At 40.1% G+C, this 126,168-nt stretch overlaps 1 protein-coding gene and 1 pseudogene across 4 annotated transcripts; one reads left to right on the forward strand and one right to left on the reverse strand.

The window, feature by feature from the left end:
* Nucleotides 1-44,627: 44,627 nt before the first annotated feature.
* Nucleotides 44,628-114,439, forward strand: MKX (mohawk homeobox). 4 transcript variants are annotated; one of them, XM_032243791.1, is made up of 7 exons: nt 44,628-45,600; nt 47,817-48,086; nt 49,829-49,988; nt 56,038-56,191; nt 56,623-56,958; nt 111,775-111,808; nt 111,903-114,439. In XM_032243791.1, exons 2-7 carry the CDS (start codon nt 47,899-47,901, stop codon nt 112,087-112,089), a joined length of 1,059 nt encoding a protein of 352 aa, XP_032099682.1. In that variant the 5' UTR covers nt 44,628-45,600; nt 47,817-47,898; the 3' UTR covers nt 112,090-114,439. The 4 variants fall into 4 exon arrangements, with proteins under 4 accessions (XP_032099682.1, XP_032099683.1, XP_032099684.1 ...); XM_032243792.1 differs by lacking the exon at nt 44,628-45,600 and adding an exon at nt 45,647-45,902; XM_032243793.1 differs by lacking the exon at nt 44,628-45,600 and having other exon boundaries at nt 47,753-48,086; nt 111,908-112,003.
* Nucleotides 88,885-89,569, reverse strand: LOC116527068 (annotated as a pseudogene).
* Nucleotides 114,440-126,168: the final 11,729 nt, after the last annotated feature.

A 126,168-nucleotide genomic window follows, 5' to 3' on the forward strand; every position in this document is an offset into this window, starting at 1 on the left:
AGAAAGAAAGAAAGAAAGAAAGAAAGAAAGAAAGAAAGAAAAAGAAAAAGAAAGAAAGAAAGAAAGAGAGAGAGAAAGAAAGAAAGAAAGAAAGAAGGAAAGAAGGAAAGAAAGAAAGAAAAGAAGGAAGGAAGGAAGGAAGGAAGGAAGGAAGGAAGGAAGGAAAAGAAAAAGAAAGAAAGAAAGAAAAGAGAGAAAAAAGAAGAAAAGAAAGAAAAAGAAGAAAGAGGAATAAAAAAGGATCTATGAAGATTTTCAAAGAAAAAAACAAATGTAATCTGTAGAGGAATTTTGACCTTTGCAACCTTTTTACCAAAAATCTACATCCATCTCAAAAATGGATAGCTAAAGCATTAGATCAGTTTCCATACTCAAATGCTTTTATTTTTTCTTCTTTATTCTACTAGATAAGAAAATTCTAACTCACATTATACATCATCAGAGCTGGAAGAAAATGTTTTATGGCTCTGACAAATGGTTCTGGATATTTGGATTGAAACGAGGAAGAAATGTCCAATTGAAGACTATTAAACACTCTAAAGCTGGACTCTTGTATGCTTTGAGTTGGGAGGTGGGGTAAATATTTGGTTGCATTTGACTCCAGAGAGCACTCTATAAGTTCAGTTACAGCATATGCATGTGGTTTTGTAATATGCTCAATATAATATTATTTTTTTTTCTCTAAAGAAGGAAGAAAATTGAGCATTTGGTGGTAAAAAGAGTCATACACACAGTGATAGAGGTGTTTTCACCCAGTTTGATTTTCTCAAAAAGTCCTCTCCAATGTCAAAAAGGTTTGTTTTGGTTTGGTTTGTTGTTGTTGTTGTTTTTTTTCATTTGTTTTTTGTTCCAATGGATTAGAATCAACCAAGTAACAAAACCAAATATACTTCCAATACATGCTACTTTAGCAAGTTACTTGGAATCTTGGAAATGTTATTTGCTGGCACTTTTTTAATGAAACTGAAATACATAACATAACATTTCTCATGAAATTGAGGCCTTTTCCCTCATTTTAAACATGTGATAGAGCTGATTATTATACATGTTGTTCATTTGTTCACTGAGCACACAGAATACAGCTTAGAACCACTGAGTATAATCTGATTATATTCCCATTTTCCAGCATGATCAAAATGTTTAATCAAGAGCAGGAAGTATGTTAATGGCTACTATATCAATTAAGCCATAAGCACTGCTGCAGGTCAAACAAGGGTACAGAGCCTGGAACAAGAGAGAAGCTTATTTTTCTCCATTGCATAAACTTCCAAGCTGATACCAAGTCTCTTTGTTTTCCTTTTTTGGAAAATTGGGAATTTTTCCAAAAATGGAAAATTGTGTTCCATAAAATTATCAGGTGTCCATGCTCCTTCTCTTTTGGTGTAGTGCCATTCTCGCATGTTGCTCATCTGCAATATTCCACAACAGCTCACAAGACCCATGATTTCGCGGCAAAGAAGAAAAGGGAAAGGGAGGGTACAAACCTTAGAAGTTGCGCATCTCAGTTTTACAAATCTCCTACCCATTAGGGCACATTCATATGGCCACACTTACCTGCAAGAGATGCTGGGAAATGTTGCCTTTATTCTGAGTGGTCATGCACCCAGCTAAAATAGTGTAATACCATAAAAGAAAGGAAGAATGACTCTTGAATTCAATCAGTAGTCTCTACCAGAGTGTGCAACTATTTCCTATGAATTAAGCATAATGAATTTGACTTTCAGTTGCAAAGTTTTATTCCCAAGCAGCACCTCTCTTATATCCAGAGCTTGTGTTCCATTAATTTTTTTCTGATCTTTATCACAAATCACAATAGTTAACAAAAAAATGCTGTGTCTCTAATAAGGGCCTATTAGTCCATTCTCACACTGATAATAAAGGCAAAGTCAAGACTGAGTCATTTATAAAGGAAAGAAGTTTAATTGACTCACAGTTCTGCAGGACTGGGGAGGCCTCAGGAAACTTTCAATCATGGCAGAAGGGGAAGCAAACACGTCCTTCTTCACGTGGCAGCAGCAAGGAGAAGTGTAGGGAACTGCCCTTTATCAAACCATCAAATCTCATGAGATTTATTCACTATCATGAGAATAGCACAGGAAAAACCCACTCCCATGATTTAATTACCTCCCACTGAGTCCCTCCCACAACACATGGAGATTATGGGAGCTAAAATTCAAGATGAGATTTGGGTGGGGACCAAGCCAAACCATATGAAAGGTTATTCAGTGACAAGCAGAAAAAGAAAAAAATCAAAATTATGGAGTACTTTCTCCAGTTACTTTCACAGCACATATTCCTTGAACAGATGAATAGTAAACATATGAATAATTTAATGCAATTGTAAAGCAAAATATCTGCTAGCACGCATGCATGTATGATTAGCATTTTCTTTAGGTCTAACCAAATGGGAACTCGACAGTTCTTATACCAAGGATATCCAAAGGGTGCTGGGGGCTACCAGCACCAGTTGCCTAAGAGCCCACATTTGGGGAACATGAATGAGGATATGCATCAGAGTTTTTGTTTATTGCAAACAACAGAAATGGACTCTGGCTAGGTCAAAGGGAAAAAGAAGGGAATTTACCACAATGATATGGGGGTTGCTCATAGAAAAAGGAAAGTAAGCAAAAGGACCAGGTATCAGGAAGGACAAAAGTCATGGCAGGGTAACCCTGGAAATCTAAAGAAAAGACCCTTAGAACAGCCTTGTCATTGTGAATCAGCCCTTGACATGTTCCGTCCTCCTCACTGTGCTCTGAAATCTTCAAACTCCTAGGAAAGGACTCTGCGGTTGATGTTACGGCTAACTTGTGTCCTCCCCAATTTCTTCATTCAAGTCCTAACACCCAGAACCTTAGAATGTGACTATATGCGGAGATCAGGTCTTTAAAGGAGTAATTAAGTTAATGAGGCCATTCATGTGGTCCCTAATCCTACCAGTGTCTTTATGAGAAAAGGAAATTTGGACACAGACCCACACAGCAGAAGGCCAGGTGAGCGTGAATTCAAATGGCCATCTGCAAACCAAGGAGAGAGGCCGCAGAAGAAACCCGCCGTGCTGACACCTTGATCTCAGACTTCCAGACTCCAGGACTGTGAGAAAACAGACTCCTATTGTTGAAACCACCCAGCCTATAGTACTTTGCTACCCTAGCAAACAAATAAGTTTGGCTTATCTTTTTACTTAAGACTGCATGCAATGAAGCAGAGGTAATCTACTAAAAGAAAACAGAAAGGAGGAGAAAATGTGTCAAAAATAGAGAACATGATACATCCCTCTGAAAAGTTGAAGCCTCTGCATTTAGAAGAGAGATTGTTTGTTACATATTACTCCAAAAAAAAAGAAAAAGAAAAAAAAAAAAAGAAAATTAGTGACACAGGAATTTTGAGAAAATACATAATGGTCTAAATAGAATTAAAATCTGTCACATAACTAAAATGGAATGAATTGCCTTACAATTGTCTTAAAACAATTACTATCCTTATTATAGCTAGCATTTATTGAGTGCTACTATGTTCTGAAAACCGTATAGGGTACTTTTCTGCATTATGTTATTTAATATGCCGATGGCCTCATGAATAAATGAGCATTACTATCCCAATTTAAAAATAATGAAACTAAAATTAGTAAATATTAAAAGTAATAGCAAAAGCCACAGTTATTTTTCCACAAACCTATAATAAAAACCAGATTTTGAATCGAGGCCTATTTGAATTTGGAGCCAGAATTCTTATCCTTGCAGCAGTCTTGGTTTCAGCTGCTGAATTCTAGAGGCGTTGTACTCTCCTTTGATTCAGCCACGGTTAGTAGATTCTTAGGGTAAGCAGAGGCTGGGATTTCTAAAGAGCAGTTGTCAATGAGACGCTTTGAAAGGTTAAGAGATTATCAAACTATGTGCTGCACTGTATAAGATAATGCTGGGGATGGTCACAAGACATTTAGCTTGAACATATCTCTCCCCATCTTGGAAGAGAAGGCTGTGTACCGTAGAAGTGACTTGGTGCTATTTTTTTGGTAACAAGCCTGCTTTTTGAGGTCAGGTTGAAATGTTTAGAACTATCTCCTATATAATGGAATCGTTCATCTTATAATAGCGTCTTACAGCCGAGACTGTGCATTAGAATACCTGGGCAAGCTGTTAAACAATATGTAAGTCTGGGCCTCATTCTCAGAGGTGGTAATTCAGTAGGTCTGCGATGGGGCCTGGGCACGGATATTTTTAGAACCACCCCCCAGTGCTCCTAATATGCAACTGGGTTTGAGAAGCACTGCTTAAGAACCATGCCATCTAACTGCACTTCAGACTAATAATGAAACTCCATTTTTCCATAAGAAACCTACCTGATTTGCTTTTCAGTCAGAAAAGCATCAAACTCTGCCTCTGGTTTTTATCCTTCCAGGTCTGATAGTATCAATAAGTCCATCTTGTCAAACAACATGGACATGAAACTCTTTCCCATTCACTGTCAATGATGCAGCAGATTCCTGATACCATTGCAAAGCCTGATGAAATGATGGCTATGCCTTTTTGTTCTAGCTTCTATATGTTCATATTCAGTTTAATTAAAAAATTTTATGTACTGAAGGGAAGTTGCCTAGAAATGGGACTTTAATTAATGTATCCTTATCTATTGCCACAATAACACTGCCTAACAAACCATAAACCCTCACTGGCAGTGTTTATTGCTCATGTGTCTGGAGTATGTTGAGAATTGGCTTGGTGGCTCTGCTAATCTGGGCTGGACTAGTTTGCTCAACTGGGAGTCAGCTAGCCCTTGTCTGATCCAGGCAATCACTGGGGGGCATTAGGCGTGGCTGGAGTGACTTGGCTTTACCTACGTTTCTCACATCCTCCAGCAGGCTACCCCGGAGATGTAAGTTCTTTTCAAGACTCTGCTTATGACAGATCAGTGAGAACCCCATTAGTCGGAGCAAATCACCTGGCTGAGCCCAGGGTTAATGGGTGGGCACTCACTCCACCCACTAGCAGTGGGAGGCAAAAGGTATCTACACTGGGAGGGAGAAAGAACTGGAGCCATCATTTAAATTCAAGAACTGTTGGGAAAACATCATAACATCGAACCCTGAAATAGAGTATGGGAACTAAAGAAAGAGGATAATATGGCGAAATAAGAAGCTGGAAAGACAGATTTTTTAAAAGAGAAATGGGAGGCCAATGGTGTGGCATTGTCAACTTTCGATTGGCTAGATACCAGAGAATGTGAGGGAAGGAACTGGTCTCCTACCTTTTACTATTGCTCTTCTGCCTAAAAGGTAACAGTTAAAGTCTATGAAGCGTGGACAAATTATAAGGTATTCAAAGAAATGGTAATAAAAACATGTGAGTATATATCAAACCAAGTCATTTTGTATCATAATACATCAATGTCACTGAGATTTTTAGGGAATAAATATATGTTTGAGTCAACTACGAAGAAGTACATTAATTAGGTACGGTTACTTATAGTCTTAAATCTCTTAATGATTTGAAAACAACTTTAAGATACTATTCTGTCAATTTTATATTATTTGTTTACCTGACTTTGCATAATAAAATAGATGTTGAGGCCAACATTATTAAAATAAGAACCCTGGCATCTTCCTGGTAAATCTATACTACCGTTTCCTTGGTCTTCTAATTTCAGCTAGGTGTTCCTTGAAGTCAATTTTGTTTATAGGCAAATCCAGATAAAAGTGACTCTTATACCTTTCGTTATCCCCAAATTTGACCCAGCTCTTGATCTGAGTAGCAAGATATAGTTTTTTAACTTTGCAAAAAAATACTTTGAACCGGCTGCACGATATCTAATGAAATGGTTGCCTTATTTTTGAGGTTTGGGAATACAGAAGATGGGTTTCTGTGTAAATGGTAAAATTATTTTTTCTCTGGATCAGATTAATTACAGAAACAAAAGAAAGATTTATTACTAACCACTTCCACATGTAAGACACAGAAAAATAGAAATCTGTAGTAGAAGTCTAAATTTGGAGTAGCTGAGATAATGAGAACTTACAAAGTACATATGGTTTTTTTAATGTCTGGCTATCATTTTTTCCACATTAAAGAGTGCTTTTCCATAAATGTGTGTGTGTGTGTATATATACACACACATACATATATGTGTGTGTATATATATGTGGCATTGGAACATCAGTATATTTTTTAGACAAGAACATTTTTGTACTTCAAGGAAGTTTAAAGGTTACCTTATTTAACCCTTAATTTATAGAACTGAAAAAGAATCCTCAAATAAATTGAAACGATTTGCCCAATCATGCAGCAATTCAACCACCATCATGATAATATCTAGTACTTATGTAGTTTACAAAGCATTTTTATATTCATACTATTAATTTTAACAACTATGTACAAGTATGTAGTACAGTCTTCACTATCTTTATTTTTTAGACGAGTAAACCAAGCATACAGATATTAAGTAACGTATCCACAGGCACTAAGCTTTAAGACACATAACAGTGTCTTATTCTACCTCTACAATGTCAAAGTAGCCCAGCCAGAAACAGACATTAAAACTGCAGTGAGATGCCATTGTGCACCCATTAGAATCAGAATGTCTAAACTCAAAAAGACTGACCATACCAAGTGTTGGCGAGGATATGGAGGAAATAGAGCTCTTGTATCCTGCTGGTTGGGGCATTCCTTGAGCCCAGGAGTTCAGGATCAGCCTGGGTGACATAGCAAGACCTCATCTATAAAATAAAATAAAATGAAACCAATTGTATTGAGGTGATTGGCCAATATATCTTTTTTCCTTCTTTTTATGTTTGGGCATTTTACAAGTTTTCTATAATGCGCATGTATTACTTTTGTAGTAAAAACCATAATGAAAAATATATTTTTAAAGATAATGCTTTCTAAGTGCCACTGCTGTGGGACATGATTGTGCACAGGTCAAATTATATGTGGTCAGTGTGCTGCAGCAAGTGATTTTCAGTCTAAGTGGCAGACTGAATAAAACTACATGTGGGTTTATTACTCTTTTCCCCAAATCTCATTGAAATTTCGAAAGAGATAAACAGTAGAAGGAATGAATCTATAACAGTGCTACAAATCAACAAAGAATAGCATCAACAAACCAAATATTGTGAAGAATTTCTGTAGCAAAGCAAACATGATTAGATTTATGTGGAAACCAGAGACCAGCCCTCCTAACTCCACTCACATATAGCAGAAGACCACCAGAGAAGCAAGTTACCATCTTCCCATGAAGAACTGTGGGCTAGAGTCAGCAGGGCAATGGAGCCAACATAAGCCACACACTATTGAACCGATACCTGATTAAAATGTTGCAGAAGTACTAGGCTAGTATCTCACAGAAATGGTGGCATTTTTCACCAGAATAAAGCCTAAAACACAGTTCTCTAAATAAAGCAGAGGGACTAAAACTGTGAGTTCTTTGTGGAGCCAAAGGCTAAAAATGGCTATTGGGGGAAAAAAAAGTCGTGGAAGAAAATTCCATACTTAAGAAAGACAAATTTTTCAGATAAAAAGATATCCACTAGCCAAAAAAAGCTGAGAAAAAATAACAAAAACAAAGAGCAAGAGAGAGCTAGGCATAGCCTGAAAAAGAGGAAAAGCTACCCAAAATATCTCGCAAGGCTAATATACCTTTGAAACCAAAACTAATCCTACCTTGGCATGTAGATGCAAAATCAAATCAGCAATGTACAAAATACTAATACAGAATGACATTAAAGAGTATGTCCCATTAATAGCAAGGTGTTTCAATGTTAGAAAACCTAAGAACCTTAAAATATTAAAGTAGAAAAATACTTATTTCTATCATTGAGAAAATGTTTGGGAAAATTCAAGTGTGCATAATTAAAAATAAATAAACCTAGAAAATTACGAATGGAAGGTAGAAAAAACAATGAGTGTCTCCTCATTGGTCAACTTCACTTCTTCTTCCTAAAAGAACCCTACCTTTATTCACTCTCCTCTGATGGCAATTGTAGTGGTTCTGAAATATGTCCACAAATTCTTTGCCTTTACCACTCCTCTGTTCAAGAAGTGGATTGCATGCTTGGTCAAAGAGGATGCCCTTCCCTAATAGAGGAGGTCCCTTCTTTGGTCAAGGGTGTATGACTGGCTGCACTCCCCTGCTAGAATCTCCAGACAAGCTCTCAAGAGGCAGAGCCTAACTAGTGACTCACTTCTGATGAATCAGGTGAAAGTGATAGTCATGAAAGGCAGTGCAGCCCCTCTTGGATCTCTCTTGTAGTGCTTTCCCTGGGGCAAGTTAATTGCTATGTCATGAACAGTCCTATGAGGAGGCTCACATGGTGAGGAACTGAAGACCGCAGCCAACAGTCATCAAGCAAGCGTGGCCCCAGGCAACAACCAGCAAAGAACTGAGGCCCCAGACAATAGGCAGCAAGGAACTGAGGCCCTCCAACCAATAGTCAGCAAAGAACTGAAGACTCCAGACAACAGTCATAAAGGAACTTAGGCACCCAACTAACAGGCATCAAAGAGCTGAGGCCCCCAGTCAATAGGCAGCAGGAACTGAAGCCCCCAGTCAACAGCCAGCAAAGAACTGAAGACCCCAGCCAACAGCAAAGAACCAAAGACCCCAGCCAACAGTCAGCAAAGATTTGAAGCCCCCAGCCAAAAAGTAGCAAAAAAAAAAAAAAAAAAAAAAAAACTACAGCCCCCAACAAATAGGCAACAAAGAACTGTGGCCCCTCAGCCAGCAGACAGCAAAGAACTGAGCCCCTCAGCCAACAGGCAGCAAGGAATTGAGGCCCCTGGCCAACAGTTGTGTTTGTGAACCATTTTGGAGGCAGACCTTCTAGACCCAGTCAAGCCTTCAAATGACAGCCATCCCATCTGACACCTTTACTGTGACCTCATCAAAGATCCTGAACATCAGCTATGCAACTAATCAATTTCCAGATTCCAACTGCCACAAACTGAGCAAGATAATAAAAGTTTGTTGTTATAAGCTGCTAAATTTGGAGATATTTGAGTAATTTTTTGTGTCACAGTAGATAACTAAAACAGACTCCTGGGAAAGGGTAGACTTCTCAGGCCTGAGGATAAATCTATTACTTATTTATTTAAGTTGACAAATAAAAATTGTATGAATGTATTGGGTACAGTAGTTTATTTTATTTTATTATTTCATTTTTGGGGGACACAATTACACTCTGTCCTCCAAACTGGAGGGCAGTGGTGCAATCTCAGCTCACTGAAACCTCTGCCTCCCAGGTTCAAGTGATGCTTGTGCCTCAGCCTCCCAAGTAGCTGGGATTACAGCAGCATGTCACCACACTTGGTTAATTTTTCTGTTATTAGTAGAGATGGGTTTTCACCATATTGGCCAAACTGGTCTTGAACTACTGCCTCAAGTGATCCACCCAGCTTAGCCTCCCAAATTGCTGGGATTGCAGATGGGAGCCACCACCCCTGACCAACATGTTTTAAAATACAGATTCATTATAGAACAGTTAAATTGAGCTAATTGACATACATGGGTTACTCACATACTTATCTTTTGTAGTGAGAGCACTTAAAATCTACTCCCTTAGCAGCTTTCAAGAATACAAGACATTGTTACTAACTATAGTCACCACATTGTATAATAGATCTCTTGAATTTACTCTTCGTATCTACCCAAGGGTAAATTCTCACTGAAGCATGTTAATGATGGCAATCTCATTAAGACAGTTTGGGACAGTGAAACATTAGTGTAAATATGCTTCTGAGAGTTGGAAAGATTTCCTCACTTTGAAAAAGTAACGAATATTCTCATTTCTGCCTCAAAAAACTGTTGTCTGAATGAGACACCGGTAACTGTGACAGCAATTTCAAAATCATGACAAATGAGAGAAATATCTACATGGAACTGGAGAGCAAAAAGATGAAGACCTCTAACCCCTTGATGAACCTGTAAGGCAGTTTTACCTCGCCCTAGAATTCCCTGAAACTCTGACATTCTCAAGAAAGGTTTTTAAAAATGCCTTTAATGTTTAAGCTTCTTTTGATTGGGCTTCCTATAGCTTGCAGGTGAAAGCATCCTCATGGATTCAAAAGAAAACCCTTGTATTCATCTGCTCATCCTGCCATAACAAAATCCCGTGGACTGGGTGGCTTCATACTTACCTCTGTGTAGTTTGAAATTTCTCAGTGAGAAAGTTTTACTTTATAATAAAATACATCTGTTAAAATGCTGGATAAAGAACAGTTTTCCTGATTTTAAAATAGAAAGGTTCTAATATATTTACCCAAAATGAATGACTAACAAATGCAGTGTTCTACATAAGACAGACCTATAGCTGATTTTCATGTTAGCTTCAGATGGATGTATCAGTAATAGGTTATAAGCACTTCACATCTAAATTTAGAAAAAACAAAAAGCCAAATTCAATGCAGAAGATATTAGACATGTACTTTGAAGCTTTTGAGAGTATTTTGGCATTTTATTTAATTAATAAACTCAGCTGTTTCACAACATTGACAAAGTAAGTGTTTATCTCCATTTTGTTCGTGTCAGTTTGTTTCAGACATCTTAGACACTAAACATGGTTTTTAAGGAAGGTCTACTGCAAGAACTTCACCAAGACTGATACCCTAATTCTTTCAAAACTTGTGGCTATTTCCCTTTTCTCTGTCTCTACCCTATGATGCGGAGGATTAGATTAGTACTCCCAGAAAAGGAGTAGGAGGAATGTAAAACTAGGAAAAGACAAAAATAAATTGGCTGCACCTATGGTTGCAAAAAGAGTAACCAATCAGTTAATGAATAACAATAATATCCATGTGCATCTCAATGTTGATGAAAAATCTGTGACTTTTATTGATGCTAATTTGATTTGTTCTAAGTGCTGTTTTCATCATCATGTTACAGAACAAAACATGCCCTTGCTAAACAGCGGCTCTCTTTGCATACCCCATCCTACCAAGGCCATCAATGACCGAGAAACCTGGGCATGGGCTCTCTCTGTTGAGAGAACCTCAAAACCTACAGTGACCTTCCCAAGCGACTGAGACTGAGTTTACAAGGGTCACTCCAGTGGCCTAAACCACCTGGCTTTTATTCCCCAAAGAGACCCATATCCATGGGGTAACTGTCCTTCTCTGGCTCAAAACTTCTTCCAGAGCAATGTGCTTAAGTGTGTCCTACAAAAGAGGGGAGTACTTTACCCACAACATGGGTCAATTTAACAAGTGGGCGTCTTTTGAGATACTTCAGAAATTGAGTGGGAGTTTTCTAAAGCAAGGAAATTTGGTGTCGTTGGCCAAGAGAGAGGATTTAACTTCTTTTTCCTATTAGTTTTTCATTCTCTTCTTTTTATCACTTTACTTCTCCCACAACATTCCTTGAGGAAGTCTTGCTCATAAAAGACACATTCTGGTTACCCACTGGCCTCTATGAATGCAAATGGTCTAGTCATGGCAGATCCACCTAGACAGACGAGAAAGGGTCAAGGGGTCTGCAACATTTAGAGTCTCTGATCACAAAAGGAGGCAATGATTTAAGCAAGGAAAGCCCTCATCCTGCCCTGATGGACGACAGGGTTCCGAATGGCAGGTCTTAGGACGGTTTGTGAAAGCTATTCCAGGGAGCTTACGAGTTTCTTCCAGGTTTAAAGGGCCTGTTAACACTGAGCCACATGAAAAAAATAATACTCCGGAGGGTTTTTCCCTCCTCTCCATGATGTGATTAACATCTGAAACTACTCAAATTATGCTCCAATGAGGAAAACTTAAACAAGAAAAAGCCCCCTTGAACATTAAAAGAATCCACTTGTTTTGTAATCTGCACTTTTATTCCCAGAAGCCCTTTCATTCCAGGTCTAATTCTGCTGGATCTTCGAGTCCTGCATACTTTGATGTTAGTATCAATCTTATTGGTGGACAGTCACAAGTTTTTGATGTATTTTGAAAGCAGTTGCCTGCTAATAGCACAGACACATGAGCTTTGTGTGTCAATCCTTTGATGGGGAAAATATCTGACTGGATTTGGACACTCACAGTTTTGCTTATAGTTATTCTGCCAGGTTTCATCATCGGAATTTGGCTGTTTATCTTTTTTTTCTATCGTTCCTTTTTTTTTTCTTTTTTAAAAAAAGAATTTTTCTCTGTCTTTTGATCTCTGTATGTTTATATGGAATTTTAATTTAATAATCACCTAGACAAAAGAAAAGCTACTTAAAACTAATTTTCAAAGACAGCAAGGCATATAGTAGAAAAATCTTCATGCTGACGTCAGGCAAGCCAACTCAGAGCCTATGGCTTAAAGGAGCCACCAACCTCTCAGAGTTGCCTCAGTTTACTTATCCCTACAATGGGGTTAACTGGGACTATTTAAAGCAGGATTTCTAAAACTTGATTTATACATGGAAACTTTAAGGGAAAAAAAAGACGCCTAGAGTGTTGATTCAAAGTGTTTCCTGATTTAATGTTGCTGAGCTGTGCATAACCATAAATTTAGGTATAAGTTCTTCATGCTTATTTTCACTGCTTATACCAATTATATTAGTCGACTACTACAGAAATAATGCTGCATAACTGACAACCCCAGAAATCTCGGTAAATTACAAATACGAATATTTGTGTTTTGTATTCACACTGGGGTTTGGCTGATTTCAGCTGGGCTAGGTGAGGATTAGGCGGCAGGTAGATTCAGTTCTGCTTCCTCTGTCTTCATTGCAGGATCAGAGGCTCTGTGAGCCATGGTTGTTTTGTTTTGTTTTTAATGATATATCACAAGACCGCAGAGGCCAAGTCAAATCATGAATACACATTGAGAGTTTCTTCTTGTGTCATATTCACTGATATACCAGCCAAGTCTAGCTTTAATGGGTCAGGGAAGTATACTCTGCCTACTCTGGGAGAGACACTGCAAAGACCCATGACAAAGACCATGGAAGTATAAATCCATAACAGGGAGGAAGGGAAAAACTGGCAGCAACAGTTCAATTCACAATTTTCCTTAGATTATAATTATTCACAGCTGGGCGCAGTGGCTCAAGCCTGTGATTCCAACACTTTGGGAGGTCAAAGTGGGGATCATCTGAGGTCAGGAGTTCCAGACCAGCCTGGCCAATATGACAAAACCTCATCTATACTAAAAATACAAAAATTAGCGAGGCATGGTGGTGCCTGTCTGTAATCCCAGCTACTTGGGAGGCTGAGGCAAGAGAATCACTTGAACCTGGGAGGTGGAGGTTGCAGTGAGCCAAGATTGGGACACTGTACCCCAGCCTGGGTGGCAGAGCAAGACTCTGTCTTAAAAAAAAAATTATAAGCATTCACTTTGTTCCCATATGCGATGTGCTTCCCCTATCCCTCGAGATACATCACAAGCCTTAACCAATCATGACACGGGCTCAAAGTTCAGAATCTTGTGCTCCTCATTGAAATGTGGCTCTTCTTGATTCAGATATTCATAAACCAAAAAGGCGAGGAATCCATCGACCTATACTCCCAACGTACGATGGTGAAACAGGGTTGAGGAATAGCAGTAAATGCCCTTTTTTTTTAAAGGGGGAAGACTGAGAAGACAGATAGTGATTACGGGCCGGAGGAATTCTGAAATCCTGCTGTGAAAGTATTAGCCAGTTTCCCCACTGGGGCAGGCATTGTTCTTTGGAGCAATGCCCCAGTCCACTGTTCTTCATGTCTCAGCTCTGTCTCTGGCACAGCCTTCCTTTTCCATTATTTTTCCTGGCCACATCTGAAAAGAGTACAATCGTCCCTCAGTATCCATAGGGAATTGGTTCCAGGATCCCCTATCCTTGGATGCCAAAATCTGTGGATGCTCAAGTCCCTGATAGAAATGATCTAGTATTTGCATATAACCTGCACACATCCTCTCATATACTTTAAATCATCTCTATGTTATGTATAATACCTAATACAATGTAAATGCTATGTAATAGATATTACTATGTATAATACCTAATACATAGTAGATGCTATGGAAACAATACTGTGGTTTTTTATTTGTATTTTTTGACTGTTGCATTATTTTTATTGTTTTTTCAAATAATTTTGATCCATAGTTGGTTGAATCCACCCATGCAGAACCTGTGGATACAGAGGGTCAACTCTATTGGAGAATGTGAGAGCAGTTCTCTCACCCATTTCCTACCTATAGAAAGTTGGGAGCCTAGAGCTCTCGTTTTCATCTCAAAGTCAGTCTCTTAATCTAGCAACACTTTTGCAAACATGGTTCTCTCAGAAGCCCATTGGTTTTTAATGCAGTTCATTTCAGACAGTTCCATGTGCCAAAAGCCACACTTGCAATTCTTTGTGAGGCATGTCTCTTTCTCTCTCTAAACTTAATTACAAGTACTTCAGGTACATCAGGCATCAGTGAGCCCATTTACTGGGCCACTTAAAAGTTGTTATGTCCAGGGGAAAGTACCTACTGTTAGTTTTGTGGTAATGAGCCTATGCCTGGATTTCGTCATTTTTCTGAGGCTATTTTTGTAGGTCTTTCAAATACAAGATATTTTTCAATTTTATACTTTACTGATTGAAAATGAGAAACAACTTTATTTATCAACTTGACAGCTTCTGGAATTTCTAGGCTTGCTACATTCCCTATCAATTTTGCTTAAAAACTGGCCAATTCTTTTCTGAGCTTATCTCTTGTGGTATTTTTCAAATGTTGAGAATTGCAGCCTGTTCACGTTATCAACATTCTGATTCAGAATCTCCTTGCCCAGTGCCACAAGTTCATTAGATAACACTTTTTGCCTCCTTGGTCATCAAAAGTTATAGTTTAGCCGGAATATTTAACTGCCCCATGATGTTACAGTAGGTAGCCAGGGAGATATGAGCAGGGCAGAAGAGGGCCACCTACCAGGAATGTCAGGTGACCATCAGGTGATGGTCAGGCCATTGTTAACCATCTCTCTAAAATAAATTGGTTGCAGATGGTGCCAGGAAAAGGCAGTCTCCCAATAGATAAAAATACCTGAAAATGGTGATCAATAGCTTCCCAATAAGATCTCAGCAGCTGGGTGAGCGGGCTCAAGCATGCACACTAAGAGGCAACATGGCAGAGTTTAACGGGTAATGGCCTTCTAGGAACACTTCATTGATAAGGGAAGAACGCCTCAAGTGAGTGTGCATACAACTCCAATAAACACACTACATGCTCACTTCCCAAGTGCTGGCAGGCCACTATGCATGCAGACATCCCACCCCAAGGGAAGAATCAGGAAAAAAGGGATGCAAGACCCCAGAATATGCTAATATGTATAAGACCCCAAGTCAAAGGTCCAACCATGTCCTTGAACTGTCAAGTCACCTGCTTGGTCCTCTTCCAAGTGTACTTTACTTCTTTTTGTTCCTATGCTAAAGCTTTTTAATAAACTTTCCCTCCTGCTCTAAAACCTACCTTGGTCTCTCCCCCTGCCTTATGCCCCTCAGTCACATTCATTCTCTTTTGAGGAGGCAAGAATTGAGGTTGCTGAAGACCCGTAACTATTCACCACTGCTAACCACTGTCTTGTTTTCCAGCCTTCTGGAAACAAGACATTCTGCCTTCTCTAAGGGGAGGTATTGCAAAGTCCAGACAAAGGGCTTGGTTGTAGAATCCTATAATGGAGATGAAGTAAAAAATTGAGAATAATTTACCACACTGATATAAATCAAAGCAAAAAACAAAACTCAAACAGTATTAATGTGACACTGTTGTCTTTTACTTACATCAAATCATAGCTCAAAGTATGAATATGATGCATGTTATTTGGGATACAACTTCACTACCATGTACCAGATAATGACTAAAATATCTTAGCACTGTTCTGGATTTGAACTCCTGCAAAGCCATCATTGATTCAATACACAATGAGGTTGTCCTGACCAAAAGACCTCATACTTTATGATATGAATGTATATGCATGTCATTTACATACTAAGTCTGCCTTTGTGCCTTTCTCATTAGCATACTTCAGTTAAAGTAGCACAATGGACTTTGTGTGGCACTCTCACTATTAATGTTGATTATAAAATAATCTTTCTATTGATTCAGAATATGCTCATGTTAACCACGTTCATAGTATTTCTGACATGAAACACAAGCATTTTTCAATCTTACCACTCATGTACTACTGAGAATATGGTCTGTAGATCCCTAAGCTGAGAACATTGATCTGTAAGGTTATTGGGGGTTTTAAATGACATGACATTGTTTAAAGAGCTTAGCACAATACTTGAGTAAGTGCTCAATAACTTTTAGTTTCCTTCCCTTCCCTTTTTACTTTATAGATTAGAGTTTCGTAGTCCACTGTGAGCATTAATTTGTCCAGCTCTGCCTTCAGGTGGAACATCTGTATAAATCCAGCTTTGTGAGTATTTTTAAACTGAGAGATTTTCCATCTGTTTTGGAGTTATAGCAGCCCACATTAGCCTCACTTGAGCTCTTAATGATATATGTGTGATGGAAACAAGACGTTTTAATATGTAAGTATTCATAGCCTACTTCATTCCTGTCTGTGCAGATTCTAACCCTCCCCCACAGTCTTAAGAATTCTTTCTTTGCCAGTCTAGTTCTTGGTATTTTTGTAATACAAAACTAGAAGGCAGGGAGAGCAGCCGGGCCAGAGATACATGAAGAAAAGGGAAAGGATTTTTGCTTTCTGGGTCAGCCCTGGGTTCTCTATTGTGCAGAATCCAGGTAATGAGCAAAGCAGAAATGAAACTATAAAAAGAAGCCTAATTCTAAATTGATATAAATAAGAAAGAATTTGAGATGGGGTCAGGAGGAAGAAGACAGAAAAGCCATGCTAGATTGGCATTGAAAGGATTTCTAGCCATGCTAGAAGTGACATTGAGGGAAGTTTGAGGAGAGTCTGCAACAAATACGGAGCTTGAAAGAAGTGTGGAAGAGAGATGATATTTCTAAAAGTATTGTGGGTTATAACATAGATCCCCTTTAATACTGAGAAATACACACAAAATATTAAAATTCCTTCTAAGTTACTGTTATGGTTTGAGTGTTTGTGCCCTCCCAAACTCATGTCAAAATTTAATTTCCATTGTAACAGTATTAAGAGGTGCAACCTTTAAGAGGCGATTAGGCCATGGGGGCTCTGTCCTTATGAATGGGTGGATTAATGGAATTTTATTAGAAATGAGCTTTTATAAAAGGATGAATTTGTCTCCTCTGGTTCTAATGCTCTTTAGTTCTCTATGTGTGTGTCTCTCTTTCCCATGTGACCCCTTCTGCCATTTTATGACACAGCAAGAAAGCCCTTGCCAGATGCCACTCCATCTTGGACTTCCCAGCCTCTAAAACCATGAACCAATAAATTTCTGTTCACTGTAAATTACCCAGTCTCTGCTATTCAACTATAGCAGTACAAAATAGACTAAGTTACTTTTCACTGCCGAAGTCTGGATTTCCTCAGATGAGACAGTGTACTAAGACTGATTCTTATGAACAACTCCTCTATACACACACACACACACACACACACACACACACTTGCTCACTTCATACACACTCTTGGTATCTGTGTTATATACAGTCCTTCCTAACTAAACAGCATTGGGATTACATATTTATTACTATTTAAAATTTGACAAAATTACTAGGTTCATTTTCTGGAGTGTGTTCTGTATATTTAGTTTAAGATTTTCATATGAACATTCTTTCCATGAATGGAAAGTTAATAATATTTATATCATTTGTGTTTCACTGTTGTCAGACTTCAAAATGCATTTTGAAACTTTTAGGCAAGGTTACTCCATGCACACACATAGAGTCACATAGTGTTGAAGATAGCTAATTGATCCTCAGTTCCTCCTCCCTCTATCCCACAAAGCTAGAGATTGCGTTCTCAGCCTCCCTTGCAGCTAATTGGCCATTGGACTAGTTTTATACCAGTGAAAAATGAGCAGAAGTGATTGTGCAAGTTTTGCAGCAGGTGCTCAAGAGAAAATTGCTTGCTTTCTGGATTCATTTATTATCCTTTTCTGGCAGGCTAAATTGTGCACAAGAACTTGCATCCGTTTCAACCATCTGAATGAGAACAATGCTGTAGGAGCAATAACATAGAAGAAACCCAGGTCCCAATACAATCTTTTGTCCATCCAAGCTGCTTAACCACTTCCCTCCAGACTGTATGAGAGAGATGTACACTTCTATTATGTTTGAATTGTAGAAGTATCTGTTATTGCAGTTTAGCCTACACCATAATCACTACACCTAGAAAATGTTGCTTTCAACGCAACAAAACCAAAAGTACACAAGTGGGACTTAATGGAACTAAAAAAGCTTCTGCAAAGAAATAATTCACAGAGTAAACAGAAAACCTGTAGAATAGGAGAAAATATTTACAAATTATGCCTCTGCAAATAAACACTAATATCCAGAATCTAGAAGACACTCAACTCAACAATAACAATGACAACAACAAATAACCCCATTAAAAAGGGGGCAAAAAAAAAAAACATGAACAGACATTTCTCAAAAGATAAGATATACAAGCAGCCAACAAACATTTAAAAACTTGATCAACATCACTAATAGTCAGAGAAATGCAAATTATAACCACAAGATACCATCTTAACACCAGTCAGAATGGCTATTATTAAAAAGTCAAAAAACAACAGATGTTGGTGTGGATGCAGAGAAATTGCATTCACAATTTGCAATTGGAAGAAATGTAAACTAATACAGCTTCTATGGAAAATGGCATGGAGATTGCTCAAAGAACTAAAAGTAGAACTACCATTCAACCCTGCAATCCCACTACTGAATATCTATCTGAAGGAAGAGAGACGATTATATTAAAAGACACCTGCACTCATATGCTTATTACAGCACCATTTACAATAGCAAAGGCATGGGATCAACCTAAGTGTTCATCGATGGATGACTGGATAAAGAAAATGTATACATACACCATGGAATCATGCCTTTTGCTGCAACAGGGATGGAGCAGGAGACCATTATCCTAAGTGAAATAACTCAGAAACAGAAAATCAAATAATGCATGTTCTCACTTATACGTGAGAGCTCAACAGTGTGCACACATGGACATAAAGATGGAAACAATAGACACTAATAGAGGAGGATCCAAGACGGCCATTTAGGAACAGCTCAGGATTGCAGCTCCCAGTGAAAGCGCAGAGGGTGAGTGGACGCCGCATTTTTATTGCCCACAGACTAGGAAATTCCCAGGCGGAGGAGCTCCACAGGTCACCAGCGCAGCTGTTTCGGCCAGCGCGGCTGTGCCAGCCAGCGCGGCTGCTTTGCCCTGCGTGGCTGCTTTGTCGGCACCCCGGAGCAGCGGTTCTCCGTACAAAATACACCGGTCCAGGTGCCCTTTTGGCTGGCGATTGGAGCCACGGGAAGTCGCCCATTCGTCTGTTTAAAAAGGGGACTGAGCAGGGAACCAGGACAGTAGATTCCAGGGCAAAAAAAAAAAAAAAAGCGCCACAAGCCTCAGTGCCGCTGTTTAAGCCAGCGCAGTGAGTGGCCGCAGGGGAAAACAAACAGACCCCGGCGCCTCTTCAACAGGCGACTGGAACACCAACTTAAAAAAGGCTCTGAGGCAGGGAGCCAGGCGATCAGGCTCGGCTGGTCCCACCCCCACAAAAGAACAGCAACCAGAAACTCTGGATTGAGAGTTTCACAGCAAGTGCAGCTGAACCCGGGACGGTCCAGCTCTGTGGGGGAGGGTTGTCCGCCATTACCCAGGCAACCCGCCGTTGCCAAGGCAACCCGCCATTGCTGAGGCAGCCCGCCGTTGCCAAGGCAACCTGCCACAGCAGAGAGACTCCACCTCAATAGAGGCGGGCCACCATCACCAAAGCAGTTCTAACTACACCCATATAAACAGGACTGCAGGGAAGTTCACTCGGCAGCGGGGTGGAGCCCACAGCAGCTCAGCAAAGCCTCTACAGGCCGACAGTGACTAGGCTGCCTCCTTGCTGAGCAGGGCAGGTCTGAAGGAAAAAAAAAAGAAGGCAGCAGCATAATGGAAACTCATAAATAAAGCCCTAAATCCCTGGGACAGAGCACCTGGGAGCAAAAAGCAGTTTATGAGTTCTGCTGCAGCAGACTTAAACGTACCTGCCCAGCAGCTCTGAATGAATAACAGAGCTCACAGCTCACCGTTTGAGCTCCTATAAAGAAGAGACCGTCTCCTCAAGCAGCTCCCTGACCCCTATATATCCAAAGAGACACCTCATAAAGGAGAGATCAGATTGACAATTGGCGGGTATCCTTCTGGAACAAAGATAGCAGAAGAAGAAAACTGGTAACAACCCTTACTGTTCAGCAGCTGCTGCAGGTGAACCCCAGGCAAGCAGGGCCTGGAGTGAACCTCAGCAGACCTAAAGCAGAGGGGCCAGACTGTCAGAAGGAAAACCAAGAAACAGAAATAACCTCATCATCAACAAACAGAACGTCAACCTGAAAGATTTGAGACCCAATCTGAAAGCCAGCAACTACAAAGTCGACAGGTGGATAAATCCTTAAAGATGGGAAGAAACCAGCGCAAAAAGGATGAAAACACCCGAAACCAGAACACCTCTCCTCCTACAAGGGATCACAGCTCCTCACCAGCAAGGGAACAAGGTTGGAGGGAGAACGAGTGTGATGAAATGACAGAATCAGACTTCAGAAGGTGGGTAGTAAGAAACTTCTGTGAACTTAAAGAACATGTTCTAACCAGATGCAAAGAAACTAAGAACCTTGAAAAAAGATTTGACGAAATGCTAACGAGAATGGACAAAATAGAAAGGAATATAAGTGAATTGATGGAACTGAAAAACACAACACAAGAACTTTGTGAAGCATGCACAAGTATTAACAGCTGAATTGACCAAGCAGAAGAAAGGATATCAGAGGTCGAAGATCAACTCAATGAAATAAAACGGGAAGGCAAGACTGGAGAAAAAACGGTAAAAAGGAATGAACAAAATCTCCAAGAAATGTGGGACTATGTGAAAAGACCTAATCTACGTTTGATAGGCTTACCTGAATGCGACGAAGAGAAAGAATCCAAGCTGGAAAATACTCTTCAGGATATTATCCAGGAAAACTTCCCCAACCTACCAAGGCAGGCAAACATTCAAGTCCAGGAAATACAGAGAACACCACAAAGATATTCGTCAAGAAGAGCAACCCCAAGGCACATAATCGTCAGATTCACCAGGGTTGAAATGAAGGAGAAAATACTAAGGGCAGCCAGAGAGAAAGGTCGGGTTACCCACAAAGGGAAGCCCATCAGACTCACAGCAGATCTCTCAGCAGAAACCCTACAAGCCAGAAGAGAGTGGGGGCCAATATTCAACATCCTTAAAGAAAAGACCTTTCAACCCAGAATCTCCTATCCAGCCAAACTAAGCTTCATAAGTGAAGGAAAAATAAAATCCTTTGGGAACATGCAAGTACTCAGAGATTTCGTCACCACCAGGCCAGCTCTACAAGAGCTCCTGAAAGAGGCTCTACACATATAAAGGAACAACAAGTACCAGCTCAACTAAAGGGCAAAACACTCAGCTAGCACCAAAATGGCAGTATCAAATTCACACATAACAATATTAACCCTAAATGTAAATGGACTAAATGCCCCAATCAAAAGACACAGACTGGTAAATTGGATAAAAAGACAAAACCCATCGGTGTGCTGTATCCAGGAAACCCATCTCACATGCAAGGATACACAAAGTCTCAAAATAAAGGGATGGAGGAAGATTTACCAAGCAAATGGAGAGCAAAAAAAAGCAGGAGTTGCAATTCTCATCTCTGATAAATTAGACTTTAAAGCAACAAAGATCAAAAGAGACAAAGAGGGACATTACATAATGGTAAAAGGATCAATGCAACAAGAAGAGCTAACAATCCTAAATATATACGCACCCAATACAGGAGCACCCAGATACATAAGGAAAGTTCTTAATGACTTACAAAGAGACTTAGACTCCCACACAATAATAGTGGGAGACTTTAACACCCCATTGTCAATATTAGACAGATCAACCAAACAGAAAATTAACAAGGATATCCAGGACTTGTACTCAGACCTGGACCAAGCAAACCTAATAGACATTTACAGAACTCTCCACCCCAAATCCACAGAATATACATTCTTCTCAGCACCACATCACACCTACTCTAAAATTGACCACATAATTGGGAGTAAATCACTCCTCAGCAAATGCAAAAGAACGGAAATCGTAACAAACAGTCTCTCGGACCACAGTGCAATCAAGTTAGAACTCAGAATTCAAAAACTAACACAGAACTGCACAGCTTCATGGAAACTGAACAACTTGCTCTTGAATGTTGACTGGATAAACAATGAAATGAAGACAGAAATAAAGATGTTCTTCGAAACCAACGAAAATGAAGACACAACATACCAGAATCTCTGGGACACATTTAAAGCAGTCTCTAGAGGAAAATATATAGCAATAAGTGCCCACATGAGAAGCAAGGAGAGATCAAAAATTGACACCCTATCGTCAAAACTGAAAGAGCTAGAGGAGCAAGATCAAAAAACCTCAAAGTCTAGCAGAAGACAAGAAATAGCTAAGATCAGAGCAGAACTGAAGGAGAGAGAGACACAAAAAAACCCTTCAAAAAATCAATAAATCCAGGAGCTGGTTTTTTGAAAAGATCAACAAAATAGACAGACCACTAGCCAGATTAATAAAAAAGAAAGAGAATAACCAAATTGATGCAATAAAAAACAATAAAGGGGATATCACCACAGATTCCACAGAAATTCAAACCATCATCAGAGATTATTACAAACAACTCTATGCACACAAACTAATAAACCTGGAAGAAATGGATAAATTCCTGGACACTTGTCTCCTGCCAAGCCTAAACCAGGAAGAAGCCGAAACCCTGAACAGACCCATAACAAGGTCTGAAGTTGAGGCAGCGATTAAGAGCTTACCACCCAAAAAAAGCCCAGGTCCAGACAGGTTCACAGCCAAATTCTACCAGACATACAAAGAGGAGCTGGTACCATTCCTTCTGAAACTATTCCAAACAATACAAAAAGAGGGAATTCTTCCCAAATCATTTTATGACACCAACATCATCCTGATTCCAAAACCCGGCAGAGACTCAACAAGAAAAGAAAACTTCAGGCCAATATCCATGATGAACATAGATGCAAAAATCTTTAGTAAAATACTGACAAGCCAATTGCAACAGCACATCAAAAAGCTTATCCACCATGATCAAGTAGGCTTCATCCCGGGGATGCAAGGCTGGTTCAACATACGCAAGTCTATAAACATAATTCACCACATAAACAGAACCAGAGACAAAAACCACATGATTACCTCAATTGATGCAGAGAAGGCCTTTGACAAAATTCAACAACCCTTTATGCTAAAAACCCTCAATAAGCTAGGTATTGATGGAACGTATCTTAAAATAATAAAAGCTATTTATGACAAACCAACAGCCAATATCATACTGAATGGGCAAAAATTGGAAGCATTCCCCTTGAAATGTGGCACCAGACAAGGATGCCCTCTCTCACCACTGCTATTCAATATAGTATTAGAAGTTCTAGCCAGAGCAATCAGGCAAGAAAAAGAAATTAAAGGGCATTCAAATAGGAAAGGAGGAAGTCAAATTGTCTCTATCTGCAGATGACATGATTGTATATCTAGAAGACCCCATCGTCTCAGCCCCAAATCTCCTGAAACTGATAAGCAAGTTCAGCAAAGTCTCAGGATACAAAATCAATGTGCAAAAATCACATGCATTCCTATACACCAATAGCAGACTTAAAGAGAGCCAAATCAAGAACAAACTTCCATTCACAATTGCCACAAAGAGAATAAAATACCTAGGAATACAACTAACAAGGAACGTAAAGGACCTCTTCAAGGAGAACTACAAGCCACTGCTCAACAAAATAAGAGAGGACACAAACAGATGGAGAAACATTCCATGTTCATGGTTAGAAAGAATCAATATCGTGAAAATGGCCATACTGCCCAAAGTAATTTACAGATTCAATGCTATCCCCATCAAGCTACCAATGACCTTCTTTGTAGAACTGAAAAAATCACCTTAAACTTCATATGGAACCAAAAGAGAGCCCGCATAGCCAAGTCAATTCTAAGCAAAAAGAACAAAGCAGGAGGCATCATACTACCGGACTTCAAACTATATTACAAGGCTACAGTAATCAAAACAGCATGGTACTGGTACCAAAACAGAGATATAGACCAATGGAACAGAACAGAGGTCTTGGAGGCAACACAGCATACCTACAACCATCTGATCTTTGACAAACCAGACAAAAACAAGCAATGGGGAAAGGATTCCCTGTTCAATAAATGGTGTTGGGAAAGCTGGCTAGCCATGTGCAGAAAGCAGAAACTGGACCCCTTCCTGACACCCTACACTAAAATTAACTCCAGATGGATTAAAGACTTAAACATAAGACCTAACACCATAAAAACCCTAGAAGAAAATCTAGGCAAAACCATTCAGGACATAGGTGTAGGCAAGGACTTCATGACCAAAACACCAAAAGCATTGACAACAAAAGCCAAAATAGACAAATGGGACCTAATCAAACTCCAAAGCTTCTGCACAGCAAAAGCAACAGTCATTAGAGTGAATCGACAACCAGCAGAATGGGAAAAAATTTTTGCAGTTTACCCATCTGAAAAAGGGCTGATATCCAGAATTTACAAAGAACTAAAACAGATTTACAAGAAAAAAACTAACAAGCCCATTCAAAAGCGGGCAAAGGATATGAACAGACACTTTACAAAAGAAGACATACATGATGCCAACAAACATATGAAAAAATGCTCATCATCTCTGGTCATCAGAGAAATGCAAATCAAAATTACATTGAGATACCATCTCACGCCAGTTAGAATGGCGATCATTAAAAAATCTGGAGACAGCAGATGCTGGAGAGAATGTGGAGAAATAGGAACACTTTGCACTGTTGGTGGGAGTGTAAATTAGTTCAACCATTGTGGAAGACAGTGTGGCGATTCCTCAAGGACCTAGAGTTAGAAATTCCGTTTGACCCAGCAATCCCATTACTGGGTATATATCCAAAGGATTACAAATCGTTCTACTATAAGGACATGTGCACACAAATGTTCATTGCAGCACTGTTTACAATAGCAGAGATCTGGAACCAACCCAAATGCCCATCGACGCTAGACTGGATAGGGAAAATGTGGCACATATACACCATGGAATATTATGCAGCCATCAAAAACGATGAGTTTGAGTCCTTTGTAGGGACATGGATGAACCTGGAAACCATCATTCTCAGCAAACTGACAGAAGAGCAGAAGATCAAACACCGCATGTTCTCACTCATAGGTGGGTGTTGAACAATGAGAACACATGGACACAGGGAGGGAAGCACTACACACTGGGGTCAGTTGGGGGGACATAGGGGAGGGACGGTGGGGGTGGGGAGCTGGGGAGAGATAGCAAGGGGAGAAATGTCAGATGTAGGTGATGGGGAGGAAGGCAGCAAATCACATTGCCACGTGTGTACCTATGTAACAATTTTGCATGTTCTTCACATGTACCCCAAACGTAAAATGCAATAAAATAAATAAATGGGGGGAAAAATAGACACTAATAATAGTGAGATTTGGGCTCAAACCTCAACACTACTCAATACACACAGGTGACAAACCTGCATGTGTACCTCCCGAATCTAAAATAATTTTTTGAAAAAGGAAACATTGCTTTCAATGTAAGGAGTTGTTGACTAATGAATAATATAACATATATACTATTCTCTGCATTATGTAAAAAAATATCCTTGGAGATCATGTTTGGAAATTACTATTCACTGATAGGAAAATTAATCTCTTTCTTTATTGTTATGTTGTGATTAAAGTTTAGATGTTGAAAGCTAGAGTAAACAAGAGTTACTAGAGCAATTAGAGTGAATTAGCGGGTAGATGCACTACGTTGTAGCAGTTATTCACCTACTTATTAAAAAAAATGGAAAATTTTTCAGCTTCTAGTCCAGCATATGCAGAGCTTGGATATCATCTCTCTCAGGAAAATAAGCTCAACAAACTGAAAACCTGCAACTCTTCTTAGATCTGTCAGAGAACTGAGATCACAGGGCAAAAACACTGCCCCCAAAATTGAAGAGATAGACAGGTGGTTACAGAGAATTCCATCATACAAGGGAGAAGATTCAAGCAGAAACCTCTGTGGGCACTGGAACCTGGGTAGGAAACACTGAGTGTAATTGACAAATTGCTGGAGGCTCAGTCTGGACAAGTTTGAGAATTAAAAACTCCTGGGGACCTGGTCTTAGAGGGAATGGGGAGCACTTTCACAAACTTTACCTCTAAGAGCACTCAAGTTTCTCACAATTAACATCTCACAAAAATCCCCTCCTGTTTCCAGCAGGGTGTGAGGAAAGCAGCCATTGTGAAATAACACACAGAGCATTCTATTCTTCTTACAAAGACTACCCCAAAGAGCAACTATTTTGTAAGAGCCTAATCTACTGAGATTTTACTGGAGCCCAGTTGATGTAGATGAAGAGAAATCTCCAACTCCAGCCCCATCTAGCCTTCCTGTCTAACCACAGCGTAGTAGAGGGGCCATGGAGGGGGGACCTGAGAAGCGCTTGTGAAGGTCGCAGCCCAGGGACACAGGCTCATTAAAAGACTGAGACCTCCTCATAGGACTAGAGGAAGCCTCCCCTCTCGACGCCTTATCTCCACATCAGTCAGGCTCCTGTATCACACAGGGGAATACAAAGGAAAGAAGTGTGAGCCTCAGATGATATTTTAAGTATAAGTCTCTAAGGGAAACCTAAAAAATACTGAGCCCCTGCTATATACCAGGCAATAGCTTATTTGCCAAAGATACAGTGGTGTTAAACAAAAGCTGTACTCTCATCGAGTGTATGTGGTAGTGGAGGAAAAAGACCGTTAACGACACAATTTCAATTAGAGGTAAGCGGTATTGCAGAGACTAAGAGGAAGAAAGGCCTCACCAGGCACAGTGGCTCACGCCTGGAATTCCAGTGCTTTGGGAGGCTGAGGTGGGAGGATTGCTTGAGGCCTGGAGTTCAAAACCAGCCTGGGCAGCACAGTGAGACTCCATCTCTATGCTTTGGGGATTTGGAGGAGAGCCACAAATGTAACTATAAGTTTAAAATAGAAACTTTGAGAAAAAGTTAACAGCTTCTAGAATTAAAATACTGAAAAGAAAAGTAAAAACAATTTCCAAACTTTGTCAAAGAATGATTCCCAGCTGTTTAAATTTCTAGAATCAACCACGCGCACACAAAAGGAGTCTTACATAGAGCAAAAGAATTTTAGGAAAGACATAAAATTAATAATGAAATATCTCCTTTTGGGGGATATTTTTAAATATACTGGGTAGAATTCCATGATGGCTTAATTATGGCCTTGACTAAATGTGGAAAGATAGATTCTATTGACTTCTCAAGGTCTCTCTCAATGAATAGTCTCTGTATAAATAGTATTTACTATAAATAAAATTTCATAGTGAAAATCAACCTAAGCACATTGTACTTTATACCATTTCATTTTCTAAACTTTGGCTGAAGTATTCCAAAATATTGGCAACCATATTACTTCTTTGGAAGAAAAATTAGGTAGTGAGATTCTTGGACCCTTTTATGCTGGGAGTTTTAAAGAATTTTAGTACATTCCTGAGAACTCTTAGAATTCACATCCTATGCATTTAAAAAATTATTTTCCTGCCATTTTGACATATCAACTCATATGAATTAAAGCCCTGTTTAAATGTCTAGGTAAAGAACAGGAAGATTCATAAGAGATCTGTTACTTGAATCCTGTATGGTTTCCTATCGGGCAATTTTAGGGACCAGTTGTAGGGACCATCCATCCTACTATGCCAAACACTTGGGGTTTACTGGGACACATGATTTTCAGTGCTAAAATTGAGACAGTTTGGTCACCCAACAATTTAACCATATATTTTTCAGAGTATGTATGTATCTGCGTGTGTGTTAGTGAGTGGGTATGGGGTGTGTGTGCTTCTGTGTGTGTCTGTGTGGAGTATGCACACAGTGTGTGTGTGTGTGTGTGTGTGTAGATGTATGTACAAGCATGTGAGCTCAGATACCATTATTGTTATTTTTATTTTCTGTGTGTTTAACTTCCTTTTAGAGGATAATGACAAAATATAATGCTTTTTCCAATCTATGTGCTATGTGTGCAAGTAAGCCAGTAATTAGCTATTTATCAACTCATCTTAAGAAAAGAGAAGTTTGGTATTTGCATTTTAAGTAAAAAGAAAAATTCTCAAAATAGAGACATCTTGTCTTGACAATGGTATAGGTAACAATTTTTAAAATGGTATTCCCCTTCCAGTCTTAATAAACCCATATTTTAGAAGTGAATTCATCTTTAATTATGCAAGGCTGATAGACAGAGCCTTATATACTGCAATTAGAAGAGGACATTCTCTGGGCAGAGTGGCTCATCATGTGTAACAAAAGAAATTTTCACTTTCTTGTCAATTCGTTTGTTTTAAAGGTTCATAAAATTGTGAAATTGGCTATATCTGCTTCTTTTAAATAACATTTCAGCGTAAAAACAACTGATGCTGAGTCGTTAAACTTATAAGCTCTTAGATCCAAAATGTTGCCAGGATGAAGTGGCAGTTTTTTCAAAGCCAGTCAAGTCTGATTTTCTTAGTTGGAAACAATGAAAATCCATAACTGAATAATTATACTCAAAAAGGAGAAAGCCCCCCGGCTAATACACATCTGAGGCAGTTACTACTTACGCTCCTTATTCTAAAAACATGTATCTAATGGAGCAACATTAGCATTTATCCTGCTTTTCCAGTAAGACAATATTTCAGGGTAACAAAAAAAAAAAACCCACCTGATGAGACAGTTTATTTTATAAAAGAATACCACCTACGAAAAAAATTAAAAAGTGAGTGCTGTGATGATTGTCATTACCTAATGCAAGTATTGGCCCAGGCAAGAATTATCAACTAGTTTTGGAAGCAACTGATCTTAAAAGCATGCATGAGCAATCAGACATTCTCAGAGTACCAAAGTAACACCAAAGCTTTCTTGCTAGTCACAGGTGAGAAATGTGAGTGTACAATAGAGGGACCAGGTTTTCATCACCCTAATCCAGTGGTCAAGTTTAACCTCATTTATGTTGTAACCATCAAATATCATGTTCCCTGCTGTGACACACAAGAAAATGCAAACCACCACCTGTGACATTCTACCAAAATGCTCAGTGTGAATCCAGCAAGCATTCAGATCTAACTTGTGTTTATGGAAAACAGAGGGCATGAGGGCAAGTCAAATAACAGCACCAGAAGGCACACAGACAAATGAAGAAGGTGGAGAATTCTGTGGGGTCATTGTTCCAGCCCATCCAACAAGTCAGTGTGTAATGAAAAAACATTAGGGATGGTGACTGATTAGAAAAAAACTTGGAGACAATACAGTTAAATTCAAGATGTGGGCCTGGATTTGACTCTAGTTTGGACAGACTGGTTCTGAAGGGTACTTTGAAGACAATTGAAGATTTCAAATATGAATAGATTATAACATAACAGTTTATCGAATTATAAAGTTAAAGCTCGTTAATGTAGAAAACCAGGTTACAAAACAAGTTACAAGGTATTATCTCATTTATATTAAATACAGAAACATAGAAATATATGTAAATCATCTGAATGACTCACTGAAATGGTTTTGACAGAAACAATCCCTGGGTGGTAGAAATATGGTGCTTTCGTTTTCTTATTTTTGCTTATCTTATTTTGTAGCTTTCTTATTCCACATATGTGGCTTTTGTAACAATAACATTTATTTATTGGTTAAGAAACTAAAAGAATTGTGTGCTGAGGGTGGGAGCACCACGGTTCAATGACATTAGGGTGTCAGACCTCTCTGAGACCTAGCACTGATCACTGCAATCATTGCTGATGACTTTAAACAGAGAATTTGAATTAGGAGACCAGAGTTGAGTTATAATCAGCAGGTCCAGAACCAGATCAGCACTTCGTGTTCACAACTGAAGTTGTCAACATAGCCCAAATTTGCTGGAGTCTTGGCTTTTAAATGACCTCGAGCTCAGATTCTCATCTGGAAAAGATCGATAATGAGATTGTGTGCTTAGGGTGTTGCATTACATGAAAAGATACACATGAGAGCCCTAGAACAATGCCTAGCATCTAAGAGCTCCATAAATATCAGCTCTTGTTCCTGTGATTGTTCTCTCTTGCAGTGAAGGATTCTATTGTCCCCTGAGTCACTTAAGGCTGCAAGCCATCCTGGAGGCTCCCTCACTTCTCCCACAATGACCCAGTGACATCTGCAGCTGCTTCATTCTTATAGGATGTAAATCAAAATAGTGGACATAAGATACAGGCCTTCCATCATCCAGCATTTGCCCATTTCTCGGCAGTCTTCTCATTTCACTTTCTGTTAACACATCCTAAGCTTCAGCCTTAAGCCACAATAATTCATTCACCTTCTTGAGGATGTGACTATCCTCCTCAAGGATATCTACTTTATAGTTATATAAAAGCCAAACACATATAAAACACTCTTCATCTGCCCCCTTCAGGTAAAGATGACATTTAACAATAATTGAGAAAGTAACTGCTTTCCAAAAGACACTTAGGATTTAGAAATGTCATTGTGTGATTTTTGTTTCTGAAAATAACTTGTATCATCTATTGAAACTCTGATTCCACTTAAAAACTTGGAAAAGGGCCGGGCGCGGTGGCTCACTCCTGTAATCCCAGCACTTTGGGAGGCCGAGGCGGGTGGATCACGAGGTCAAGAGATCGAGACCATCCTGGTCAACATGGTGAAACCCCGTCTCTACTAAAAATACAAAAAATTAGCTGGGCATGGTGGCGCGTGCCTGTAATCCCAGCTACTCAGGAGGCTGAGGCAGGAGAATTGCCTGAACCCAGGAGGCGGAGGTTGCGGTGAGCCGAGATCGCGCCATTGCACTCCAGCCTGGGTAACAAGAGCGAAACTCCGACTCCAATATTAAAAAAAAAAAAAAACTTGGAGAAGGAATTTTCAAATCTACTTTAAAATCTCTTTAAAAGTTGGGGGAATATGATAGACATTTTTTTTTAAATAAAAGTGCCACACTTTCTAATTCATAAGAAGAACTGATAGATATCAAGGAAGACTTAAAAGCATAATTTCAAGCAAGGCCATTGTGTAATTTCTGGATGGGGCAGTAAATATAGTCAGGAATCCACCACTTCTGTATGAATATCTGTCTTGTCCTGAGATATCTGGGATTTTAGGCATGGCAGCAGTATGAAAAAAAAAGATGCTAACTAGCAAGATGAAAGTATAAAACTTACTGGTTAAAGTAAGTACATAGTCAACTTCAGAATACTCTAATACTGTAATGGTGGTATGTAAATTACGTATCTTTAGTATGCAGGTTAAGAGAAAAAATTATTAAAAATAAGAATAGCTACAATTTGTGAAGGGATACATAACATAAAAATATGTAAATTGTGACATCATAAGCATAAAATGGGGGGAAATAATAGTGTAGTGCTTTTATGCAATCAAAGTTAAGTTGTTCAAAAGCAAAAAGTGACAAATGGGATCTCATTAAACTGAAGAGCTTCTACACAGCAAAGAAACCATCAACAGAGTAAAGAGACAACCTACAGAATGGGAGAAAAGTTTGGCAAACTATGCATCTCACAAAGCTGTAATATCCAGCATCTATAAAGAACTTAAACCAATTTACAAGAAAAAAATAACCCTATTAAAAGTAGGCAGAAAACATGAACACTTTTCAAAAGAAGACACATATGTGGCCAAGAAGCATATGAAAAAAGCTCAACATCACCAATCATTAGAGAAATGCAAATCAAAACCATAATGGGATACCATCTCACACCAGTCAGAATGGCTATTACTAAAAAGTCAAAAAATAACAGATGCTGGTGAGGTGGTGGAGAAAAAGGACCACTTCACTGTTGGTGGGAATGTAAATTAGTTCAACAATTGTGAAAAACAGTGTGGCGATTTTTTAAGTATAAAGCAATTCAAAGTACATTGCTTTCACTAAAAATAGCCTTGTTGATAATATTAATAATTATTTATTGGCAATAACATTTTGGTGGGAGCAAAGATATCTTTGTATCATTAATAGAAAAAATTATTTTAAAATGTTGTTTATTTCATTGTAGCCTCTTTAAAAAACTTTCCATTTTTGCATGTTTTACAATTTACAAAATATATTAGCCCAATTGTACATCGGTTCCACCCATTGCCAATAAATGCCTACATATGTAGCAGTGCTGGCTGTCCTAAATATTTTTTACTGATGAGAGTATACAATCAAAAAGAGTTGAGGACGATTGCTCCAGACCAATGTTGCTCAATGTATGGTTTGAGAAACGTCTGTGTCAGCACCACCATAGAGCCTTGAGCCCAGAAAAAAACTGACTTTGAGCATCTTTAGTAGGGATGTGGAACCCGCATTTCTAGCAAGTACCCCCTGCTTAAGGTGGTTCAGCAGCTTGAAAAACCTAGCATGGAGGGAGATAAAAAGCATTCTGTGGAGACCACGAGTGCCTAGGAATAAGGCATTCTACCGACAGCCATAGGCTATATAATACAGTGTCCATAGTCAGCAGTCTCCTTGTTAGTCTTACTGAATTTGCAAAACCAACCTTAAGTGTATAAACTTCTTGCCCTCAGCAAAGAAATTATTTCCTAAAGGATGATTCTGCCATAATTGTCCCTGTAAAAAAAAATGTACTTTATCCAGATAAGGCTTTATAGGAACTGCTATGGGCTGGATGTGTCTTTTCAAATTCATATATTGAAACTTAATCATGTGATAGGCTAAATGAGTCCTCTCAGATTCGTATATTGAAACTTAATTGCCAATGTGATAACATTAAGATAACTGGAGCACTTAAGATGTGATTAAGTCATGAGGGTGGAGCTCTCATGGATGAAATTAGGACATTATTTCCTAATTAAGGCCTCGAGTGAGTGAGTTGATTCCCTTCCCATTCTTCTGCCATGTGAGATGCAGCAAGAAGGCCCTCACCAGACGCCGGATGCCAGCACCTTGATCTTGGACTTTCCAGCCTCCAGAACTGTAAGAAAGAAATTTCTATTCTTTGTAAATTACCCAGTCTCAGGTATTTTGTTATAACAACATAAAAGAACTAAGACAGTGGCCCTTCCATTGCAATTCCAGGGGCTGAATCATATGTTAATCATTGTGGGATCATCAGAGAATAAACTCATGGAAAGGCTTTAACAATTAGTGCAATTTCTTTTTCATTACTCAGAGTGCCAAGTTGATGATAGACTGGACAGGGAAAATGTGGCACATATACACCATGGAATACTATGCAGCCATCAAAAATGATGAGTTCATGTCCTTTGCAGGGACATGGATGAACCTGGAAACCATCATTCTCAGCAAACTGACACAAGAGCAGAAAATCAAACACCACATGCCGCATGTTCTCACTCATAGGCGGGTGTTGAACAATGAGAACCCATGGACACAGGGAAGAGAGCACTACACACTCGGGCCTGTTTGGGGGAGATGGGGGAGGGACAGAGAGGTGGGGAGAGATAGCATGGGGAGAAATGCCAGATATAGGTGAAGGGGAGGAAGGCAGCAAATCACACTGCCATGTGTGTACCTATGCAACAATCTTGCATGTTCTTCACATGTACCCCAAAACCTAAAATGCAATTAAAAAATGATTTAAAAAAATAATAATAAATAAACACTTCTAATAACCGGTGCCACCCTTAAACCCAGGCAAAGGGCCACTGCCCTGATTCCTTCTTGTAAAAAGCCTGCATCACAGACACACACACACACACACACACACACACACAGTCATTTGGGATTGCGTGCTGTACAGGACATAGTGCAACCTTAAACGTAAATGCCTGCTCTTCTGATAACACCATTCAGACTCACGGGAATTCTTCTACACATTGTTTTCTTTATGTCCTCAAAGCAAAAGCCGATCACATCCAAATGTTGTAAAGGTTTGGGCTGCACTGCTGAGAACACTGAAGGTGAACACTGCTTCTGAGAGCTGGGAGAAAAAACCAATTAATCAACAACAGACCCTTCTTTTCAGAGAGCATGAATGCAATATATCTTTGCCTTGAACAGTATTGTTTACTAGTAGTGCCTGGCATCATATTTTTGCTCATCCAATACCTACTTCTGGAGATATTCAGTACTTAGTAAAGCTTTGCAATAGTTGTAACTAGTAGCAAAAGAATGTTTTGTAATATTAAACAACTTGTATCACACTTAAATCACTAACTGTATACATCTTGAAAAATAATTCATGAAATATGATACCAATATTTTGCATTGAAACCAGCCATTTAACACTAGCAATGCAAATAATTTCATTTGTATAATGATATTTTAAATCAATTTTCCAAAGATTAAACAAAATTTTATATTTATTTGAAATTTTATATTCATTAATTGTTTTTTCTCTTTTAATTTTAGTTATTTTAGAATAAAAATAGAATGTCATAAAGAATACATGAAAATGAATTTAATTTTAAAGTCTGCCACAGTTATTTTAATGTACATTCTTTATAAAAACATATTCAGATTTTAAACACTTAACAGAATTGCATTTACTTGTAATTCTTCAGAACACAAATTGTGAGAAAATATTGATTATAATAATATAGTAATTTTTTGCTGAAATGAAGACAAGAAAATTAAATTTAATGAAATAAATATATAATAAATTATCAGTTATAGTTCTTTTATTTTATCAGTCATCTAAATAATGCAAGCTTAACAGCAAGACATCTAGACATGTGCAATAACAATTAAATCTAATTGTCTTTAATATTTTTCTAACAAAAGTCATAACGTTATAAACAGTTTTTTATTTTCTAGCAAGATAGCATGCTCGTCAAAGTAGAAGGATGGGTCGTTTGTTACTTTAAGTGTTTTAGCTTGATTTATAGGGTTTAAATATTTAGACATATGGTATGTGGGTGTCATAAGCTTCTTGCCTTAGGCTCCACAAATGTTAGGGGTAAGCCTGACGAATAACAAATGAAAACAAGACAAAACAGAGACAAAATAACCAGAAGAGGATCATGATGTTTTAGCGCCACGGCCACCTTCTTCATCAAAGCTACCAGTTTTCACCCCTCTAGAAATAAGCCACTTATAATCATGCCATGTCTACTCCCACAAGAAAACAACATTTCAGGATTGCTGAGGCTATCCCAAAGCATGTAATTTTTCATGGTCCAGTGGGAAAGCTGTTTTCAAGAACCTTCAATATTCAGCAGTAATTGTCTTCTGGGTGTGAGCCCACACACGAAGATGAACATGAAGTCAGCCTTTCTACCATGACGCTGAAGCTGTTGAAATCATCCTATTCCAGGTGACACTGAGACTCCACTCCTCCCCACCTAGAAAAAAATGTCACATGCAGAATGAAAAGCGAACACATTGGCATTGAGTTTCTATCTGTGAAGTGAGGAGTTGGAAGGTGTGGATCCGCACATTTAGCTGTGCCTACAATTACGGCGACAAGGGTTTAGAGTTCTTTCTCCCTACCCTTCCTATATACCTTCAAAGAAACAACTGAGTTAAGTGATATAGCACACAAGCTCTGGGACCTGCCTGACTTGGTTCAAATCCCAGCTCCCCTAGTCACCAACTTTGTGACAGGGTAATCCTACGCCTAGATGTCGTCTTCTACAAAACGGGTACTAAAGTGTGACTGTGAGAATTACGTGAGTTGATTGCCTAGAATAGTGCACAGATACATAGGAAGTACTTTGTATGTATTATGTATTTTTTAAATATCCTTAATTATGTACCATTTATAAGAGTCTGGAAGAGTACTACCAGGACATGTGTCTTGAGCTGCCTGCTGCTGCAGGTCTAAGAAAAAGTTGTGGCATTTCGATATTGCAAGACTTCCCCTATCCTAGACTTCAGGCTATTTAAATTATACAATTAAGTCTGGCATGGTGGTTCACACTTGCAATCCCAGCAACTTGGGAAGTCGAGGCCAGAAGTTTGAGACCAGTCTGGACAACATAGCAAGATCCCATCTCTACAAAAAAAAAAATTAAAAATTAGCTGAGAGTCATGGCATCTGTCTGTAATCCCAGCTACTCGGTAGGCTGAGATGAGAGGATCTCTTGAGTTCAGGAGTTCATGGGTAAAGTGAGCTAGGATCATGTCACTGTACTCCAGCCTGGAAAACAGCTTTCCCACTGGACCATGAAAAATTACATGCTTTGGGATAGCCTCAGCAATCCTGAAATGTTGTTTTCTTGTGGGAGTAGACATGGCATGATTATAAGTGGCTTATTTCTAGAGGGGTGAAAACTGGTAGCTTTGATGAAGAAGGTGGCCGTGGCGCTAAAACATCATGATCCTCTTCTGGTTATTTTGTCTCTGTTTTGTCTTGTTTTCATTTGTTATTCGTCAGCAAGATCCTATCTCTAAGAATCTATATAAATAAATAAATAGTATACAATTTATTGGCCTAATGCCTTTTTCCTTTTTCCTTTTCCCTTTCTACTAGCCCAAACTCCTTTTTCAACAAGATTTATGGTAGCTTACTCTATCAAAGCACTCTTAACAAAGATCAGTAAAGAGGAGAACAAAAAGATACTCACACCTGCTGCCTGGCCTGAGGTTCCCTGGCTCGGATACCTGGGCAAGAATTAATCTTTCTTGTGCAGAGAATGAATGGAACCCCAGGAATGACTTCACTGCCACCCATAACAAGTTTATGCACAGAACACCTCTGTTCCAATCCCTCTCTCCCTTCAGCACTTTTCTAAAACAGCAGTTTTACAAAAGTGGGTTGCAGGGAGGCAGGTTAGATGAAGACATGCGCAAGGAAGAGCAGTCACAAGCTAACCTCTGTGTGTCTACCATTACTACATTTTTTTCCTCAACGGAAGTCCTAAAAATCTTACTTGAAACCCAGAAGATTTTGGCATAACTTTCAAAACAGCCTGATGTAAGAGGTGAAAATACTGTTTTTCAATCAGGCTCAAATTTCAGAAATAATGCCTTCTTTTTGCATGTTTTCAGAAAGGATGTTGGTAATATGGTTACAAAATTTTTAGCAGACACATAAAATGGTCATTCTATCATCTTTAAGTTCCCTCATGCATTGCTACAGATGACTTATAGTTTTACTGGATTCAAGCAATCTTTATATCAGACACCCTAAAGCTTTTTAGATGAGGTATATTTATTTTCCAGCGCTTTCTTAACAGGTTTGTAAGCTAGGCAAGGATCGTGTCTTTTAAATCAGATTCGATGCAGTTTTTGGCACAGAATTTTGCATGCAGGTGCCCCATAAATACTTATCATTGATTACTAAAAAGAAAATAATAAAAAATAGCTCAAATTTTGTGAGTTTTCTGGGGTAGTGTTGGGGTTTCAGCCAGAAAACGGTAAGCCTTGAAAATTAATCTGCATTTTTCCTGATTACATAAAACATAGGCATCAAAACCCAAGTACCAATACCACGCCTAAAGGCATATCGTATGAATAACAAAGGCATATCATATCATAGCAATAATAAAGAAGAGGAAGAAAGAGAGGGAGGGAAGAAGGGAAGGAGGGAGGAGCATGGGTGAGGGGAAGGATGTAAGGAAGGAGGGAGGGAAAGAGGATGAAAGAAATGAATGAAGGGAGAAAAGGAAGAAAGAAGAGAGGAAGAAAAGATGGGAAGAAAGGAAAGAGAGAGGAAGAGAGGAACAAAGGGAGGGAATAGAGACGGGAAAAAGAAAGGAAGAAAAGGACTGGAGGGGGAGAGGAAGGAAGGAGGAAAAAGAGGGAGAGATGGACAAAGGGAGAGAGGAGAGAAAGAAGGAAATGAAAGGAAAGGGAAAAGGAGAGGAGAGGAAAGGAAAGGAGAGGAGAGAGGAAGAGAGGAAGAGGAGAGGGGAGGGGAAGGAAGGGAAAAAAGTAAAGAAGAAAGGAAAGGGAAGGGAAGGGAAGGGAAAAGGAAAATCAAAAGGAAAGAAAAGAAAGCAAGGGAAAGGAAAGCAGAGGAGAGGAGAGGAGAGGGGAGGGGAGGGGAGGGAAAGAAAAAAGGAAAGGGAAGGAAAAATGAAAGGAAAGATTAGGATTTTTAAAAAGAGCATAGCACCAAATAAATGTAAAAATAATTATGTTGATTCTCTAAACACATGCAACACAGTCTCAGGAGGCAAGAGGAGGAAGCACTTTTTCTTTCCATCTCCTTTCCAGATCTCCCTGGTGTAGCAGCCTCTAGGCATCTAGAAAGCACTTTTCTTAAGCCCACCTGTGGCCACTAGGATCATTTTTTTTTACAGGTGTCTATTACTTAGTGTAAAGACTAAGTTCCTTTAGCAAGGAAGCCCCCAAATACAGTGACTTAAATAAGGGGCATTTGTCTCTTCTGCATTGAGAACTGAGTAGTATAAGCAGGGTGGCAGCAAACACAGCCCCTCTCTGGCAAAATCCAGCTCATGATCTGTTCCAGCGTCTCAAGTAAGAATCGCTTTTACATCTTTAACTGGTTGCGAAAAAGAAAAATCAAAGGAATAACACTCGTGTGTGTGTCTGTCTCTTCTCACACTGATAATAAAGGCATTTCTGAGACGGGGTGATTTATAAAGGAAGGAGGTTTAATGGACTCACAGTTCCACATGACTGGGGAGGCATCACAATCATGGCAGAAGATGAATGAGGAGCAAACAGATGTCTTACCTGGTGGCAGGCAGGAGAGTTTGTGCAGGGGAGCTCCCCTTTATAAAACCATCAGATCTTATGAGACTTATTCACTATCACCACTATCACGGGACCAGCACAGGAAAGACCTGCCGCCATGATTCAATTACCTCCCATCAGGTCCCTCCCATGACATGTGGGCATTATGGGAGCTACAATTTGAGATAAGATTTGGGTGATGACACCCAAACCATATCAGTGTGGCACATGAGTATGACATAAATTCAATCTTCAGTGCCATTCGATCAAGTCTTATTGGAACACATCAACACTCATTCCTTAACTCATTCATGGTCAAGTCTTGTCTGCAGTGGCTTCTGCACTACAGTGACAGAGTTCAATCATCACGGGGGAGATCGAAGGACCCAGAAAGGCTTTGCTATCTGGCCCTTTACAGAAAAAGGCTTTTGAAGCCAGGTTAGGTTAGCCTGACACCTCTCCCTGGAGTGGTCCATTCAAAGCCCCAGGTTCCCTTTATCTTGTGACTCTGCTGTTTCTTAGGTTGTTATCTAAGCTGACATAGATCATTGCCTGTTATGGACTGACTTGTGTCCCCTCAAGATTCATATGTTGAAACCCTAACCCCCAATGGGACTGAACTTGGAGACAACGCCTTTAATGAGGTGGATAAAGTTAAATGAGGTCAGCTGGGTGCAGTGGCTCACACCTGTAATCCCAGCACTTTGGGAGGCCAAGGTGGGTGGATCACTTGAGGTCAAGAGTTCGAGACCAGCCTGGCCAACATGGCAAAACCCCATCTCTATTAAAAATACAAAAGTTAGCTGTGTGTGGTGGCAGGCACCCATAACACCAGCTACTAAGGAGGCTGAGGCAGGAGAATTGCTTGAAACCGGGAGGTAGAGGTTGCAGTGAGCCAAGATCACACCACTGCAGCACTCCAGCCTGGGCGACAGAATGAGACTCTGTCACAGGGAAAAAAAAAAAAGTTAAATGAGGTTACAAAGGTAGAGTCCTAATTTGATACTAGTGTCCTTTTAAAAAGAGGGAGAGGTAGCAGATCATTCCCTCTATCTCTCTCTCTCTCTCTCTCTCTCTTTCCCCTCCCCTCTCCCCGATCCAGCCTGTGCACAGAGAAAAGGCCATGTAAGGACCCAGCAAGAAGGTGTTGTCTGCAAGCCAGGGGGAAAGAACTCACCAGAAACCAGCCCTGCCAGCACCTTGATCTTGGACTTTGACACTCCAAAACTGTGAGAAAATACATTTCTGTTGTTTGAGCCACCCAGTCTGGGGTGTTCTGTGATGGCAGCTGGAGAGAACTGATACCCTGACACATCCACACTCCAACTCTTGGACACGGGAAGAGTTAAAGAGGAGAGAAGGCCAGCAATTTCCTTCTAAGCTTGTTGAGCAGAAGTTGTACACATCACTCCTGCTCACATTCAGTCCTTTGGTTAATTTATTCAGTTATCCTACACATAGATCGAAAACAAAAACAGAGAGGATGGATTTGGGGAGGACTGACCCATCTTAGAGCACATATTATGATTAAACATTTAAAATCTACTGATTTTCTGAAGTCCATTAGGTTTTACATGTAGAGCCCTACTGGCCTAGGGACAAAAGTCCTCACTATTTTTATTTAAAAGGCCACTTTTTGACATAAAGGCAAATCGATTCACAAGCTAGAAGAGTCTTCTGAAAATAATTCTAGTATTTAAGTGTAAATGCACATTTTAAAGATGAAATATTCTGCCAGTTCCCCTCAAGACCCCAATGTATAGTATATTTTATTGTGCCTAACATAGTAGACTCTAATTGGAGGTCACTGAAGATACTTTGGTATCAAGAGAAAAGATGGGTTGTTAGAGGTCAGGTCACATCAGGTCCTGTCTCAAGCAAGACCTAGAGTAGAACAAGACATCAACGCACTTGGATCGCAGTTCTATTGATTGCTTATTTGCATTTTCTGCACTTACACATAGCTAATGACTTTTTAAATTGTAAAGTACTTGCATTTCTGGCCAGAATGAATTTGACTCATATGTAATCATTATAGAAGGTTCCTATCTTGAGTAACAGCTTTGTGAAAAAAAAATAATAACAATTCTCATTCCATGAAAAGTTGAGCAAATAGAGAAATACATTTTACTTTTTCAAATAATGGGTGCAGGGCTTCATCACTTTTACAGAATAACCTTATATTGCTTGTGGTAGGTTATCCCTTCTTTGTTACATGATGTGTTTGAAAAGCTATGTGCAGTCACACCATGCTCTGGAAAACACAGCTGCTGGAAACTGCTCTTCTGCTTCTAAGCTGATAAATGACTTCATCCTAGATACCACTGAATCAGCCTTCTCAATCTGAACCATAACCAGGCAATGCACATGACTACATCAACACTGACATGTTCTAACACTAGAAACAGAAAATATTGGAAGTCTTTGGAGTCCAAAATGGTTTGTAGAAATTGAAGATTACATTTATTAGAGTATATTGGACACTTTGCTATGTCTCTCAAAGCCTTGTTACTCTAACCTGTGTATGGAAAGGAATTCACCATCTATGTTTATGGGAAAAGTTATTTCAAATAAATGAAGAGAATCTCTTTAATAAATCCTATGGGAGTAATCAGCTATTCAATGGGAAAGGAAAAAAATCAAATTAGATTTCTACCTCACAACATACACAAATGAATTCCACAATGATTAAGAAGCAAAGTGGAAACAATGTTTTATAGTATTAGATGAAAATACAGAAAAAAAAAAAAAAGCCTTAAGCAAGGCACAAAAACCAGAATTCAAAAAAGGAGACTGACGTATTGACCTATTTACATTTAGTCATTCTGTAAGACAAAGACAAAATTTGTAAAAGGCAAGCCACAGACCAGGTAGCATATTGTAACATATAAAAATATATATCATGGAAAAATTGTTTATAAATACACATTATAAATCAATAAGGCATCTCATAAGGATACAATTCAGTTAAGAAACGCAAATGGCTTATAAAGGAGAAGTGTTTCAAACAATGAGGCATTATTTTACTCATCATCTAGACAAATATTATGAAGACTGAACATATGCAATGCTGTGTTGCATGTGAGGAAATGTGAGCGTGCATGTGTCAGTGGTGGTGTGGGCTGGAAGAAAATTTGGAAGTGTCTATCAAAATTTAAAAATCTGTTTCCTTCAACCCAGAAATTTTACAACTGGGTAACTATTCCTAGAGCAATGCATATGCATATGCAGAAATAATCATATGCAAGGATGTTTGATGTTTATAATAGTGAAAATGGGAAAGGCAGACATATGTATAGAATGATTAAGTAGATTATGGAGTTTTATGTCACAGTTTAAAAGAAGGAGTTACATTCGTGCCTACTAATACATAAGTTCTTTATTAAATCATTGAATGAAAAAGCAAGAATTAATTTAATACTCGGTGTGTGTTTGTATATGTCTATTTATATACAATCTCATTTATTTTAAAAATTCATAAAGCAAAACTATAATTTGTTTTATTCATGTATGTAAATGCATAGAAAAAAAACCATGAACAGATGCACGTCCAACCTGCAGTTGCCAGCTTTGAGTGTTTCCTCTGCACGGAATGTGATTGGGTGGAAGTGCCTGAGAGGGACTTTCACTTGTATTCTTCTTTGAGAGTGGATTTATGGAAAAGACCCTCCCTGCAAGAAGGCATTGTTCATTCTGTATTATTTATGCAACTAAAATTAACTTATAAACAAAGCAGAAACACCTTGTGGGATACTTCATGGCCGCTCGTTCTACTACTTAGCTCACACAGTGTTTCTGCAGCCGTATCTCTCAACACTTGTTCTGTTATTCCCCTTACACACTCCAGTATTATCTCTGCCATCAAACTGGCCATGTGTGAACCTGCTATTTTTTCATTAACTTGTTATTTTATACCATTTGAGCAGGAAGTTGTAGTCATTATCTGACTTTGTAGTTTGCTTTATTGCTCATAAGTAATAACTGGAAAAAGGAGTTTAAAAACACTCATATTTTCAACCACTTTGACCAATATTTATTCTGAAATGTCAGGGTAGCTTGGTAAAATATCAAAATGCTAAGACTGAAGACTTACTGTTTTCTTTACCAGAAAGTAATAATTACATATATTTATAACTACAGAGTCTAGTAAAATGAATTAACACTTCTTTCAAATGTTCTTACTTAACATCTTTCTAGCTTTAGCAAAGCAATATTTTACTTTCACATTTAAAAAAATACCTTCATAATAGTGTAAGGCAAGTTTTTGGAAAACTTATTATCTTCATTTTACACTTTGGTAAATTCAGGCTAAACCAACATCAGATTAGCCAGAAATAAGATTAGGGCTCAAATCTTCTGACTTCTAGTCTAAGTTGTGAGGTGTTTTGGGGGTTTTTTCCCCCTTCATAAGGCAATCTTCTACATACTACATACACTTTCTTAAATCTTTTAACACTTTCTGAAACTGGAGGTTTTACTTCTGAGGATTATAATACAGCATTTCATATATTGACATTGGATATGGCACAAGAAGCTGAGTAACATTTATTTTAGAAATAGGTGAAATTTAATAATGAATGTATTTGAACTGTGGATATAAATGAAGACAACACTTCCCTTTTGCCCAGAGGATAAAACTTGTAACAATAAAATAAATGCTCATTTGTATATTACAGACTGATATTTCACACTATTTCATTTCTAGTTTGGATCCTCCACTCTTCTTGCATTTTTAAATGGATTCTAATTATTAAATCATAGTCTAAGGGAATTACCATATGTTAATTTTTAGTGACTTGAGGATTACTCAAGTGTATTTTATTCCTATACAAATGAAAAGTATTTTTACAGAAAGATTTTTGCTGTAGATTTCATTTCTGACTTTAAGAAAACAAATCTTACATTAAGTATATCTTAAATCGAAGTGCTATAAATGCATTTTAAAATTGAGTGAATGCAGTTAAGTACTAAAAAAAAAAAAAGATTCAGTTGTCCTGTACTAGCATGTACCATAGCATATAGCTCAAAAAGTCAGTAGAATATTAGAAAATTGCAACCGATTGTATCATGCCTATTGCTTTACCTGGGACAGCTGACCAAAAAGTGTTACGGGGTGTGTTACAGCTGATTTCATTACAATTTCTGGTGACTAACACCACTGAAAGAAACCATAAAAGAGTAGGCGACTCTTTCGTCCTATGAATTATCAGTTAGCTCTGCTTCTGTTCTGAAACTTATTCGCTGAAAATTGTTGGCTGAAACCTTACTATTTACCCCATCTTTAAGTACCTACAGCGAGGTCCGTAGACCAGAAGCCTGTGCTGAGCCCACTCCCAAGGGCAGCGCCAAAGACAAGATGCGAGCGCTGGAACAGCAAGTTACATAACAAAAGAACCGAGGACATCAGAACGTGCTCCAATGATACTTCGTAATCTGCCTTGTGCGCAAACATGTAAACCTGCCTTCCTTTATGGTTTACATTGTGCAGATGGTTTGCTGTCGCGTATTTTGGGAGGTGACACATATGAAATTTTGAGGGTGTGATTGGTCTTTAAGATAATAGCTTTGGTATGTATTTTAACCACTTCTAGGCCAAGGGAAAAAAAAAAAAAAAAAAAAAAGGAAGATGCTAAGGTGGGCCACTGCCCCGACTCTGGCCAGTCACACTTACAGGGGAAAAGGACAAGTGGTGCTATATCTTTAAGTTTGGGAGGGAAATCTAAGTCTGTTCTTTTAAAAGGATGAAAGTTCGCTGGGGCGGCGAGAACGCAGGCAGCTTCGTGTTGGCACCTTGGGAATCTTCTCGGCTGCCAGAAGCTCTGAGTTTGCAGTTGCACCTAAACCGCCGGTTTGGCCACTCACATTTGCGGTAACGCTAGGAAGCAAAGTATCATCAGTCAGAGAATATGGTAGCCATTCTGTCTCCTTGACCTGTGTCCCCAGCTCGAGATTCTTCTAAGTTCCATCCTCTTTGCTGCTTTCAGATCCCTGGCTCTGGGCGTGACTCCTCTTCTACACTTGGGTCACCTCAGGTTGGCCACCTGGGCTCACCCATCCTTGCTTTCCCCTATCCGTATACCCAGCGGCAAGGGCAGCCTCACCAGACCTTTCCCCGGAGGTGAACTTGTGCCTGGCTTTAACGGAGATAACCAGGACCCCAGAAGCCCAGTGACACCAGAAAAGAGGCTTCTGGGCGCTAGCACTTTCCGCAATACGCTCCAGGGCTGGAGGCGCAAAACCGAGCTCTAACTTCCCTACAGCTAATCGCGAGGAAAATATAGGGCGCGTCACAGTGGCCTCTCCCGCCTAGCCACGCGCGGTGAAATTTCCGGCAATCGGGCCAGCTAAGACACGGGATTTGCACCGCGGCCTCTCAGCTTCTGGCGCCGGAGCGGAGCGCTCCCGGCAGCTTCTCCAATTTCTCTACTAAAGTGCGAAAGGAAAAGACCCTTCTGCTCCGCGACTGCGAGGCCGGCGGATCTGGGAGCCGCGCCCGGCTGGGGAGGACTCGGCGGTCCCGGGGCTCCCCGGAGGCGGCTCCTCTGCGAGGGGTTAACTGCAGCCCCCGCGGCCGGGCGGGCGCGGACGCTTCCTCTCCACCCGCCCGGGAACGTGTATACCGCGCCGGCAGGATGTTCGCCGGCTGGGCCTGGCAGTCAGGAAACATGAGAAGGCCTCGCTATTCCTGTTCCCGGGCCGCGCGCGCCGGGCTGGGTAAATAAAGCGGAGACGACGGCGGTGGCGGTGGTGAGCGCGCTGGAGCCCGCGTGGAGAACATGCGGCGGGGATGGGAATGCGCCTAGCCTCGAGGCGGGAGAGCCAGCCGCCCTGCCGCCAGCCGCAGGCCTCGCAGCTACAGGTACAGCCCCCGCGTCGCCGAGTCCCAGCCCGCCTCTGAGGAACGCCAGACTTGCTCCTGCCCCAGCGCCCCACCTTCTCTGTGCCCTGGGCGCCTGTGCTCTTCCCGCCCTTCCCCCAGCCTCCCTCCGAGGTCCGGAGGAGACGCTCCGGTGGCGGCCAAGGCTGGCCCAAGGGTCTGAGCAGAGCCTGGGAGCCTACCTGGGCCGCGTCTCCTTTGGTTTACAATTATTCGCCGGCGTTGGGGGAGGGGGACACTTCAGCAGAAAGTGACCTCCGCGGCCACAGCCTGGAGTGAACGGGGTAAGTTACTTGAGAATAGGCGCGGGGGGGTCCGTGCAGGAGTCCTGGGAAGGTCAGGAAATGTGGTTCACACGCCTGCGGGCCCCTTGCGACAGGAAGGCACTCGGACCTTTACCATCGCTTGCCCCTGAGCCTGCTGCCTGCAGACCTAGAGCGCGCCGTGTGTCTGTGCCTGCGATCTCTGCGTGGGCTTGGGGCTGCCGGGGAAGGGTCCGAGGTGGCAAACCTCGTGGTGACTTCGCTAGGAAAAACCCGTCGTTGCATCTAGGAGGACGCCCTGGGGTGTCGTGGAGAAAGACGGGCCAGGGAAGGGTGTCTTGTACAAATAAAGCAGCGTGAACACACATCCCTAAGGGCACTGATTTTGAAAGAAAACAGCAACGCGAGTCTTGACTGTAGAACAGGGGCTGAGAGCACGGAAATTCTCTGACACTTACCGCGGAGGCTGTGTGCACACCCCAGGCTTGTACCTGTCTGAGCGGGAGGACGCAGTCCTAGGGGACACGCGGCATCCAGCAGAGGTCTGACTTCACTCCCCTACGAACAGTGACCGTAGCCGTCCTTTGATCGCTGTGGCCACGGTCCTAAACGTCGCGCGTGGCCTCTGCTGCTGTGGCTGGAGGGCGGGGCGGGGGGCGTTGGCTAGTGTGGGCATTTGGCGAAGCAGGGTGTGTGTGTGCATATGTGTGTGTGTGTGTGTGTGTGTGTGTGTGTGTGTGTGTGTGTGTGTATGCGCGCGTGTGTTTGTGGAGTGGCAGCCCGTGCCGCGGCTGGGCGAGCGAAGGGGGCGCTGGCAGGAGACCGCTTGGAGGAAACGGGAGCTGTCCCGAGGCGGGGAGATGGGGCGGGCGAGGGCGGCCGCGCGCCTTGGGGCGGTAGATCTGTGGCTCCGCGGCCAAGCCGACCAGCGCCGGATGCCCGCACGCGGCGGGCAGAGGCTCCCGGCCTCCGCGACCCCAGAGGTGAGCTGCGGGCTGTCCCCGACGGTGGCAGCCGCCGGCCAGGAGGTGCGCTGACCGAGCTGCCTCCCACCTTGGGCTTCAGACATCTTTACAGCCTCTGAAAGGGTCCCTCGAGACCCCAGAGAGGGGCGGGTGTCGAGGGGCTCTGAGCCCTTGGCTGACACCGCTTTGCGGAAGAGAATGGCAGTGATTGAGGGCTCTGGGGACCCAGGTCCTGGCGCCTTGGACCTTCAGACCATGCACTTCCCGGGGCGAGTTGGAGTATGATAGGAAGATTCGGGGAGAAAAGGGGGAGAAGTGGTGTTTTCTTCCTGACACCATTTAACTGTTCCCGATCCTTGAACTCACCCTCATCCCGGGGGACCTTAGCTGAAAGAAGATGCGGGGTTTTCAACAAACCATCCAGGATCTAGAAAATCCCCCAAATCCTGGTATGGCCGGGGACTCATGAACTGGGCCTTTCGGATGCGCTTGTCACATTATCCCAAATATTCCCTTCCATCCAACCCCTTCTGACTCCCCGAGTTGGGGTTCCCAGAGGCTTTAGTCTTCAGCTGGGAATTGAAGAACCACGCACGGCCTCACGCCTGTCGCGCTCTGCAGTCCGGAGTATGCGTCTCTCAGACTCAAACTGAAACCCGGAGGCTGGTTTGGGAATTTGTTTCCTTTGCCTCTGCGGGTAAATGATTCCCGGTTGAAGTTCTGAGGAGTTAGGGTATAGGGGTATCGATCGCCCAGGCAAGGAAGAGGGCAGGTACCTGTCCAGGGAGCCTGCAGGGGCGGGGGCGTGTAGCCAACTGGGGAGAGCCGTAGGGTAGCCTGCCAGTTGCGGCGGCGCCGCTCCTCCCCTGCGCTCCGCAGCCCTGCGACCCGTCCAAGTTCAAAGCCCGGGACCCGCCGGAGTCGGAGCACTCTCAGCCAGTAAGTAACGAGATGCACCTTCCTCTCCTAGAAGCTGAGCCCCGCTGCGGAGCTCCCGGCGGCCCAGCCCCGAGGCTCTGCAGCCGCGCCGCAGGTCCCTGCCACCTGGCACCATGAACACCATCGTCTTCAACAAGCTCAGCGGTGCGGTGCTGTTTGAGGACGGAGGCGCCCCGGAGCGGGAGCGGGACGGCCGGCCCTACGGCGGTGTCCTGGACTGTCCTCACGCCCGCCCCGAGGTGGGCATTCCCGACGGCCCGCCCCTCAAGGACAACCTCGGCCTGAGACACCGGAGGACCGGGTAGGCGCACGCCCCGGGGACCCTGCCCGCCTGCGGCCCGGAGGGGTGGGGACGGTGAGCGGTGCTGGGGTCCCGGGCCAAAGCGGGCGGGGGCGCGGGGAGAAGGGCCCGGAGTTCCCTGGGAGTGCAGGTCTGCCCCTTCAGGGCTCGCGCGTTCTTCTGTTAAGGGGCTTCTATCTCAAAACATGAGGGATCAATTCGTCCGGGCAGCTCCAAAGAGCTCGGTGGAGACTGAGGGCACCGGGTGGAGACTGAGGGCACCGGGAGCTGCCCCTCGGCCCTCCGCTGCCTGGACCTCGGAATTGGGGGTTATTTGCAGCTCTCTGGACTGCGGGTGCCGGCGCGCGGCTGAGAGCGAGGAAAAGGGACTGAGCTGGGTGCCGAGAAACAGGCGAAGCCGATCGGTCGGAGAGTCCCGGCTCAGGGTCCGCGGACTTTTCTTCAGTCATCCCTCGCCAGGGCCCCAGGCTCGCCAGGCCTTGCTCAAGGTGTCTGGAAGGTCGCCTCCCCGCAGGGAGTCCGGGGCGCGCGCGCAGCTCGGCTGGGCCCGCGGCGAACCCGGAGGGGGAGGCCCCGGGCTTGCGGGGCCGGCTTTGGGTTTAGCGGGGTGAGGGGGATACTGGGGGGCGGCAGCTCCCGGGTGGGCCTGCTGCTCCGACTGCAGCTAAGTGGAGGGCAGGGTCTGCCCGGCCGGATCCCGGCGGCTCCCCGGGCGCCCCGCCCGGGAGGGGCAGCCGTCTTGGCCGCCTCCACCTGAACGATTGCATCAGCTGCTTGTTCTGCGGAGTCGCTGCTTAGTAAAAGAGAGATCGGTTTCGTCAAAATGTTACTACCAGTCGCTTCGGGTGGAATTGCATTTCAAAGTGTTTAAAGAGGCAGAAGCTCAGGAGGCTCCGGCGCAGGCGCGCAAGCCTGGGGGAGCGGCTGGGCGAGCTGGCAGCCACGCGCGACACCTCCCGGACCCGTGCGGGAGCGCAGCGCCTCAGGCCAGGCTCCAGGCTCCAGGCAGCAGGCTGCAGGCTCCAGGCTGCTTCTGCCTCCTACCCCTTTGAATATGCTTTTCCTGAGATCTTTTTACTTTACCTGATGTGACAGAGCTTGCCGTCCTTTTACCCTACCTTAGTTGGGAAACGGCCCAACAGTGGTTTTTGGTTCTGCAGCCTTCCTCCACAAACCACCACCTCCGTTGAAAAGTTTCCCCCTTTTCCTAAAAGATCAAAGGAAAGAGAGACCTCAAAGAGTGCCGGGGGCGGCAGTGCTCCTTTGCTTTATTTCCTCTGTCCAGTGGGCGACCTTTCCCCTAACCACAAGCGACGGGAAGCCTCTGGGAACAGACCAGAGATCCCCAGGGAAGCTTCGAGAGCTAGCCACATACTCTGCTGGGCCTGCCAGGCCAGGGCCACTCGAGGGCGCAGCGCCAACGGGCGAGGGAAGGGTAGCAGTTAGCCCCGCTGCCCAGATCCGCGACTGGAATAGCAGTTTTCTTCAAATCACTTGAACTTCGTCTCCTAAACCTCTAAACTTGGGGTACTGGGTTCAAGGTATCCCCTGTTCACGATAAACCTAGCGAAATGATCTCCCCATCCAGAAACTGTGGCTCCTATCTCCTGCCTCTCCCAACCTATGGGCTGGCGCAGAGCAGGGGTGCATGGCAGGACTACGCGGTTTAGGGTGCGGGGCCCGGACTTGGAACTCCCAGACCGCACCGGTCACGAGGGCCTCCTCCTCTCCCCACGTCCCAGGGCCCGGCAGAATGGCGGGAAGGTGAGGCACAAGCGGCAGGCCTTGCAAGACATGGCGCGGCCTCTCAAGCAGTGGCTTTACAAGCACCGTGACAACCCGTACCCCACCAAGACCGAGAAGATACTCTTGGCCCTCGGCTCGCAGATGACGCTAGTGCAGGTAATCAGGACCCATCAAGCCCCTCATCCGTTTCTGGGCAAGGGACTGAGTAACGGGCACTGTTAGGGTTTGCGTGGCTCTCCACCCTAGGACGCTTCCACCCGGACAGGGATGGAGCTGAGCCGTGGGAGTTTCTGAGTTACTTCTCAGCCTCGTCAGTTCAGTGCAGATGCTCGGTTGCACAAGGGAATGCAGGATGCGCTGTCAGGGAGGGAACTGAAAAGTCAACTGCAGACTTATGAGAAGGTAACTGGGAATCTGGGTTCAGGAGCCACGTATAGATGAACCCGGATGATACCATCTGCCGTGATTTTCAAGGTTAATGAGAGTCAGAATCGCCTGGAGGGCTTAAAACACAAATCGCTGGGCCCCACCATTCGGATTCAGCAGGTCTGGGGGTGAGGCCGATCCCTGGCATCTCATACAGGGCCGCAGGTGTGGCTGAAGCTGAGGCTAGAGAGGAACCCCACTTTGAGAACCAGGCAGTGTGATATTAAGGCCCGGTATTAAAGCTCAGGTACAGAGTGACTTTCAAAATTACTATTACTGACAGCTAGGACTAGGGGATAGAAAGGCAAGAAAGGATGTTTGGATCAACAATCCCCACCCCCACATTTTTTTTTTTTAAACGATGTTTGGATCAACAATCCCCCACCACACACATTTTTTTTTTTTTTTAAACAGGACGCATCCTAAGCATTAGCTGCAATCCACAGCATTTTGTTCCTGTGCTTTTTTCTGCTAGGCTTAAGGAGAGGAGGCAGATTTCAGATGGATGGGTTACTTTGCCAAGTGCAGAGAAATGGTGCAGAGTTTGTGTGTTCTCTAGTGAACAGCGTTACTTTACATTTGATTCGCTTTTCAAAACTGAATCTTACTAAATTCACAAAACCACGATCATGTAGGTAGTTACTATCAGCATTTTACACTTGATATAAGCAAGGCTTGGGGCAGTTGTGTCAGTAAAAGACAGAGATAGGCCTGGAAATAAAATAATTCCAGATCAAATGCCCTTCCCATCATGTCACCATTTTTTTAAAAAAAATATGGTGGCTTGAACTTTTCTACATGCAAACAGGCAAATTTATTCAGAAAGAAGAGGAGGAGGAGCTATATCAGATGAGAAGTTTTGCATATTACAATAGCATTACCTGATTGTGAAAATGTGTTTTATTAAATTTACACTAAGTGGGAAGTCCAAAAAGAAAAAAGGAACTACTTGATAAAATAAAAATTGATTTCCAGAGTATTTAAAATTTCCCTTTAGGAATTACTGGAAAGTTTAACAAGGCATGAAGGTTGACTTACAGTCAGGCTATCAATACTAGAATATGTAATTTCTGCTTATTTTTAGAATATAACTCTATACAAAAACATCTGTTTTCTTTCATATTATCAGGCAATGGCATTAATAGTGATTTGCTGCAGCAATGGAGGGGAAAATTAATTTAGTGTTCTTGGCTTAATATCTGTTTAACATATTTCCATGAATCTTTTAGTGATTTACCAAAGCAGTATCTAAATAAATCATTCCAGTCAGAAAAACTTGACTTATTAAAATAAATAACCGATGTTAAATTTTCAGTTTAAACAAGTATGCTATTTATTTTTTAAATACACTAATTTATAGAGTTATTTGAATATTTCACAGTGATGTCAGCAATGAAATGCTATGTTATTTTGGTTGATTACAGAGCTTTATATTTAATAGTGGCTATTCTTTCATATAGAAAGCAAAAAACATTTATGACATGTTTTAGAACATTTTTAAATATGAAATAGCATTTTTCATTAGGAGAACCATTTAAACTTTCTTATGTAGTAGTTTTGTTGAGCTGCGGTACAAGTAGTTATAATTTTTAATAATTTGTCACCTGTAGTGATAGTTCAAATACAAATATCAGTGCTTTTTATATGTAGATCTTGGTAAGGCTATTACATTTTTAAATATACCGTATGTAAAATTTTTATTCAAAACACTTTTTCTCTCTTACACTAGTACTCAGAAAATAAAAATGCACAAAAATATGTAGTTTTAAGTGGGATAAAATAATTTTTATAATAATAAATGACAACTTCGAAATGATTTTAGATTTTATTATTAATGAAGTTTGTTTCTGAAAATTTAAAGTGATAAATGGAAAAAATTAAATTGTATAGAATTACCAATGGACCTTATATATAATCCTATGGCTGACCATTGTTCAAATGCTATAGAAATACACTGAACTCTCAAAATAGAAACAGCTTTATTGTGGAATAATATAAAATGATATGTGATTGGGATTTGTATTATTGAAGGATACGGAACTTACCCAGGAATAATGAGTAGATGTTAATGCTTCCTCTTGTAATAATAGAAGTCTCATATTCCTGTGATATGTCCATTGACAATTTGTTAAAACTGCTATGTTGCAAGATTCTGTCTCCTCTGTTGACATAACTCTGCCTTTGCTTGGTATTGAGTGTGTCTGCTGAGATATATATGTTGTTATCAACTATAAGGCTTATAACAACTGTTAAATATTCAACAAAATCTCAGATCAGTCCTTATTTATTATTCTAAGTGTTATACTACATGGTGTGGAAATAAAGTGCTCAATATTTCAGTTGAATAGCTTAGAAGTTTGTTAATTCAGTGTGTTCAAAGGACAGATGCCAGTTTATCCCTTTAGGGATATATAACAATTGCTTTGTCAACATGATGAAAGCAAACCCCTCTGTTAGAATAGGATGAATATCAGTTAGTTTTCCCTCCCAGCTTCTAGATGGTTGGCCCTCTAATCTTTCACTATAAAATATGGGAGATAGACAGATATAAATTATGATTATATAAATACAAAGTATAAATTATATAAATTATATAAATTAGGCATATCTGTCTATCTATCTATCTGTCTATCTCCCATGTTTTATAGTGAAAGTTTAGAGGCCAAATGTGTATATATATGCAGTTTGGCATTGAAATTCTGTCCCAGAGCCTGTCCTTGGTAAAGAGGCCTGTCTCATGTAAAATACAATTTGAAAGAATATGAATGACCCTGAAAGAATCCATAGTAGATTAAAAATAGAAAATTTGAACTGATGTTTTTTACCTTCAGTGAAACAGATGGGATTTGCATTAATTCATCAAGAAAAAAATGCAAAACAAGCATATGTAAATTTGTTAACCAACTGTTTGCTGTTTGCAGGACCTACTGCAAATAAACCTTAAAAACCTTGGAGGGTATCTAGTTGTTAGGTTGCATTGTACTGAGAAAACAAAACCAACAAATAAAAAAATCCAGCAGAATACATATATTAGCAGACTGGGTGGTGGTCAATTTGTAAAATCAGTTTTGAAAGTCTATATTAGACATCAGCAAACCTTTCTGGAAAATCACCTAATGTGTAACTATTATAATATGGTTAAAAAAAAAAACTATGAGTATATAAAACATAAAAGAGGTGTGATGCCTATATATGAAAAGTTAGTTAATCCCCATGACATTTAAGTGTTCCCACATTTTTGTCTCTTAGAAGGATAGTGTATTACTTTTTTAAAGTTAGAAGGCCATTGCATTTTCATTATAAGAAGAGTCATAAGAATTGGATTTTATACTGTACTATGTGTGGCTGCTGTGTGAAGGCTTAAGGTTAGTCAAGATTTAAGGTTAGTCTGAATTATATGCTGTTTAGTAAAGAAAGTTACAAAGACGTTTTAGAATTGAATTCTAGTAAATATGAATGATCTCGGGGAAGTTGCAGGCTGTACTCTGTATGTGAAAGGAGCAAAGAAGGACATAAACACACTTGCTGGAGACAGTACTGGTCGACAGAGGGAGGTTAGTACTTACTATAAAGGGAATTAAGCCATCTTAATTTTTAGAGCTAGCAAGGATATTAGGAACCATCAAATTCGTTTCAGAGATGAAGGATTCAACATTCAGAAAAGTTGAATAACTTACCCAAATTCACACAGCATGTTTTTGGCAAATTCAGAACAGGAAGCCAGGTCCTTTTCCATTGTGTGGTGATTATGGGATAAAGGACATTTACGAAGATTTGAAGAAGTGAATTGATTAAATCAAAATGGTACATCAAGTCTTGAATTTGATGATGGTTGCTAAGATCCATTTAAGAGAACAGAATGGAAGAGAGGGAAGTTAGAAAGAGAAGTGTTTTCAAATTCCCAGTTAGTAGGTATGGTTGGATAAAGTAGTTGGATGAAGGTTTTGTCAGTGAGTTGAAGAATCCCAGAAAAGCTTGAGGAATGTCATGAAGAAAGGGATCAGACTCCTTGTGGTTCCACAGCTAATGTTCACTGGTGTATCCCAGTTAATCATGTGTACTTCTTTTCTGCTAGTCCTTCTGTGAGTGCAGAAGACAAAGCTCATTCATTCCTAGCACTTAACACCATGGCTAAAGTACAATAGCCGCTCAATAATTTTGTTGTCTGTCTGTAGAAAATGGGAAGGACTGAGAATTTGGACTCAGACTGAATCAGAGTAATAGTAACATAGCTTAGCAGGAAAAAGTGCTGATAAAGACTGACTTCTGAAATGCCATGGTGAGATAATATGTCATTGCATATACATTTGAAAGGATAACTATCATTGCTTCAGGTACAAAGAAGATAATTGACTAGATTGCATATTAAATACATATGGGAAACCCACCATGTGTTACCCACAAGGACAGAGAGGGAAAGTATAATTTGTTTTAAGTAGAATAATAAGGACTTGAGTAATGCATAAAAAATGTGTATTTATAGTATAAATCTGAAAAAAAAAAAGTAGAAATTTCCAGTGCAAAGCATTACCACACAAACCATTATAGTAATCTGGCCTTTCTTCAAAGCCTAGCTTAAATTCCTCAGTTTGGTCATGTTCTGGACCAAACTGGCAGAAGGACTTAATTCTCTTCCCATGTTTCATTCTTTTAAAGGCAAGTATTGGCCTTTTGTGTTTGTAAAATTCTACGCACTGATGGTAGCCTGATATTTTAGAAGAAACCTCATGTATCATTTTAGCACTTAGGAATCCAGTAGCATCTTTAAAAAAAAGAATGAAAGTAGCTTTCCTTTGTCTTGGAATGTTTCTCTTTGCCTTCACCTATTTCCCTAAGAAACACTTGACTTTTGGCTTAAAGTGAGGTGTTCTTTGGTTTATTTTCCCCCTCTGTGCCAATGGCTCTACCTCTGTTTGTTTTGCTAGCTCCTCTTTTGGAAGCGGAGATCGGTCCTACCTTTTGCTTCTCTAATGGTTTCCAAAGCTTGGTCCTTGACCCTGCTTTCATTCTCTCTATTCTTGTCACTTTGACTGTCACCTCTGTGCCTTTCCTCTTTAATTTGGTCATTCCTTCCCTTCAATCTCAGATACCATTTCTATTTTCTTATCAGACATCTCACCAGTCTTGGCACCTCAAACTAGACATTGCCCAAGCCAAACACATCATTTTATCCTCAAAAAATTATATTTCTTTCCCAAAATGGCACTACCCTTCTCTTGGTTACACAGGTTTGATGACCCAAGGCCATCTTTAACTCTTCCCTCTTCCTCAGCCCCTATAATTTCTCTGGAATTTCACTTCTATTTGCTCCTGTGTCCTCTTCATTGGGAATACACTTCCCTTCCCTCTTGACCTGACCTATTCTGGACTTTTTCAAAGCCTCACTGAAATTCCTCAAAAGGCTGGAGACACATATGAAAGTAACCCCTCTTTCCTTTGGACTCCTGTATCATTTTAAAGTCTCGTATGCCATTTATCACATTCTTTCTTACATTAGTTATTTGTGTACTCTCCTACCTCTCTTACTGGACTTTTACTAAAATTTTTTGATGGCAAAGCCTCTTCATTTTTCTTGTTCCACAAATGCACTAAGTGCTCAGTAGTGTGCTTAATATGTTTGTTGAATGAATGAATGAATGAATGGATATGAATAGCCAGTATTCTTATGTCCTGAGAATATTTTATGATCAGAGGTGCTGAGAGAGGCTTAGCTCCTTTATGAGAAAATAATTGCACCATGGATAATGTTTTTAAGTTTTGTTAATTGATACCGTTTTAGGTGTCAAATTGGTTTGCCAATGCAAGACGCCGGCTTAAGAATACTGTTCGACAGCCAGATTTAAGCTGGGCTTTGAGAATAAAGTTATACAACAAGTATGTTCAAGGCAATGCTGAGCGGCTTAGCGTAAGCAGTGATGACTCATGTTCTGAAGGTTTGTTAATATCTTTATTTTGCTTTCTTTGCTTTACCTCTATAGCAAGTTCACCATAATTGCTATTTTTCAGTTTTCACCCAAAAAATATGATGATGCCATAACGGTTCTTCTTTTAATTGCATGAAATAACTTCATTTTTATAATACTATAAATAGCCAAAAGAATGACAGCCATTTCCTCTTGTTTATAGATATACCATGTGTCAGAATAACATATTCAGTGAAATTCATTAAAATTAAAATGCCATAAGTGAGAAATGACATAAATATTTGCTTTCTTTTGCCTAAAAATTAATCTTGACTATCAAAGATGGTTTTATATACTTTAAATATATTTCCTTTGTATATTTTTAAGGATTAAATATAACAGTGGGGTGGTCGGGGGAAAGTTTGCATATCGTCCTACTTAGTGATATTGTTCTGCTTTAGATGGAGAAAATCCTCCAAGAAACCACATGAACGAAGGGGGCTATAATACCCCAGTTCACCATCCCGTGATTAAAAGTGAGAGCTCGGTCATCAAAGCAGGAGTGAGGCCAGAGTCACGGGCCAGTGAGGACTACGTGGCACCCCCCAAATACAAGAGCAGCTTGTTGAACCGTTACCTTAATGACTCTTTGAGGCATGTCATGGCCACGAACACTACCATGATGGGGAAAACAAGGCAAAGAAACCACTCGGGATCTTTTAGCTCCAATGAATTTGAGGAAGAATTGGTGTCTCCATCGTCATCAGAAACTGAAGGCAACTTTGTCTATCGCACAGGTAAGCCCATGCTTTCTGTTGTAATTCCTGCGACACCTGATTAAGCCACAATTAAAACTGCATCAGAGGGGTTTATTTTAACAGGTATAAAGCCATCAGATTTTTCATGTATTGTTCGTAATTCAGTTTTAAAGCTTTTGTTTTGTTTTTAATTACCAGTGGAGTAGATTATGGTCTTTGTTAGTAGATTGCGGTCTTATTGAGAAATTTTCAGTTTTAATTATAAAGACAAGAAGTTTCACTTTTTAATATTTTTTTAACTTTTTAATACTTTCATTTTGTTTTTACACAAGTTAACTCAAGATGGAAGAATTTCCATTCTTAATGATAATTTTAATCCTCATGATAACAATGTTTAGGGGAGGTATTTTTTACTGGCTTTTATGAATAATTTATAATAAAGGATAGTGCCAGATTGTGGCCAGTCCAGCAAATACTTTGTGTTTCATCTTTTCTGTTAAATGCCTTGATTGCTAAATAGTGCTGGTAAATGAAACCATATTAATAGGGGTGCCAAGCTTTTGTGAAAGATATAGGTCTGTTTCCATTGCTCTGGAAATTTTACTCTCATTCTTGAAAAGCATTAGCAGGGCTGAAAAATAGCTTTTACAATTTTATTTTCCTTCCAGAAATAAAGAATAGATTCCTACCTGTCCCAAACTTTCAGATGGAGTAGCACATTTGGTAAAAATTTCTATCTTGACTTCGGTTCCCAGAGAGGTTTGCTCTTAAGAAGTGTGTGAGGTGACTTTGGACAAAGGATATGCATGACCTACATCTGGTGTAGACAGAGTCTGGATCCTGAAAATGCCAGGAAATGAGATTTAGAATATTAGAGCTGGAAATAACCTCAGAAAACATTTAGACCAGGCACATTACATCACAGATAAGAAAACCCAGACCAAGAACACATAGTAGGCCGTCTCCTCCAGATCTCTGAGTCTGTACAAGAGAGAGGAAGAACATTACTACAATAATCACTACTCTTATCCCTACTACTACCAATCACGTATTGAGTTCTTACGGTATGCTGGGCCCTATGACAAAAACTATACACATTTTACTACATATTTTCTTCATAATATCAAGAAGCTTGGTCCGTGAGCAGTAGGGCTTTATTAAGAAATCTAAAGTTGCTCTGTTAATGTACCCTTTAGATCATTTACCTAGAAATCTGATTTTCAAACATCTGCAAATATATATGTGACAATGATCTGTGAAAATTCAGAGAAAATAGCAATACATTTCTAAAGACTTAAATCAACTTCATTTTCTCTTTGTATCACCAACTCCAACAATAAAAACAAACTCCAAACACTCAGAAATACAGAAATAGTCTTGCAAATAATAACTGGGTCTAGGAAGAATTAAAATTAAAGGCTATTTAGCCAATAATGAAAATGCAGCTGGGCATGTGGCTCACACCTGTAATCCCAACACTTTAGGAGTGGAGGGAAGAGGATTACTTGAACCCAGAAGTTTGACACAAACCTGGGCAACATAGTGAGACCCCCATCTCTACAAAAAAAATTTTTTTAATTACCCATGCGTGGTGGTGCATGCCTGTAGTCCCAGCGAGGTGGGAGGACTGCTTGAGGCCAGGAGATGGAGGCTGCAGTGAGCTGTGTTTGTGCCACTGCACACCAGCCTGGGCAACAGACAGAGATAGTGTTGCAAAAGAAAAAAAAGAAAATGAAGAAACTACGTATTAATATCAAACTATTGTGACCAGAGCAGAACTTGAAAGTAATTCAGAGCTTTATGAATGTCTATTTTTAGAGAAAAGATAAGAAATCACATTGTTCAAATACAGATAATTGAAAAAAGTAATAAAAATAAAACAAAAAAGTTAAATGGAAAGCTGAAAAATAAATAAAAGTTGATTGTTTTAAAACAATAATAAACTAAACAAGCAAAAATCTACACAAATTAAATTGAAAATTACAAAGGAAGGAAACAGCAATCAATAAATAGTTATTAAACAAAAATGTTTTTAAAAATTATGATGAAGTACTCTGCACAATTGTTTGGCAATATACTATATGTAAATGTGCATTTAAATAAATTGGCATTCTCCACACATAGTAAATTATAAGTTCATAAACAAGAAAAGTTTTAAATGACCAATAACTCAGGAAAAGCTAATTTTAGTCAATTCAATTCCCAAAACACATGACTTAATACAGCCATTTTTTTTCTAACTTTGAAGAATTAATGTTCGTGTTTTACACATTTTTCTGGAACACATAAAAATCTCAATTAAAAAAAAATGTAAATGTTATCCTAATCCCAAACCAGATCAAGACTGAATAGAAGTCAAAACTCTTTATTTATAATACTGATACTATGAAAATACCTGAGAAATATTTATAATGTAATATTAAGTAAAAAATAATTCAAAATTGTGGAAACACTGAGTAGTTACGACAGTACAGAGGTGCATAGACAAATACAAAAAATGACAAATACATTAATTTTAATGAGGCAGAGTAATTGGTTATTGGCAATTTTTTATTTAAGAATGTTTTTCTTACAAAAATTTTAACATTGGCCTGGTAAAAATATAGGTTAGATGCCTATGCAATTTGCCCAGTGTGGTGAGTCTTCTGAAAATGCATGCTCTTTTCAAAAGTGACAAATTATAAAGCCAGAACGAATAGCATGTCTGTATAGTTGATTCTTTTCAAAGTCAAACATCTCGGTGGCTTATTTTTATTAAAGCATTCCAAAAGCACTTGGCCCATACTATGGACTATTCATTTGCCAAGTTTTTAAATAAATAGTTTTTAAATAAAAGCCTATTTTTTTTTTTTTGAGTTATCCAAGCAACGAGAAAACCACCAAGATGCAAACTTCTGGTTTTTCATGCATGTGCATCAACTTAAAAAGGACAGACTAAATGATTTGCTTTTATGGCTAAAGAATTAAGAAAGACTGGTGGCCTAAGACTGATCTGCTAGGTTTCAGATCAAAACAATCAATGGCTGTCTTGTGTGGGAACTGAGGGACAGCATTGCTGCAATTGTAGCTAAGTTCCCAAGCACATATAAATAGTAAAACAGGGGATTTCAAGAAATACTTTCTGAGCAACTGCTATGGTTTTCTCTGGCATACAAGCTTCTTCTGAATTCTTTCAATTCCATCTGGTTATATCTTTCCTTCCTCACCTAAATAGAAATTTTCTAAGTCTGTATTAACACACCCACCCCCAGTGCTACAGCAGTACAAAGATCTTGAACTTTCAAATTTTTTAAAAGAAAACTTTACAATTTTTTTTTTTTTTACAATTTATTGCTAAGGAACTTTATCCATTTATTCATCCATTTTTGTTAGAGTGGCTGTCTTGTGATGAGTTTTATTAAATTCATGGAATTGAAAAGCCAATTGAGGCTGGTCACGGTGGCTCATGCCTGTAATCCCAGCACTTTGGGAGGCCAAGGCGAGCAGATCACCCAAGATCAGAAGTTCGAGACCAGCCTGGCCAACATGGTGCAACCCCATCTCCACTAATAATACAAAAATTAGCTGAGCATGGCAGCACGCGCCTGTAGTCCCAGCTACTCAGGAGGCTGAGGCAGGAGAATCACTTGAACCCGGGAGATACATGTTGCAGTGAGCCGAGATCGCACCACCGCACTCCAGCCTAGGTGACAGAGCAAGACTCCATCTCGGGGGAAAAATATTAGCTGAGTGTGGTGGCAGGCAGCTGAGACATGAGAATCGCTTGAACCTGGGAGGCAGAGGTTGCAGTGAGCCAAGATGGTGCCATTGCACTCCAGCCTAGGTGACAGGGTGAAACTGTGTCTCAAAAAATAAAATAAAAGCTAATTGAAAGTTGGTGTGTGAAAGGATAATGTACCACTGAATTCTATTTTACTTATTTTTATTAAATTCTAGGGACAGACGTCCTGTAGATTATAAAGTAGTAATTCTAATTGAAGATACTGCTAGAAACATTAAAGCATATGCAAACATTTTCCTTGATTTAAAGTAGCATTATTTCTCTGTATTCCACAGTCTTTGGCTTCATGCCAGGGGCATAGTAGGCTTTCAATACAAATGAGTTGGAACATTTTTGACAGCAGTAGTTATACCATTGCAACTAATCAGAATTATTAAGATCACTGCGTCTAAATGTAATTAATACTCAAAGGAAATTTAGTCACTCAGTGTCATCCGTTGAAATAAGTTACCTGAATTAAAATTATAATTTGCATTTATGATGTTAGCTTAGCGAATGGTAATTTTCAAATGTCTGACTGAGTGAATTTCCTTACAAACTGACTTCCAAGCCTCCAGCCCCCAGGTGGTCTGCTCTCTGAGGTACCAGGATAAGAACCCCCAGCCTAATATTCACCTCCATGCCTATTGAACCAGGCTCAGATTCTCCAAATGGAACCGTCTTTGCCACCTTACAGAGAGGGTTCTCACTGGAACCTTTCCTAACTTGAAGTAGAGTTTGACTTTACCGTCAGAACCAAGCCTATGGAATTTCTTTGTCTAATGAAGGAGGAAAGAGGTTTCTAAAAGGAGGAAATCAGGCAAATCTTAAACTAAAACCTGTGGACTTCCCCTCTTGTTTTGCTTGACTTGAGGACAAAGCCCTATTGCATTTTTCCCTTTCGCAGATCACAGATAATCAATTTATAAAGGCCTAGTGCGTTAGGATGATTGCTCTATGAGCCCCATGGCTCTCTGTCAATATAGAATTCATATATTATCCTGCTCCCAAGAGGCTGAATATTTAAACTTCATCTTGTTAAACTGTCTAAAATCCCTCTTAGACACATCTATGGTAAGCCAAAGCATCCAGGCAGATAGGAGCTTTCCTATGTATGAATTAATGGGGCTACCTTCCCCTCTGCTTGATGTCGGTGAATATCCATGGGAAGACATGAAGATTTTGGTTGAGAGAAAATAGAAGCCATTTATTGGTGCGTGGGACGCTTTGGGAGGTAGGATCCATTTGGATGTCTTGCTGCAGTTAGAGAAGTGGAACAAAACAAGAGAACAAGGCATTTTGTTTACTGGGGAAAGAGGAACAAAGGCAAAGAAAGTTTGGGAAGATAACAAATTTAACCGCCATCTCCAAACCTATTTTCTTGGCTCATAACGACACTCAGGGGAGAAAATGTTCTTTTTTTCTCTCTTTTTCTGCACACTGTTACTTTGGAATTTAAGCTGGTATCAGTAGTAAGATCTAGATATGCTCAGGAGTTCAATAAACCATTGGATCCGCCTGGGCGTCAAGCTTAATTTACTACTGCGTAGTTTCTTTGGCGAAATGTAACCAATGTAACAAAGACCTTCTGAGACACAATCCATTGGTATATGAGGTGCTGCTCCTATGTACATTCATTCCACAAGCAAAAATGATAATTAGGAGCCACTCCATGAAGGCTCTGGCTTAGACTCACTGGAGCCCCGTGTTTGGTGCTGACTGCTCTATCCATGAAACCATCTTTAAATGAACCAGAAGAAAAGTTTTCAAAGATGCCTCAGCAGATCTTTTTGAGCAGTGAATATTCCCCCTGACAATATATGTTTCCTTCATTTCAGCTTTTGTTTTGGGGGGTAGCGTAAAGAAAGTCTTGCGGCTGTATCAAGAGCCATCTGTGTGTTAAGGGCCCTGCATGAGTGCATCTGTGTACATGCGTGGTTTCTCTTTTGGGCTTTTGTTGACCAGTAAGTCTACCTTGGATACTTATTTTCTTATTTTATTTCCCTTTCTGTGCTGTAATTTTCTTGGTTTTAGTGAAAGAATTAAGCTTTGCCTTTTTGGATTATTCCAGACATTCTTTTCCTGGCATGCAAATGACTGTTGATGTGCTCCAGCAGAGAATAATAAAACCTTCTATCACCAGCCCAGCTAGTGACATTTAAAGGATACTTGAAAGGTTGTCCAATTCCTTGTCTTGTGCTTTACCTAACAAAGGCCATCTGGGAATGAGGTATTTCACGTAAGTCCAATTTCCAGATAGCAGAAATTTAAGGACCAATTTTTTAAAATAGAGAATTTTCTTCTGTTCTAAACTTACACTATTTAGCACAGCTTTGGAGAAGTACTTTAATAATCTTTTTCTTCTCTGCACTTCCTGTTCCTTGTACTTTTTATATTCTGTTCCACCCTTTCAAATCAGTAACCTCAGGGTTAACCACGATCGGAAACTTGCCCCTCACTCCTTTGGAGAAAGAGCCTTGTTTTCCTGACAGCTTTTTAAAAAGGGAACCTTTCTAATTAATTATTTCTAAGCAGTAATCTTTTAAAATGAGATTTATACAAATGCCGAGCCTTTGAATATGCATGCGATTACTATAGAATTATAAAAACATAAGCACTATAGATTCTTAGTAAACATTTATGAGGACAATAGTAGCAAAACACATTGACGTGGATTCTTTCTGAAGTCCAAATCAATTTGGTGTTTGAAAATTACACTTCTTTCTGGCTTCACTTGGAAAAATCCAAATGCAATTATGCCAGGATTTCTTTCACCCATTGTGAAGAACTGAGAGACTAATGGCAGACAAGAAAGGATAAAAAGAAGAAATATTGGCAACAGGAGCTGTGTGCTGGCTCCTTCAGGGGTGGCTTTCCATTCACTTTTCTTTGTTATTTGGTATCATGTGAGAGTCTGAAAAATCTTACGTCTAGATAGATGCTGAGACTTGCACTTTCATACTATATGGCTTCCAAATCGAAAGTATGAGGCAGTTTAGCCTAGAAACTGCACAGATATTGTAGGGTTGTGTTGGCTTATGACATTTTTGTCCTTTTACATTGTGGTACCTAAAAAAGATAGCAACACTGATTTCATGTTTGGCGGAATGTGGGCAAATTGTTTTCCGAAATGCAGCCGCATCCTATCTCTTTTTTTTTTTTTTTTTTTTGGTGCTGGCTCTCACTGCCTTGTATGTATTAAAAACTCCTGGAGGCTCAGAAATGGTGTTGTATTAGCTTTTATAATTCCCCTAGTGTTTACTACCATATCTTTCACATATTTGCTCTATAAATGTTTCTTAAGTGAATGAGTTCATGTTTTGATGATTTAGCGTGTCTGCTCCTTAAATCATAAAAGACATTTTAATTTACATAAGTATATGTTGATCTGTGTCTGTGAACAAAACAAGAGAAAGAAAAGGGTCCTGAATAAGTTTAAATTAGTTTTAAAAAAAGCTTTAAAAAGAAGAAAAATGTGAAGTAAAAAAACAATTAAACAATGAAGCTGAAAACAATGAAATGTTTAAGAGTCAAAATGAAAACATAGAGTAAAATGAAACTAAATCGATTTTCAAGTAAAAGAGTGACTTCTAGGAGATGCAAGGATGAAAAATGGAAAAATTTAGCTAGTTTAAAGAAAATCCGCCAAAGAATAAAAAGCACAGCCGATTGACAAATAAAAACAAATGGAGGTTTTACACATTTGACTTCACTAAGTAATGGGATTTATTTTTTACCTAGTACTATAGCCTCGGAGGTGAGACTTCAGAAATAAAGCACAGATCTAAACCCACTCATTTAAACCCTCCTGCCACATTTACTGTCAGGGTTGGCAAGAACCCTAAGTTAAAGTTGTGACTTTTTCAGAATGACTATTTTTTTGCTGCATTTGAAAATACGAGAAAGCCCATCCAGAAATTTTACATTTTCTCTCCTCCATGTGTGAGAGCAAAGATCCCATACATTTTTCATATTTTCCTGTTAAGAACAAGTTTACCAACATGAAATTTTGACCTTGCAAAGGAATTCTCTGTATTTTGGCATTACCATTCTACTGATATTTATCAGCGAATTGATCATAATGGACTTTCTGATACTCAGTGCATTTCAGACTTGCTTCAGTGGTCAGTCACATCCTGGGGCAGCTTCATAGAAGTGCTTGTTCGTGTCACTATATTTAAGACTGTGTCAGTGTTTCCATTAAGAGACCTTCTCATTCCCTAGGGCTTCTAAATAAGTCGTAAAAAGTCAAGCCAAACTCAAAGCTGTCATAAAAGGGTGCTTTTTTTTTTCTTCTCCTATGTGTAAGGAATATAAGCGAATAACTCCCATTAATTCCATATTTAGTTAGGTTTGTAAATGTGTTACACACTGATGAGACCAAATAGGATCCATTGATGCTTTTGTGGCCTAAGACTGAAAAGAATGTCAGAAAGTTTTTACTGTCTATGAAAATAACAAGACATTCTATTTCATGAATATAGACGTGGTTTCTTTTCTTTCTTTCTTTCTTTTTTTTTTTTTTTTTTTTTGTTAGTTGCAGTTACTTTTTCCCTTCTGCCTCCCTACTTTGTTTCTAAAATTAAGCAGGTATTTTTCTGTGTTAAAATTTGTCTTGTTGATGCAACAGAATTTTTTCACAGGGTAAATATGTGCTTTCTTCCACTCCAGAGTTTTGGTACTTTTAATTTTGGAAGCCTGTGTTCTTGTTTTCCATTATAAATGATATCATTTATAATTGTGAATTTTGAGGAAGTGAAAAGACATAATAATAAACATGTACACTTTGCCCAATTTCCTTCACAAAATTTGCATTTTTGTTTTTTTCGGTTTTCGGTTTAAATGAAGGATGGTGTGTTTAACTAACAGCTACCTGAAACTGAACCTGAGAAAAGGTAATGAACCTTTTCTCTCTTTCCTCTTTGACAGCTTCATTAGCCAATTTCTCTGCTTCATTGTACTAAAGAAGTAAATACTCAGGGATATTTGTAAGCCCAGCAATCAGCTTTTAAAGGATCTTCCAGATCAATCACTTATTTCTCAGGTTCGGAAATTGCTTTAGGCTATATACAAACCTCTGAAAATGTTCACTTTTGGCTGTGAGTTGCTCTGTGCTTGGAGATGTGATCCCGATCCTTTGCATAGTAAGTCTAATGGCTTTTGGCAGTTTCAGGTACTTAAATGACTTTTACTTAAAAAATACTTAAATCATTAGTGTTGAACTTTTGAGAACTTGGAGTAGGTGTGTGTGCATTTCTGAAAGTTTCTCTGTTTTAATAGCTACAGTGGAAAGGTTTTTATACAAGTTGATATTATAAATTGTGGGTTGTAATAACCATACAGTACCTAGGGATCGTCTTTGGTTATTAAGGGAAATAGAAATGGTTTGCAGAAGATCCCACACAGTTAATATTGGTGGCCAAAGTTTTCTGTGGGGGAGGGGTGTGTGTGTGTGTGTGTGTGTGTGTGTGTGTGTGTGTGTGTAGGAGAAGGAGGAGGAGGAGGAGGAGGAGGAGGAGGAGGACAAGAAATTGAACATTGTTAGAAACACAAGGACGCTTTTGAAGATGATCCATCGGTGGCATCTTCCCTCTGCCTTGTACGTAACACTGGAGACATTGAAGTTATTACCAGGAAGTGGTCAGAAACAATTTGAGGAATAGCAACCCAGTTGGAAAGTGGTTTTGGGGAGACAGATTAGTCTCAGTTTGAAGCAGCAACACCACTCTACTTTGAACAGTTTTGTCTTCCCAGAAGTGAATCAATAACTGTTTTTTGCAGACCAGTAGGAGGCGCTGCAAGGTGAAATTCACTTTTACCATTTGCTCAGGTCTCCCACCTAGAAAAATCAAAATTGAAGGTTAGTTAGACTTCACTTTCTCATGGATTCAGGCAGCACCTTAGCAGTGGGCCATGTTTCCCTTAAGCGCTTTTTTCATGTCTTCCAGAATTGCTGGACTGCAGATGGGGGTAAAAACTGCCTCTTACCCACTGACTTCAGTACTTTTGAGTATCTTTGATACAGTGATGAAGATGTACATCTGTTATACACTGTGTTCCCTTTTTGCTCCTGTTACACACACACACACGATTTTGCCTTTCATCAGTTTTCATTTAAATAAAGAGAATGTTTTTTACAATAGTGATTTAGAGAGGAATATTTTAGTAATACAAAATTAAAATGGAAAAACAGAACTCAAATGAAAATGAAACCTTTTAAAATGCTGAAAGGTAGTCAGAGACAACCATTCATAAAGTGATATTTCCAAGAAACAGCTTGCTCCTGAAGTTTTCACAAAGTTGCTGTGTGTTAAGAACTGATAGTCCCTTTAGCCGAGCCAGTCTCAGGTGATGGTGAACAAATCTCTCAGTATGGCAGAGACATTTCAAGTAAGAATGCCCTGTTCTGCCAAGACTGTCATGATACTAAAATGTACCCTTTTGCTAAGGGCCAAAATTCAGAGTCTCTCCTCCCAGTTTCTACACTGATGTAGACAACAGATGTACGAAAAAGGCAAAGTGGCATGTCACATGGCTTCAGGGCTAGAGGATGGCCATCTGGCAAGGGATAGAATTCCTTAAATGTTACTGGGGCTTACATTTCTTAACGTAAAATTCCTAGCCAGAAGCTGTGTGGTGCCAAGTGTCTTTGCTGTGATTCCCGAGCCTAGCAGGAACCTGATGATTGCAATATTGTGGCTGATGTTGGAATCCACACACCTCTTGCTAATTTGCAACCAAGATTGAGTGATACGATTACTTTCCGCTTTTCTTATCGTTGTTTTTGTTGCATCTAATCTTGCCGTATTTTCTTCTCCTATAATTCTCTCCTGAGCTGCTAAATCTATCCAGATGGGTCAAGGAGTTTCTTCATAACCTTGTCACTAGTGCAACAGGTCTCGTTTTAGTTTTGATGGTGTCTCCTGGGTTCGTTTATTTTAGACCTTTTTAGAAATATGGCACCAATTCGTATTTATGCAGCAACCCATGAGGAGTCTAGCTTATCTAACTGTGTACTTTTTTCTTTCAGAAGATTTTGTACGTATATTTTTTTTCTTAAAATATGCTTGGAAAGTATAAACATAAATCATCTGGAAAAGCAATTCTCAACTATCTTGAAAGGTGTTCGAGGGCTGTTTCATGGTTACTATGATTGAAGCAGTAAAATTTGGTTTATAGTTACAATAACTTTCCTCTCATTAGGAAAATACAAAAAAGCTCAACTTTATGATTTCATGACATATTACCAACCCCTAAATTCCATTCCTAATCCCCACCCCCTAACGCACACAGACTCGGTGAAATGCTAATAGGAAGCTCAGAGAAGAACCATAGAGGCATATAATCTGTCTGTGCTATGTCTGACCTCACCTTGTGCCTCAGCTGCTTTCATTAAAATGACAGTGTAAAGGTCTGGGTAGAGGCTGGGGTGAAGCAATATGCATCGAATGTATATTTTGACGATAGTAAAGTTCCTGCTACTTCGGCTGTGATTTGGAAAATGATTTTGCTGGGCCCAAGTTTTCTCTCCAGTCAGCCTCCTTACCTACATGAAATTACCCACTTGTAGATGAGACCACCAGAAGCTGTAATGTGTACAGAGCAGAGAGCAATGCCTTTGAAATCAGCAGCTCTGTGTGTTGGCCAGATCTGTTAGCAACAGGGTGTGTGTTCTAAGCCAAGTGTCTTTATTAATCATGGCTTTGGTTCCTTTAGCTGTAAAACAAAGATGTATGACAAGATAATCCATCAGTACCTTACACCTCTGACAGTGTGCAATTCTGTGCAATGCATAGGGAGACAAGGAAGCCCACAGTTTATAGAAAGTCATAGCTAAAGGCATATCTTAACATCACTATTAGAACAGAGCTTGGGCTCTAAGCCACAAAACAGGGACATTTCAAAGGAGCGTTGGGGAGCATGGCACCAGTAAACCTCCCAGGTGGCAGATAAAGGACTCTGCTCAGTGGGGGTGTTGGACCCTGAGCATGGGGTAGGAGGCCAAGAGGGTAGACGTCACATGTTTAAATCTGACAATGTTTGCCTTATGTCATGTGTTATTTTAGGAGATCTCTCCCAAGATTATAGAAGTATGCTATATTTTAGTTCTTCTGATAATTTTGTATCACAAGTATTTTTTCTGACATTTTTATTATTTTAAGTACATATTATATGCTTATAATCTACCTACAATTTATTTTTGTAAATTACATGAGATCATGATCAGAATAATTTTTTCTCTGCCAGATGAACAGCCAGTTGTTCCAACATTTTACTGAATACTTCTACCTTTCCTTACTGACTTGAAATGCTACCCCTATTATATACTAACTTACTTTATATGTATGTCTATTTCTGGACTCTATTTTATTCTAGCAAACTTACACACATATTAATAGCGTACCATTTTCTTTCCTTTTTATTTTAAGTTCTGGGATACATGTACAGGATGTGCAGATTTGTTTCATAGGTAAATATGTGCTGTGGTGGTTTGCTGCACCTGTCAACCACTCACCTAGGTATTAAGCCCAGCATGCTTTAGCCGTTTTTCCTGATGCTCTCCCTCCCCCTGGGCCCCCCATGACAGGCCCCAGTGTGTGTTGTTACCCTCCCTGTGTCCACATGCTCTTATTATTCAGCTCCCAATTGTAAGAGAGAACACGCTGTGTCTGGTTTTCTGTTCCTGCATTAGTCTGCCAAGGATAATGGCTTCCAGCTCTATACATGTCCCTGGAAAGGACATGATTGCGTTCCTTTTTATGGCTGCATAATATTCCATGATGTATATAGATCACATTTTCTTTATCCAGTCTATCATTGATGGGCATTTGGGTTGATTCCATGTGTTTGCTCTTGTGAATAGAATAGCATACTATTTTCATGACTGTAGTTTTATTGTGTATTTTGATGTATGACAAGGTATGTTTTTTTTCCATTTTTTCCAAAATATTCTTATCTAGGTCCTTGAATTTATTTTTCTAGCTTAACTTTAGGATAAGTTTGATTATTCTATTTTTTAAAAGCCTGTTAGAAGCTAATCTGGGATTTCATTTATTTATATATTAGTTTGGGGAATATTTTGTCCATGATATTTATATCAAGTCTTCCAACTGAGGGCATGGTAGAGTTCTCCATTTATTCTGGTCATCTTTTATGACAGTTGTTAGTTTTTATAGTTTCCTTTATATAAGGTTGGCATATTTCTCATTAGGTTAATTTCTAGATTTTTGTTTGTTGTTCTTACTGTTTCTATTGTGATAAGTCCTTTTCAGTAATGGTTATAACTGAGATGTGGGAAAATTGTTGTATTCTGTATATTTTTGTTATATCAGTTGTACCTTTCAAGTACACAAGTATCTCATCTTCACATAGTAAGTTCTGTGTATTTACTCTTCTTCTCTCTGCCTTCCTTCATCCCTCCATTTATTGCATCATGTTGGCCATGTTCTACAAAACATCGTTGACTCACGGCAGCTCTAACACACATCAACGAGAATGTGTGTTATAACTGCTATAATTTGTCTTCCATTTTACCACCGAGTATCGTGTTTGCAGAAGATTTCTGGCATAATCGCTTTATCAAGGTAAGGGATTCTCCTTCCATTCCTAGATTATTTAATAAGATATTTCCCCAACCACACACTTAAGGTCATTGCATTTACAAACTGCTATTTCTGTACTTCCAAGATTGTCATCTAGTTGTCTTCTTTTAATCTATTTATTTACAGTAGTACATTTCCTAATGCTTAACCATCCTTGAATTCTTGGGAAAATTTTTATTCCATATCAGTATAATATTCCTTTTATATATTTCTGCATTCAATTTACTAACATATTATTTAATAATTTTGCATCAAAATTCTTAACTGAGATTTGTCTTTAGTTTTCTCCTTTTTTCTAATGGTTTCCTTGCATAGTTTTATTATTAGAGTTATGCTAGACTTACAGAATGAACTGGAAAGTATTTTATCTTTTTCCACTCTAGGAAATTTTAAAGTAAATATTAGTTCTTCCTGATGCCTTGAAAGTTTAAACAGCTTACCTGTGAAAGGGCCTTGGCCTGAGATTCCTTGGTTCTCTACTTTTTCTCTTAGGTTTCTCATCTTTCTCCTCCATTTTCTGAACAGTTTCCTCAGCTTTATCTTCCAGATTATTATTAATAGTTTGGTCTTTAACTTTTCCCCCATTCATTCTATTAATTAACTTTAGTTTTGTTTTCTTTCTTTTTTTTTTGAGAGGATCTCCCTTGTTGCCCAGGCTGAAGCACGGTGCGGCACAATCGTAGCTCACTGCAGCCTTAAACTCCTGGGATCAAACAATCCTCCTACCTTGGCCTCCAGAATAGCTGGGATTACAGGCATGTGCCACCATGCCCAGCTAATTTTTAATTTTTTTTTTTTGTTGAGATAGGAGTCTTACTATGTTGCTCAGGCTGCTCTCAAACTCATGGCCTGGAGCAGTTCTGCCACCTTGACCTCCCAAAGTTCTGAGATTGACAGGTGTGAGCCAGCATGAAGCTTTTCTATTGCAGTTTTTCTTTTAAGTTTGGTATCTTGTTTTTATTTTCCAAGTACATCTTTTTTATCTTAATGCTCCTTTTTCAGAGCAGCTATAATTCCTGTAGAGACCAGAAGTTACTAGAATATCTACTCTCTACCTTTTAATGGCCTTAAAGCCTTTCTAGATGGCACCCTTAGACAGGTCCCCTCACCTGTTTAAAGAACATTTGAAGCTGCTGTATCCTGGGGTTAGATGACCCAGAAAGCTCTCTGTGGGTTCAGAGAGGAAGAAGAGCTATGCCCTAACTCTTCTGACAGTGGTCTCATAACTAATAACCTTCTTGATTCCCCTGGTAGGCCACTTATTCTCTGTTAGCTGCACACTTGGAGCATCTGAGCCCGTTGGGAACGCAGCTCACGCTCTCCACAGTCTTGCCCTCCACCAGTTTCGAGTTGTGGCTCCCTGTTTGCATTTCCCCGCCAACTGGATGCCATATGTATTTTCTCTTTCATGAATTTCTCAACTTTTCTGACTTGGCAATGGTACCTTTTATTGTTTTTGAGCCCCGTTAAGCATGCATTTGTTTTCAAATTTACATTTTGCAATTTAATGGGGCTTCGAGAGACAAATTAATAAAGCTTATTCAGTACACCCTCTTAAAGGGTAATTCTGTAGCATAGGCTTTTAGCAAATTATTTTATGGTAAAGTATGTTTTCCTTACATCTGAGAGTTTTTATGAATAATTTGCACACATTCAAAATTATGTGTAGATTCTGAATATCAACAAATAATAAATACAGAGTGTGCACAGAATAGAACAGTGGGAACTGTTGCAACATTCCCGATAGGTTTCATGTACATAAACATGATACACTGTGATACGTAAGACTTCCTCAACTACGGTGCTTGAATAAAAAGCTAAGTATACTTTAGTTAAATTTTTTAAAAAGCCTGTAATTATAATAATAAGGTATATTAGTACTTGGCAGTTGTGCACCTAATCTATACTGTACTTTTGAAATGTGACTGGAGTCCAAATGGATACTGCTTTACTGCGCCATTAAGCATGCAGCACGATAGACCTAACTTTTCTTTTTGTCTTTCCAGTGGAAAACTTAGGTTCTTTGTTTGAGTGAGTACTGTCAGGATTTTTTAAGTAAAAACAAGGAGCTAAGAATTCCACTCTTTCTTGCCAATATTTCCTTCAAGCAAAATTATCAATTAATGGAGCATTAAATATCATATGCTTCATATTGCTTTTTTACCCTTTTGTGCTTGGGTTACTTTAATACTTTTCAGCTAGTGTTACAAATGTAATTGACTAAAATTATACACCAAAATAAAACAAAACCATGGGAGGGAAAATATTATCATATTTTGAAAACATATCAATAAGTTCATGTTTAAATTTGCATATTTGGCTTATTTTGAAAATGTCACAATAGTTTTGCTTTCCCCCAATACCCTCATTATTATAATTTCTTCTTTTTCTTCCTCTTAATAATAATAAAGTGCATTGCCTTTGCCCAGAGCATTTCTGTTCAAATTCTTCCTTGCTTTGTTTGACTGTGAATGAGCTGACTGAATATTTCACCATGCTTCTATTTCCCTGAGCAGTGGTGAAGAGACCACAGAATATTTTTCTATGAGTTTTCTTTCTTCCTTCAGGAATAAGTTTGATTGTTCATCTGTCAGCAGGAGGAAACTGTGATGCTTACACACTAACGAATTTAAAACAAGCCACTGTTCCCAAGATCTTTCCAGGAGCAGCAAGCTTTCAGTGGAGTAACTAACATTTCTAGAGTCCTTTGCTTGCAGGGCACTTATCGTCATTGTGTTAGGCAGTCCCTGTTATGCTGCATGGGTCTTTCCCTGATTTATAGAGCTAAGTCTCTGCTTCATCCTTTAAGGTGCTAAAATTACTCTGAAGAGGTCGAGAGTTTTACACGCTATCACTAATTGATCTCACCTCTGGACAAACATCATAAACAGCAAATATCCAGACCCAATTTCTAGCTAGCAATTACAGCATACTCCTCCACCAGGCTTTTCCTGGGAATATGGGAATTTGAAGGGTTTTCTTTTCCAATGATTCTGTATATCCTTTTAGAGATGCTGATGGGCAGCATCATATCCACACACATCTTCTACGAACATATTAAGTGACGCCTCTACCACTAAGAAGGGCAAGAGAAATGCCAGACGTCCAGCCTGAGAGCATGGCACCTCCATGGCCAGGAACACACAGCTTGCATGTAGCAGTCAGGAATGCAGCGTGTGGTTTCTGAATGCATTCACAATGTCAAGTTGAAAACTGATGACTAGAGTTATAAATCAGAGAACAGATTTTATGCATGTATATTAGTTTTCTCTTGCTGCATAACAAATCACAAATTGTATAGCTTAAAACAGCACCCATTTGTGATCCCACAGTTCTGGGGGTAGGAAGTCTGGCATGGCATAGCTGGGTTTTCTGCTCAGGATCTCACCAGGATGACATCAAGGTGTGTCATTCTGGGCTCTCACCTGATAGCACTAGGAAAGAATCCACATACAACCTTAGCCAGGCCAATGCACAGCTTATTTCCTTGTGGTTATAGGACTGAGAGCCACATTTCCTTGCCTCTCAATTTCTAGAGGCTGCCCAACTCCCTTCCCTGTGGACCCCTTGCACTTTCAAACCAACACCCGCATGCTGAGTATTTCTCAGGCTTGAAGTTGTCTAACTTAACCCCCTGCCTTCCCCCAGGAAAAAGCTCTGCATTTAAGGTCTCATGTAATTACATCAAGCCCATCCAGATAATCTTCCTATTTAAGGTCAACTGATTGATCATCTTAATTACATCTGTATAGTCCTTTTTAACATGGAATGTATGTATTCACAGATGTAATACCAGGTTGAAAAGTCATGAGGGCAAAATTCTTCCTACCCCAGAGTAGATGATGCGGCAGCGGGATTTGGGTAAGGTTTTGCCTATACAACCACAAGTGTTTAGACAATTAACGTTACGATGAGTGTGAGCTTATAATTATAAAGTACAAAAAATGTGCTGCTTTAAATGCTTTTAGTATGGCTAATCTATAAATGGAGTAATCAAATGCTGTTTAAATAAGTTGAAATGTACATAATTATTTACAGATGAGCACGGAAAACACGTGTTCTTTTTATCCATTCAGTCAATCTTGCTTTCCTTAAGGTGATTTGTATTTTAACTCATAACATGAAATCAGCATTTTCACTTGCAGGCCAGCATCAGGCATTGACAATGTGCTTTTTTTTGAGACAAAGGGTTACTCTGTCACCCGGGCTGAAGTGCAGTGGCATGAACATGACTCATGGCCTCCACCTTCCAGGCTCAGGTGATCCTCCCACCTCAGCCACCCTAGTAGCCTGACAATGTGCTTCTGAGGTAGCTGGCGCGACTATTCCCTGTGGCATGATGAATGTTTATGACACATAATAACAGCTGCTATTTATCAAGCACTTCCTTTGTGCCTGGCTTTGTGCTATGTGCTACATTTGCAGGTATTACTTTAGTTAGTCCTCACAATAACTCTATGATGTGCATATTACTATTCTTATTTTAAGAATGAGGGCACAGATTTAAATAGCAGAATGTGCCCATATAAGCCGAGATGTTAGAGAACCATGATTCGAACTCACATCTGTTTGACACTAAAGCCTTCTTCTTCAGCACTATCTTTTATTTTCTCCCAATCCTGGGAAAAGATGGCAGTTTATTTTTGAGAGATCCTTCAAAATTTTCTAAGTCTTCCTCTACCTCTTTTTCCCACTATGCCCAGAGCAACCTATGTCTTTACACTATGCCCAGCCCTCAGCCCATCCCAGAGGTCCTCTGTCTGCCCTTTGATCTTCTGGAGTAAGTGGTTTTCCATGTGTCAGTCGAGAAGGGTAGGCCCTCATCTCAGGACAGCTGATGCCAGTGAAGGATGAAAACAGCACCATCAAAACAGCGTATACCAGGGCATAATGGCCAAAAATAGCTGGGGATCCCTGTGCCAGGCGCTGCACTAAGTGCCCTACGTGTATTTTTTTACTCAGTCCTCATAATACCCCATGAAGTAGGTACCTGATTATCCTCATTTCCCACAGGGTATTTTGAAAGCAGCATTTCTAAATCTCGGAGGGGATTAACCGTGTGAGAGAGTTTGCAGGGAGACTCCTTGGCTTCTCCAGCTCCTGTAATCCCTTCCTCATTCTAGAAGATTAGGGTCAGCCACATAGCACCCTCATCTTCAGTAACAACCTTCAGTTTAGAATTTATTTCATCCCTCCTTCGTCTTACATCAGATCATTTCTCACAGAGTCCCACAGCGGGGCATTTGAGGCTGGAGAGAATGCCATTAGGACCGAGCCTTCTCTGTAGGATAGGCCAGTAGCATTTTGGTCTTAGAATCCAAGTAGTAGGGGGCATAGAACATCTCTGTAGAGAGGAGAGGGATTCCAGCAACATAACAGTGTCCAGAGCAAGACATGCATCTGCCTGCAGCAATTCTCCTGAGGGCCAGAAAGTCCAAAACTCTGATAAAGGAAGGTATAGCAATTGCATGGAACAAGGGTGACAGGCTCCTTATTGGTGGGAGAGCTGTTCGTTTGAAAGGGACAGCAAGTCTGTTAAGAAAACAAGACTGCAGTTGGATTCCTTCCTCTGGCCTAAAGATCTGAGTGGTCTCAGAATTCGAAAGGCAGGAGACCCTGCCTGGGGTGTGGGGTCCAGGCCCTCAGTCATGGCCCCTGCCTGTAAATCTGACTTACAGCCTTTACTTCACATCACTCTGTAAATACACGGAAAATAAACTTGCGCCTTGATTTTCAGAATAGACACATTCCAAAAACAAATGTTTACATCTAATCAAGGTTTAAGGACAGTGCAGACACTTGGTGTTTTAAATGAATCTTGCCATAAATCGTTTTGTTATGTGTACAATGTAAGTCAACTTTTGTTTCATAAGTTTAGATTCTAAGATATTGAGTTTTTCTGACATTTACTGTTAAACAGCAGTATCGACTTTCTTTGGTTGGGTCTTTCATTGTGTCAGCAGTAACGGCTATTAAAATGTTGCATCCTGGTTGTAAAATATAACTGAAATCACTGGAAAATGTAATACTAAGTGGGCGAACTGTGACTACCATAGTTTAAAAACCACAAAAACGTTGTCTTGATGAGTGAGTGCATACTCTCAGTTTTTGATCATCCTATATTAATATAGATTGTTACTTTAAGAGAAGAATTAATTTTAAAAAGTCAAGTGCTTTCTCCAACAGTGGGACTCAATGACATTCCTTTAAAACAACTTTCACTTCTAATCTATAATTAAAGCCAAAGGTTTAAGTTTTAAAAGCTTGTCCTTGAACTAAAATAACATGGAACATTTTAAAACACGGCTCCAAGCTGCTCTAGATACATTTTATTTAAACCACAGAGACTGCAGTTAGATTTCTCAGTGCCAGACAGCCTACAAATTACAACTGTAGCAGAAGCGACTGTGAATTTCTGGATGTTGTAGTACCAGCAAGCCTGGTTGTTTTTTGGAGCTGTTCCTCCCTTTGGTCTCTACTCATGAATGACTTCATCCCTGTGTCAGATCAAATGTCATGCCTGTTGCCATGCAGAGAAAAAGCAAGCAAAGCCTTTTTTTTTTTTTGCCTTTACACAAATTTGCTGTAGTCGCCTACAGAGGAGCAGGCGAAAGATAAGAAAAGTCACAAAAGCCAGGCGCGGTGGCTCAAGTCTGTAATCCCAGCACTTTGGGAGGCCGAGGCGGGTGGATCACGAGCTCAAGAGATCGAGACCATCCTGGTCAACATGGTGAAACCCCGTCTCTACTAAAAATACAAAACATTAGCTGGGCATAGTGGCGCGTGCCTATAATCCCAGCTACTCAGGAGGTTGAGGCAGGAGAATTGCCTGAACCCAGGAGGCAGAGGTTGCAGTGAGCCGAGATTGCGCCATTGCATTCCAGCCTGGGTAACAAGAGTGAAACTCCATCTCAAGAAAAAAAAAAAAAAAAAGGAAAGTCACAAAATAGAGGTTGTGAAGAAGTGAGGCTAGAACACAGTGATGCTCCAAATGTTGGATGCGCAATGAAAATATCATCTAAAGCAGAATGTCATTGTTTATTATGGCAAGAAGAGGGGATAGTATCCACGGTTGAATTGTAAAAATATTTTTACTAAGGTCATTTTTGTACTTACTATTCTGGTATTAGATTAGCAGATCTAATGCCAGATTAGATCTAATAATATCTTATATTGTGTTGCACTGTGTACTGTAGGAAGTACATGAACAGCTGCTATTTTATTTGATCCTCATTATAACTCTATGAGGTAAAAATAAGGATAATTATTCCTGCTTTCACACAGGGTGGGAGGGAGTGATCAACTCTTGCACAGTTACTTACTGGCAGAGCCAGAAAGAAAATTTAAGTCTCTAAGCTCCTGGTTCGGGCTCTTTCCACTCGATTTTACTGTGTTTTCCATCCTGGTTAAGTCAACTCAAAATAAAAAATCATTTACAGAATAGAACTCTCTAAAGCAATGACTTTTAACTTCCTTTTGTACGTGAACTGCTTTAAAAATTAGATAAAAAGCTTTGGATTCTTCCTTAGAAAAATGTGCATCCGCCCCCTTAAACCCACACAAACACATGCACACTGTTGTGTAACCCAGATGGCAAGAAGAGTATCTCTGATCTTTTCCATCTAAGTAGCATTCCCTTGGATACTTGATTGCACACTGTGGAAGGTCAGACACTTATGAAGATTTCTAGAGATGCCCAAGGGCTCTGTCTTCTAAGCATATGGTACATTCGGTGCATAGGTCGTGTTGCCATTCCGCATATGTGCTCCCTGTTCCGCATCACATTGATTCAGATGTGAAATGTACTCCCTTCCTCAAATGCCAGGAGATCTCCACTCTCAGAAAGCCTGTGCATGTGGTAGGCTTGAAGGAAAATTCAGAGGGAATGAAGGAGGCAGCAATCCATATTACTTTATTGTTGTTTTTTTTTTTTTAGAGATAGGGCCTTGCTCTGTCACCCAGGCTGCAGTGCAATGGCACGATCACGGCTCACTGCAGCCTTGAGCTCTTGGGCTCAAGCCGTCCTCCCACCTCAGCCTCTCCAGTAGCTAGGACCACAGACACTCACTACGGCACCTTGCTAACTTTTTATTTGTAGAGATGGGGTCTAGCTGTGTTTGGTCTTAAACTCCTGGCCTCAAGCAATCCTCCCACCTCAGCCTCCCAAAGTGTCGGGATGACAGACATGCGCCACTGTGCCTGGGCACAGCAGTTCATATGATTTCCTGCAGAGCACTACTTGTCTTCATTCTTTAGTGCCCTTCGGCCACCCACACTGGACTCTTCCCTGCCTGCCCCACCTCCCAGGGTCCCCAGCCTCACAGCACCCCACTGGCTCTACTCTTCCTCCTCCCACCCTTCCTGTTACCTCCTAATCCCGAGGTGCCTCAAAATCTCATGTTGTTTACCTGTAGTGTAACCCAGCTCTCTCCAGCTTCGGCTCCCAAACTCTGTTCCATGCTCAGACCACCTACCGAGATGCTAAGTGAACTTTAGGGGTTTCTAGGTCCCTTCACCTTCCTTATAAGGTGTTTGGGACATTAAATGGTGATTTTTTTTCTTTTACACACCTGTTTATAATTGTAGGAGTGTCAAGGATTCCTGAAACATCATCTCTCTGGCTTTAGAATCCCATTTAAAGACAGCAATGGGAGTATGTAGTCCTTTTGATCAGTGAGTTTAGGGCTTTATTCAGGTTCCTCTTTGGCACAGAGTTGACGATTGGAGACAGAGTGCTATTTTGAGCACTCCAGAGCTGTATCCAAGCCAGACAGCTGGTGTGGGGTACCACAAGGTCCCATGCTGATGACCCTGCCCGTCTCCTTCACCTGGCCAATCTAGAAGCAGGGGATGGTATGGAAGCTTCTAGGAAAAAAGAAAACAGGTCAGTTGATCCACAGAAATCAACCTTGGTTCATGCTTATCAGTCTACCTGCTTCTTGTCCTTTATGGGAAATGATACCTGTATTATAAGAAAAAGTGAAAGCTGAACATGGTTATTCATACCTGAAATCCCAGCACCCAAAAGCAGGAGGATTGCTTGAGGCTGGGAGTTCAAGACCAACCTGGGCAACATACTGAGATCCTATATTTATGAAAAAAAAAAAAAAAGTTTAAAAAATTAGCTGAGTACAGTGGTGGGCACCTGTAGTTTCAGCTACTGGGGAAGGGCTGAGGCAGGAGGTTCACTTAAGCCCAGGAGTTCGAGGCTGCAGTGAGCTATGACTGTGCCACTGCACTGCAGCCTGGACAATAAAGCAAGACCCAGAAAAAGAAAGAAAGACCTCACTAAAGCAAGACCCAGAAAAAGAAAGAAAGAGGCTGGGCGTGGTGGCTCATGCCTGTAATCCCAGCACTTTGGGAGGTCGAGGCAGGCAGATCACGAGGTCAGGAGATCGAGACCATCCTAGCTAACACGGTGAAACACTGTCTGTACTAAAAATACAGAAAATTAGCTGAACATGGTGGCATGTGCCTGTAGTCCCAGCTACTTGGGAGGCTGAGGTAGAATTGCTTGAACCTGGCAGGTGGAGGTTGCAATGAGCTGGGATTGTACCACGACCTTCCAGCTTGGGGAAAAAAGTTAAATGCCAATTTAAAAAAAAAAAAAAAAAAAAAACAGAGAAAGAAAGAAAGAGAGAGAGAGGAAGGAAGCAAGGAAGGGAGAGAGAGAGAGGGAAAGAAAGAACGAAAAAAAAGAAAGAAGAAAGAAAGAAAAGAAAAAGTGACAAATATAAAATAAGAATAGATAATGACATTAAATAGTATTTTAAAAGTAGATAGTGCTTTTAGGAAATAAGTGTTTTTAAAATATTAATATATTTTTAAATTTGATTCAAATTTGAAGCTATGTTATTCTGAGAGATGCATTCTTTTCCCAGTGATGAAGCTTCTCTCCTTGTTGATGGTCTGTGGCTTCAAAGCACTGTTGCCTGAGATCTATCTCTGTTTCCAGGATATTCCAGCACATCTAGTTTTGTTCACACCTGTGATTGGACAGTACAAAAAAGTTATTATCATCTTACTTGAAAAGTAATGATGTGATTGGTGTAAGACTGAACATGTTTCTAAAGGAAACTCCTGCCAGTGCAATAATATGTCTTAGAAATATAATTGCTAAGCACAAATGTTTAAAAAGAAAACAAAAAAACTGGCTGAGCGCAGTGGCTCATGCCTGTAATCCCAGCAGTTAGGGAGGCTGAGGCAGGCAGATCACTTGAGGTCAGGAGTTTGAGACCAGCCTGGCCAATATGGTGAAACCCTGTCTCTACTAAAAATACGAAAATTGGCTGGGTGTCATGGCTCATGTCTGTAATCCCAGCTACTCGGGAGGCTGAGGCACAAGAATCACTTGAACCCAGGAGGTGGAGGTTGCAGTGAGCCAAAATCGTACATCATACTGTTGCACTCCAGCCTGGGCTTCAGAGCAAGACTATCTCAATCAACCATCAACCAATCAATCAAAATAAAAACTAAAAACCTAGCAGAAGTCTGGAGTTAGGGAGAGACCAGCAATGGTATTACACCTATTGCCAATTCTGAAGTTGTATGGAAAATGTAGAAATTCTCAAACTGGAAATTGGCCCTGCCTATGCTGCCCCCAGAAGAGGAGTCCCTTCTGTGGGCCTTAGGCTTTAGCTTACTCTCTGATTGATCTATTGGAGGACACTGCGGAGTGTGTCCTTCTCATGCTAATGCAGATCCTTAAGGTGAGCTGGTGAGAGGAGGAATCCAGTCCTTGTGACCAGTCAGTAGTGAATTGAGAGTAAACAGTTTCTTTAAACCAGGGATCAAGAATAGGAAGCAAAGTACATGGCCACAAATCAAGTCCTAGCTCATCTTCAACTTTTGCATTGCAGGACAATTCTAGGAATCCCTGCTTCCACAGGAATGCTATAGAAAGCTATATATTGTATTTTTAGTAGAGACTGGGTTTCACCATGTTGGCCAGGTTCGTTTCGAACTCCTGACCTCAAGTGATCTGCCCACCTTGGCCTCCCAAATTGTTGGGATTACAGGTGTGAACCACTCTACCCGGCCTAGCCTGTTCATTTCTGATAGAATAATTCAGAAACCTGTTTAATTTCATCTGCACGTGTCTAACAATAGGTGAGAATCTTTGTTTTCTTCTAGCCTCTATATTCAGTGTCATTAAACTCATTAATTGTTGAAGATGGTGAAGAATGAATCTGAGCATCTCTGTATGTTTAAGAGCTATTCATAATTCCATTTTCCTGTGTGCAAACATTTATATTTATTTTCATACAGACTCTCATGGATAATGTCTTAATAATTTGAAGAGCTCTTTATGGAGAGAGATGAGCCTGTAATAGTCATTAACAAATATTTTGCTCCAATTAGTTAGTTATATATATTTATTTTAAGGATGATTTTTTCCTCATGTAGCCTTTTAAAAATGTAATTACACTGATTACTTTTTATAACTTCCAGATTTTAAGTGATAGCAAGAACTTCCTCATTTTAAAACTTTAAAGGGAGTATTGTAAGTTTTCTTCAAGGATTTCTATAGTCTCAATTTTCACTTTAAATTTTTCATCCTTTTGGAATATCTTAGTTTGAGGTATAGTATTATAATATGGTGTGACAAAAATGTGCAACTTTTTTTTTCCATACAGTTACCCAGTTATTCTAACACCATTTATTGGCCAGTCTTTCTTGTCCTCTCTAATTGGAAATATCATATTTTAAATTGAGTTGGTCTTGTCTTTCTATTCTCTTCCATCGATTTTTCCTTTTATTCATGTTTCTGTCCTGTGCTGTTTCAATTATGGAGGTTTTAGAATATGTTTAATGTCTGGTTGTGCTTATTCTTCCTCATTGTTCTTTTCTCGTAGTTTTTCTAGCTAGGCTTGCTTATTTTTGCATATTAACTTTAGGATCAACTTGTCTATTTAAAAAATCCTGGCCTGGCATGGTGACTCATGCCTGTAATACCAGCATTTGGGGAGGCTGAGGTGGGTGGATCACAAGGTCAGGAGTTTGAGACCAATTTGGCCAATATGGTGAAATCCTGTCTCTACTAAAAATACAAAAATTAGCTGGCATGGTGGCATGCACCTGTAGTCCCAGCTACTCAGCAGGCTGAGGCAGAAGACTTGCTTGAACCTGGGAGGCAGAGGTTGCAGTAAGCCAAGATCATGCCACCGCACTCCAGCCTGGGAAACAGAGCAAGACTCTGTCTCAAAAAAGAAAAAATTCTTTTGTTATTTTTAATGGGATTGTGTTACATTTAAGAAGTAAAATCGATATTTTTAGAATGTAGAATCCTGTTATCCAGACAGTTGGTATGTCTGTTCATGTCTTCTTGTGTCACTTTTAACAGTGTTTTAAGATGTCCTGAATTGGTCTTGCACATTTCCTATAAAACTATCCCCATGTATCGTATCTGTTGCTCTGCTGTTATAAGCAGGTCCTTTCTTCCATCGTATTTTCTAGCTGGTTTTTTTTAATATAAAAAAAGCCATATATTTCTGTATATTAATACTGTATTGTCACCATCTTAAGTTTACTTGTCATTTTGGTAGGCTTTTAGTTGATTTTTCTATGTTTTCTTGTATTTTGCTACCATCATAAATTTGCTTATCATTTTGGTAGTCTTTTTTCTTTTTTTTTTTTTTTTGAGACAGTCTCGCTCTGTTACCCAGGATAGAGTGCAGTGTGGTACAATCTCTGCTCACTGCAACCTCCTCCTTGTGGGTTCAAGCAATTCTCCTGCCTCAGTCTCCCGAGTAGCTGGGATTACAGGTGCACACCACCATGCCCAGCTAATTTTTGTATTTTTAGTAGAGATGGGGTTTCACCAAGTTGGTCAGGCTGATCACGAACTCCTGACTTCAAGTGATCCTCAAGCCTCAGCCTCCCAAAGTGCTGGGATTACAGGTGGGAGTCACCACACCCAACCAACTTGGTAGTCTTAGAGTTGATTTTTCTGTGTGTTCTAGTAATACAATCATATTTGCAAAGAGTGATACTTTTACCTCCTCTTTGAATTTTTCTTTCCATGGATGTCTTTCTCTAGCTTATTGCATTGAATTAGACTTCCATTGACCTTAGTGGTGTTATGTAAGTTGCTGGCCTTGGGGTTTAAATCAATGCCTATTCAGATTATGGTTTTAGACTTTGAGGACCTGGGTTCTAATTTTTTTCTCTGCTACTCACTGAAAAACATTAGGTGAAGCATTTAATTTCTCTGTTGTATTCATATCTATAAAATGAAAGCAATACAAATACCCACCTCCCAGGGCTGTTTCAAGGTTCCAATGTGATAACGATGGAGAAAGCACTTGGTAAACTGTGCTGTGTAAGAGTTCCTATTTCCACCACAGAGAACGCTTTTCTACAGCACTCTTTTAGGAATTAAAAAACTGGACTTCCCTTTGTGATCCTGCGCCTTTTTGTAATTCCATTCACAACACAGTTTCTACATATGCTCCAAGGCTGGAAAGAAAAAGTGTTTTTTGAACGATGAGCAAATTCTTTTGCTGACATTTAACCAAAATGTATTCCAAACCTGAAGCTTTTTGGAAGCCTAAGAAAATGTTGGTCACCTTCTTGTAAAAAGTGAAATAAAAAATGTTTATGTACCTCGGCACTTCCTGACTGAGCTGGAAGTGAGTGCGCTGGCATGTCATTATTTTGTGGTGTTTCAGTTCTGGGAAAAATAAAACCAGAAAATATAGGACATTTTTCAAGATTTTTGGTTGTGAAAACTTTCCTCACCCCTGCCCACCCCTCCACTTTGGTTAACTTTGAGAAAGTCATATAAGTTTCATTCAGCTGCAAGTCTTCTGCAAACTAATTCTGATCTGCGATCTTGTGTTAAATGTCCTTCTCTTTCCTTCTTTTGTGTTAAATTTGGTAGAAAATAAACTGCATGTCTAGAAATAGACAGTGGTTCTTCTTTCACCCTTAGACACAACACTGCTGCCTGATAGCCTTGACTGAATGTATAATAACTTCGGTATGTAGGATGTTTGTTTTCCTTTTGAAAAATGAGCTTCCATAACTAGTTTCTGTGCAGAGTCTTGTGTCCTGGTCCAATCTGATAAAATTTGCAAATTTGCTATTCCTTTGTAAGAAACCACCCAGCAAGTGGCTTCACTCCTTCAAGGGTTTTAGTTACATATCAACTGCCCCCGCCCTGCACCTCCCATGCAGGCATCTAGCTTGAAAAGTAATATGTGCGGTCATTGGTTCGGCCCAGTGTTTCCTAACACCACTAACCTTCCTATTTAGACAGCTCTCTCTCTTCAGACCTCCTATCCAGCTGTGAAAGTTATTTTTCCAGCAGCAGCAGCCTTTTCCCTTGGCTTCCTGGCCTATCAGTGGCTTTGGGAGATGCCTCTGGCTTTGTCCCTGCCTGGGCTTCAGAAGAGAGTTTCGTACTCCCTCATTTTCCTGGATTCACTTCTACAGCTAACTTCAAATAGGAGGAATTTGCCCTTTGAGGAAAGAGTGTAGATCAGTTTTGCATTAAAAGCTAATGAGGTCTTAATGTATTCTCTCCTGGAGATTGGCATGAGGAGGACATTCTAGTCTCCAGACGAGCTGTGGATTAGTGTCCTCTCCTTAAAGTCATGCACACTTGAAAACATATTCCTTCACACACACACAAAATAACTCTGTAACGTTTTTTTATATATATTTATATATTATATATTATACATATTTATATAAAGTATAATATATGTCATATATATTACATATGTTTATATATAATATATAGTATACATATTTATATATGATATATAATAAATATGTTATATATATAATATGTATAATATAAATTAAAAGAGTGTATGTAAATATATAATATACAAATATATTATTTTTAATATTAAAACAATTTTATGTTATGTATACATATATGTATACATAATATAAAATTTTTACATTATTTTATCTCTATATATCTAAATAAATATATAAAGATATTAAAGATATAAATATATCTTTTATATATTTATACATCTTTTATATATATCTAATCCTTTATGTACTTATGTATTTTACATATATATAATAAATCTGTTATGTATTTTATAATCTTATAAATATATACATCAAATCATCTTTTGTGAATCTCAAAGCTCAAACATAATGAGATAAAATAATGTGAGAATGTGCCATGTGCCGTTATGCACACTGCTTCAGTTCTTTAGAGGGAAAGTCTTTTGAAAATCCTTGCTTATTAGAATGCTAAGAAGCAATTGTTAACAACAGTAGCAGTGCCATCATTTATGTTAACTAACTTTACAGAGTGCTTATCAAAGCAAATTTAGTAAATGTGAATAAAAATCAAAGTAGAAACAACTAAGTGAATTCATTAAAAACTTAACCCCTTTGTAGACATAGCCTGAACTGCGGGAGGCATCGAACCTAGAAAATTATTTGTGGCTACCTTCACACACCACTACTCCAACTGAAGGGCTTCATCCCTAAGTTTATTCAATAATACAACAGGTGTACACACCTACTATGTACCCAGAAATATTTTTTAAAATTAAGACATTATAGGACAAGAATCAGGGAAGACAATGTGTTAGTTTTGGCAGGGGAAAACTTTTTATAATTGTATAAATTAAAATGAACAACCTAGAAAATGAGAGTATGTGTTTAATGGATGATTGTTCTTGTTAAGTAAATTTCAGAGGACAGAAACCACCTTCCTCTTGTGCACTACTGTATTACTAGCTGTTAACAAAATGCAATGAAAGTCTGTTGATTGATCAGTTTATTGATTGATAACTAGGGAATATAATAAGTACTTCCACCTTTGAAACAGTCTTAGTTTAAAGAGGAAAGTATGTCTATATGCTGCTATATAAATATAACAGCAAGGAAAGAAAGCATGAAGGGCCAGAATCAATTCTTGGGTAATGAGGAACAGGCTCTATTCAGCGGAAATGGTTTACGTTATTCCAAAAGCAAAATTTTGCATTTAGTGTAAGATACAGTGGTAAAACATTGAGCTTTTCCTTTTTACCGATAGTGTAAACATTACTCCAAGATGTAGTCTCTGGAAATAATTTAGTTAACTCTTATTTTTATATGCATGTTCTGTTCTGGAGACTTGTTGCAAAAATTGATGGAAAGTTATTTTCTTTAAGTGACAGTTTGTTTACAGAAATTCCTTGAAATCTTGATGGTTATTGAAAAGACTGAAATAAATGTTGCCTGAAACTGCCTGTTTTAGAGCCACTCCACACCTTCCAAAGTAGTACCATACTGTGTTAGTAAATCATCTAAAATCCATAAAGGTCATGGAGACTGCTCCCTTTGTAAAATGAAATATTTATGTTTCAATCTCAAAAACATATTGTGAATCATTCTGTTGTTTTAAGTTGAGGGTACATAGTAAATTATTCCAGAATTATGGAGGCCAAATGTCATTCCCTCCAAAAGTTTGTGTAATATCTATTTATCTGTGGGCAGATGACTCCTCTGTATAATCAGAGGCAGACTTTGTCAAGTTAAGTCTAAGTAAACACAGCTGAACATAAGCAAGTTGGACTACAAGTTTTTTTTTTAGCTTTGCCAATAGCATATGACCTTGGAGAATGCTGAATTCTTACTACAATCTGCTTTCAATGGAAAGAAGAATTTTTTTTGTTTCAAATTAGCAAGTGATGATTAGAAGCTTGTTACGTTCTAATTTTTAGATGCAAGACAAATGAACATCATGCATGCACCCCAAAGACCATCTTCCTGAGGGAGTTATTCCCACGTTGGGGAGCTGAATTTGAACTGGGAAGGTGTGTGTGGAAGCCAATTAAATGGAGTCACTTTCTACAAGAAAACTTTTTTGTTGTTGTTTATTTGTATTTTGTGGGTTTTTAAAATAATTTTTGTCTTTGTGCCATTTCAACAGATTAAAACTGTGGTTCCATATGCCACTAGCAAGTGAACTTTATCAATGTATTCATTCTTCATGAAGCATCAGTCTGCTATAGGAAAGGAACTTTGTGTTGTCATTACCTTTTGGTTTTCAATAGAAATTCTCATTAACTTCTCTGCACTTTCCACAAGTCCCTTCTTTCTTCTCCTTTTCTTTTTTAACATACATGTTTCTTTTCAGTCACCGAATACCTCCTTCTTTTAGTCTCGTATGGAGTCCAATATTAAATTTTTAAGGGCACTTTGTAGCTAAAATAAAACTCCTATTAAATATTTCATGTCAAAAGGTGGGACTTTAAGTGAGAACTTTGGTAAAAGATGGATTAGTAGAGATTTGCCTTGAGACTTCTAGCTTTTCAATATTCTCTGACTGGCCGCTCGCCAGACAGATCCTCTGTTCTTTCTGTTTCTTCACTTAAGGAAACTATTACTTTCTGCTTCGCTCTTTGGGTGTACATTTCTTTCTGAGAGTAAATAAAGTATGTATTAAGGATGTGTGACTAATAAATATTTTAAAATAATTCATCTCTCAAGACTGGCGTTTTACACTTTTTTTAAATAACATGTTGAATAATATTAGCAGAGCATATGGAAAAATATTTAGATCCGTGTGCTAAGATATTATACTGTAGTTAGGTTTATATAAAACTCTTTTGATTGATTGATTGATTGATTTACATACCTCTTTTTTTTTCTGTATGCGACTAACTTTCCACATTAAAACGAATGCATTGAGAAGAAAATATCAAAACACCCTGTCTTTCCAAATATGTTGCTAAGTAATTTCTCATCGCGGTTTTCTTTTTGCAAAGAGCTGAATCAAACATCTCTGAGTACATCAACAGCTACACAGGAAGGTCCTGAAGACGCCACATACTCTCAACATGTCTAAATCAAACCCTTTATGTCCTGCATCCTTTAAAGTGAAGCTTGGCCTTCTTCCTTGCCCCTCTAACTCAGACAATGCCATTGCCAACCACCCAGGCACCCATGGCAGAAATCTGAGAAACATTTCACACTCCCGCCTCCCACTCCCCCAACACCATCTGATCATTCCACAAGTCTCTCCTCTAAATATCTCTCGAATTTTGCCTTTCCATCCCCATGGCTACTCCCTTAATCCCCAGGACTCCTCATGTCTCCCTTGGGTTCCTGCCATGATCCTGCCTGGCTCCTTCAATCTGGTCTTCCACTAGGGCAAGTGGAATCTTTCCAACATTCAAGTCTGATCCTATTATTTAAATATGAATGAGTGACTCCCCATTAGTGAGTGACTTTCAGGATGGAGTTCATGTTCCTTATCTTGGCACGCAGAACCACAAACCCCTCAATGCCTGATCCCTGCTGATCTCTCTTGGTTCATTTTCTAGCTGTCCTTTCATATTCTCCATTCATTTCAACTCAAACAAAAACTCAAACACTTTCCCAGAGGAGTCAAAACATTGCACTTTCATACAGCTCATTCCTCTCCTTGGGCTGCTCCTGTCCATCTGTTCATCTCAGTAACTCCTGTTCACCTTGACCTCACGCTGGGGCATTCCCATCTTTTCCATGCCTTGGCACTCAGATAATGATAGCCTTGGTTGGGCACACTGGCAAGAGCAGGGGAGGCTGCTTGCTGCTAGAAGCAACTGCCTGGGATCTTTTCCCTGCTGTCCCACCACTGGTTATCATCTTTTTTTTTTTTTTTTTGAACAGAACAATAAACACCTTTATTACATGGGTGAAGAAAGAAAACAGGATTTATTTGCCTTTCGGGGCCTTGATTTTTCTAAGATAGAACTCCAACTCCTTGCCATCTAGCACATAGCCATCTGCTCAGCCACACTGTCCCGGCCTTGAAGTGATGCCTGCAAGAAGCTTGCCCTGCTGGAACTGCTCCTCCAGAAGACTGCTGATTTTGGCATTCTTTTTCCTTTTGCTGTTGTTTCTTCTGAATTTTTTTAGATCGTTTTTTGTTTAAAATCTCTTCTTCCTCAGAAGTCAGCTTGGCTCCCTTCTTGCGGCCCAGGGGCAGTGCGTAGTGGGACTCGTACCACTGTTGGTATGGCATGCGGTTGATGAGCACAATGCAATTCTTCACCAGGGTCTTGGTGCAGACCAGCTCGTTATTAGACACATTATAGACAACATCAGTGATCCTTGTTTTTCCAAGTACAATGCTCTGAGCCCGAGGAGAAATTCCCCACATCCAGCCTCAGGGCACGGTATCTCTTGTTACCACCCTGCACACGGACTGTGTGGATGTGACGGGGGCCAATCTTGGTGTTGGCAGCCGGGCGCCCCAACTCATACTTCCGCTTCTTGTGGTAGGGCTTTCTCTTGACCCCGTCTTGTGGCGCTTGCGCCTGTTGTCCCGAGAGATGCCCATTGCTCAGCACTGGCTGGAAAGAGACTATCATCTTCTTTAGAGCAACTTTCATGATCACCGCCTCCTGTCCCTGCCATTGCTGCATCTCCCCTGTGTCCCCACCATACTTACTACAATGAGCTGTTGCCATTCATTCACCGCAATGTGAGCTTCTTTGTGATGAGATCCATTTGCAATTTGTATTTTGAGGGCCTGTGACAGTGCCTGATATATGGCACGTGTTCAGTAAATGTTTGCTGAATAAACCAATGAACCTGTGAATAAGTAAACAAAGACAACATGAAGAAGAGCAAATTCTTCTTATTTGCACTTGAAATAAGAAGACCTGACTCTCAGTGCTAGCCCTTTTATTGACTAACAATTTGGCCATGGACCTGTCATCAGGCTTTTCTGAGTCTCGATTTTCACTTTACAAATTGGGGATTGTTTTGAAAATAGCATAAGTGCGCACAAAAGAAAAGAAATGAGATAAATTGTAGGTTTATGACTTGCAAAATGCTCACTAAATACTATTGTCATCATCATGGGTTGTATTAAGGAGTCCTAGTCCTTTCTTATATCAAAAAGGGGGAGAAAGAGGCAACATTCTGCATGCAGAGTATAGTTTTCTACACAACACTCACAAGAAGATAATTTTGTTTTCATTTGAGTAACTTGAGATACATTGTAATGTGATTGCATGTTCCCTATCAAAGTGCCAGGCATCCAAGGATGGCAAAAATAATTCCAAGGAAAATCGGGGAGTATTCCTATTCAGCAAGGCAGTGGGAAGAATTTTTGGGATTGTCAGCCTATTTGTAAAATACCAGGATTATTTGAAAACATATATACATTCTTGCACCAGTAAATCTGAGAATTTGAGAATACCAAGTATACTTGGTTAAGGATAAAGCAGTGATAGAATTTAAGTCTTTTAGGTAATACATGGTTACTTAGTGAAAAGGATAGGAATAACAGTTGTGAAAACGATGAGTATAACAGTTAGATCCTCACAGAAAATTCTTACTAGCAGATTAGAGAAGTCGCTCTTAGAAATTGGGGTATCCCTAGATTCAAATGCCATGCTCTTCTTAAGAACCTTTACATTGAAAACTTTTCTCCAAGCCATTAAAACACTATCACATACCTATATGATTGAGTGGGTGATATATGCATGATGCTAGTTCATGCACCAACTCTAAAAGAGAAAAGCAGAAGACTAGCTGTGACATAATCCTGGAATTAGCCTTGGTGTTCATGTTCTCACTCTCAGTGAAGATTCCATCCTAATTTTTTGCATATTATGGCTACTACCCAATTTAAGTGACCTTCTCCAAGGAGTCTCTAAAACTGGAAACTTTGTAATATGCAGCTTGTGCTCCTTTGAGTTTTCCACACTCGAGCATCAATCATAGACATAACATGACTGCCCTTGACCCAGGTTAGACAATTCAAATACAAAAACTATTTTGGATTGTTGGATTACTTGCTTTCTGTTCCATTTCAAGATAAATCTTAAAATTTTGCTGTCACTACAAAAACAATTTTTGCAATTGTGGAGTAATTATTGCTACTGCTTATTGAATGTTACTGGGTACCCGGTGTCTGACAGTAACTATCTCTAATTTTCACAACAGTCCTAATTGTTTGCTACTCTTATATCGATATTACAGATAAGCAAAAAAATGAAACTCAGAGAGATTAAGTAACTTGCCCCAAAAATAATAAAATCTCAGCAGAAGACTGGGATTCAAATCCCAGTCTCTGAGGTCCCAAATCTATTGTCTTTCCAGTGTAACTTACTGTTCAAGGACTAGAACGTGGTTAAGTTTGTACTGGTTAGCAGTAAACAGGTATGTTTAATTCAAGATAAACCAAAAAAATAAAAGGCATGAATCCTGTGAGAAAGCCACTTTAGAAATTCAAATAGCTAATAAGTTATTCTTCTCCTCTGTGCCTTTATAACTACTAAAGTTAGCACGGAATTTCCATTTGAATACTTCTTCAATTAATCATAAACTCCCAGTTCTAAAGTAACCTTTTGATACATGCTTCCAACCCTTGTCCCACACAACTCTCATTACTTCTTTTCTTCTTCAGTATAAAAATAATCATCATTCTCAGCAAACTGACGCAAAAACAGAAAATCAAACACCGCATGTTCTCACTCAGAGGTGGGTGTTGAACAATGAGAACATGTGGACACAGGGAGAGGAGCATCACACACTGGGGTCTTTTGGGGGGGACTAGAGGAGGGACATTGGGGGGTAGTGAGTTGGGGAGGGATAACATGGGGAGAAATGCCAGATATAGATGACAGGGATGGAGGCAGCAAGCCACATTGCCATGTATGTACCTTTGCAACAATCCTGCATGTTCTGCCCATGTACCCCAGAACCTAAAGTGCAATAAAATATATTATAAATAAATAAATAAATAATAATCATCATCTTTTTCCAACTCTGGCCCACTTCTGCTTTTTCTGTCTTCTTTGTTATTACCATGATTAGTCATGTGAGTAATTAATTAAATGCATTTTTACCTTTAGGGCCTTCCTCATTCCTCATCTTTCCTGTCTTTATTCTTCTCGTATGAGCTCCTAAAAGTCAACACAAGAACAGACTCCTTGCTCCTTTCATGTTGAAAGTATTTTTCATTTTATGTGCATCTTCCTGTCCAAATAGGAGTCTACATATTAAGTTGCCTAACAAACCATCTATCTTGTAGGATGATTTTTATAAACCTCCTAAGTTAAGCCAAAAATTGGCTGGATAGTAGAACTATGAGTGCATGGAAAACATGAGAATTTTTGTTTTCTGTTAAACTTTCCTGACCATCTCTCCTTTCCTCTCTCCTGTTCTTGTCTTATGCTGTGGGCTGTGTAATTAGCATTGCCCAGAAGCCCTGTGACAGTGGCTTGCTTCTTCATGTATATTGTGTCATGTCTCATTTTCAGCTCCCACTATGGGTGGCCTAGGAAGGAGTGTTTCTCCTTCTGCGTTCAGTAGACGCCTTTAGCTCCCTTGGGTTGGGACTCATGTGCAAACCACATGCAGTACAGACAGTGCCACACTACTGCTGGCCATTAGCTGGGAGGGGTCTAACTGGGTAGACATTGAAAATAATAGAGGATGTCAGGAGCAATGGTTCTGGGACGCATTTTGAGGCTCAGAAATCCTCACAGTTCTTGGTTTCTTGTGAGAAATTATTCCATCCTTGAATCCAAGGGTAGGCTGTAAGAACACCCCTTGCTTCTACCTTCTGAGTGGTGGAAAAGTTAACTAGAACTACCACAAACCTGCAGGAGCTTGGGACTCTTGCAAGGAATGGAGGATTTTCCTCTCTGTTGTTAACAAAAAAAAAAAAAAAAAAGAGGGCAATTTGTTTGTGCTTCTATGATGAAAATATGTAGTCTGTTTACTCTTGTGTATGAGTACCAGACTTTTTTGTATGAAACTTTGATTCAAAGCAATAACTACTATCTGTTTCTTATTGCTCATTCACCATCTAGTTGTGGACGCCTGGAGAGAATTTAGAATTGGGAGATTTAATTTTAAAGCACTTTGGAGTGTGTGTAGTACATTCCAAAACCAAACACAAAAAGTATAGATAAGTGGATTTGGTTTGTCCTGGAAACATCATGTTTGCTTCCTTTTCTCTTTTGCACAGCTTTCTGCCTTTTTCTCTGTTTCTCTTGTTTATTTTAAAATTGGTAACAGTATGTTAGTGGTTGTTAAAATATTACATTTCTCTCTACAGTCATTGTATTAGTCCATTTTCATGCTGCTCATAAAGACATACTTGAGACTGGGTAATTTATCAAGAAAAAGAGGTTTAATGGACACACAGTTCCAAGAGGCTGGAAAGGCCTCACAATCATGAAGAAAGGCAAAAGGCACATTTTACATGGCGACAGGCAAGAGAGAATGAAGCGAAAGGGGAAACCCTTTGTAAAATCATCAGATCTGGTGAGACCTATTCACTATCATGAGAAGAGTAGGGGAAGGACCCACCCCCATGATTCAATTACCTCCCACTAGGTCCCTCCCATGACACATGGGAATTGTGGGAGATACAATTCAAGCTGAGATTTGGGTGGGGACACAACCAAACCATATCGGTCATCAAAAGATATAACAAAGAGTAGAAAAGATAAGAAAAAGCAGGAAATTTCTTTTAATCCCTCAGAAGTATTAGATTCATTGGTCATTTCTCTAAATCAGTAACTTCTAGTGACTCAAACAAATATGTTTTCTTTTTTATTTATAGATGTCTTATTTACTTATAACAAAATGTGACCTCTGTAACACAATATGTATGGCCAATTGGCATTTAAATACATTTAAATCATGTGAACATGCCATTCTTTTGTACTTAAATTTTCATGAAATGGCCTTGCAAAAACTTTTCTGTGTAGTATACTTGTTTTTGCCATTTCCTGGTGACACTCGATTCTTGTTTGGGGCATTTTTAAATCTAAGATCCTAATGGTATTTGTTCTCTCTCTCTTTCCCTTTCTTTCTTTATAATTTCTTTGATTCATGCTTAAGTACTATATTTTGAATGTCTGGTGATGCTCACAGAAACACCTCTCCTGCATATTACACTTCTTAACTCTGTAGTATAGATCCTTATTGTTTTAGACCTGCTATGTTTAATTTTTGGCCATTGGGAGGGGTGGTCTCAGCACAGAATGACTCCACAGGCTCTGGTGGAGGCACGAGCCCAGCCCATCTCTCAGCACACATGCAGCCAAGAGTTGTTCTCAGGCATATAGGGGGCTTTGAGCTGGCCACCGTTAGCATTTTAGTCTTCTTCAGCCCTTTGGTTCCAGATGCTGATGCTATGACATTCTGCAGCTCTTCAAAAGCAAAGCCATCAGCAGGCCTAGATAGGATCCTGTCTATCCATCACAATTCAATCCAGCATCCTAACCTTTGTGTTCTGCCTCAGTGGTTTTGGTCCAGCAGTTGTCAAGCTGTTTGCCTGGTGAATCTCTACCCCAGTCCCTGTTCCTCTTTAGAGACCATGTAGCTCCCGCTACCTTGCAGGGCTGCCCTAGAAATAACAGGTTAGAAACAACCAAATATTCTGTTCATAAAACCTCATCACTATGTCAACGTATAATACAACAATGTGTTCTTTTTGAGGCAGGCCTGAATAAAATATTCCAAAAGCAGCAGAAACTAAATTCACTTTAGTTTATAAAAGCTTATTATCCTACCCTAGAAAGAAAATCTATGTTAGGTTGAATAATTCGTTTTTGATGACCCCATGTGGAATACCATTTGTCACCTTATTTTCCCAAAGGAAAGATTAAGAAAAAAGTCAAAGACTTATAAAAATAAAAGGCCCTATCAGCACAGCAATTTTGCACTGGGCCAACATGTTTATTTTCAAAACAGAAAACACAGATCCCATGCTAGCATATCATTACCATGGCTATTCCAGTTAGAAGGAGGGTGATTTGCATATTCTGAAGTACCTTGTAATATATTAAAATGAAAATTAAATGCCTTTGTTCTCAAGTGTGTATTAGTAAAAATTGTAAGAACCAGGCAAAAGTGAGGTGTTTCACCACCTTCCCTGACACAAAACATTTTTAAAGGTACTATATCCATATTTAAGCAAAGATAGAAAAAAAAGTATTTTTGAAGGTGGAGTCACCAATTTCTGGGTAATATTTTCTTATAAAAATGTTATATCTACTATTCATAGTAAATTAGAATCAAGAACTTGGTTTATTAAAACAGAATTACGGCCGGGCGCCGTGGCTCAAGCCTATAATCCCAGCACTGTGGGAGGCCGAGGCGGGTGGATCACGAGGTCAAGACATCGAGACCATCCTGGTCAACACGGTGAAACCCCGTCTCTACTAAAAATACAAAAAATTAGCTGGGCATGGTGGCACGTGCCTGTAATCCCAGCGACTCAGGAGGCTGGGGCAGGAGAATTGCCTGAACCTGGGAGGCGGAGGTTGCGGTGAGCCGAGATGGCGCCATTGCACTCCAGCCTGGGTAACAAGAGCGAAACTCTGTCTCAAAAAAAAAAAAAAAAAAAAAAAACAGAATTACAATTCAACCCAGCAACCCCATTACTGGGTATATAGCCAAAGGAAAATGAATTACTCTACCAAAAAGACACATGCGTTTGTATATTTATCACAACACTATTCACAATAGCAAAGACATTAAATCAACCCAGATGTCCATCAATAGTGGATTGGATAAAGAAACTGAGGTACATATGTACCATGGAACACTACACAGTCATAAAAAAGAATTAAGTCATATCCTTTGCAGCAACATGGATGTGGCTGGGGGCCATTATCCTGAGTAAATTAACACAGGAACAAAAAAATCAAATAACACATGTTCTCATTTATAAGTGAGAGCTAAGCATTGAGTACACATAGACACAAAGAAAGTAAACAATAAGCACTGGAGACTCCCAAAGGGTGGAGAGAGGGTGGGCAAAGATTAAAAACCTGCCTGTCGGGTACTGCGCTCACAACCTGAGTGATGAGATCATTCATACCCCAAACCTCAGCATCACACAATATACCTGTGTAACAAACCTGCGTATGTACTTCCTGAATTTAAAATAGTAGTTGAAATTATTACAGAAAAAAAATCTTGGTTCATTAGATACAGCCTTAAGATGGCTAGTTGATCCTTGTTGGAATATTAGAAATCCAATAATAATTATAAAGTAATAGTTCCTTGTGCTGTTACACTTGAGTGAACCCGGGAATTCCAGCATGATTCTTTACTAAAACACTCCATTTTTAATGCCCACACCATAGTTCTTATAGGGAAGCCCCTTCACCATCAACATCAGAACACCTGAGGAGCTTGTTCCAGTGCCATAGTCATGACCTACCTGATCACAATCTCAGAGATGGGATCCAGGAACCTTCCCCTTTGAAGAGCTCCCCAGAGAACTTTATTCTCTTCTCTAGAGCATCCTAAGAAAATGAGTCAGAGGCATGTATTAGTCCATTCTCACCCTGCTATAAAGATTCTACCCAAGACTGGAGTCATTTATAAACAAAGGAAGTTTAATTGACTCACAGTTCTGCATAACTGGGGAGGCCTCAGGAAATTTATAACCGTGGCAGAAGGAGAAGCAGGCACCTTCTTCACAAGGCGGCAGGAGATGGAAGAGGAAGCAAGAGCAGGGGAAACTGCCTTATAAAACCATCAGATCTCATGAGATTTCCCTCACTATCACTAAAACGGCATGGGGAAATCACCCCACGACCTGATCACCTCCCACTGGGTCCCTCCTTCGACATGTGGGGATTATGGGGATTACAATTCAAGGTGAGATTTGGGGACACAGGCAAACACATCAAGGCCTAAGGTATGACAGGAGAGACGAAGTAGGGGGCTTATACCTTTGTGGAGCTTGGAGTGGCCCCTTGGCTAACAAAGGATGATTTACAACCTGGCTTCTTCAAGTCAGGAGGCACATTGCTACAGCCCTTCCTAAGTGCCGTGCACTGTTTCAAGAGCTTTCCATTTAATACCTCGCTTTATTCTCACAGCACCCATACGAAGTAGGTGTTACAATGATCCCCATTTTATAGGTGAAGAAACCTAGATACAGTGTGTGTTAATAACTTGTCCAAGGTCACGTACTTAGTGAGTCCACTGTGATCCCATGGCCCTAGGACAAATCCAGTGCCTCAGACAAATGCTGTATAATCAGGTGTTTTTGGATCTATGAAATGTTTTTGTTTTCCTCCAAAAAGATCAACTTGTTAGGGTTTTTTTTGTTTTTGTTTGTTTGTTTGAGATGGAGTCTCGCTCTGTCACCCAAGCTGGAGTGCAGGGACGTGATCTCGGCTCACCGCAACCTCCATCTCCTGGGTTCAAGCAATTACTGCTACCTCAGCCTCCCGAGTAGCTGGGACTACAGGCACTCACAACCACACCCAGTTAATTTTTGTATTTTTAGTAGAGACAGGTTTCACCATGTTGGCCAGGCTGGTCTCAAACTCCTGACCTTGTGATCCACTCACCTTGGCCACCCAAAGTGCTGGGATTACAGGCATGAGGCACCACCCCTGGCCGACTTGTTAGGTCTAAGCAATTTATCCCTTATTTTTTTTCTAGCAATCTCTTGTATTCTAAGTTTAGGTGGTAATAGTGGAAAAAGGATCTGTATGCCATTGGGATTTAATAAGTGCATATGTAATAGATTAATAGGAAAGGAACACAATCAAATGCTTCCAGTTAGCAAGAGCTGTCCCTAGTTGCCCACATGTGGCTTCCTTCAGCCAGAACCGGTTCTCCTCAGCAGGACTCTTTCTCTAGGAGCAGGGCTGTTCTCATTTAAAAGCAGAGGTGACCAGTCTCTTCCTTTTTTGGAGGCTACATTTCTTCTTAGTTTGAAATGTACATCCCTTGGCAAAATTTAGAATAGATCTCTCCACAAGATTTAAAGTGGAGAGGAGTTATTTAGTTAGGAGTTGTTCTTTTGGTCGAAAGGGGTCACAGGAGGACCACTAGACTAGGGGTGCTCTGTGACCTCTAGCTTCAGCCACCTGCCTACAGGCAATGAGTTTTACTCGCCTTTATGCATAGTTCTTTTTAACTTCTGCCCTTCAATACCATCAACGGAAATCTTCCCAATTTTCATTTCAAAGTATACCTTCACCCCAGTTTAGGCTTTAAATACTGTTCCTAAATTAAAAGCGGAGAATTGCAGAACCTTTAAACATAGAAATGTGTGAACCCAGAACACTGATATGCCAAGTACAGTTTTAAGGTTTAAGTTTATTAAGAACTTTGAAGCATATTTGAAATGTAAAAGAAAGACAGGTAATAGTATTCATCTTATGTCGAAAATGTGGGGGTTTTTTTCTCCTAGTAAATACAGCAGATGAACTGTGAGTCAAGAAACTGCCATTTGCTGCTCTTCTGAAAGAGCCAACAAGTTTGTGAGCCTCACCTCTCCCACTGTACCATTTCCGGTGCTAAGGCAGTCAGACAGGTTTAACACGGAGATCTCCTAGTCTGAAGTGTCATTTATGGAGATGGTAATTTGAGGAATGTTGAAAGCGTGGTAATAATGTGAGCCAGTTCAAAGATACACTACAGTTCATGTATCAAAGGAAAAATACTTTGTGATGGTTTTTCAGAGATACTGAGGAGTTTGAAAATAGATGGAGGAGCCAGACTTTCCAGCCAACTTCTAGATCATTATGAGTGCACATTTTTTCCATTTAAAAAGACATTTTTTGCTGAAGTCATATTAGTCTTTTGTAGCCTAACACTATTCAGCTGTATATTTATTAAACAAGTCAACCCTTCTAAAACTGCAGTGGGGCAACTACAAAGTGGATCTTGGGCCGGGCGTGGTGGCTCACGCCTGTAATCCCAGCACTTTGGGAGGCTGAGGCAGGAGGATCACGAGGTCAAGAGATCAAGACCATCCTGGCCAATATGGTGAAACTCCATCTCTACTAAAAATACAAAAATTAGCTGGGCATGGTGGTGCACGCCTGTAGTCCCAGCTACTTGGGAGGCTGAGGCAGGAGAATCACTTGAACCTGGGAGGTGGAGGTTGCAGTGAGCCAAGATTGCACCACTGCACTCAGCCTGGGTGACAGAAAAGACCCTGTCTCAAAAAAAAAAAAAAAAAAGAGTAAATTTTGGGAGAACTAGCCCTTGTGCTATAGAACTGAAAGGCTGAATATCAATATTAAGACGTAGACACAAAATTAAGGTTTAGCTAGGAAGCACTGTAAATACATCCAGGTTTCAGATCTAGTAGCCCAACATGCATGTAAAAAGGAGTGCTTTTATAAAGAATTAATGCTTCTTGCAACATACAGGCACACACAGAAGTTATTCATGCATAGTTAGGAAGTCATTTTCTGAGACTTTGGCTGGAAATGTAGCTTTCATGGATGAAACATTTTGGGTAACATCTCCAATATTCCCCTTGAGAAAATGAAGTAACAAAATCCATTAGACACTTAAAGCTAGTAGTTATCTTGAATGTGGCTCCAGGTTTCTTTGTCTTGGCATGTTGTGGTGTTTTGGCACAAAGGACCATCACAAAAGCCATTTTTGTCTTTGAAGATGATAGATTCTGCACACTTAATCCATTAATCTGAGATGATGGGCTTTTGCCCAGAGTTAAAATATTTTGTTCTTACATAATGGTTTTCATATTAAATCATTGAATAACACTAATTTTTCTGGTGACCCCATATAATTCCATTCTCTAGATGTTGAAAATTAAAGTGAGAGAGGAGATTAACTTAAAGTGAGAGAGGAGATGAACTCGTGTGGTCCACATAATGACCCTAGGACTCCGGTACTATTATCCTCATTTAATAGGTGATAAAGATGAAATGCAGGGAAGTCAAGCAGCTGGCCAGCTTGGCACACAAATGCTAAGTGGGAGAGCAGGGGTGCAGTTCACGCTGTCTAGTTCTAGAGTCTGGGCTCTGACCATTACACCACACGGCCTCTAAGGCTCCCTCCAGACCACCCTCGTGGTGAATACAAAGAGCCAAGAATAGAAACAAGAACACTTAACATTTCCAGACCCCCTTTCTGATCCTCCACCCATACTGGCCTCCACATAGACTACATTCAAATCTTCAAAGTGAAATTTCAGGCTAAATGTTTTAACCTTGAGGAAGATGGGGCCTTTGAGATCACAGAGGAGCAATCTTGGAAGATGGGACTCTGCTGAATGACTTAGCATCAAGAATATTTAATGTGCTTAGTGAAAAAGATTGAAAGTGAATTGAAACGTGATCACTGGGTGGTGTTCTGTTTATTCTGAAAAGCTACTTTTAAGTTACAAGTCCCACTTCCTGTACCTCCACTGGGCCAGACTGATGAGGCCAGAAGAGCTGTACATTTTACCAGAAAAAAGAAACAGCAGGAAATGACTGAAGAGCCACGAGCCCGGGCTACAGCTCCCTGCCATAAGGAGCCAAGCAGCACTTTCACAGGTCTATCCAAGGCATTGGTACGCCTGCAGCAAGAAAGATGTCCTATTGTTATTATGAATGGAATTATAACCTAGCCTGAGAGCTTTGAGATTTGAACATAGCCCCATCTTAACCAGGGAGCTCTTTACTATTGGTTCAAAATACAGAGGTGTGGTTTTTAATTTTTGTTTCCTGACAGGAGCTACTTGGGGGGACTATTTATTGACAGAAAGGCAGTTGAAGGCGAGGACCCTGCAGATCTAGGACATCTGGGTATCAGCCATCATGAGGGGCCAGCCCACATAAGGAGTAGCAGAAAGGAAAAGAATCTCTGGCCAGAATATGGAAGTCATGTCTGGAGGAAACACTGGCTTTATTTTTGGAAAACAGTTGGCTGGACGTGGTGGCTCATGCCTATAACCCCAACACTTTGGGAGACCGAGGTGGGCAGATCACCTGAGGTCGGGAGTTTGAGACCAGCCTGGTCAACATGGTGAAACCTCATCTCTAATAAAAACACAAAAATTAGCTTGGTGTGGTGGCACACACCTGTAATCCCAGCTACTTGGGAGGCTAAGGCAGGAGAATCACTTGAACCCGGGAGGCAGAGGTTGAAATGAGCCGAGACTGCACCACTGCACTCCATCCAGCCTGGGTGACAGAGCAAGACTGCTTCAGAAAAAAGAAAATAATTTTTTCTTTCTTTAGTTCTTCAAATTCTGAAATAATTTTGGAAGCCTCTCATTCTTTATGTCCCCAGGATAAATAATTTACCTAGTCTACTGCAAGAAGAAAAAAATATTAGGTCCATCCATGAAGATGGGGTGGGTTTCATTTTATTCATTTATTATTTATTATTAATTTCTCACCATTTAGAAAGCTTCCGAAGCGCTCCTGTCTCTCAACCTACAAAATCCAGGCTTCTAATAACTCTTTTATCTTCAGTAGCCTTGATCTTCACCAGGCTTTAGTCACAGGCTCTTCCTGTCATGCCAAAGTTTTAAAGTAAATCTGACTTTGGTCAGCGGGACTGGTAGAAGCAGTTTGGACATCAACAAATAAGTGTTATGCGTTGTTGGGTGGTTTTTCTTTTCTTCCTTTTTTTTTTTTTTTTGGCAAATATCACTTAGAATGATTTATCTTTACTCATTCAAAAGCTCCAAATGTCCCAAAGAGAGGATAACCACAAAAATTTTCTCTAACAGTGACGCAGCGGCTGCTGCCTAGTTGTTTAGCAGTCATTCCCTCAGGGCTATAGAGGAGAAATTATAGGGATATCACACATCAATTAGAAATCACTCTACTGGTCAGGCACAGTGGCTCATACCTGTAATCCCAGCACTTTGGGAGGCCGAGGTGGGTGGATCACGAGGTCAGGAGTTCAAAACCAGCCTGGCCAAGATGATGAAACCCCATCTCTACTAAAAATACAAAAATGGGAGTGGCATGGGGGTGGGCACCTGTGATCCCAGCTACTCGTGAGGCTGAGGCAGAGAATTGCTTGAACCCAGGAGGTGGAGGTTGCCGTGAGCCAAGATCGCACCACTGTACTCCAGCCTGAGCGACAGAGCAAGACTCCTTCTCAAAAAAAAAAAGAAAGAAGAAAGAAAAAAAGAAAGAGAGAAAGAGAGAGAGAAAGAGAGAGATGGGAAGAAAGAAAAAGAAAGGAGGAAAGAAAGAAAAAAAGAAAGAAAGAAAAGAAATCACTACTGAAAGTATAAAGAAGATCTCAAGACAGCTTACTTGAATTTCCTATTCTGCAATTTGGGCAGATTCCTTGATATTACATGTTAAATCATAAGGCGAAAAAAAATCTTGTTTTGGTCTCTTGGTGGTCTAAAATTCTAGCAAAAAGTACAGAAAAAAAGTTTAATCCATTTTTAATAGGTTCTGTTGCCATAGACTTTCTCTGTATACAATGCATTAAGCCTTGCCATGTTCTTTTCAGGTGGCTTTATTGGCAGAGGTAACTTGGATAGTGCCATGCAGGGGTTAAAAACATGGCCTTCAGGGCCAGGGGACCTGGAGCTGAGTCTCACAGCTTGCAAAGGTGCAAGTTCCTGGCCCCTCTAAGCTACAATGTTATTTGTAAATAAAGGTGGTGGTGCTGTCACACAGGGTCATTGCAGGCATTTAACCAAATAACATCTGTAGAGTTTCTGGCATGGTGCCTGGCATAAGAATGAGCATTTAATAAATGTTAGTGACTATTAGCAGTGGCATTAGATGCTCATAGGAGCGTCAACCCTATTGTGAACTGTGCATGCGAGGGATCTAGGTTGAGTGCTCCTTATGAGAGTCTAACTGATGCCTGATGATCTGAGGTGGAACAGTTTCATCTCAAAACCCCCACTCCCCAGTCTGTGGAAAAATTGTCTTCCATGAAACCAGTCCCTGGTGATTTTAAAGATAGCTCCTTCTTGCAGCATTGGCACTGCTTAATATTCAAGTTTCAGTTGGAGGGAGCTGGATTTTGAATTCTTTCAGGCTCTTTCTGTTTCACAGGCAAAACCCACTGCCATGCTGGGAAAGGCCAAGGGATAAATTATTGTCTTATTTATTAACAAAAGGTAAGGCGAACATGGGAGTTCAGTAGAAAAAGCAGGTTATAACACACGTCCAGAATGACACCATTTTTTAAAAATGTGTATAATACTTGTTTGGAAGGCCATATATCTAAATGTTAATATTAGTTATCCCTGCTTGCCCCTTATTTTCTATTTCATACTTTTTCTTAGATTTTCTGTAGAGAAGCTGTATTACTTTCTTATTAAAGAAAACCAACAAATGCTATATATTATATATATATTTTTTGAGACAGGGTCTCACTCTGTCACGCAGGCCCGAGTGCAGTGGCATGATCTCAGCTCACTGCAGCCTCAACGTCCTAGGCTCAAGTGATCCTCCTCCCACCTCGGCCTTCCAAGTAGCTGGGACTAAGGAACACACCACCATGCCTGGCTAATTTTAAAAAATTTTGATAGACACGAAGTCTCACTATGTTACCCAGGCTGGTCTCAAACTCCTGGACTCAAGCAATCCTCCTGCCTCAGTCTCCCAAAGTACTAGGATTACAGGCATAAGCTGCTGTATCCAGCCAACAAATACTATTTTTAAAAAGAAAGAAATGTGTATTCACAGTAGGACCAACCTGTAGGGGTGTGTGGAAGCCCAGCTTCAGTCTACAGGTATGGAGAAGTAGAGATGGAGACCGTAGCAATGTGAGCAGGGAGCCCTGGGGGTCCTTTGGTAAAGCACGCAACTTCGCAGCAATTGGTATTTCAGAATCTTCAGTGAGGTGTTATACCTGCCCCACTCTCCAGGGTCTTGTTCTTATCCTCAGTTGTTCCAAGTATGTGAATAACTCCAGAAACTGATCTGGTATCCTCAGAGGCTCTCTGTACCTCTGAGATCAGTAACACAGTAGAACCAGGCTCTGCACATCTGCTATCAAAGTAATGGCCCTCAAACTTACCAAGTGTGCAGAGGCACAGTTTTCAAGCATCTGGAGCTCTGACTTGCTCTGGATCATTATCACAGGCCCCAGATTTTTAATTGCTCTACAAGGGCACTAGGCCAGGCCTCCTGGGCGAGGTGAATATAGTCATGTGTTGCTTAACAACAGGGATGTGCTCTAGGAAATGCAAATGCAGCATCAGGCAGTTTCATCATGTGCAAACATCATAGAGTGTACCTACACAAACCTAGACGGCATAGCCTTCTGCACACTGAGGCTGCATGGTGTAGCCTATTGGCCCTAGGCTACAAACCTGTACAGTAGATTACTGTACTGACTGCTGTAGGCAATTAGAACCAATGGTAAGCATTAAAATATATATTGAAACATACCTTCACATAGAAAAGACACAGTAAAATATGGTATAAAGCAGGGATCCTGGCTGGGCGGGGTGTCTCACATCTGTAATCCCAGCACTTTGGGAGGCCGAGGCAGGCAGACTGCCTGAGTTCAGGAGTTCGAGACCAGCCTAGACGACATGGTGAAACCCCCTCTCTGCTAAAAATACAAAAAAAATTAGCTGGGCATGGTGGCATGTGCCTGTAATCCCAGCTACTCCAGAGGCTGAGGCAGGGGAATTGCTCGAGCCAGGGAGGTGGAGGTTGCAGTGAGCCGAGACTGCGCCACTGCACTCCAGCCTGGGTGAGAGAGTGAGACTCTGTCTCAAACAAAAGGGGGTCCCCCACCCCCAGGCCACGGACCAGTAGTGGTCCGTGGCCTGTTAGGAACCAGGCTGCACAGCAGGAGGTGAGCAGCTTCATCTGTATTTACTGCTGCTCCCCACCGCTCGCGTTACCGTCTGAGCTCCGCTTCTTATCAGATCAGCGGTGGCATTAGATTCTCATAGGAGCACGAACCTTATTGTGAACTGTGCATGTGAAGGATCCAGGTTGCGTGCTTCTTATGAGAACCTAACTAATGCCTGATGATCCGAGGTGGAACAGTTTTATCCTGAAACCCCCCTCCCTGGCCTGTGGGAAAATGGTCTTCCACAAAACCAGGCCCTGGTGCCAAAAAGGTTGAGGACCGCTGGTTAAAAACAAAAAAGTATGCACTTGTATAAGCCACTTTCCATGAACAGAGCTTCTCAGACAGGAGGTTGCTTTGAGTGAGTGCGTGAGTGGTGAGTGAATGTGAAGGCCTAGGACATCACTGTGCATCACTGTAGGCTTTATAAACACTGCACACTTAGGCCACCCTAAATTTATTTAAAAATTGTTTTCTTCTATAATAAATTAATCTTCGCTTACTGTTCCTTTTTACTTTATAAGCTTTTTAAAACAATGTTTTGTCTCTTTTGTAATAACACTTAGCTTAAAACACAAACACATTGGACAGCTGTATGAAAATATTTTCCTTATATCCCATTCTGTAAACTTTTTCCTGTTATCAAAATTTTTCATTTTTTTATTTTTACTTTCTAAACATTTCTGTGAAAAACTGAGATACAATCACCCACATTAGCCTAGGCCTGCATCAGTGTCACTGCCTTCCACCTCCGTGTCTTGTCCCACGGGAGGGTCTGCAGGGGCAATAACACGCATGGAGCTGTCATCTCCTATAACAGCAATGCCTTCTGGGATTCCTCCTGAAGGACCTGACTAAGGCTGTTTTACAGTTAACCTTTTTATTTATTGATTGATTGATTTTGAAACATAGTCTTGCTCTGTCGCCCAAGCTGGAGTGCAACAGCACGATCTCAGCTCACTGCAACCTCTGGCTCCTGGGTTCAAGGTATTCTTCTGCCTCCGCCTCCCAAGTAGCTGGGATTATAGGCACCCGCTACCATGCCCAACTAATTTTTTTATATTTTTAGTAAAGACAGGGTTTCACCATGTTGGCCAGGTTGGTTTCAAACTCCTGGCCTCAAATGATTCATCCACCTTGGCCTCCCAAAGTGCTAGGATAACAGGCATGAGCCACCGCACCTAGCTATGCTAACTTTTTAAATATAAGTTGAAGGAGCACACTCTCAAATAACAATAAAAAATATAGTAAATACATAAACTCAGTAACATAGTCATATATATTATTATCAAGTATTATGTGCTGTACATAATTTATGTGCTATACTTATACATTTAGCAGCTCAACAGGTGTTGTTGTGGTTGTGGTTGTGGTTGTTTTTGCGATGGAGTTCTGCTCTGTCTCCAGGCTGGAGTGCAATGGCATGATCTTGGCTCACTGCAACCTCCGGCTCCTCAGTTCCAGCGATTCTCCCACTTCAGCCTTCTGAGTAGCTAGGATTACAGGCGTGCACCACCACGCCCAGCTAATTTTTTGTATTTTTTAATAGAGACAGGGTTTCACCATGTTGGCCAGGCTGGTCTCAAATTCCTAACCTTAAGTGATCTCCCAACCTTGGCCTCGCAAAGTGCTGGGATTATACGCATGAGCCACTGTTCCTGGCCTCAGTAGGTATCTTTACACCAGCATGACCACAAACATGTGAGCAGTGAGTGACATGACCACATTACAACGTCACTAGGTGATAGGAATTTTTCAGCTCCATTATAATCTTATGGGCTGCTGTCGTATGTATGGTCTATTATTGACCAAAATATTGTTAGATGGCGCACAACTGTACCTTCTTTTATTGTTTTAAAATATAAATGGCTTCCTCCTCCCACTCAATCCTTGGCCAAGCTATTTCAGTAATGATTTCTCACTAACTCATTTACTTCCCTTTCCATGAGCTCAAAAGTTTTTTTTTTCTTCTACTCCTTCCATTTTAATTGAGGGAAACATATATTATATAATTTTTAGATTATTTAATTTCAAACCGCAAATTCTCAATCTCAACTCATTTTATTTACGTTTCAGTGGTATATGTGAAACAAAGACATTCTTCCCTTTAGGGCTTATTTATTAATTTTTTTAAAAACTCAGAGAAAAAGATTTGGCCATATGTTTGTCTTTTTATGGCTGCAAATATATCAGGCATATATATCAGAATTAATGTGCTTCTGAGTTGCATTTTTCACAGTTGGCCACAGAGCTTTTTGTTTAGATATCTCAAGTTGCAGTGAAACTGAGTTTTCTGTATAATTTTTTCTCTACTTAACTGTAGAAGAAAACACATGTCTAAACTGAGGATAGCCCCACTTTAAGTTCCAACATGGTTTGGGTTTTGTAGCATCCAAGATTTTCCTAACTACACACCTCTTTTTTTTTCTTTTCTTTTCTTTTTTGGTCTTAAAACACGCTCTTTTGGCTGGTTCAGTAAGCCATCCCTGCCAACCAGTTGCTTTTATGGTAATTGACAGCATAGCTGATTTTTGGAACCTTGGAATCTAAAAAGGCATTTTAGCTCAGACTTTGGAGAGGCTGAGCCAAGCTACTTGCAGAGTAAGAGATACAGCCGAGCCAAATGTGGGGCAGTCAGACCCTGAGTCTGTGCATGCTAATGAACTGCTCGCTAGAGTCTACACACCAGGAGCTAGCTCCAACTTGCTATTTCCCTCTTTCAGCAACATGCACAGTCCTTCCTTCTCCTGTCTGATTGTTTCTGGAGCTACTGGGTGCCACTTCTAGACTGGAGCCAGTGAGACCACCTGTCAGCAGTGGACAGATGTGTCAGGAGCCCCATGACCAACAGTGATGGGTACACAGACCCACTGCCCCTCAAATACTGACCATGAGCTGAAAAGACACAACACACAGCACATTTGAGCCAGAGAAGAGCCGAGAAGTTTTTTACTTCAAAGGGAAAGAGCATAAAAATAAAAAAATAAAATAAAAAAATAAAAACACTTGATACAACCAGTTAGTATAATGAGAAGATCATAAATTTTCTGAGTTTCCCTCAAATGATATCAGTTCTCTGAAAGCTGCAACATTTCTCAGATTTTATCTTAGCACAACAAATAGAAAAAAAAAAATAGAATCTCCCCAGACTCCCAGATCTTTGGAGTCCTTGCTTTCCTACAAAAGCACAAATGTCAAAGGGCTCTGTTTGCTATCTTCCTTTTGCCGGTTTGGCTCTTCTGCCAAACACACTACTCCACAGGAGGTGGCTCTTGGATGCAAAATATCCAAGTGACACTGGACAGCCCACCAGTAACAGCCTCAGGAAAAGCGTGCCCATCTAACATTATTTTTTGAACTAAAAGCACTTTGCACAGCACATGGTGCCTCAAGCCTATAATCCCAGCACTTTGGGAGGCTGAGGCAGGCGGATCACCTGAGGTAGGGAGCTTGAACCAGCCTGATCAACATGGAGAAACCCCATCTCTGCTAAAAATACAAAATTAGCTGGATGTGGTGGCGCATGCCTGTAATCCCAGCTACTCAGAAGGCTGAGGCAGGAGAATTGCTTGAACCCAGGAGGGGGAGGTTGCGGTGAGCCAAGATTGCACCATCGCACTCCAGCCTGGGCAACAAGAGCAGAACTCCGTCTCAAAAAAATAAATAAAATACTTTGGACACAGAGACCATCCCCTCTCCCAAGTGGTGGTAAGCAGCTTTTCCTTGTTGATTTCAATCTTAGAGATTGAGCTTTGTTGTATACAGTTTTGACACTGACGATTGATAGAAAAGCAACATGCCTCTGTCCTCCATTACTTTTTAAGACGATTTTCTTCTGTCATTGGAAAGGAGCCCAATCTATACCTAGTGACATTGAATGTGCCCATCTGCCTGAAAACTAAAATACAGAATTCAGTCTATTGACTCCTGTGTAGTACTTTGTTGAGATTTGTAAAAACTAATTAAGAATACCTGAATGGGGATTTGAGTCTATGTTTTTGCACTTCAAAGGTATTTTCATAGGCACCAAAGTGTCAAACACATACACCCAAAGTGTAAGCAGAATTTTATAATTTGGCAGTTGGCTACAGTAAACGTGTTTCTCAGTGGAACAGTTCAAGGAGTCAGCCCCAGGGAGGGCTGGCCACATCCAGGCACTCATGGGGCTGCAAGACATACGAGTTCACGCCTCATCTTAAACAGAAGCTCTCCGTGGACCTGAGCCATGAATTACATCTTGTCCTTCCACGTGCAGGCTCCATGCATTGATGGCATTGATGCATTGGCAGGTTCTGTAACCCATAACATATTTGATAGCCACAGATTTTCTTCTTGCCTGTGCAGTAACCACTCTGAGGTTGACGGTTCAGGTAGGGAATTGGGTTCTGGTCTCCTTCACCTATGTGAGCTGGCTTCGTCTGGGAGCCAGAGTGTCAGTTACATGGTCTTCTCTAAATTACATTTTGTTATTTCCCTAACATTATTTAAGCCTCATGGAACTTATTCTGCTCTTGCCAAGTCTTTCCATTGGATAAATATCTCCAACAGAATTGTTGCAATTTGTGGGCAAAATGGAGCAAAGGCCTTGCTCATTTTTTTTTTTTTTGCCTCTGTAAAATGTCCAATTTGCTGGCTTTCCTTCTCCCAAACAAAAGTCTTGACTTGTTCTCTGTTCCATGTTCCAGTAGCGCCTTGTCTCTGTCCTTACTGCATGAAGATTTACAGATAGGAGAATAGAACTAATAAAAAATGACTTCGCGGATACCATGGAGACATGCTGTCCACATACAAAGTCAGTAATAGTAAATAAATTGGGAAACAAAGTGCTCAGAATTGTGTGTGACACGTAGTAAACGATCTGTAGGTCAGTGGTATCAGAGTTCTGTAAATTACAAATGATCATTCTTTTCCTGCATTTACATGAGTTACTTTATAATTCCAAACTTATGGAAAGTAGCAGAGGTAGAGCTAAGCATGCAGGCTGACCCTGTAAGAGCCAGAAGCTGGCAGAGCTGCAGAAGGTAACAATCTAACTGCTCACAGATCCAGTGATTTCCCCCAAAGGATCCCTAAAACCTTATAAAATGCTGCCTGAGTAGTCAATGAAAGGAGACCAAAGGAACCAGCATTTGCTGTTCCATTCTGGGCCAGACACACATTATCTCACGTGTTCTTCACAACACTCTTGCCATTTGTTCACTAAATGCTTTCGTTTTGTTTGTTCGCCTTGTTTTTTTAAATTCCTTAGGTGAAGGATTGTGAAAAGAGATCAGGGTGACCCATGACTGTCTCACTGTCTACACCTTAAGGCTTAACTCAGGATACGTCAGCAGGCTTTCCGCATTCTTTTCCTTCAGAGAGGGCATCGACGCTTGGCTGCCTCATGGTCATGTAATTTATTTCCTTATGACCATCTCTTCCCTGGGAAATTTTGCCCTGGTTAGACTATAGGACAATCATGCTGATGTTCTTCTTCTTAAGCCTCTCCTAGTTCTGTGACTCTCTTAGAGCTCAGAGTTGGAAATTGGGTTGTATTTCCTAAATAGCCTTGAGCAGTGCAGAGAAAAAGAAATTGTGAGAAATCCTGGGTTTTTGGGGGGCGGGTAAAAGGAAGGGAGAGGACGAAGGGCAGGAAAAGGCAGTTTTGCAAAGGCTGTAGAACTAGCAGAGGGCCTTGCATTTTCCACGTTTCTGTGTGCTGCACAGTGCCACGTGCAGTAGCTCCCCAGTAATGTTGATTATTGTTATGGATGGTGATGATGATGAGTGGCTTACCCATGATCTGGCTTTGGGGTCTCAACCCCACTCCTTTGCTCAGATGCCACACAAGTAGCCTCTCTACCAGCCCTTACATTCTTGCCCTTCAGTAGGTAAATTTTTGTGTTACTCATACCGGATTATTTTAGCCTAAGGATCTCAAGAACCCATTTTTGTGGGTTCTTTATATTTCTGTGGTGTTGGGAGGCATTCATGTTCTGAGTGAGCAGCAAATCTAAACCAAAGATGTGAGTGCAGAAGCAAAGGTTAGCATCCTGACTTTCATTTCCTGCTGCAGCAGGAGGAGGTGTTCATTTGGAAACTGAGGACTGGTGCCTGCTTCTTCTAATAAATATCACAGGAAATCCTGTACTGCTATCACCACTGGGTCTGTTACTTATTTGCTAAAGAGCAGAGGGAGCTATTTGCCCATCCTTTGTCTGAAATGAAAGTTTGATAACCATAAAATCACAGAATCATTGAACCAGAGGCACCCCCAAGATTTTCTAGAACCCCCCTTTATTTTTATTTTCTTAGAGACAAGGTCTTGCTCTGTTGCCCAGACTGGAGTGCAGTGGCACAAACACAGCTCACTGCAGCTTCAACCCCCTGGGCTCAAGCGATCCTCCCGCCTCAGCCTCCCAAGTAACTGGGAATACAAGTGAATGCCCACCGTACCAAGGTATTTTTTTTTTTTTTTTTTTTAGTAGAGACGAGGTTGCTATGTTGCCCAGGCTGGTCTCGAACTCAGGGCTCAAGCAATTCCCCCGCCGTGGCCTCCCAAAGTGCTGGGTTTATAGACATGAGCCACTGTGCCCAGCCAAAACTCCCTGATTTTATAGAGAACTGACGTTGTGGGAGGTCATAATCTGCCCCCAAGTTACACTGCAGGTGAGTAGAAGGGCAAGGCCAGAACCTGGCCCCAGGTACGGTCAGTACTCTTTTCCTCATGCTGCTTGTCCCCGATCCAAAAGGCCCAATTTCTCAGAGTAAATAACTTCAAATTTCTGTATGTCTATGAGAGATACCTTTTATTCTTTACTACCCACTGACGTCTTATTTCTGCTTCTTTGCACAAGTGTTTTTGCATCTTAACATAAACTGCTTTACCTTTATTAAAAGCTAACTAATTTTCAACCATAGTTCCTGATGGACTTTTACTTCTGGTCATTAGTGATAAAACTCCTGAGATGAGAAAGGAGAGGAAAAAAAGAAAAATAATTGAATTTTTGCTTTTCTTTACAGACACTCTGGAAAACGGATCCAATAAGGGTGACAGGTGAGCACTGACCGTTCCTGCTTTTCAGCGATGGCATTTTCTGTGCAAACTACAGTGAGTCTGATCGTTTACTTTCTGTTCTGCTTAACTCTAGCGCAGCTAACAGAAAGGGACCAAGCAAAGACGACACGTATTGGAAGGAGATCAACGCAGCCATGGCCTTAACAAATCTTGCACAGGGAAAGGACAAACTGCAGGGAACTACCAGCTGCATCATCCAGAAGTCGTCCCATATAGCAGAAATAAAGACTGTCAAAGTGCCACTGGTGCAGCCGTTTTAAGAGCTTGTTGCTTTTCAGATCCAATGGATGTTCTTTTCAGTGTTTTCATAAATCCTCATCCTAAGAGCCGAAGCAGGGATGAAAATGACTCTCTCCCAAACCTCTTCTTGTTTTTAATTATCCCAAATATATCATTTAGTTGCTTCTATAAAAGACACATAAATTATAAAAAACTCATAATAATCAAAAATATTAACTTATTTTATGTTACTCAAACTATGCATAAAACGTCTGCATTACCATTACAGTAAGTGCCTTGCTTCCCGAAAATAAGCTCCAACGTGGGCATAGTTGAACAGCTATGCCTCAAAATGCCAATGCATAGCTTATTAGCCTGTGTGCATCACTCCAGATGGACATAACCATTCCAGGACTGAAACCAGAATCGCTGAAAGCCCTTGAAATATATCCAATAATTCCCATGTTAAAACTTGGATATCTGTTCAGCTCAAATGAAATCTTCCTTTAAAAAAAAAAAAAAGTCACATTATTGAAAATTGCTCAATGTGCTTTTCAGAGTGACAGTGAGAATTTTATGCATGTATCTTGCCTGCATATCTGATATGTTATAAACTTCCAAAATTCAAGGTGCAGCGATCCACCTAATGTTGTACATTTAAGAAGTGATTCCTTCAAGCTAATTTAAAATTTCAATGAGTACATTGTGATCAGGAAAACTTCTATTCAAGCACTGTTGGAAAGCACCGCAATGCCCTTTAGAATTAATCTGGATTTTTTTGTCTCAAGTTTTGCTGAAGTTAACAAAAAAACTTTATTATATAAATAACTCAAAATTTTTCCTGTGTAAAACTAAGACTGTAGTTTAAAAATATAATCCTGTTTGCATTAGAGTTCACTGTTCTTTTGTGTTGGAAACTGTGTTCATATGGAATGACTAAAAATCTTTTATTTGGTTCATTTCAAATTACAATTGCTGATGGATAATTTATATTGCAACGAGAACAAGACAATGAAAGAAACGTATCTCTGTGCGGCTATACATATACATACATAAAATTGATTTTTAAATTTAAAACATATGGAAAAAAAACATTGAACAGTTTGAATTTTGCCAAGTAGGACATTAAAGTAAAAATGAAGTGAAATCATGCATTAAAAGAAAACATTTTGTTTCTAAATTATACTACCATTGAGTGAGAATAATCAATATCAAGAAAGAAGACTATCTTTCTCAATCAAACAATAATATTCTCATCAGCTTGGGAAGACTTGAAACTTGAATAAACAGTGGAAATGCCAAATATAACAGAGGGTATGTGTTACGGAGAAAGAAAAAGGGTTTGACTCTTTTATGATGGGATTTTTTTTCTGCGTATGTACTCAATTTTTTTTTTTAACTGGAAGGCGTTTTTGTCAGTGTGAATGAGGGTCAATAGTGCAGCCATGTGGTCACATTTTTCTTTATTTTGCAAAATGCTTTTAAAACCAAAGGCTGCTCTAGTTGATAGACAGTATCAGTCTTGATATAAATTGTAGGACACTTTTTCATGTAACATAGCATTTGGGGATTGGGTTTATTTAGCGTAATGAAGATAATTTGATATAAAAATATTTTGTGTATATATATATTTTTACTTTGTTTTCTAAATTGCAGTAACAGTAAGTGCAAAGCAAAATATATAAGTTATGACTGTATGATCAGATGAAGTATACGTTCTTTTGGTTTGCATCCTTAAATAGTTAGAGATCTCTGATAAAAACTTTGGAATCTTTACAAAACCATTTTGCCAAAATGTGAGCATGTCAATGAAAACTAAAGACAAATACTTCATTCTTTTTCATACTATTATAAGTTATTCTGGTATTAAATATGTTAATAAAACTGTTTTTGTTTTGACATATTTCAGTTAGATGAATGAATGCTGGTTGTATTTTATTTGAATGAGTCATGATTCATGTTTGCCATCTTTTTTAAAAAATCAGCAAATTTCTTCTATGTTATAAATTATAGATGACAAGGCAATATAGGACAACTATTCACATGATTTTTTTAATACCAAAGGTTGGAAGATTTTATAATTAACATGTCAAGAAGACTTTATAATAAGCACATTCTTGGCAATATCTCCAATTGCAATGACTTTTTAACTTATTTTTTCTTTTGCTGCTTTAACATTTTCTGGATATTAAAATCCCACCCCCTCCAATCCTTTAAAAGAATTTTGAACAATGCTGAGCCGGCAGCTGAGAATCTAACTCATAATTTATGTTGTAGAGAAATAGAATTACCTCTATTCTTTGTTTTGCCATATGTAATCATTTTAATAAAATTAATAACTGCCAGGAGTTCTTGACAGATTTAAAATAAAAGTTAATTTCTAGACCTCAATGATCATATGGATTTTGTTTTCCTTTGAGAGCTGACCAGGTGGATGAAACAGTAGAACAGATGGGCCCGTTATATGCAGCCATTCTCCTTAGACTGTTAAGGGATAGGATATGGGAGTGCTGCATTAGTATTAGGTTTGAATTTCATCACCTTAGGCCACCAATCCACTTTTTAAAGACCCAGGAAAAGGGAGTGTGATGCTGACTATTAAAATACGTAACTTTAAAATGAACATTTTCACTTAAAGCCTTCTTTCCATCGCTCATACAATTAGCATTATTCCTGGCGTGCTCTGCGCTGAAGAGAAAACCTCGGCTTTGAAGCTAGCCAAAACTGCCTTTGAATCTCAGCTCTGCTCCTTACCACTTAGTCACTCTCATCTAGGTCCTTCCTCCACATATGAGAGTAAGGAGCTCTACCTTGTAGAGTTTGCATTAAGATTGAGATAAAATATAATACATAAAGTGCCTACCACAGTGTCTGGTAGATAATAGGTGCTTGGTAACTGGAAGGTATTATTGTATAGTTATAATTCCTCTATGCAGGCTCTATGCATAAGAAAGTAGAAATATGTAATATAAATGGAACATAAGACACGGGTGGTTTAATGGACAGCTGTGGGGAAGGAGAGCCCTGACAAGAGAAGCTGCTGTGCAGTGGTGAAAGTTGGTTTCAGAGTTAGAAAGGCCTTCAAGGAAGATGATTTTAGCATCATCACTTTGAACTTCCAGGCAAAAAGCATAAAGCGTTGCAAAGCTAAGGCAGAACAGACGTGCCAGTAGAAAACACAGGATGTGCAGCCACTTCCTTCTTTTGGATAAACAAGAATTGCTTTCCCGCTATTTGTCCTGCTTGATGCTGTTCAGGATGGCTAAGAAAAGCTCAAGCCGCTGCCTGTGTTATCTGTCTGCTCCAAGTAGCAATGTTTAACAAACAGTGCCAACAGCCATAGTCTGCTTTTAAACTAAGCAGCTCAATGGCATCACAGCATGCAAATAAACACAGAGAAGAGCAAGCCCCCCAGGGTGTCCTGTCAGGGGTGGCATAGGAAAGTCATGACTTGGAAGCCAGTGTGCTGTGGCAGTAAGAACCTGGGCTGGCATGCTCTGGCTTTGCCACTTCACTCCTTAGTGCCTTTGGGGAATAAGCATAAGCCTTCTTTCTATACCCATCATTTGCACCTACAAAATTAGATCTATGAAATTTACCTACTCCAACGATCTGTTGTGGCGAGTCAAAGAGACAGTCAATATGAAAGTACTTTGCAAACTGCATTGCACTGTTCAAATGTTAGAGATTATGACCATATTCCACATAACCCTGAAAGGCCTCATGTCTCACACTTTTGGGCACTATAAATTGTGGTTTCCATGAAGCCTGTAGGACCCCTAGATTCTGTCAAATATGTGTTAGGGTCACCATGATTGGGTCCTTGCAAGCACTAAGAAGTTCTTGGTCCTGGTCTTGTTTGTAACCGTTATGATTAGAATGAGAAGACAGATTTCGACACTACAGGAATGGAATTCCAACTTCACCACTCCGAACTTTGAGACTTGTCTTAGAGATAGACTAAAACTTTGTTTTGGGGGAAGGGTGAATTGGCCACAATAAACTTTTTCTCTCAAGAGGAGGATAAACAGATTTCTGAGTTTGGAAAATAATGCTGAGGTATTCTTACATTTTGCACAAATGACTCCGTGGGAATTCACCCCACGTAAAGATGGCCTCACTAGGTCTTCTGCAACAAATTTTAGCCCAAAGCCATTTTCTGGAAATTTGACCTACAATGAGCCTAATCCGACAGATATTCTTGACTTTTAAAATTTAAATTTTTAATTATAGGCGTTTTAAAAAATTATAAATGTAATTTATGCTAGTTGTAGGAACATGTAATCAGTATAGAAGGGTACAAGATTAAAAAAGCACCTACATGGGGATCTATTATAATTTATGTAGCAAATGGCCCACTGATGAACTTTTGGGTTATTTCCAATTTTTAATTATTATTAACTAGTGATACTCAAAGTGCCATTTCACATTGAGATAAGGAGCTTGCACCAAAATGAACTTCTTTCTTCATCAAGAAAGTCTTTCTGTAAGAAAAAAAAGTCTGCTGAACGTACAGTGCCCTTAGCGATGTAGTTGATTTACATTGAGTAGCACTGATAAACAATGATTCGGGCTGGGCATGGTGGCTCAACCTGTAATCCCAGCACTTTGGGAGGTGGAGGCAGACAGATCATTTAAGGTCAGGAGTTTGGGATCAGCCTGGCCAACATGGTGAAACCCCATCTCTACTAAAAGTACAAAACAATTAGCCAGGTGTGGTGGCGCATGCCTGTAGTCCCAGCTACTCAGAAGGCTGAGACAGGAGAATTCCTCAAACCGAGGAGGTGGAGGTTGCCATAAGCAGACATCGCACCACTATACTCCAGCCTAGGTGATAGTGCAAGACTCTGTCTCAAAAAAAACCCAATGATTTAGTGAACACTCTTATGCCTATGTGTTTTCAGACACTTATACATCTATGGAATAGATAGATAATGTAAGTGGAATTAATGTGTCTTATGATAAGCACATTACTTTTTTTGATGAATGTTACCAAATTAGTATTTGAAAATTCTACCAATTTACACCTCCAACAATAGGTTATGTCTGTTTTCCCTCAACCTGGTCAAAACATTGAGTAGTTGTAAACTTTTCAATAGTTGACAATGTGGTTGATAAAATGATGTCTCAACATTGTTTTAACTTGTACTTGTTTAAGACAAGTAGCACCGCACATAAGCTTCTTGGTCTTTCTTTTTAGTAAGCTGCTTGTTAGTGTTTTCCTTTTTCTTTCTTTTTTACCTTTACTTGTCCATTTGTAAGTGATTTGTACGAGTTCTTCGTATATTAAAGAAAATTTAGCACCTTGTCTGTAATATATGTTACAAGATTTTTCCCAGTTTGTTAGGGTTTTTTTAACTTACAGTATTTTGAAGTTTAGAAGCCTAAGCCTCATCTGTGCATATATTTAAGGTACATAGGATGCTACTGCATCTATTTGGTCATCATAGAAGCAGTGTCACATGGTAGTTCAGAGCACACACTCTGGAACCAGACTGCTGAGGTTCAGGTCACTTCTCTTGTGCTTACTGGCTCTATTTATTACCTTGGACAACACACTTAAATCCATCTGTGCCTTAGTTTCCTCATCTGTGAAAGATGGTTGATAATAATATCTACTTCTTAGTGTTGTGAGGATTAAATTAGTTATTATATATAAAGTACTTACAATGCTACCTGGTATATAGTTAGTGCCAAGATTTTAAAAAGATTCATCCATGTTTTCTACTATTCGTTTTATGATTTATTTTTGTATATTTAAATCCTGTATCTATTGGCGATTTATTTTGTCTAAGAAGTAAGCTAAGTACCTGGCTGTCTCCCTGATCCTCCCATCAAAAGAAAACCTAGCTGGCTGTCTCAAAACTATTTACTAGATAATCCATTGATCTCAATATTTGCTTCTGAGTTTTCTTCAAGGCCTTACTGTAGTGAATATAAATCTTTTCAATGTTTATCATTCTTCCTCAGAATTTTTCTGGCTCTTTCTACATCTTAACTTTTAAGAATATACATGATACATTATATTATCAAATCCCTACTGCCCCCAAAATAATGTTGGCATTTGTGGAATTCATGAATATATAGATCAGTTTATAGTTTGCAATACTGAATTTTATTATTCGGTTTTCTTCTTTCATTTGATCACATTAGAGTTTTAGTTTTGTTTCCTATTTCTTATTAATTTCATCCGTTGGCATTTATTTTTGTCCTGCATCTGTCAGTGTAATTTTTCCATTTTTGTATAATCTGAATTATCATTTGTTTGCAGACAAACTATTGGTTTTTTAATATTACTTTTATTAGCCAGACACATAATTAGGATTCTTTTTTAAAATTAATATTCCAAATATTTCACTTGGACTTTGAGGTATATGATTAGGTTATTTCCAAATAATGAAATTTACTGATCCATTTCTAATATTTATACTCTATTCCTTTCTTTACCTTGTGATATGAACTGATATTTCCAGAATAATTGTTAATGACAGAGATGATGGCAACCTCTCTTGTGTTGTAACTAGAACTTTGATACTTTCATTCTCTCATGCCATCTTTAACATTTTCTTGTTAATTTTACATTGTCAGTATTCATGCTACTTAATTTATTCTCTGAAACTATAACTCTTAACAGTTACTAAAACAAGTTGGATGCTTACTAGGAATACTTCCATATGTTGCTTCCCCTTCTTAGGGTCTCTATTTTGACTTTTCTTTTGATTAGATGGATTTTATCATTAATTTTGTTTTCACAGTTTGTCTTATGAATGCTGCATTCCTTCAGGTTGAAGCTGTCTTCTTTTCCCTTATTCACTCCTGATAACTTAGCTAGGTATAGAAGTCTGAGCTCTTACTTTTGCCTTCAGAACTCTTGTCATTGCTGCACTACTAATTGAATACTGCTGTGGCAAATTCTGATGTCAGCCTTATATTCCTCCCTGATACATTGTCTGCTGGGTTGCTTTGGATTTGATCTTATTTTTGTTTTTGCTCTGCCTGAGCACACATACAATTCCTTGTTTATACCTAAAGTTCACTCACTGAACCAAGATATGCCTGGAGTGGATCTACAGACTGAAATCTGGGAAAAAAAATGTTATATCTAAATTTTAGGGGAAAAAGTTAGATCAAAATTATTTGCTAAGTTCCTTTTTTCTATTATTTTTCTCAAAATTGCCAATTTGCTGTATTCATTTATTCAACTGTTACTTATTATGTACCTACATTGGCCAGGCACTTTGCTAAAAGTATTGGGTATTCAGTAATGTGAATAAAAAGTGCAGTACAATTCTCAACCAATCTCACGCCTCAGTCTCTCATGCTTATTTGAAGCAGTATCAAGTTTTCATGGCATTATCTTCATGTTTCTGATTTTGCTTTGGTTTTGTTTGTTTGTTTATTATCTTCCATTTCTTCTTTGTCCTCAGGAAGTTCATTGTTGTCATTCTCCCCTCTGTGCTAGTTCTCTCTTTCATCCCCTCTTTGAGCTTGCTTTTCAAAATCTATTTCCCCTTTAACTTTTTGGAGTATATAGAGTAATAATATTTGTCAGAAATTCTCTTCTTTCCTTGGAAAATTGCTCTTCATGCAGGTTCTTCATTTGCTTTTTCCTTGTTACGTTTGCTTTTTTCCTCTTTGAGAATAACATTCAAGTCTCACTTTTCATCCTTTATACTTACTGATGCTCTTTGCTTAAAAACAGTTGGGGGGGTGGGGAGGGCACAGTGTCCCTGGCAGCTCCAGGGCAGGTATGTGTCTTATAACAGCACCATGCTCAGATTTCTTAGCAAATCTTCTCTGTCTCTGCGTGAGGATAGACCTCCCCTCTCCAAGCTGGGCAGATCTCCCAGGCAGGAATTAAAGTGGCTTACAGTGAAGTGTAGTAGCTCTCACAGATTATGTCTTTGTTCACATGACACAGTTCAGCAACTGCAAATCAGATTATTGTTTTTTCTGTTTTTTCAAGCCTGTCTCACTTCTAGTCAATTTTGGGGATAGAAAAAATAAGACTTTCAGCCCCACTTTCCCTTACAGTTCTATGCTCTGAAACTAAACTCCCATTGGGATTTATCCCTTTCCTAAGTTCTAACCATGACCCAAGTCCTTGTCTTTCTAAGTCAGGGATTATTAGTTGAATATTTTAGGATTTTGTTTTACTTTTAGAACAATCTATGCCCTTCTTGAGATGTAGAAAGGCATGCATCAACTCTTACTTCCTCTCTCAAGTTAGCCAAAGTTTCACTGCACGGCACGGATACTCTTCATAAGCTGTGGTTGGTCTAGACCAAGTTTCATCAAAGATGGAACTCTGCCCTCTGTTTTTCTTCTTGCTGTGATTGTGGAAGGCTCTAGCAAAGGGCATAAGGTATGTATAACTATGCTATCATCTTCTACCAGAAATCTTGGGACAAATTATATTCTTTTTAATTTTCTTTATTGTGGTCTTATAAATCCCTATTCCGATATCTCTTTTTTTTACTTTCTTTGCTAGATTTTTACAATTCTTAACACTTTTTCTTTTTTTTTTTTTTTTTTTTGCCTGACACTATCATGTTACCTAGAAATGATTTATTTCTTCAAACAGCCTTAGTCTTGACTTTCCTAGTATGTCACAATACCCCCCTGAGGTCAATAATGAATGGACTAGCTATGAAGAAGTGATAACCTCTATTTCCTGTTCACTTTCTCACAGACGTTCAGCTTAAATGTGTGCTATAAAATCTCTTCAACCAACAAGCCCAACCATTTATCACTATAGTCTTAACTACCTCTGTTTTTTGGATATCTTAATTCCCCAAAGGACTGTCAATTTAACCATAACTACCTAACAACTGCCAAGCCTCACTTTATGAGCTGCTGTTGAGAATTTAGCTATTTAAGGCTGATTTAAAAAAAAAATTATTGGCACTTCATGGCATTTGCTTGATTTACACTACTGTAAATAACCACAAATTAGGAAAATTTCTTTTCCTTTAAGGTATAGTACGCAAAGATGAAAATGGATCCTGAGTCATCTTTCTTCATATAGTTAACTCCCTGCCAGCACATTCTTCCAAGTTTGCCCAAGATCAAAAGGTCAAATGTGCTCAGTTCTTGAGTGAGCGGAGACCTCTTTGAAAACAAAGAATGAATCTGTTAAGGTAGAAGCTTTTTTCTACCCCAGCCTGAGCTGCTGAGGGGTCTGCTTCTTCACCAACCCTTTGGTCTTACAACAGAATTCTTCAATTACATTCATAGCTTCATGCATCTTATCAAGTAGTCTGAGCTTTTGCAAAGGTATCCAAAATAGGTTTAAAAAAAGATGTCAGACAGTGCGGTGGCTCACCCCTATCAACCCAGCACTTCGGGAGGTGGAGGTGGGCAAATCACTTGAAGTCGGGAGTTCAAGACCAGCCTGGGCAACATGGTGAAACCCCATCTCTACTAAAAATACAAAAATTAGTTGGGTATGGTTGTGCACACCTGTAATCCCAGCTACTCAGGAGGCTGAGGCAGGAGAATTTCTTGAACCCGGGAGGTGGAGGTTGCAGTGAGCCAAGATCATGCCACTGCACTCCAGTCTGGGTGACAGAGCGAGACTCTGTCTCAAATAAAATACAAATAAAGCCAAATATTCCTCAGATATAAAAAGGAATGGAATTCTGATACCTGTTACCACACAGATGAACCTTGAAGATATTGTGCTAACAGACATAAGCCACACAAAATGGTAGATGTCTTATAATTCCACTTAGATGAAGTAGCTAGAATAGGCAAAATCACAGAGACAGGAAGTAGATTTGAGTACACTAGGGCTGGGGGAGGAGGAATGGGGAGTGATTGCTTCATGGTTGCTGAGTTTCTGTTTCAGATAATAAAAAGTTTTGGAAATAGCTGGTGCTGATGATTGCACAACATTAGGAATGCAATTAATGCCAGTAAATTGCACACTTAAAATAAGTTAAAATGGTTTATTTTAGAAAAGAAATGTATTACTTTGAAAAAAATTGTCGAGAAGTAATTTAGGACTTTTGGTTCTTGCAAACTTGCCTTCTGGGTTACAGTGAGTAAATGCACATCCTGGGGCCCTGCCATGGGATCCTGTCTCTCATTCAGAATGCTGAGGCCTTTGACTCTCCCTCAGTGGATCATGGTCCAACTCATTATCTTCTTCACCCTCTGAAGTTGCTCCATTCCTCTCTCCTTCCTCCCGTTCCCTCCCTGAGTAGTCTCACCCCACATTCCTCTGACTCCATCTCCATTGTTCTCAGTCGCACCATTGCACTCCAACCTGTTCTCTGAGATTGCACCATTGCACTCCAATGTGAGCAGCAGAGCGAGACTCTGTCTCAATCAATCAATCAATGAAAGGTCAGTCCTTTACCTAAATGCTACAGAGGTGGGGCAAAGCAAACGCCTGCCTCGCTCCTTCTTTTTTTTTTTTTTTTCCTTTAGAGACAGGGTTTCACTCTGTCGCCCCAGCTGGAGTGTGTTGGTGCCGTCACAGCTCACTGCAAACTGGACTTCCCAGGCTCAAGTGATCCTCTCATGTCAGCCTCCCAAGTAGCTAGGACTACAGGTGTTTACCACCATGCCTGGCTAATTTTTCAATATTTTCTCGTAGAGATAGAGTCTTGTTGTGTTGCCAAAGCTGGTCTCGAACTCTCAAGATCAAGCGATCCTCCTTCCTCAGCTTCCCAAAGTGCCGGGATTACAGGTGTGAGCCACTGCACCCAGCCCCTGTCTCACTTCTGAGTCTGAATGGCGCCAAGTAGAATGTGACAATTCCAACTAACACCTGCTGAGATTTAACAAAGCACACTCACCACTTCTGTGCTGCCACGAAGTCCTTCTGGGCAGAGCCCACAGTTCTTCCCACTCTGCAGCCTTTCCTGAGAAACAAAACAGCACAGAGTTGGCCACAGCCTGGATCCCACTGCCTGTGCAAGACACAGGCCAGATCTCTGGAACCATCATGCCAAACCACCAATTGGGCTGGTCACCACTTTGACCCCTGGCCCAGCCCTAAAGCCCTCAAACCAGGTAGAACAGTTTGCTTTAGCTCCGCCACCAGAAGTAGGGGCAGGTATAGGACCCTGGTGAAGGCAGGGACAGGCAGGAGCGGCACATGGCACCAATCTGCAAAAATGGAGAAGACTTAAGTAGTGTTTAAATGAAAGATCAGGTCTGGCACACCCACTTTTGTAATCTCAGCACTTTGGGAGGCTGAGACAGGCAGATCACTTGAGGTCAGGAGTTCGAGAGCAGCCTGGCCAACATGGTGAAACCCCGTCTCTACCAAAAATACAAAAAATTGCTGGGTGTGGTGGCAGGTGCCTGCAGTCCCAGCTACTCAGGAGGCTGAGGCTGGAGAATTGCTTGAACCTGGGAGGTGGAGGTTGCAGTGAGCCAAGATTGCACCATTGCACTCCAGCCTGGGCGACAGAGTGAGAAGGAAGAAAGGAAGGAAGGAAGGAAGGAAGGAAGGAAGGAAGGAAGGAAGGAAGGAGGGAGGGAGGGAGGGAGGGAGGGAGGGAAGGAAGGAAGGAAGGAAGGAAGGAAGGAAGGAAGGAAGGAAGGAAGGAAGGAAGGAAGGAAAGGTCAGTCTTTTCCCTAAATACTACAGAGGTGGGGCAAAGCAAATGCCAGGTGAAGGCAAACACCGGGGCAGGGGCAACAGTCAGAGAAGAAAAGAAATTAGGCTGTGTTGTGGGTTTAAAGCAAAGCCACCCTTTTGTATACTAAATGGCAGTCCAGGATAGAGGTAGGCAGAGGCCAAGACAACACCAAAAACTTTGGAGGAATTCCACATTAATTCAGGAAATTGGTCATTAAGCAAATTGATTTTTAGTGAACTTACTTTCAGGAAATTGATTTTCAACAACGGCGTTTGTTACACTGATACAGCAAGAGAACACTAGCATGCCAATATATTTAATAAATACGAGTGATATTACCTAGTCATGACTAATCATTCCAGGCTCCAGTGCTGTGCTGCAGGAACTCTGGAGAAGTGGAATGCAATTGCATGCATCTGCTTAAATTCGTTAAGAATTACGAGACTGGGCCTGGTAGCTCACACCTGAGCCAAAGTGGGTGGATCACCTGAGGTCAAAAGTTCGAGACCAGCCCGGCCAACATGGTGAAACCCCATCTCTACTAAAAATTCAAAAAATTAGCGGAGCTTGGTGGTGGACACCTGTAATCCCAGCTACTCAGGAGGCTGAGGCAGGAGAATCACTTGAACGCAGGAGATGGAGGTTGCGGTGAGCCAAGATCATGCCACTGCACTCCAGCCTGCATAACAGAGCAAACCTCTGTCTCAAAAAAAAAAGAATTATCAGAGGAACTTTCACACGAGCAGGTGAAGGTGGAGAGAAACAAAGTGGCCAAGCTTAGGAGGCAGGGTGGGCTGGGCAGCCAGGGCCAGGCAGGGTCATGGAGGGGTACTGCTTATTAGCCTAAAAAAAACATCATTAGGAAGGAAATCTGCTACCGAAAACCAGGCCATCATATATCATGCAGTCCAAAGCCAAATATGCTGGGAGGTTTTTGTTTATCCACTGTCTGGAATTTTCCATACTTTTGCCATTGACCAACGGAGAAACAACCTCAGCTTTAGGCTGGCTCATTAAGGCCTTTCAGAAAAGAGCCAATGGGTTTAGCATCTCATCCCAGAGGGAAGGCTCCTGATCACATTAAAACCAGAACGGAGCTTGCTGGCTGTTCCCTGCTCTGCGCTGTTAAATGAAAGTGTCCAGCACTAAAGTCTCTGGAATTACATTTCACTTTCTTTTCTGCCATTGTTATTCCCAGAAATAAGCTGCACAGGCACATTGCATCTCTACCCGACCCCCATGCCTGTTTTTTCTCATTCCCTTTTAAATCTTTTCTCCCCACCCTGTATCTTCCCTTTCCTCTCTCCTTCTTTTCCTTTTTATGGAGCTTCTTGATCATTTGTCTCCAAGTTGAAGTCAGAGATCTTGTACTAAAAACAAACAAAAAACACAAAAAATCAAAACCGAGAGCCCAGGTATAAAAACTTTCTTATGGAAACTCCTTTATACTGTATTTGGGTAACCTGTAGAATGAAAACAGCATTATGTCATGTTTCAATATGGTTTCACTGTAGAAGCTACAAGGGTCAGATTGCATCTCCCGATGGTAGGCAAAGTCTCTCTGAAAGACCGTGTGATTGATTCCTGGACCAACTTCTTTAGGAGAGCAGTTCAAAGCTCAAAAAGGAGATTGGAACCAAGAGTGGGGACGTAGGTAGGCATGAAGGAGGGTTCTGCTTTCCTTGGTCAGACATCACAGGGTCTAGTGTCTGGGGGATCACCCCGAACAGCGGATATGAAATAAGTCATTTTCAAACTGACACCTAGAAAAGGAAGTTGCAAAGCAAGGCTGGATTTGCTCCCTGAGTCCCACGTGGAACTGTGACCTTCGTACTGCAAGCTCTACCTTGCAAGGCAGACCACCTATATTTTCAATATATTCTGCATTTATTTCCCTCTGGTTATCTCCATCCTTGATTAAATAATTTTCTTCACGGATCCCAGGAAATAACTTCTTTGCCAGGTTTAGCTCTGAGTATCTTAAGGATGCATGTGTCCTTGAAGCCACCAGTATGACCCTACAGAGGAGAGACTGTGGTAAAAACAGACTTACAGTTTCTCTTGAAAAGGAGACTCCTCCCCCCTCCTTTTTTTTTTACTTTTTATTTCCATAGGTTATTGGGGAACAAGTGGTGTTTGGTGACATGATTAAGTTCTTTCGTGGTGATTTGTGCAGCGACCTGGATGAGACTGGAGACTATTATTCTAAGAGAAGTAACTCAAGAATGAAAAAGCAGAATTCCCTTCTAATGCTCACTTTAGGTCTTGGCCTTAATTTCATGATGGAAGTTGGTATTTCTTTGGCCTTTTCCTACTCAATTCACTTAATGGTCTCCACCTTCCTTTCCAAAACGTTTGCGGTTATTAATTTTTGCTCAGCAGAATTAACTCAGTTAAAAGAAATCATGTACTGTTGTAGCCAGTAAACCCACCCATCTCTCTCTCTCTCTGTTTCTCTCTCTCTCTCTCTCTCTCTCACACACACACACACACACACACACACACACACACACACACACACAC

Source organism: Sapajus apella, unplaced genomic scaffold, assembly GCF_009761245.1.
Source record: "Sapajus apella isolate SASKATOON/1434 unplaced genomic scaffold, GSC_monkey_1.0 scaffold53, whole genome shotgun sequence".
In the NCBI taxonomy this organism is placed as follows: Eukaryota; Metazoa; Chordata; class Mammalia; order Primates; family Cebidae; genus Sapajus; species Sapajus apella.

Excerpts from the sequence above, each read along its gene's own strand:
- MKX (XM_032243791.1), top strand. The coding sequence starts at position 47,899 with ATGAACACCATCGTCTTCAACAAGCTCAGCGGTGCGGTGCTGTTTGAG. Across the intron at positions 56,192-56,622 it reads TGATGACTCATGTTCTGAAG|ATGGAGAAAATCCTCCAAGA; the intron begins GTTTGTTAATAT and ends GTTCTGCTTTAG. Across the intron at positions 111,809-111,902 it reads GGATCCAATAAGGGTGACAG|CGCAGCTAACAGAAAGGGAC; the intron begins GTGAGCACTGAC and ends GCTTAACTCTAG.